This window comes from Perna viridis, chromosome 9 (genome assembly GCF_037379345.1).
Source record: "Perna viridis isolate PV_CMFRI_1.1 ecotype Kerala chromosome 9, ASM3737934v1, whole genome shotgun sequence".
Classification (NCBI taxonomy): domain Eukaryota; kingdom Metazoa; phylum Mollusca; class Bivalvia; order Mytilida; family Mytilidae; genus Perna; species Perna viridis.
In genome coordinates this window covers 22,726,895-22,871,073 of record NC_142453.1, presented here as the reverse complement: position 1 = coordinate 22,871,073, position 144,179 = coordinate 22,726,895, and the positions used below count along the sequence as shown (strand labels likewise).

The following is a 144,179-nucleotide window of genomic DNA, read 5'->3' as shown; positions in this document are numbered from 1 at the left end:
CCTCGTTTGTGTACCCCGGACTAGACATTTTATGAACAAATCGTCGGGTATTTCTTCAAAAGCAGACCACGCTTACCCTACCGGTACACCTGGTTCATGCTTCCAGTTTTTAGTGGAATCCGAGTTGCTAATTTGCTTTTGTTACTTTGTATGTATGATTTTGGTTACCCTATGTTCTTCGTTGTGTATGTCTGTTTTCCATGTCTGGTCTTTGTCCCTGGATTACAATCTTTTGATTACCGCTATAACTTTAGTTAACTTGATTTTTTCTTGCACTAAATGCAATTTGAACCATACATTCACTTGCATGAATCAACGTAAACATCTGAACAATCATGAAATTCCGTTTATTGTATTATTTTTACACTTAATATGATAAGGCAGCGTATAACTTTAAAGCATAAGTTCATTCATTGAAAGTGTTAAACACTTAATTTGAAATGTTCACATCAGGACAATCATTTTCTGAAGTCCGAATATAACAAATATATATATTATTTTTGTATTGTCAAATATGCATTTACAAATCAAAGTTACGTTTATTGGTAACGGTCCTTTGCTGACCGTCGAAGTTTTGCTGGATCATGTATGTTTATTGGTGAACGTCATTTCGAATTCTAGTGTCAACGTCGTTTGGTTTGAAAAAAAAAACAGTAATCAAGGAAACCAGGGTTATAGCGGAAATCAAAGGAATGTAATCCAGGGACAATGACCAGAAAAATAAATGGTATTTCGTTTACATTATCTTTTTTGTTCTGAAATTATTACATGTGATGTCCTAAATAACAAAACAAAACAAAAAAACAGAAAACTAACTAAAATAAACAAACAAACAACAAACAATAAACAAAGAAGGAAACAAAAAACGCAACATTGGTTAAATTGACTGCGTCAAGTAAGCGGTGAACCGGTTCATTGTATAGATCAATTTACAAACATTTCATCTCATCTGGATTTATTACAAACAATATATTCCTCGAACCCGTGCGACATAACGACTGTTGAGGTTAATTCTGAGGACAAATGTATCACCCTAACATAATAACGAAAACGAAAACTCGTTATACTACTTTGCATTACAAAGACATGAAGTAATATATAGTTTATTTGTAAGTTATTGTTATTGTGTGTTGAATCTCTTATGTTTTAGATTAAAGTGTGAACAAGTTTTGATCTATAATAAAATTGAACTGTTAATTCGTTATAGTGGAGTACATGCATTAAACATTTCCCGAAACAACTGTTCTTATTGTTCTTTATTTTACTTGACAAATGTAAAAGTGGTTGAGGAAAGGAGGAAAGTGTCACTTGTGTTTCCAACATTTGTATTTCTATGTAAAATGACTTTCGTTTTCGATTTTGATACAAAGTCTTTTTGTTTGTCGGGAAATTGATTTTAAAATTGTGGTAAGGTGGTATTTTTGGTATGTATGTATATTTATAGGTTTACTTGTGCATTTTCATTGTGTTAATTATTTTATATTTCAGTACAGATTATATGTGCATTGTAGTGTCCTATTCAAGGTATATTTGTACTGGGAGTAGATTCAGGTAGTTCAGATATTTCAGGTTCGCTCAGGTGTGAAATTGGTCAGGTGTTTTAGGTATTGAATTTTACTGGCTTGAGTTCAGATTGAAATTATTCGGCGGGAATCTTGTCAGAGAGAATTCAATAGTCGAGCTAATCAGATGTTCTAATGTTACAGGGAGAATTGTTGAATTTTTGCATACTCATTCAACATTTATTCCCAGGTTAGTTTTTCATTCTTTTTACTAATTATTCTAATTGTCTGGCTCTAAAATTCACGATTTAACGTAAGTATAGGAATGAGTGGCTTTGAGCAGATGTGCGATTGTAGTGAGTAACTGACAAGCGCTAGTTGGAAAAAAGATTTTTAACGCAATTTATTTTAAAGAAAACCAATTCCGGTTTAAAAGTTAAAATATCTAAATCCTGGTTCACTAAAATATGTGCGAATGTACATTTTCATTGGTAAGTGCTAAATATCTAAACTGTATTCATTTATAAATATGATGCGTTGTTTTACCGCAGCACTTTTTCTGATAAAGGTATTTATGATTCGTATATTGTACTGTAGGTATGACTGTTTGATACCTGTTTATTCCAGACGTACAAAAAAGCCTTTGTACAAACTTACAAGGTATAATGTAATTGTTAATTATTTTAACAGAATGATTGTTTAATATTTTCTATATCTTGAACTGCGTATTTATATAAGCAATTCGTATAAAGTGAATTCTGGAACAGTGCATAATTGATTTAGTAGTTTATCTGTATTTTTGAGAATCAGTGTAAAGTTAGCAAAACGTACTATATTCATTTTGCAATGTGGATACATGCACTACGTACAAGACGCAAATAGTTATTTTCTTTTTAAATGCAGTGCCCGGTTGTTCTAAACGCTATGCGCTTTAAGGTGTGAGTATATTTATGTGTAATTATTTATTATGGTATACACTTTCCATATATGTAGCTTATTGTCATTATTATATTACAGGGTGTTTTTTCTTTCCTGTACGTCCGAAGTTGACGGAAAGTGTTCGAACCAATAAATGTAGTTATACATGTAGTGAGCAGTTGGCTTTTGTTTGGCCTAGTGCCCCAACCCTACTACATAATGCTCAAAACGAATTGTATCAAAAAGGTCGAACGCCTTTTTACTGTTACAACGGTGAACCATGGTGATGAATAAAGTTAAATATTCCCTGCAAATGATTGTGAATTCTACTTCTTTTCGGTTACATACATTTTTAAAATATAGTTTTTCCTGTTTCAGCATAATACATTGACTCAGTATCGAAATGCATATAATTCCTAATTCCATACTTTCTGATATCAATCATTGAGCAAAACGTATTTTATTGTTTTCAAATAAAGTCAACGCAACATATGACCACAGGTAAAAAGAAAAGTTAAAACAAACATACAATTTGGAGCTCTACATTTTTTATGTTGATTTAATGTTTGTTTGTGCTTTTGTTTTTTAAGTTTCTAAAACATTCTTTCGTTCAGAACGTCTTATTCCATAATTGCAATTCTATATTATGTTTCAAATTCTACGTGGTAATACACATCTGTTCATTTATGTGGTAGACCTACGGAAAGGGACATAACTCATGAAATCAGTGATATGTTTGTATATTATTCAATTTCACCAGTCTTTCAAGTTTTCATTTAAAACAGAAAGAAATCAATCCAAGTTAATTTAATGTTTACATGAGACTGATATCAAATGCTAAATATAAACATTCGAATGATTTGTAATAGTTGGTTGTGTTCCTTATCTTAGATCTACTCCCTTAAATAATATCATATTTTATTTACGCATACACTTTACATAGTAATTCCTGACTCTTTAAATATTAGATGGAAGCAAACAAAATATGTCAAAGTTGGAAATAATTGTTCAACAATATAAACTATGACATATGTCATCAATGCATTCAAAACAAAACAAAAAGGATTGATGTGAAGACCAGTTGCAGAAAACCACGTAAAAACAAGGTTCATTAGGTTGTTGACAGACAAAGCGACGAATGGACATCACGGTCACTATATAACTCCTAGACAGGTAGGGTATATTATACACTATCAGTACAACTTCAAAGAATCAATATGAAAAAACAATCACATTTAAATCAGACTGTTAGAAACGTATGCAGTAAAAAATTGAATACTTTTAAAGCAACAGTATAAAAGCAAAAAGGACGTAACAAGAAATGATGAGTGTAAAAAGTCACCCATAAATGTCAATATTTATTTTGTCAGGAGAATCATTGAATCTATATTGGAATTTGCCATAAATAAATTTCATGTTACAGAAACTAGATTTTAGGTTTCTTATGAAATTATGTTGTATGTCAGAGTATGTCACGTGTGCTAAAATATGCTCCATTGTGTAAATAAAATTATTCCGAAAAGAAACCGATTTAAAAGTAATTATAACCGAAGTGCGAATATGCACAATAACTTTATAAGATGTGAAGGTGAATTTTGTAGGCTTTAAAATCAACTAACATCTACTAAGTTTGTTTTTTATATGTTTATTTGATGAACCTTTGTATTAAAGGTACATGTTCCTACCTACTATATTCAGTATGATTCAGTTAAATCATAATAGAAAATTTAGGATCTAGAATCAATGTGTACTACTAATAATAATATCTACATGTAGGCATTCTGTAGCTGTAAAACGCACGAATAAAGGCCATTCAACAACTGAATCTTCTACAGAATACATTGATAATTTCTTCTTTACGCATTTTACGTGGTGGATTTTAAGCTCATGAACTTCACTTTCAAGGACTAAGTTTAAGATAATTCGAAGAGTCCAAAATGGGAGTATAGCTTCAAAGTATTGTGACCTTTAATGATTAATTTTCTAAAATGTATAATACTGAGCAGCTTGACACATTCAATTTTCATATGTTGATTATAAAGGCATTAAATTCAAAATATAAAAGATTTTAATCTCAATCATTTATGAATGCAAAAGACTTACAGGTATTAAAACATACACACTTTCTGACAATTGTATAAACACAATCGATATTGTGCAAACATTGTCATTATAACTATCCTACCTATTTATATATTTTATTTAGTTTTAAGATGTAATAAGTGCTTAATATTGTTATTGTTGAGAATTGCCTTCAAAATAGATGCCGTTGGACCATTTATAACCCATCTATTATGGTTTTAAACGATGGTCAATATAAATAAAACCATAGTTTGTCTGATTTATTTACTCTGTATTACTATTAAAGTGCCAATACACTATATATAGTTCATCTGCTGCATGCTTATGTCAATGTAGTTATTGGGAAATTCTCGCAAATGAAGTTTAGTGATTGGCTACATTTGTTGTCATACCATTGTCCATTGTATTGATTTTTACTTTGAAATTCCATCGAAAGGCAAGTTTCTTTGCCGCTAAACTTCATTGGTCTTCCTGGATACCAATAAGAAAATTCCAACTCCTTACCATTTTGCCAGTGAAATTTTCCACTATTGTTTAGATTTGCACCTATCCACCAGTCAAGTCCTAAACAGAATTAAACGGTAAGACTGAAAGTCAAAACAAGCTTACTGCAAACATGTATTTGGGTCGCTTTTTATTTGAAGTGATACATCCTTGATCAAGAAAAAACGTTTTTGGAGCTGAGTTCAAGTTTTTACTTATTTTACAAAAAAAAAAAAAAAAAAAACAAATGAAATAGTCAAATAAAATATTCAAAACTAGGAAAGTCCGTATAACAAAATGGCAATAAACAACACCGAAACTTGGAAGCAATTGCATTGGTCCTGATATTGTGGGTTATAATAAGTTTGAAAGCGCGCTAAATTTTCAGCTTCCATCAGGTTGATCGTTTTTGGTATGATGCAATTCAAACTGGACAACACTGATTAACGTATTGTGTTTATCATCAGAAACATTTCAAAACATGGCTATATGTATCAAAACAATGGCAACTTACATTCAATAGACAATATACCTAAAATATCTTTAATCAAAAGTATATATTCTAAATTTTACTTGTTGAAGCCGTTTTTGGAAAGACTATGCTACAAAAAAGACATTTGTTTTATAGAATGATCATGATTAAAATTAAATCGAGTCTTCGAAAAAATCAAATCCACTGAGATAACCTTACTGAGATTTTTAATCTTAATGGTTATGGCTTGTTGCTTTTCATTACTATCCAACATTAATAGTCGACCATTTTGATTTTCACATGTATCCTCTGCTTGGCTCCAAGTAAGCTTATTTGCAGACAACTGTACGCAGCTTCTTAGCTCTTTTACATATGTAAAGCACTTGGAAGCACAGGCTTGATATAGTAAAGATACAATTAGATAGATTTAAACTTTAAAAAAGGCAACGGTTTCTGAATTTAGTCCAATATAGTGACTGCCTTTTAATTTTTGGTTTGCGAACAATAACAATATAAGTGGCTAATTAAAAAAAAATAGTTCTTGTATTCTAACTTTTCAATTAATAAGTTCACATTTAACTTCACCTGAACTTTTGACGATTAATTTTTTTTATAAGCAAGTACTTGATTATTTTATGTATTTTAGATATTTATCATGAATTCCCTAAAAACCAAATTAGAATAAACATCTTCATTCTACGTTTGTATATAATTATTTTATTAAGATATGAGTTCAGACGATACGTCATGATATTAATATACGTACTTTCAGTCGGTTTCTCGCAAATAAATCTCAGTGAATTGTTACAATTCGTATCAAATCCTTTGAAGTATCTACTTTGATGGATGAAGGCACAATAAGACTCAGTGCCATTGAATACAGATATTGTTTCTTCTGGAGTAGAAGTCCAATTGTTTGAGTATAGTTTCGCTCCGCTTAGCCTTTGAAAACCTCCATCTGAATCCATATTATTTAACCCAATCCACCAATCGTAGCCTACGATAGAAATATTTGAGAAAGAGATATACATGTGTGTTTCAACATCTGCAGGTATTGAATTGCGATTGTTACATAATACAAAATGAGTAAAGATTGTACCTGTACTACATGTATAAAAAACATATCATGTTTATCTTTCAGTATACAATATTTAAGTCAAAATATTTTGTCCAAAAGAGAGAATCACTGACTCTTATAATAAACAACCGAAATGAATTGTTTCGAAGACTGAATGAGTAATGACATTTTAAAAAACACTTATTTTCGTCATATTTGAAAGATTTCCGTACATTAAATTTGTCGTAATGTGCTTGTGAGTGTGTTACTTTCTTAGCAGACCTCTTTTGTTAATGCAAATTGATGTTTTTTTCATGCTCTTTAATCAATTTAAATGGTTCTGAAAGTGCAGGTTGACTATACATTATAATTACATATTATAGGAACAACATTGAATAGGCATTACAGTATGGATTTATTTCAGGCAAATCTGAATGAAAGTTCTCTTCGTCCACAATGTCTAGCTTTAGCATAAAGGGAAATATGTTCTGATAGATAATGAATTATCCTGACAAAACATTAATTAAAGTTGTAAAATCAACACAATCGCCGCACTCCAGCCATCATTTAAATTTCAATTAAAGTATAAGCAATAATTCAATCATTTATCACCGCAATGTTCATGTTTAAATTTGATAAAATTTTGATTTTTTTCTTGTATCAACAACCGACTTCAAATTTAGTTTCCACTAAGTTTGATGTTAACCTATGTCTGATATGAAAAAATAAATAAATGTGTGTTTTTGTAACTTATTAGATGTGCAACATCTGGCATGGGTTTATAATTGTGACAAAGAATTCAAATATATATTCAAAATATTAACCATGACAAAATTGCGAATAAACGTACCATTTGTATTTTCTTTCAACGTATAATGTTTCCTCGTATTGTCTATAACAGCAAGTCTACCTCCGTCTGCTTTGCATTTATCACGAGCATCCCACCAATTCATTTTGAAAGGATAAAAACTCAGGTAGCTGCCGAAATCTTGGTTGTAGTTATAGCCTTGTACTTATTTTGCAAAAAAATGAGGTATTGATTAATAAAATCAGACCGTTTAATTTCCATAAAAATACTCAATATTACATGTCCAAATATATATCACATGCTGTATCAACCCAAGACTCCTATTATAATTATAATTCTCATCAACCACTGCTGGCTTAAATAATGACTGTAATGTCCATACACAATCAAAATTGACTGAAGCAAACAAAGTTTGTCTATTTAAACAATCATTTTGTTTTACTTAGTCATATTTTGACCAATTTCCAGTAGCCGGCTAAATAACTCCTGCAAAAAAAATACTGCAAATGAAAGAGTGAAAGTGGCAACCAAGATTCGAGCACAAATCAAAAGAATATTATCCAAAGATAGAGACTAAAAACAGAAGCAAGACCAACTTGTACTTCTTCACAAATGAGAAGTTTGGACCAGCTATGGTAGGCGTAATTGACAATAGAAGGACAAGTTCTTTCAGTTGATATAATTGTACGATAATAAACAAGTAATTCTTTTAAAACTTCTTTATATAGTTTATAATGATATTTATTCTTGAATTTTCAATAGGAGTTGAATTCGAAACCAAACATGCAAAATTCGATTAAAATAAGACATCAGATGTACGAACACACCACAACCATCTTAAAGTCATTTGCTGCAGTGACATGTTGGAAGTTCATGTGGTTACTTCCCTTTGGAATTTATTCAAGACATATTGAAGTGGTTTTTTTTTTATAATTCATCAGTCTTGGTGTACATTTATATACTGCATATAATTATGAATTAAAAGATCTGTTCAATCACAATATCATGAATATACAGTTATATTATCAGGAACAGAAACATGTACACTTCACTGTATGTTACTTATACAACAACAAGAAAAACCTGGTTTTTAGTGGAGTCCGAGTTGCTCATTTACTTTTGTTACTTAATATGTATGATTTTAGTTACTTTATGTTCTTTGTTGTGTATGTCTGTATTCCATATCAGGTCTTTGTCCCTGGTTTACATACTTTTGATTACGGCTACAACCTTGGTTCTATTGTTTACTCTGTGAAGATTCTTTAGTATTGCAAATTCTTTAAAAGTAAATATTTACCACAATGGTACACAAATATGAAGTTATTTTCAGAAAAGAGGTATTTTTTACATATTGTACTTGAAAAAGATATTAAATAATGGCGAAAAATCTTTTTGACCAAATTTTAAAAATTTTAAATTTATTTTCACCCCTTTTTACAAATACAGTCTACGTACAGAGTCGTATTTCGAAGAGTCTAAAGTCAAACTTAAAAATATCTGCAACGAATATTTTGTAAAAAATATAAAAAAAACACTTCACAACGTAACTAGACCTTAAATGTTTGATCATTTTATATCAATGTACCATACCTACGCATTTCGGACCTGTATATCCGGGTCTACACTGACATCCGTCAGTCAATACACAAGTTTCACCATTTGGACAAGTTGTTGATCCATAACAAAGAGCTATTATTATATGATAATTCGTTCCAGACAAATACAAATACTTTACCTGTAATTTTATTTACAGGAACGAATAACAATTGTTCTTTACATCTACTTATTCTTGAGAAAGATTTGAACTATAAATAAATTTTTAAAATCTATATAAAAGACTTTGATTGAAATTAACCACTCAGATCGCATTTGTGTTTTAATGTTACACAGTTTCAATGTAGTGTATCACAAAACATAATCAAAGACATATATACAAAGATAAAGAGTTTAATTTTACAAAACAAATGCTGGTCACCAGTAGATTCATACAACCATTATTGTCCTTTCCCTTATAGAATTGATAGGTTTGTTAAAACAATGGTTAAAACGTTATTATATACACACCGTTTTCACAAAATTTGCCACTAAATCCTTCCAAACAATTGCAATTGAAAGTCCCTACTCCGTCAATACAGTTACCACCATGTTGACACTGAATACCTTCGCAATCATCCACATCTGTAATGTCATGAATTATTAATATTAACAGAAAAACAATTTTTATATTAAATTAGAGCTATGTATAGCATCTAAACCTATCCGTGCAACAACAAATGCGAGCGGTCATCGATCAGCGATTAGTTTACGATCTGTTAGTGTTCCGTCAAACTGATAAATTAAACCGGTGATCGCATCATGTGACAATAGAGCAGTCAATATATTTTACGGATGTCATTGTTTTATTTGTCCATTTTACCCATATTTACTTTATACAATAGATTTAGATATCAATTAAAACAGTTGTTTAGTATTTGATTTATTTTTAACAGATCATTCGTCATTTTACAAAACAAAATTGCGATCAGATTAGTCACCGGTCATCGGTTATCCATCTGTCAGCAATCAATCAGTCAGCGGTCATCGATCCGTCAAACTGTTGCAAGGATTGGCTCAGGGACTGTACTATAGAAATATTGTAAGTTAGATATTATCTATTAGATTTTAAGTACCAGTGTTTGTAAGATTCACGCAATTCTGTAATATGTGATAGACACCCAAAAAGTCTACACTTTTTTATGTTCGTTATTTAGTTCTTTAATATGTTTTTATGATGAAAATTATAATTATTCATTCCAATCAGTCTGTTCTAGGACATACTCCACATTGAAAACAGATTCTATTCTATTTTAGTGTCATTTACAGAGTTATCTCTTTAATTTTGAATTCTACGGTACATTCTTGATAATTTTTATTTCCTTAGAGAACGGGTTGCATGAAAATCCATGCGTCATTTCTGTAAACTATGACATTTCAACCAAAATATCAAAAATAAAAATATGTAGTCTTTCCAACCATGAATCACATTGCATGATTCTTACCTAGAGTGCTAATTCAGTATTTGTCAAAGGCCAGCTATGCTAGCGCAAGTGTCATCCTAAACGTAATGCCTAAGTATGAGTAATAACATTGTTTTTTTACATAATTCTTTTTGTTCTCGCTGCCAATCACATTTTGTGAATATGGACATTGCATTATAAACTAATGGTCATAGTATTTTATTTCGTTTTGGACATACTGTGGCATGTTTTCCCATCACTATGAGATATAGGTCTAGAGGTGTGATATAAGGTATGCGAAATAGGTCTAGAGGTGTGATATGAGGTATGCGAAATAGATTTAGAGGTGTGTTATAAGGTATGCGAAATAGGTCTAGAGGTGTGTTATAAGGTATGCGAAATAGGTCTAGAGGTGTGTTATAAGGTATGCGAAATAGGTCTAGAGGTGTGATATAAGGTATGCGAAATAGGTCTAGAGGTGTGATATAAGGTATGCAAAATAGGTCTAGAGGTGTGATATAAGGTATGAGAAATAGGTTTAGAGGTGTGATATTGGATATGCGATACAGGGTAGATGATATAGGGTATAAACAAACACTTCTAATGCACATACAAAAAGCTATATTTTAATCTAAATGTATGATATAATTTATTGTATTGAAAATCTTTGTTTTTTTTTTTTTCCATCACTACACAGGTGTTCGTTTATGAACGAAATTAATACCGAAATACGATAAGATAAATGAAGTAATTACGAATGCAAACTGAAGTTACCAATATTATATTTATTAGGTTGGTTTGTTGAGTTGTTTTTTTTTTTCAGTTTGATAAATTTTGATATTTCATACGTTAAATCATGTTTTTCTTTTATTTACGTTCGGTCTTCATAGCGGAAATCCATCACAATTCTTTGATCTCACTTCGAATATCTTATTTTAACTCCAATGACGGTTCTAAATAATACAACACAACTTCAAGCTCAGTGTTTGAAATAAGAAACAGTGATTTAAAAACATATATACATTAAGAAACCCAATTAAGGAAGAATTTCAATTTGTACGTGCAATCGTCGCATGTTTTGGCTCTGATGATCATTTTCGGTTAATCACAATCACTTATTCGATAGTTATTTCCCTACAGTTGAAGCCATAATCTATGAAATATACTGAAAAGTAAGAAAGCATGATAAAGCTGGTGTCAGTAGAGGAGTTACAAGACTGAAAGCCCATCACTGCCATGTAGAAGTTTTGATATATAATACGCGAACAGAAGACCAATATCATCGTCTTGTCTAGAGAGACTAAAACTTGATGCAATGGATTTAAACTGTCAACTGTTTTTTTTAGAGTGTAGAGTACATTCCTGTTCACATCCACCTCCGAAAATGATTCTTGGTCTACATGCTTCATGCAGACAAAAACAAGCTACGTTGGGATTTGTCTGTGGTTACTACAACAAACGTGTTATGGGAAGCATACAAGTAAGAAGTTTTTTTTGGGGCTTGTTAATCTACGTAATGACGTTACCGGAAGGATCATAGTTAAGTGAAGTATATTTTGGAAGAACAGTCAGGTGTTTAAATCTAGCTGTCGTGAAATACCTTTTTGTAATTCAAAAGAAATAAGTAATACAATATATATATCTATTGAAAATAATATTTAATATCAACAATAAGGTGTTTCTTTTTTGTTTGTTTTTTTTAAGTCGGTACACTTGATTGGTTTTGTACATAATTTACGAACCTTGTGAGCAGTTGTTTCCAGTGAAGCCAGTACAACACTTGATATTTACGCATTTCTTATAGTAAAATGATTTTATCTCTCTGCAAAAATAGTCAAAACCTATAAGATCCGACAATCAGTATGCTTTTACGTAATTCAGAAACGACAAAAAATACACACTATTTAAAAATTAATTTGCGTGACGCATGCATACTGTAAATAAGAATATGATAATTTTATTAATATAAAGTATAGAAAATGATTTAACTAAAAACTCGATGCAAATATTATTTGTACTACTATTTACTTTAATCATATTTTGTTCAAGGCAGTGTAGTTTCATTAAAATAGCTTTACACATCTTATGGTCAATAGGTTGCGTTTACAGTTCTTTGCTATCTTAAACGCTCCATATTAGACAAAGAATAATCAAGGGAATCAAGGTTATAGCGGTAAACAAAAATATGGAAAACATACATATACAACAAAGAACATGAAGTAATTAAAATCATACATACAAAGTTACAAAAGAATATGAGAAACTCGGACTCCACTAAAAATTGGGAGCATCTACCAGGTGCACCGTAGAGTAAGTGTCCTTTGCTTTTCTAGAAACACCACCCGACTAGCTCATAAAAAGTCAAGTCCGAGGTAGACAATCGAGGAAAGGAAAACTATGACACGTTGAATAAATCAGTTTTCATGACGCAGATGAATACACAATAAAGAACTACGAGTTCATGATGACGACCAAGAAACTACCAATTGAATCGATTACATCAAGGATACAAAACTATTAGACAAGGATGATTGTTTCTTTCATCAAAATTGTTGTACGTTTGTGTTAAAAAATTGCCTTGACAAAACAAACGGAAAATCGAGAGAATTCATTTTCGTTCCAAAAATTTCAAATGTTTATATCTCAAAACGAGCACATAATTTCATATATATATCCCGTCTTGAATTGTCCAGGTATGAACGATTTCAAACGTTTTCACAGTCCTTTAATATCTTTTGTTATATGTAAGCAGACCAGCGAAAATCTTTACAATCTAATCAAGATAAACATTTGTCCAAGATATCTTATATGATATGTGTTATAGGTTAGATTGTTTGTTAAACTGTTAAACGAATTCAAATTCTTCATAATATAACCTTGAAACAATATGGACTCTGTATTATTATATTTTGTCATTGATGCTCGATTAGTCACAATAAAACTTATATACTTTGATATTTTGATCAAGTTAAATGGAATGTAATTTAACTTATTAGGTTGCTAGTTGTAACGAATTGCAATTGGTAATCTATTAATTACCTGTATCTAGTACATCTGCCCCATCCAAGAAAGTAACAAGAAGTTGTATACCTCTGACGATGAGTTTTTGTTCTCAAACAAATGTTGTAAGTATTGCAGTAGTCGGCTAAATAACTCCTGCAAAAAATACTACTGATGAAGGAATGAAAGTGGATGCCATGATTCGAGAAAAATTCAAAAGAATATTATCCAAGGATGGAGACTAGAAAAAGAGTCATGTATTCCTCCCTAAACTGGGAGTATGGCTTAGCTAATGCATTATTAGGATGATCGTGATATGACTTGGTAATACAAAGCAAATTTATGCCAGTTTATATAATTATAAGGTAGTATATTAGTTCATTTTTGAAAATATTTTATTATATATTTTATAATAATAATCATTTTTGATATTTCAATATAAATTCGAAAGCAAACATGCAAAATTTAATCATTAAATAAGACACCAGATGTACCGACATATTACAATCAACTTGATGTCATCAAAAGCAATAAAACTTTGGAAATTCAAGCGGTTTCTACGCTTTTGTTTGTTTGTTTGTTTGTTTTTTTTTATGTCTTTCGTCCTATATGCAGAATAATATTGCGTCAGGCTTGATGTACATTTATATAATGCAGATATTTATAGATTTGAAGATCGTTTCTACCAAAATATGCAAATATAGCGACAAGAACAAGAACATATACAATTCATTGTATTTTAATTGTAGAAGAAAAAGATAAAAATTGTATTGTTATCAAGTCGTATATCCTATACATGTAATCACAAAACCACATAATCACATAATGTTAAACAGGATAGTACCATTTGGTGACATCTGATTAATTGTTGATTTAGAAAAATGTAGGAATAGCTTGTTTCATTATAATCAATAATTTTATATAATACTAAATTGATAAATTGTATTTCATAACTAAATTGAATAAAATAAATTGTTTAAGACTTTGTTTACAATGTTTACCAGTGCCGGACAATTCGACCCAAAGACATTTCGGACCATGACAACTCTCTTTATGAGTGCCGGATATTTCGGCCAGTTTATATATCAGACCATGACAATTAGTATATTGCTTAAGGACATATATCACTTCAAAATTAACCATGATTTTTTATTTAATGTTTCTTCTGGAGCGTTGTAGGATTTCACCTTCATCATATTATCTTTTTGCTTCTATTGTAATGAAATTGTTTCTTTTTAAACAGTGACTTGTGAAACCTTCGTTCGTTAACAAGATTGAAGAAACAGTAACAGTGCCACAAATGAATATTTCTTGTCAAGATTTATTTCTTTTGACAAAAGAGAAGTCACAAGATGAAGTATAACGATGTTTTATACAATTTTTTTCTACGGTATTTATTAATACCAAGAATGTATGCAATAGTACAATTTAGTGGTATTTCCTGTATGATACAATGGCATGACATGCATACATATACGAGAACACAAACTTCACTATTATTTCTTATTTTGGGACTGTTTAAGATCACATATTTGGAAATCGTTGGTGTCTGCTTGCGACAAAGTTTTATTAAAAAATATTCAAATAAAGTATGAATTATTATATTGTATAGAAATTAAAAATCAAATTTATCAAAAAGTTGCAACATACCTTACAACAATGCTAACAAATACAAAAAGTAAGATCCATCTATCCATATCCAAACAAAACAACTACCGCAAGTGTACTATCAATTGCTAATGAATGCTAGAGCATATAACTGACGAGTTATTTTGAAACGCTCTTGAATTAAACACTCTAAATAAATTATCTATTTTTTTTGATGCTGTCATTCGAGGGTGTCCTATGTTATTACATAGTGCACATGATGATTTTTTTTTCTATTCAACCATTTCCGTGCTTTAACTTCTGTTCAATTCTAATTTACATATAGATAATATATTTATAACATTCAATTAACCGGAAACAATAATCCAAATAGGTGGTAAACAAATTACTTTTATTGTTTTTTTTTATTTTTTGTTTTTTGTTTTTTGTTTGTTTGTTTGCTTGTTTTATATATATAATTTCGCACATATATCTGTTCATTGTTAAAGTAGATTTATTTATATCATAATGATGTGTGGGATATCAAGGGAATCATTATCTGAAAAGGGATATAAAAAAACATTCTCCTGGGAAAAATACCAGACAAAAACCTAAATATATACAACAAAGCACAAGGAATAATCAAAATGTTTTCGATTACCACTACAATTTACAGGTCATTGCTTAATAACAACTATTAAAGGTAAACGTTAAAGTAAAACAATTGAACATCTAAAATTGAATTTTGTACGAGTTGGAAAAAAATGTGCTATTGCTCAATGCCGAGACTGAATCTTAGTTTATCATTTAAGTTACGAATGTTACATATAAAAATAAATCAGTAAGAACACTTTGCAATATTGAACATATAAGAGCTTCAAAGAAGAGTATTGGTGATATGAGATCAGTTTGACCCAATTAAATCAGACCAATAATGCCATACTTTGAAAGTGGTTTTAAATTTCTCGTCTCGTATTTGTCCCCAGATTGCCTTTTTTGATTTTCGCTAGGATTTTGGGTCAAGTGATTACCTATTTCTTTTAAGAGTTTTTATCTGTTCTAGCCATAAATTGCGATTCGTAAAAATACAGAAAGAGTTGTTCTTCAAATGTATTTCATTGACCCCAACAAAAGGACTCAATGTCATATGTACGCTCTTTGTAAATATTTGTCCAGTCTATTCTAAATACACATATGTTGTGTTGTTGAACTACATGATGAATAGTTGTCATTTTTTTTAAAGAAATGTCCCCCTTTTTTTGTTATCCGGCTATCCTCGACATACTAAAACCTGGGCGTCTAAAATCAAAATTCGAATTCAAGTTTATGAAATCTTAATGCATGTAGCTCACATGAAACATGAAAAAAAGATTTGTCTGTTGTCGAAAGTTGAATTTTAAATTAACAGTAACGAACGTTCAAATGTCCGCATTTAACAATTAAATCAATTCGTACAATACTGTAGCAAATGCATGGAACTTTTATATTGCCCTCCGAAAACGCCCTCCGTTTCTCTCTTTCTGTTTTTTTTTCTATGTAGTTTCCATAGCTTGCATGACTCGATCAACAGAAGAATTAGCACGTTAAACTTTATTAAGCATATGCAATTTTCCGTTGAGCTTTTGCAATGTCACACTGCGTCGATGTTATTTCATCTTTGCATTATTAAATATCTTGTGCCTTTTTGTGTAACAAATTCAAACCGTCTCGGAAACTCCACCTAAAATGATTGTCATTTGTTACCCATCCTATGTCCCTTATACTTCTCTTGACTCCTTACCAAGGTTTCCCTAATTCTGCCGAACTTTGACTCCGTTCATAGTAAATTTCCCATATGTTATCTTCTATTTATATTACTAGTCCATATTCAAAGAGTAATCAAGGAAACCGAGGTTATAGTGGTAATCAAAAGAATGTAATCCAGACATGGAAAAGAGACATACACAACAAAGAACATAAAGTAACTAAAATCATACATACAAAGTAACAAAAGAAAATGAGCAACTCAGACACCACTAAAAACTGGGAGCATGGACCAGGTGCACCGGTAGGGTGAGTGTCCTCTGCTTTTCTAGAAACACCCTCCGACTTGCTCATAAAACGTCAAGTCCGGGGTAGAGAAACGAGGAAAAGAAAACTATGACCCGTTGAATGAATCAGTTTTCATGGTGCAGATGGATACACCATAACGATCCACAAGCCTATTTGTCAGAGTTCTAGCGCGATACAAAAAGTCTGCGTAGTTTCGGCAAGCTCTAGAATAACGTATAACGTGATATGAACACTCCATACGCAGGAGCTGAAGGGATGTTGCCACAAATGAAAGGAAATTTGACAATTCTGAATGAAAAGTCATCGTGTTTGTCGTAAAGTCAGTCAAATTTATGAAATCAGTTGATATTTTAATTCAAGTGCAATGAAATACATAGAAACGTGTAAAATAAATGGACTCGTATTGCCTACGACAATACCTAAGGTATTACCTTTGTATTCATATCTTTTTTTTCGGGCAATTGTTACTAATGCTTTAGCCGTTTCTTACCTTTCATAACAGCATATATCCTATTGAAACAGCCGCATTCCATAATCGCATTTATGGAATAAATACATTCAATCACTGCTTTTCCGAGCACTCAATTGAATAGTTTTGTTTCAGTAAAAACAAATTGAATCTCTATCACTTATTTTTTTGAATCACACCTTACAATTGGATCCTTGCCTTGTTCATTATAGTATTTATGTTTTGTTTGATCAGCTGCCTTCATACCCTATGAATTCCTTCAGATTCAAGGGTATTACAGTATTGTCTAATTCAATCCTATCAAATACGACCCTACAGGTTTTCCTGAAAATATATACATAGCATTTCCAAATTCACTTAGCATTTATTGACGCTTGCCTTGTTTTAAAGAAATTTTCGACTAAATTTACGAATAACAAAACTACTTCCTTTAGAATTCAAATTCAATATTCAACCACAAGGGTTATATTTCTCTTGAACTTGTGTAGGCATAGTGTGAGCAATTTATCAAAACATGTTTGATATCATTACTAAGATCAATGATATTAGTGAAGTATAGATTTTGGTGTCTTTGTTTAGACATGATAAAGATTTGTCCTAAAATGCATGGAGTCGAAAATCCATGTTTTAAATATTGGTACGTTTCTAAAAGGTTTTTAGCTGACATGCCAAGATGCAAATGTTTTTTTTTTTTTTTTCAGGGTTAGAATTTTTCTCACATATCTCCACTTTGATATTATCTGAAAAGTGATAATATGATAAATAAACACTGTGATTTCCCTACACCCATTCCACTCTTTTGCTACTAGTATGCTGAACAATACAAATGTTTGCAAAGCAGACTATACATTTGAACTGATCAGTTACTGCTTTTAATGTTAAATGAACATTCGCCAATGAAAATGAACCTTGCCATTTGGAAAAAAACATATTTTATAGATTGCAGTGATTTCCCGAATGTTCCAAGTGCTACAAAATTGATAGTTCAGACTGTGAAATAAATTCGGTAATTTCAACCTCGCACTTTCTCCCGCCAAAACTTTACAACACGAACATCAATCCGCCGTTCACAAAATATAAGATTCATATTGAAAATAGCAATGAAATAATGGAGTAAATCTACATTGTAAATATGATAATAAATTGATTATCGTGAAAAACCAAAATATGATCACTCGTGCCAAGAATGCAAAACAGATTAAACTCGTGCACAGAACAAGTTCTGCACACACGTTAAATCGAGGCGTTTTTCGGCACTCGTGATCATATTTTTATTATTCACTCTTTCCATTTAAACTATAGCTTTGGAACATTCCTTTATATTTTTATTGGGACTTTCGTCGTGGATTTTTGTTATTAATTAATTGCATGATAATTTGTTTTTAAGTCCATCATTGAAAATCAGCTATATTGTGAAAGAATCATAATATTGTTTAATATTGCTTTCTAAACGGATATACCGCAGAAAATGAAAGCAAGACAATAAACTTGTTCGAAATTCTAGTTGCATAAAATAAAAAAAAAATGATCAAAATTATAAAACAAATCAATTATATCAATCCTATTTGAAAGCTTACATAAAATTGGGAAATAACTGAAGGGGTGCAGTCTAATCGTCTAGGACCCGAGGAGAGTCAAAGACGGTCCCATATATGTGCATGGGAGATAAATAAATGAAGGGTTATATTATTATTACCGAATTGATAAAATCCAGGCAGAAATCAAAGGGGATGTTAAAAGAAAAGTCTGTACAATAAATGGCAAATTCAGGGTTAAAAACTGAATAGGTTGAAACCAATGTTCCTGAATTGGTACAGGCATTTCAAAATTAAAGTTTTTTTTTTTTCGCTAAACCTCCCTTTTTAATTCTAGGTAATTATTTCTGGAATATTTACCACAAATGGGCAGCGTTAAATTGCCACCATTTAAAAATCTGCAGTAAAAAAAAAGTACAGAAGATTTGAACAATAAATAAGTGATAATAAAACATGAAGAAGCGAATTGTGAGTTCAAGCCTTGAATTTTCAAAAAAAGTTTTTAACTCGTGGAGGAGTTTCAGCAAGTTCAAGATGAAATGATAATGTGCAAGTAAAAACAACAGAAAATGGTATGTACATGTACAGGTAAAACTACAGAAAATGAATTTATAGACATCATCATCAACATCTATAAACTGTTTGTCAGAAAGAGAATATTTTTCTATTAAATAAAGATATCAGAAATAGAACTTTTCAGGTGGCATTTGAAACGTATTGTCTTATAAAGTCGCCAATTTACAAGGTTTTCCATTTTTAACACTAGTCACTAAACATATGGGGATTTTACGATTCAATTGTCAGTTATAGTTGCGATCACTTCTACCCTCTCTTAATTCTGTCAGATTTTGTCAGGATTTCTGTTCTACGATAGCAGATAAAACAGAAATTCTGACAGATCATGACAGGGTCTGACAGAGGCTGTCTTGGGTCAGGACACATTTTGCCCTATTCCCTGACAGATCCTGACAGAAACTGTCCTTGGTCATGACAAAGAAAATACATAAAGCTGTTCTAAACTTTCATACCCTGGACAGTTCCTGACACTAAGTCTTTTTATTCTGTGTGACGTAATTTAGAACAGGAAGTCCGCGATTGAGAAATGAAATTGTGTGACTAATGAAATTTACCTAACCCGATTAGAAAACCAAACTTGATTCCAAAATTTACATTAAATTTTCACCACACTGGACAAATGTGTTGTCGATTAGAAATTCCAGCATTTTGTAAATATCTTCCTCTGTATTTTTGGAAGATGATTGGGAATTAAAAAACAAAGTCAGGCGCGTTGCGGGTCGTGAATTTGGAAATGGGCGACAATACATTGAGGTTATATAACTATGGCTTGGCAGCGATCGATTTGAGATTTTGTGGTAACTACATGTATATCCACGTGATATTCAAACGAAAAAAATTTTTGAACCTAATTTTACGATATGACATGTTAGCGCAAATACCATTTGCAAAGCGTTAATGTTCAGAACTCAATAGAATTAGTGCCCCCCCCCCCCTAATCAGATTTTAGAAAAAAAAAGATATTCGACCTAGCGTCAATTGCACGATATACATTATTGTTTAAAAAAAATCCCTTGAATTTACGATAGATTTATTTCAAAGATTACAAAACTTAATTGGTATTTAGAAATAAAAACTGTAATTTTGATCAAAAATTGAAGTTTGTAATTTCCGAGTTCCATGACTTCCCTTTATCTCCCTATCATTGTCATTTTTGTGATTTATATATCTTAGAACTTCGTAAGTTTTATACCTATTAGTTTTGTTACAAGAAATCGTAGAAATTGCAGTTTATCGACAATGAATTATACATATACGTGCTTTTTTTTGTGTTTTACTTGGTGTACTAATTTAAAAAAAAATTAAAACAAGTAGCAACAGTGATCTGTCTATCTATCTATCTATCTGTCTGTCTGTCTGTCTGTCTGTCTGTCTGTAGTGAAACACAAGAAACATCAGTGACTTTAAACTGTGGTGAGGAGGCAATAGTAACAAATGATTTGTATTTTTGCGCACTAATATATTTTGCAAGAATAACACATTTGTACTCAAATTGATGTGTCACGGTCGCTATGTGATAGTTATAACGAAAACATTTAGCATTTTAGTCAATAATTTTCTACCCTCAAGCAAAATAAAAGTGTGCGTACTCACACATTTTGCAATAATATGACATTTTTTTAAAAAGAATTCGACTCAAAAAATGTGTCACAGCCACCACATGATAGTTATATTGAAAAAAATAGCATTTTAGTCAATAATTTTTTACCCTCACGCAAAATAAAAGTGTGCGCACTCATACATTTTGCAAGAATATGACATTTTTTTTAAAGAATTGTGACTCAAATTAATGTGTCAGAACCACCATATGATAGTTATATTGAAACAATTAGCATTTTACTCATTAGTTTTAGACCCTCATAGAAATTAAAAGTGTGGGCACTCATACCTATGCTGGAATATGACATTTTTGTAGACTTTTGACAGAAATATAAAAGACACAGTCACCCACATGATAATTGTATTGAAAATATAAGCATTTTAGTCAATAGTTTTAGACCCTGATGACAAATAAAACTGCTTGATCACATCCATTTTGCACAAATATTACTGAACAAATGGTGGCTCTGTCACTATATATTAACATATTTAGTTTCTACATTTTTTACATATAAAACTCTGTAGGGAAATTGGAAGTGTTATCACTCACATTCGTAGCTAAAAGTGGCATTTGGAAGAATTTTGACCGAAATATTTAGGTATCAGTCAACCATTTAACGCAAAATTGTCAATTTTTAACATTTTTGGAATGATTTGTGCCCCTTATGTTATTAAAAGTAGCTTTCATTCATAAAGTACTTTGTCAATCTTGAACGCGAAAATTATCGAACATCTGAAATTTATCTGTTACGACTTTAACACTTAGAACAGAAACATAGACTTTTAATTTTATAATTAAAAAAAATTGATTTAATTAATATCACAGGTGTATGACAGAATGTAAAAAAAAATATACATGTAAACATTGATTATTTTTGAACGATGAGTGACTGGACCATGATCGACGAAAATTGGAACATGAGTGATTGTGTGATGATGATCAAGACAAGCTCTCTGTGTATAATTGGAAATTTAATGTAAATTTTGGAATCAAGTTTGGTTTTCTAATCGGGTTAGGTAAATTTCTTTAGTCACACAATTTCATTTCTCAATCGCGGACTTCCTGTTCTAAATTACGTCACACAGAATAAAAAAAACTTAGTGTCAGGAACTGTCCAGGGCATGAAAGTTTAGAACAGCTTTTCGTATTTTCTTTGTCACGACCCAGGACAGTTTCTGTCAGGATCTGTCAGGGAATAGGGCAAAATGTGTCCTGACCCAAGACAGCCTCTGTCAGACCCTGTCATGATCTGTCAGAATTTCTGTTTTATCTGCTGTCGTAGAACAGAAATCCTGACAAAATCTGACAGAATTAAGAGAGGGTGGAAGTGATTGCACCTGTTACTGACACTTGAATCGTAAAATCCCCATATGTTTAGTGACTAGTGTTATACATGGAAAACCTTGCAAATTGGCGACTTTATAAGGAAATACGTTTCAAATGCCACCTGAAAAGTTCTATTTCTGATATCTTTATTTAATAGAAAAATATTCTCTTTCTGACAAACAGTTTATAGATGTTGATGATGATGTCTATAAATTCATTTTCTGTAGTTTTACTTGTACATGTACATACCATTTTCTGTTGTTTTTACTTGCACATTATCATTTTATCTTGAACTTGCCGAAACTCCTCCACAAGGTTAAAAACTTTTTTTTTTTAGTTCAAGGCTTGAACTCACAATTTGCTTCCTCACGTTTTATTACCACTTATTTATTGTTCAAATCTTCTGTACTTTTTTGACTGCAGATTTTTGACTAGTGGCAATTTAACGCTGCCCATTTGTGGTAAATATTCCAGAAATAATTACATAGAATTAAAAAGAGAGGTTTAGCGAAGAAAAAAAAAACTTTGTTTAACCTACTTTAATTTTGAAATGTCTATACCAATTCAGGAACATTGGTTTCAACCTATTCAGTTTTTACCCTGAATTTGCCATTTATTGTACAGACTTTTCTTTTAACATTCCCTTTGATTTTTGCCTGAATGTTATCAATTCGGTAATAATAATATAACCCTTCATTTATTTATCTCCCATGCACATATATGGGACCATCTTTGACTCTCCTCGGGTCCTAGACGATTAGACTGCACCCTTTCAGTTATTTCGCAATTTAATATAAGCTTTCAAATAGGATTGATACAATTGATTTGTTTTATAACTTCGATAGGTTTTTTTTATTTTATGCAACTAGAATTTCGAACAAGTTTATTGTCTTGCTTTCATTTTCTGCGGTATATCCGTTTAGAAAGCAATATTAAACAATATTATGATTCTTTCACAATATAGCTGATTTTCAATGATGGACTTAAAAACAAATTATCATGCAATTAATTAACAACAAAAATCCACGACGAAAGTCCCAATAAAAATATAAAGGAATGTTCCAAAGCTATAGTTTAAATGGAAAGAGTGCATAATAAAAATATGATCACGAGTGCCGAAAAACGCCTAGATTTAACGAGTGTGCAGAACTTGTTCTGTGCACGAGGTTAATCTTTTTGCATTCTTGGCACGAGTGGTCATATTTTGGTTTTTCACGATAATCAATTTATTATCATCTTTACTATGTAGATTTACTCCATTATTTCATTGCTATTTTCAATATGAATCTTATATTTTGTGAACGGCGGATTGATGTTCGTGTTGTAAAGTTTTGGCGGGAGAAAGTGCGAGGATGAAATTACCGAATTTATTTCACAGTCTGAACTATCAATTTTGTAGCACTTGGAACATTCGGGAAATCATTGCTATCTATAAAATATGTTTTTTTTTTCCAAATGGCAAGGTTCATTTTCATTGGCGAATGTTCATTTAGCATCAACTCTTAAAAGCAGTAACTGGTCAGTTCAAATGTATAGACAGCTTTGCAAACATTTGTATTGTTCAGCATACTAGTAGCAAAAGAAAGGAATGGGTGTAGGGAAATCACAGTGTTTATTTATCGTATTATCACTTTTCAGGTAATATCAAAGTGGAGATATGTGAGAAAAATTCTAACCCTGACAAAAAACATTTGCATCTTGGCATGTCAGCTAAAAACCTTTTAGAAACGTACCAATATTTAAAACATGGATTTGTTATACAAATATTCGACTCCATGCATTTTAGGACAAATCTTTATCATGTTTCAAACAAAGACACCAAAATCTATACTTCACTAATATCGTTGATCATAGTAATGATATCAAACATTTTTTTGGAAAATTGCTCACACTATGCCTACACAAGTTCAAGAGAAATATAACCCTTGTGGTTGAATATTGAATTTGAATTATAAAGGAAGTAGTCTTGTTATTCCGAAATTTAGTCGAAATTTTTTTTAAAACAAGGCAAGCGTCAATAAATGCTAAGTGAATTTGGAAATGCTATGTATATATTTTCAAGAAAACCTGTAGGGTCGTATTGGATAGGATTGAATTAGACAATACTGTAATACCCTTGAATCTGAAGGAATTCATAGGGTATGAAGGCAGCTGATCAAACAAAACATAAATACTATAATGAACAAGGCAAGGATCCAATTGTAAGCTGTGATTCAAAAAAATAAGTGATACAGATTCAATTTGTTTTTGCTGAAACAAAACTATTCAATTGAGTGCTCGGAAAAGCAGAGATTGAATGTATTTATTCCATAAATACGATTATGGAATGCGGCTGGTTCAATATGCTGTTATGAAAGGTAAGAAACGGCTAAAGCATTAGTAACAATTGCCCGAAAACAAAGATATGAATACAAAGGTAATACCTTAGGTATTGTCGTAGGCAATACGAGTCCATTTATTTTACACGTTTCTATGTATTTCATTGCACTTGAATTAAAATATCAGCTGATTTCATAATTTTGACTGACTTTATGACAAACGCGATGACTTTTCATTCAGAATTGTCAATTTTCCTTTCATTTGTGGCAACATCCCTTCAGCACCTGCGTATGGAGTATTCATATCACGTTATACGTTATGCTAGAGCTTGCCGAAACTACGCAGACTTTTTTTTATCGCGCTAGAACTCTAACAAACAGGCTTGTGGAACAGGGTTATGTTGTACAAGATTGAAGTCATCACTACAGAAGTTTTATGGTCGTCATTATAATTCGTAGATCGTTATGGTGTATCCATCTGCACCTTGAAAACTGATTTATTCAACGGGTCATAGTTTTCCTTTCCTCGTTTGTCTACCCCGGATTTGACTTTTTATGAGCAAGTCGGCGAGTGTTTCTAAAAAAACAGAGGACACTTACCCTACCGGTGCAACTGGTCCATGCTCCCAGTTTTTAGTGGTGTCTGAGTTGCTCATTTTCTTTTGTTACTTTGCATGTATGATTTTAGTTACTTTATGTTCTTCTTATTTTCAGCAGAATTAGGGAAACCTTAGTAAGGAGTCAAGAGCAAGTAAAAGGGTCATAGGATGGGTAACAATGACAATCATTTTAGGTAGAGTTTCCTAGACGGTTTGAATTTGTTACACAAAAAGGCACAAGAGATTTAATAATGCAAAGATGAAATAACATCGACGCGGTGTGACATTGCAAAAGCTCAATGGAAAATTGCATATGCTTAATAAAGTTTAAACGTGCTAACTCTTCTGTTGATCGAGTCATGCAAGCTATGGAAACTGCAAAGAAAAAAAAAACGGAAAGAGAGAAACGGAGGGCTTTTTCGGATGGCAATATAAAAGTTCCATGCATTTGGTACAGTATTGTATGAATTGATTTAATTGTTAAATGCGGCATTTTGAACGTTCGTTACTGTCAATTTAAAATTCAACTTTCGACAACAGACAAATCTTTATTTTAATTTTTTATGTGAGTTACATGCATTTAGATTTCATAAACTTGAATTCGAATTTTGATTTTAGACGCCCAGTCCTTTGTATGTTGAGGATAGCCGGATACCAATACTCTTCTTTGAAGCTCTTATATGTTCAATACTGCAAAGTGTTCTTACTGATTTATTTTTATATGTAACATACATAACTTGAATGATAAACTAAGATTCAGTGTCGGCATTGAGCAATAGCACATCTTTTTTTTCAACTCATACAAAATTCAATTTCAGATGTTCAATTGTTTTACTTTAACGTTTACCTTTAATAGTTGTTATTAAGCAATGACCTGTAAATTGTAGTGGTAATCGAAAACATTTTGATTATTCCTTGTGCTTTGTTGTAAATATTTAGGTTTTTGTCTGGTATTTTTCCCAGGATAGTGTTTTTATTTATATCCCTTTTCAGATAATGATTCCCTTGATATCCCACACATCATTATGATAAAAATAAATCTACTTTACCAATGAACAGATATATGTGCGAAATTATAAAAAAAACAAACAAACAAAAAAAGCAGAAAACAAAACATAATAACAGTAATTTGTTTACCACCTATTTGAATTATTGTTTCCCGTAAAGTGAATGTTATAAATATATTATCTATATGTAAATTAGAATTAAACAGAAGTTAAAGCACGAAAATGGATGAATAGGAAAAAAAATCATCATGTGCACTATGTAATAATATAGGACACCCTCGAGTGACAGCATTAAAAAAATTAAATAATTTATTTAGAGTGTTTAATTCAAGAGCGTTTCAAAATAACTCGTCAGTTATATGTTCTAGCATTCATTAGCAATTGATAGTACACTTGCGGTAGTTGCTTTGTTTGGATATGGATAGATGGATCTTACTTTTTGTATTTGTTAGCATTGTTGTAAGGTATGTTGCAACTTTTTTGATAAATTTGATTTTTAAATTGTATACAATATAATAAATCATACTTTATTTGAATATTTTTTAAATAAAACTTTGTCGCAAGCAGACACCAACTATTTCCAAATATGTGGTCTTAAACAGTCCCAAAATTAGAAATAATAGTGAAGGTTGTGTTTTCGTATATGTATGCATGGAATTCCATTTCATCATACGGGAAATACCACAAAATTGTACTATTGTACAAATTCATGGTATTAATAAATACCGTAGAAAAAAATTGTATAAAACATCGTTATACATCTTGTGACTTCTCTTTTGTCAAAAGAAATAAATCTTGACAAGAAATATTCATTTGTGGCACTGTTACTGTTTCTTCAATCTTGTTAACGAACGAAGGTTTCACAAGTCACTGTTTATTAAAAAAAAACAATTTCATTACAATAGAAGCAAAAAGATAATATGATGAAGGTGAATTTAACAGCGCTCCAGAAGAAACATTGAATAAAAAATCATGGTAAGTTTTGAAATGATATATGTCCTAAAGCAATATACTGATTGTCATGGTCTGATAGATAAACTTGCCGAAATATCCGGCATTTATATAGATAATTGTCATGGTCCGAAATGTCTTTGGGTCGAATTGTCCGGCACTGGTAAACATTGTGGTTCTTATAATTCGCGAAACCTCTTAAACAATTTCTTTTATTCAATGTTGTAAGTTAAATACAATTTATCAATTTAGTATCATATACAATTATGGATTTTAATGAAACAAGCTATTCCTACACACCTACTGGTGTCTTATTTAATGATTAAATTTTGCATGTTTGTTTTCGAATTTATATTGAAATATCAAAAATGATTATTATTATAAAATATATGATAAAATATTTTCAAAAAGGAGCTTATATATTACCTTATAATTATATAAACTGGCATAAATTTGCTTTGTATTGCCAAATCATATCAGGATCATCCTAATAATGCATTAGCTAAGCCATACTCCCAGTTTAGGGAGGAATACTTGACTCTTTTTCTAGTCTCCATCCTTGGATAATATTCTTTTGAATTTTGCTCGAATCATGGCACCCACTTTCATTCCTTCATCAGTAGTATTTTTGCAGGGAGTTATTTAGCCGGCTACTGCAATACTTACAACATTTGTTTGAGAACAAAAACTCATCGTCAGAGGTATACAATTTCTTGTTACTTTCTTGGATTGGGCAGATGTACTAGATACAGGTAATAAATAGATTACCAATGCAATTCGTTACAACTAGCAACCTAATAAGTTAAATTACATTCCATTTAACTTGATCAAAATATCAAAGTATATAACTTTTATTGTGACAAATCGAGCATCAATGACAAAATATAATAATACAGAGTCCATATTGTTTCAAGGTTATATTATGAAGAATTTGAATTCGTTTAACAGTTTAACAAACAATCTAACCTATAACACACATCATATAAGATATCTTGGACAAATGTTTATCTTGATTAGATTGTAAAGATTTTCGCTGGTCTGCTTACATATAACAAAAGATATTAAAGGGCTGTGAAAATGTTTTAAATCGTTCATACCTGGACAATTCAAGAAGGGATATATATATATGAAATTATGTGCTCGTTTTGAGATGTAAACATTTGAAATTTTTGGAAGGAAAATGAATTCTCTCGATTTTCCGTTTGTTTTGTCTTAGTATTTTTTTAATACCAATGTACATCAATTTTGATGAAAGAAACAATCATCCTTGTCTAATAGTTTTGTATCCTTGATGTAATCGATTCAATTGGTAGTGTCTTGGTCGTCATCATGAACTCGTAGATCTTAATGGTGTATTCAGCTGCGTCATGAAAACTGATTTATTCAACGTGTCATAGATTTCCTTTCCTCGATTGTCTACCTCGGACTTGACTTTTATGAGCTACTCGGGTGGTGTTTCTAGAAAAGCAGAGGACACTTACTCTACGGTGCACCTGGTACATGCTCCCAGTTTTTAGTGGAGTCCGAGTTGCTCATATTCTTTTGTAACTTTGTATGTATGATTTTAATTACTTCATGTTCTTTTTTGTATATGTATCTTTTCCATATTTTTGTTTACCGCTATAACCTTGATTTCCTTGATTATTCTTTGTCTAAAAAGGAGCGTTTAAGAAAGCAAAGACCTGTTATCATTGTAAACGCAACCTATTGACCATAAGATGTGTAAAGCTATTTTAATGAAACTACACTGCCTTGAACAAAATATGATTAAAGTAAATAGTAGTAAAAATGATATTTGCATCGAGTTTTTAGTTTGCTCATTTTCTATACTTTATATTAATAAAATTATCATATTCATATTTACAGTACGCATGTCTGACGCAAATTAATTTTTAAATAGTATGTGTATTTCTTGTCGTTTCTGAATTACGTAAAAGCATACTGATTTTCCGATCTTATAGGTTTTGACTATTTTTTGCAGAAAGATAAAATCATTTTACTATAAGAAATGCGTAAATATCAAGTGTTGTACTGGCTTCATTGGAAAAAACTGCTCACAAGGTTCGTGAATTATGAAGAAAACCAATCAAGTGTACCGACTTAAAAGAAAACAAACAAAAAAGAAACACTTTATTGTTGATATTAAATATTATTTTCAATAGATACACGAAAGCTAGATTTAAACACCTGACTGTTCGTTCCAAAATATTCTTCACTTAAATATGATCCTTCCGGTAAGTAATGAAGCATTTAACGAGGTTGAAACGTAAATGATAGATACGTGTAATAGATTTAATTGTTTACCTACAATTGTTGGTGATAAGAATGCAAGAACGAAATTATTGGATGATTATTCCTGATGACGTTCTTTTTAAAAATTTAGAAGATTTTGATGATGAAAACTTGATGTTGTATCTCTAAGATTTTCAGAAATTATTAGAAAACAGTGTACCTTTAAAGCGGTCTTCAAGGGATAACTCAGCGCCCAATAATTATGGGTATAAACTTATAGATTTTTGTAAACGCAACAATTTATATATAGGTAATAGTAGATTACCTGGAAATGATTATATGAAAGGTTTAACTACATGTAATAATGTGTCCTTAGTTGATTATTTACTTTTGTCGTCTAAAATATTCCCTTTGATAAAAAAATTCAATATACTTGATTTTAATCCCTTGTTTTCAGACGTTCATTGTGGTTTGTATTTTTGTGTTCATGCTTCGGGGAACATTTTTACTACGCATTCCAATGATAATTGTAGTAATCCACCCACGCATGTGCAGTGGTGTCCAGACAGGGCAGACCAGTTTATCGAGTCAATATTCAGTGACGTCATACAATTATATCAAATATCGTCTGGGAAATTTAATCCAGGTCAAGGTGATGACGCAAAAATACGCATAAATAGTGCTGTTGACAAAATTTGCGATCTTTTTAAAATTACCGCTGAGAAAGTATTTACATTCCGTACAAGTTCAGCTATAAAAAGAAAATCTTCGGGTCAAGTTTGATTCAATGCAGCATGTAAAGAAAACGAAAAGTATTTCACAGGGCAAAGAATAGGTATAGCTTTATAAAAAATAAAGAAAACCGGGATGATATGAAGTTTTCAGGGAAGGCATATAAGGCTGAACTAAATAAAAGTTTCAGAGATTTTCAACATAGACTAGAATCTGATTTACGGGATTTGTCGAAAAAAGATTCTAAGAAATTTTGGAAAATTCTGAAACGATTAGATATGATTTCAGAATGATGTAAATATCACAGTTGCACAGTTGTATGCATATTTTAAATCGCTAAATAAGAGCGATGACGCAGAGGAAGACAATATTTAAGGTTAATTAGACAATATAGAGAATAACGATATTATTGATATTTTAGATAGGGAAATCTCAGAAGACGAAATTTTGTCAGCAGTGAAAAAGATATGCAATGGTAAAGTTCCCGGGGACGATGAAGTAGTTAATGAATATATAAAAAGCATGGTACATCAATTCCTGCCTATTTATATGAAACTTTTCAATCTGGTGTTAATTGCGGGGATTATTCCAAACTCTTGGTTAACAGGGATAATTAAACCATTATACAAAAACAAGGCAGACCCAAGCAATTTAGATAATTACCGTGCAATTTGTCTTACGTCAAATCTGGGAAAAGTGTTTACCTCTATTCTTAATTCGAGACTTAATAAATTGTCAGATGAGATTGGGATTATTACTGATGCCCAGGGTGGATTTCGAAAGGGTTATTCTGTTCAGGATAGTATGTTCGTCATGCATGCATTAATTTCATTATATTTGAATTCGGGTAAAAAATTATTTTGTGCCTTCGTAGATTTTAGAAAGTCATTTGACACTGTGTGGAGGGTGGGACTTTGGCAAAAACTTGTAAAAAATAATATTGGTGGGAAAATGTTCAATGTTATATTGAATATGTACACTGATATTAAGTCTTGTGTTAAGAGTGGGGAATTAATAACTGAATTCTTTCCTTGTGAAATTGGTGTAAGGCAGGGAGAAAAGTTATCTCCCTTTCTCTTTGCCTTATACCTTAATGACTTGGAAGAATATTTGTCTGAAAACTCTGTAGATGGTTTAAAAATGTTAAGTGAAAAGGTTATGGACAACCTTAATATGTATATAAAGTTGTTTATTCTTTTATACGCGACGATACTGTTATTTTTTAGTCGGCACCAGAGTTACAAAAGGCACTTTCTGTCTTTGAAAAATATTGCACTGATTGGAAATTGAGTGTAAATGTAGCAAAAACATCTTCTCTAAAAAGGAATCACATCAACATTTTTCTATTAAATTGTTTAATCAAAATATAGAAATAAAAGACTCCTATGTTTACTTGGGTCTTTTATTTAATTACAATGGAAATTTTGTCCAAGCACGGAAAAAAATTGGTGGATCAAGCTCAGAAAGCTCTTTATGCACTATATAAAAAGATTCAAAATATTTCCATTCCGATTGATCTGCAATTAAAATTGCTTGATGTATTGGTTATTCCTATTTTGACATACTCTTCGGAAATTTGGGAGTTTGAAAATAAGGCTAATGTTGAAAAATTACATCTTCAGTTCTGCAAACGTATACTGGGTGTTAGATCATCTACGCCAAACTTTATGGTTTATGGGGAACTTGGGAGATTTCCACTTGAACTGCAGATCAAACTGAAAATGGTTGGATTTTGGCATAAATTAGCTTCTAGTGAAAATAAACTGTCTGGTAAATTATACAAATTATTATTCTACATGTGTGAACATGGTGAATATAATTTTAAGTGGATTAACTATTTAATATCTATATTTTTATAACTGTGGACTCAGTGAAATATGGAATATCCAAGAGAATGTTGATGGTAATTTTATGAAAATTAACGTTAAGCAGCGTCTTCAAGACCAGTTTATTCAAAAATGGTTTACCGATATGAACAACTCGTCTAGAGGTGAATATTATTCTAATTTTAAACATGAATTTCAATTGGAGTCTCATCTTTTAAAATTAAAGTTGAGTTACCGGATAATTTTTTGTAGATTTAGGGTATGTAGTATAAAGTTTCCCATGGAAACGGGGAGGTCGAGGAATATCCCAAAGGAAGATAGAATATGTAGAATTTGTGGAACTGGTCTTGGGGACGAATATCATTATTTTTGTGAGTGACATAATAATGTAGTTTTAGACTTAAGAAGAAAGTTTATACCATCATATTATACCGGGTATCCAAGTAGAGAAAAAAATTATGGCATGATAAAATTTTGCAATATAAAGGTATTAATAAATGAGTCGATATTCATGCAAAAACTGCAAAAGATGTTTAATTAGATATGCTATTTGTATGCAATAATATTGTGAAAATATTGTCTTGATAACTTTATGTGTGATATTTTGTGTTTATATGTATGTACTTTATATTTATATATACATTTATATACTCCTGTTACGCAGTACTCCGAGGCTGAGTTTTTTTTTCTAATAAACAGTAATAAACAGGTAACGTCATTACGAAAGATTACCAAGTCCAAAAAAAACTTCTTACATGTAAGCTTCACATTACACGTTTGTTGTAGTAACCACAGACAAATCCCAATGTAGCTCGTTTTTGACTACATGAAGCATGTAAACCAACAATCATTTTCGGAGGTGGATGTGAACAGGAATGTACTGCTACTACACTCTAAAAAAACAATTGACAGTTAAAATCCATTGCATCAACTTTTAGTCTCTCTAGACAAGACGATGATATTGGTCTTCTGTTCGCGTATTATATATCAAAACTTCTATATGGCAGTGATGGGCTTTCAGTCTTGTAACTCCTGTACTAGCATCAGCTCTATCATGCTTTTTTACTTTTCAGTATATTTCATATATTATGGCTTCAACTGTAGGGAAATAACTATCGAATAAGTGATTGTGATTAACCGAAAATGATCATCAGAGCCAAAACATGCGAACATTGCACGTACAAGTTGAAATTCTTCCTTAATTGGGTTTCTTAATGTATATATGTTTTTAAATCACTGTTTCTTATTTCAAACACTGAGCTTGAAGTTGTGTTGTATTATTAAGAACCGTCATTGAAATAAGATATTCGAAGTGAGATTAAAGAATTGTGATGGATTTCCGCTATGAAGACCGAACGTAAATAAAAGAAAAACATGATTTAACGTATGAAATATCAAAATTTATCAAACTGAAAAAAAAAAAAAAAAAAAACAACTCAACAAACCAACCTAATAAATATAATAATGGTAACTTCAGTTTGCATTCGTAATTACTCCATTTATCTTATCGTATTTCGGTATTAATTTCTTTAATAAACGAACGCCTGTGTAGTGATGGAAAAAAAACAAAGATTTTCAATACAATAAATTATATCATACATTTAGATTAAAACATAGCTTTTTGTATATGCATTTAAGTGTTTGTTTATACCCTATATCATCTACCCTATATCGCATATCCTATATCACACCTCTAAACCTATTTCGCGTACCTTATATCACACCTCTAGACCTATTTCGCATACCTTATATCACACCTCTAGACCTATTTCGCATACCTTATATCACACCTCTAATCCTATTTCGCATACCCTATATCACACCTCTAGACCTATATCTCATACTTTATATCACACCTCTAGAACTACTTCGCATACCTTATATCACACCTCTAGACCTATTTCGCATACCTTATATCACACCTCTAAACCTATTTCGCATACCTTATATCACACCTCTAGACCTATTTCGCATACCTTATATCACACCTCTAGACCTATATCTCATACCTTATATCACACCTCTAGACCTATTTCTCATACCCTATATGACAACCTAGACCTATATTGCATACCCTATATAACACACCTAGACCTATATTGCATACCCTATATCACATACCTTCACAGACTATACTTGAAGTATGGTTAAGATATATGATATAATGAACATAACATGTAAAAATTTGTATCACATGCTGTATCAACCTTGACCTATATCACCCCGCGAGCCGGTGGTCCTTCGGGTAATATAGGAGTCTCGGGTTGATACAGCATATGATACAGATTTTGACATGTCATATTCAGTATTTATTCGGAAATTAAACGGCTTGATTTTATTAATTAATCCGTGTATATTTTGCAATATAAGTTCATGGCTATGACTACAACCAAGATTTCGGCAGCTACCTGAGTTTTTATCCTTTCAAGATGAATTGGTGGGATGCTCGTGATAAATGCAAAGCAGACGGAGGTAGACTTGCTGTTATAGACAATACGAGGAAACAAAAATGGTAATTTTATTGTCAAGATTAATATTTTAAGATTGCTAGAACATATTTTCGATTTTTTTTGCCACAATTATAAACCCACGTCAGATGTAGCACATCTAATGAGTTACAAAAACACACATTTATTTATTTTCATGTTTGGCATGGGTTACATCAAATTTATGGGAAACTAAAGTTGATGGGTTGTTGATACAAGGAAACAAATCCAAATTTAAATTGAAACATTAACATTACAATAAAAAAAGGTTGTATTTTTGCTTACACTTTAAATGAAATTTAAATGATAGTGGGAGTGCGGCTATTCAGTTGAGTTTACAAATGTAGTCAATGTTTTGTCAGGATAACTCAGTTAGTTTAGAAGTTAAGCGTATATGTATTAGAACATATTTCTCTTAATGCTGACGTTAGGCATAGCGGACGAAGAAAACTAATAGTCGGGTTTGCCTGAAAGAAATCGACACTGTGATACCTCTTTAATGTTGTTCCTTCTTCAATATGTAATTATAAAGTATAGTCCACCTGCACTTTCATAACCAGTTAAATTGATTAAAGAGCATAGAAAAGGGAATAAATAGCATTAACAAAAGAGGTCTGCTAAGAAAGTAACACACACAGGCCAACTAACACTAATAAAATATGCGGAAATATTTCATATGACGAAAATATGTGTTTTTAAAATGTCGTTACTTATTCATTCTTCGAAACAACTCTTATCGGTAGTTTATTATAAGAGTCCTTTTTGGACAGTGTTTCGCTCGTTTGGACAAAATATTTTGACTTAAGTAACATATAATGAAATGTGAACATGATATATTTTTGTAAATATAGTACAAGTACAATCTTTCCTAATTTTGTATTATGTAACAATCGTAACTTAATATCTGCAGATGTTTCAAAACACATATATACCTCTTTCTTAAATATTTCGATCGTAGGCTACGACTGGTGGATTGGGTTAAATAATATGGATTCAGATGGAGGTTTTCAATGGCTAAGCGGAGCGAAACTATACTCAAACAATTGGACTTCTCCTCCAGAAGAAACCATATCTATATTCAATGACAATGAGTCTGATTGTGCCTTCATCCATCAAAGTAGATACTTCAAAGGATTTGATACGAATTGTAACAATTCACTGAGATTGATTTGCAAGAAACCGACCGAAAGTACGTATATTAATTTCATAATGTGTCGTCTGAGCTCATATCCTTACACAATAATTATATACAAGTACAAACGTAGAATGAAGACGTTTGTTTTAATTTGGTTTTTAAGGAATCCATGTGAAATATCTAAATATCCACAAAATAATTAAGTGCTTGCTTATGACAAATGCTGCAATTCAAACGTCAAAAGGTCAGGTGAAGTTCAGTGTGAAGTGAATTAATGAAAAGTTAGAATACCAAGAACTCATTTTATAATTAACTACATATGTGTTATCTTTTTTTGGAAATCTCAAACATATGCTTACCTACGAAAATTAAAAGACAGTCACTATATTTAGAAACTATTGCCTTTTGTAAAGTTCAAATCTATCTAATTGTATCTTTACTATATCAAGCCTGTGTTTCCAAGTGCTATACCTATGTAAAGGAGCTAAGAAGCTGTGTACAGTTGTCTGCAAATAAGCTTACTTGGAGCCAAGCAAAGGAAACATGTGAAAATCAAAGTGGCCGACTGTTAATGTTGGATGGTAATGAAAAGCAACAAACCATAACCATTGAGATTAAAAAAACTCAGTAAGGTTACATCAGTGGATTTGATTTTTGCGTAGACTCGATTTGAATTTATTCACGATCATTATTTTTTTTATGTCTTTTCAGTAGCATTTTCTATAAAAAAACGGTTTCAACAATTACAATGAAGAATATATATACATTGACATAAACATGCAGCAGATGAACTATATATAACGTAGTGGCACTAAAATAGTAATACATAGTAAACAACTCAGACCAACTATGGTTTTATTTATATTGACCATCGTTGAAAACCAAAATGGGTTATAGATGGTCCAAAGGTATCTATTTTGGAAGCAATCATCGATAATAACAATGTTTAGCATTTATTCATCTTAAAAATAAAAAAAATATCAACTAATACAGGTCTAGTTTTGTTTGGGATTCAGGCCTAAACGAAAACGTGCTTGGTTATGGCTACAAGGTAACATGAAAATATGTAGGGTAGTTACGTTTTGAATAACAATGTTAGCATAATATCGATGGTGTTTATACAAATGTCAGAAATTGTGTATGTTTTAATATATGTAACTCTATTTGAATTCATAAATGGTTGAGATAAATATCTTTTATATTTTGAATTTGATGCCTTTATAAACAACATGTGAACATTGAATGTGTTAAGCTGCTCACCATCATACATTTTTAGAAAATTAATCATTGAAGGTCACAATATTTTGAAGCTCCCTTTTTGAAGTCTTTGAATGTCAAAAATCAATAAAATTCATGAGCTTAAAATCCACCACTGGATATTGAAAGTTTATGAGAAATCTTTTACTCTAATACAATGATTCAAATGACTGCCTCTAAGAAAATTGATCATTTCTACTGATTTCATTATCATGTAAACATTCTACTTTCTGGGTGGATTTCCATATGACTCAGAACAGACAGGTTTAGTCCCTTCTCTTTACATGCCGTACAAAGAGATAGGTTTGTTTTGTTCACGTGACTGTACATGCCGTACAAAGCGATAGGATTGTTTTGTTCGTATGACTGTTCATGCTATCATTGATGCTGGCGACTTCACCTGAGAGGAGTTGTAAAATGCAGTGTCCATTGAGTCGTTTCATTCTAACGAGAACTTTTCCATAAAATGCGTTATCTTGTGGTGTCTATGGATAGCCACGCGAAATTAAACTGTATTTTGTCTCCCAAAAGACATTAATGAAAAAAAATGTAATATTGTACCCAAAAGTCCTGCCGAAAATAAAATGCGTATGGATGAAATTATTGATTTATTCAGTAGACGATTCAGTTTTATAATTGCCTTATTTCTTCTTGCGTTTTACAGCTACATAATGCCTACATGCAGATGTTACTATTGGAAGTACGCATTGATTCTAGATCCTAAATAGGTTTCCAAAATGATTTAACTATATCATGCCGTATATAGGTAGTAGCAACATTTAATACCAAGGTTCATCCAATAAACATATAGAAACAAATTTAGTAGATAATAATTGATTTTAAAGTGTACAAAGTTTATCTTCACATCTTATAAAGTTAATGTGTATATTCGCACTTCGATCATAATTATTTTTAAATCGGTTTCTCTTCGGAATAATTTTACAAAATGGAGCATGTTTTAGCACACGTGACATACTCTGAAATACAACTTAATTTCATAAGAAACCTTGTAACATGACATCTATTTATGGCAAATTCCAGTATAGGTTCATTGATTCTTCTAGCAAAATAAATATTGACATTTATGGGTGACTTTTTACAGTCAACATTCTTTGTTACGTCCTTTTTTGGTTTAATACTGTTACTTTAAAAGTATTCAAATTTTGACTGCATACATTTCTAACAGTCTCAGATTTAAATTTGGTTGTTCTGTCATATTGATTCTTTGAAGCTGTACTGATAGTGTGTAATATACCCTACCATTGTAGTAGTTAAAAAGTGATGATGGTGTCCATTCGTCGCTTTGTCTGTCCACAACCTCATGAACCGTGTTTTATGGCGTTTTCTGCAACTAATCATCACATCAATCTTTTTCTTTTGTTTTGAATGCATTGATGACATATGTCATAGTTTATATTGTTGCACAATTGTTTCCAACTTTGTTTGATTGCTTCCATCTAATATCTAAAGAATCAGGAATTACTATGTAAAGTATATGTGTAAATAAAATATAATATTATTCAAGGGGGTAGATCTAAGATAAGGAACACAACTCAATCGAAAGTTTATATTTGGCATTTTATGTCAGTCTCATGCAAACATTCAATTAATTGATTTCTTTCTGTTTTAAATGAAAACTTGAAAGACTGGTGAAATTGAATAATATACAAACATATCTCTGATTTCATTAGTTATGTCCCCTACCGTAGGTCTAACACATAAATGAACAGATGTGTATTACCACCTAGAAATTGAAACATAATATAGAATTGCAATTATGGAATAAGTCGTTCTGAACGAAAGAATGTTTTGGAAACTTTATAAAAAGGATCAAAAACAAACATTAAATCAACATAAAAAAGGAGAGCTCCAAATTGTATGTTTGTTTTAACTTTTCGTTTTACCTGTGGTCATATGTTGCGTTGATTCTATTTGAAAACAATAAAATACTTTTTGTTCAATGACTGATATCAGAAAGTATGAAATTAGGAATTATTTGCATTTCGATACTGAGTCAATGTGTTATGTTGGGACAGGAACAATTATATTTAAAAAAAATGTATGTAACCGACGAGAAGTAGAATTGACAATCATTTGCAGGAAATATATAGAAATAAATATTAACTTTATATTCATAATCATGGTTCACCGTTGTAACAGTGAAAAGACGTTCGACTTTTTGACAAAATTTGTTTCCGGCAATACAGTACAAAATTGATTTCCCAACAAACAAAAAGTCTTTGTATTTATACCGAAAACGAAAGTCATTTTACATAGAAATACTAAAGTTAGAAACACAAGTGTCAAATTTTTTAGCCACTTTCAAAGATGTCAAGTATCAGACAGAACAATAAGATCAGCTGTTTCAGGAAATTGTCGATAGCTTGTTTGTGCAAATGTTTAGTATACATGTATGAAGTAAGAACATACTTGTATATATTTTAGTTTCTTATAACACATTATACATTTTGGAAATGAAATCGGCATGGAAAAAAAAAAAAACGATACCTACTTTGTTTTTTTTTCTATTGCCGAATTACTTGTGATTATAAGTTTTTTTTTCTTTATTCTTGATTTCCGACACCGTAATTAAGTACACACTATATAAAGCATTAACAAAGAGAGGTATTGTACGAAACGACCAAAATATCGGCCCGGAGAAAAGTATTGCTATTTCAAACTGACACAAAAAAAAAACAAAAAAACAAAAAACAAAAAAACAAAAAAACAAAACAAAACAAAATAAATTAGTTCGAAATTTGTTAAGGTCAATCAAATACTTTGCTTGGGGGTATTATGTTCCACTATCTTTGTTATTTTAAAACAAATGTAGTAGTTATTACGACAACACGCCTGAACTCGACATTCCTTAAGATTAATAATTGTGTGTGATTTAGCGTCTAATCGTAATCTTATTTAATCCCTTTATGACTATGTTTTTTTTTTTACCAAAATATTTCGTTTCGTACAGTGATAAGCGGGTTACTGACAAACCTGTTGTATATGATTTATCGTTACTGTCCAAATACTGTCCAATATTCATTTGTATGGAAGGTAAAAAAATACTGAGTTGAAAACGTTATCTTTTCTTTTTTGTTAGTATCAATGATTCCTTGGTTTCTTTACAAGTGCTTGCATGTTGTTTTGTTTAGGGCTTGGGTTGTGATTGATTGAAGCCGTTCGTTTTTGAATATCGGTTTTGAATAGATTACATTCAGCATTTTTGATAACATTAACTTATTAGTTTCTAATGAGCTTGATGACTTATAGCAGTGATACAAATTGCCTTTCGTTTTGTAATTTAAAAGCAAAATACAAATTAATATGCCATGATCAAGTACTGGATGTTGTGTACTTAATAAAAAAATAACTTATTTGTTACGACTATGTTTAGTTGTATATAAGGAACTATGTAAAACAAACAATTGGAAAGAAAATTAAACACGGAACATCACAAAAACAATGTTAAATAAGCATACGTACATGTACTTGTATAAAGACAATTGTGAGTACCAAAAGACAAAACAGATAGAAAACTATTGACCAAACTCTACGACAAACGTGATGATTTTTCATTCAGAATTATGCAGACTTTTTGTACCGCGCTATAATTCAAACAAATAGGCTTCGTGAACAGGTTATGTTGCTACAAGATTGAAGTCATTACTATAGATGTTTTATGGTCGTCATCATGAACTCGTGAATCGTTGTGGTGTATCCATCTGCGCCGTATAAACTGATTTATTCAACGTGTCATAATTTTCCTTTCCTCGTTTGTCTACCCCGGACTTGACATTTTATGAACAAATCGGGTATTTCTTGAAAAGCAGACCACGCTTACCCTACCGGTACACCTGGTTCATGCTTCCAGGTTTTAGTGGAATACGAGTTGCTAATTTGCTTTTGTTAGTTTGTATGTATGATTTTGGTTACCCTATGTTCTTTATTGTGTATGTCTGTTTTCATGTCTGGTCTTTGTCCCTGGATTACATTCTTTTGATTACCGCTTTAACCTTAGTTAACTTGATTTTTTCTTGCCCTAAATGCAATTTGAAGCATATGTTCACTTGCATAAATCAACGTAAACATCTGAACAATCATGAAATTCCGTTTATTGTATTATTCTTACACATAATATGATAAGGCAGCGTATAACTTTAAAACATAAGTACATTCATTAAAAGTGTTAAACACTTAATTTGAAATATTCACATCAGGACAATCATTTTCTGAAGTCCGAATATGACAAATATATATATTATTTTTGTATTGTCAATTATGCATTTACAAATCAAAGTTACGTTTATTGGCAACGGTCCTTTGCTGACCGTCGAAGTTTTGCTGGATCATGTATGTTTATTGGTGAACGCCATGTGGCATTCTAGTGTTAACGTCGTTTGGTCTGAAAAAAAAACAGTAATCAAGGGAACCAAGGTTATAGCGCTAATCAAAGTAATGTAATCCAGGGACAAAGACTACAGAAATAAATGGTATTTCATTTTTTTTTGTTCTGAAATTATTACATGTGATGCCCAATATAACATAAAAAAAAACAACCAACCAAAAAAAGAAACAAACAACAAAGAAAGAAAGAAACAAAAAAAAAAAACAAAAAAAAAAAAAACGCAACATTGGTTAAATTGACTGCGTCAAGTAAGCGGTGAACCGATTCATTGTATAAATCAATTTACAAACATTTCATCTCATCTGGAGTTATCTCAAACAATATATTCCTCGAACCCGTGCGACATAACGACTGTTGAGGTTAATTCCGAGGACAGATGTATCACCCTAACATAATAACGAAAACGAAAACTCGTTATACTACTTTGCATTACAAAGACATGAAGTCATATATAGTTTATCTGTAAGTTATTGTTATTATGTGTTGAATCTCTTATTTTTTAGATTAAAGTGTGTTCAAGTTTTGATCTATAATAAAATTGAAATGTTAATTCGTTATAGTGGAGTACATGCATTAAAAATTTCCCGAAACAACTGCTCTTATTGTTCTTTCTTTTACTTGACAAATGTAAAAGTGGTTGAGGAAAGGAGGAAAGTGTCACTTGTGTTTCTAACTTTTGTATTTCTATGTAAAATGACTTTCGTTTTCGATTTTAATACAAAGTCTTTTTGTTTGACGGGAAATTGATTTTATAATTGTGGTAAGGTGGTATTTTTGGTATGTATGTATATTTATAGGTTTACTTGTGCATTTTCATTGTGTTACTTATTTTATATTTCAGTACAGATTATATTTGTATTGTAGTGTCCTATTCAAGGTATATTTGTACTGGGAGTAGATTTAGGTAGTTCAGATATTTCAGGTTCGCTCAGGTGTGAAATTGGTCAGGTGTTTTAGGTATTGAATTTTACTGGTGTGAGTTCAAATTGAAATTATTCGGCGGGAATCTTGTCAGAGATAATTCAATAGTCGAGCTAATCAGATGTTCTAATGTAACAGGGAGAATTGTCGAATTTTTGCATACTCATTCAACATTTATTCCCAGGTTATTTTTCATTCTCTTTACTGATTATTCTAATTGTCTAGCTCTAAAATTCACGATTTGGCGTAAGTTTAGGAATGAGTGGCTTTGAGCAGATGTGCGATTGTAGTGAGTAGCTGACGAGCGCTAGTTGGTAAGACGATTTTTAACGCAATTTATTTGAAAGAAAACCAATTCCGGTTTAAAAGTTAAAATATCTAAATCCTGATTCACTAAAATATGTGCGAATGTACATTTTTCATTGGTAAGTGCTAAATATCTAAACTGTATTCATTTATAGATATGATGCGTTGTTTTACCGCAGCACTTTTTCTGATAAAGGTATTTATGATTCGCATATTGTACTGTAGGTATGACTGTTTGATACCTGTTTATTCCAGACGTACCAAAAAGGCCTTTGTACAAACCTACAAGGTATAATTTAATTGCTAAGTTATTTTAACATAATGATTGTTTTATATTTTCTATACTTTGAACTGCGTAATTATATAAGCAATTCGTATAATGTGAATTCTGGAATAGTGCATAATTGATTTAGTAGTTTATCTGTATTTTTGAGAATCAGTGTAAAGTTAGCAAAACGTACTATATGCATTTTGCAATGTAGATACATGCACTATTTACAAGACGCAAATAGTTATTTTCTTTTTAAATGCAGTGCCCGGTTGTTCTAAACGCTATGCGCTTTAAGGTGTGAGTATATTTATGTGTAATTATTTATTATGGTATACACTTTCCATATATGTAGCTTATTGTCATTATTATATTACAGGGTGTTTTTTCTTTCCGGTACGTCCGAAGTTGACGGAAAGTGCTCGAATCAATAAATGTGGTTATACATGTAGTGAGCAGTTGATTTTTGTATGGCCTAGTGCCCAAACCCTACTACATAATGCTCAAAACGAATTTTATCAAAAGGTCGAACGCCTTTTTACTGTTACTACGGTGATGAATAAAGTTAAATACTTATTTCTATATATTCCTTGCAAATTATTGTGAATTCAACTTCTCTTCGGTTACATACATTTTTAAAATATAGTTTTTGCTGTTTTATCATAATACATTGACTCAGTATCGAAATGCATATAATTCCTAATTCCATACTTTCTGATATCAATCATTGAACAAAACGTATTTTATTGTTTTCAAATAAAGTCAACGCAACATATGACCACAGGTAAAAAGAAAAATTAAAACAAACATTCAATTTGGAGCTCTACATTTTTTATGTTGATTTAGTGTTTGCTTTTGCTTCCTTTTTTAAAGTTTCTAAAACATTCTTTCGTTCAGAACGTCTTTTTCCATAATTGCAATTCTATATTATGTTTCAATTTCTACGTGGTAATACACATCTGTTCATTTATGTGGTAGACCTAAGGTAAGGGACATAATTCATGAAATCAGTGATATGTTTGTATATTATTCAATTTCACCAGTCTTTCAAGTTTTCATTTAAAACAGAAAGAAATCAATCCAAGTTAATTTAATGTTTACATGAGGCTGATCTTAAATGCTAAATATAAACATTCGAATGATTTGTTAGAGTTGTGTTCCTTAAATAATATTATATTTTATTTACACATATACTTTACATAGTAATTCCTGATTCTTTAGTTATTAGATGGAAGCAAAGAAACAAAGTTGGAAACAATTGTGCAACAATATAAACTATGACATATGTCATCAATGCATTCAAAACAAAACAAAAAATATTGATGTGATGACCAGTTGCAGAAAACCCCGTAAAATAAGGTTCATGAGGTTGTTGACGGACAAAGCGACGAATGAACACCACGATCACTATATAACTCCTACACAGGTAGGGTATTTTATACACTATCAGTACATCTTCAAAGAATCAATATGAAAGAACAATCAAATTTAAATCAGAGACTGTTAGAAATGTATGCAGTCAAAATTCGAATACTTTTAAAGTAACAGTATAAAATCAAAAAGGACGTAACAAGGAATGATGAGTGTAACAAATCACCCATAAATGTCAATATTTATTTTGCTAGAAGAATCAATGAACCTATATTGGAATTTGCCATAAATGGCATGTTACAGAAACAATGTTTTAAGTTTCTTATGAAATTAAGTTGTATTTCAAGTATGTCACGTGTGCTAAAACATGCTCCATTTTGTAAATAAAATTATTCCGAAAAGAAACTGATTTAAAATTAATTATAATCGAAGTGCGAATATGCACAATAACTTTAAAAGATGTTAAGATGACGCTTTAAAATCAACTAATATCTACTAATACTTATATGTTTATTGGATGAACCTTTGTATTAAAGGTACATGTTCCTTCCTACTATATTCAGTATGATTCAGTTAAATCATTATAGAAATCTACTTAGGATCTAGAATCAATGTGTACTTCTAATAAGAATACTTACATGTAGGCATTATGTAGCTGTAAAACGCATGAATAAATAAGACCATTCAACAACGGAATCTTCTACTGAATAAATTGATAATTCTCTTTTTTTTAATTAATGTCTTTTGGAAGACAAAATACAGTTTAATTTCGTGTGGATAATCATTGACACCACCAGATAACGCACTTCATGGCCAAGTTCTCGTTAGAATGCAACGACTCAATGAACACTGCATTTTACAACTCAACTGCGGTGAAGTGACCAGTACCAATGATAGCATGAACAGTCACATGTACAAAACAATTCTGCCCCTCTGTACGGAATGTACAGTCACATGGACAAAACAATCCTATCCCTTTGTACGGTATGTACAGTCACATGAACAAAACAAACCTATCCCTTTGTAAGGCGTGTAAAGAGAAGGGACTAAATCTGTCTGTTCTGATTCATATGGAAATCCACCCAGAAAGTAGTATGCTTACATTTTAATGAAAGTTTCTGAAACAGTAGAAATGATCCATTTTCTTAGAGGCAGTCATTGGAATCATTATATCAAAATAAAAGATTTTTCATAAACTTTCAACATCCAGTGGTGGATTTTAGGCTCATGAACTTCATTTGCAAAGACTAAGTTTAAGATAATTCGAAGATTCCAAAAAAGGAGTATAGTTTCAAAATATTGTGACCATCAATGATTAATTTTCTAAAATGTATAATAGTGAGCAGCTTAAGACATTCAATTTTCACACGTTGATTATAAAGGAATCAAATTCAAAATATAAAAGATTTTAATCTCAATCATTTATGAATGCAAAAAGAGTTACAGATATTAAAACATACACACTTACTAACAATTGTATAAACACAATCGATATTGTGCAAACATTGTCATTATAATTATCCTACCTATCTATTTATTTTATTTAGTTTTAAGATGTAATAAGTGCTTAATATTGTTATTGTTGAGGATTGCCTTCAAAATAGATGCCGTTTGACCATCTATAACCCATCTATTATGGTTTTCAACGACGGTCAAGATAAATCAAACTATTGTATATCTGATTTATTTAGTATTTATTACTATTTTAGTGCCAATACACTATATATAGTTCATCTGCTGCATGTTTATGTCAATGTAGTTATTGGGAAATTCTCGCAAATGAAGTTTAGTGATTGGTCACATTTGTTGTCATACCATTGTCCATTGTAGTTATTTTTACTTTGAAATTCCATCGAAAGGCAAGTTTCTTTGCCGCTAAACTTCATTGGTCTTCCTGGATACCAATAAGAAAATTTCAGCTCCTTACCATTTTGCCAGTGAAATTTTCTACTATTGGTTAGGTTTGCACCTATCCACCAGTCAAGTCCTAAACAGAATTAAACGGTAAGATTGAAAGTCAAAACAAGCTTACTGCAAACATGTATTTGGGTCGCTTTTTATTTAAAGTGGTAAAACTTGATCAAGAAAAAAGTTTTTGGAGATGAATTCAAGTTTTTACTTATTTTACAAAAAACGAATGAAATAGTCAAATAAAATATTCAAAGCTAGGAAAGTCCGTATAACAAAATGGCATTAAACACCGAAACTTGGAAGCAATCGCATTGATCCTGACATTGTGGGTTATAATAAGTTAGATAGCGCTCTAAATTTTCAGCTTCTACCAGGTAGATCGTTTTTGGTATGATGCAATTCAAACAGGGCGACAGTGATTAACGTATTGTGTTTATCATCAGAAACATTTCAAAACATGGCTATATGTATCAAAACAATGGCAACTTGCATTCAGTAGACAATATAGGTAAAATATCTTTAATAAAAAGTATATATTCTTAAATTGTAATTGTTGAAACCGTTTTTGGAAAGACCATGCTACATAAAAGACATTTGTTTTAAAGAATGATCATGATTGAATTTAAATCAAGTCTTCGCAAAAATCAAATCCACTGAGGAAACCTTACTGAGATTTTTAATCTTAATGGTTCTGGCTTGTTGTTTTTCATTACTATCTAACATTAACAGTCGTCCACTTTGGTTTTCACATGTCTCCACTGCTTGGCTCCAAGTAAGCTTATTTGCAGACAATTTTACACAGCTTCTCAGCTCCTTAACATAGGTAAAGCACTTTGAAGCACAGGCTTGATATAGTAAAGATAAAATTAGATAGATTTAAACTTTAAAAAAAGGCAATGGTTTCTGAATGTAGTCCAATATAGTGACTGCTTTTTAATTTTCGGTTTGCGAAATAACAATAGCAACATATGTAGCTAATTAAAAAAATGAGTTTTTGTATTCCAACATTTCAATAATTCAGTTCACACTTAACTTCACCTGATCTTTTGACGATTAATTTTTTTTATAAACAAGCACTTGATTATTTTATGTATTTTTAGATATTTCTCATGAATTCCCTAAAAACCAAATTAAAACAAACATCTTCATTCTACGTTTGTACTTGTATAGAATTATTGTATAAGGATATGAGCTCAGACGACACATTATGATATTAATATACGTACTTCCAGTCGGTTTTTCGCAAATCAATCTCAGTGAATTGTTACAATTCGTATCAAATCCTTTGAAGTATCTACTTTGATGGATGAAGGCACAATCAGACTCATTGCCATTGAATATAGATATGGTTTCTTCTGGCGTAGAAGTCCAGTTGTTTGAGTATAGTTTTGCTCCGTTTAGCCATTGAATATTTCCTTCTGAATCCATATTATTTAACCCAATCCACCAATCGTAGCCTGCGATCGAAATATTTGAGAAAGAGATATACATGTGTGTTTCAACATCTGCAGATATTAAATTGCGATTGTTACATAATACAAAATTAGTATAGATTGTACCTGTACTATATTTACAAAAACATATCATGTTTATTTTTCGGTATACCTTATTTAAGTCAAAATATTTTGTCCAAACGAGAGAATCACTGTCCAAAAAGGACAATAATAATAAACTACCGAAATGAATTTTTTCCAAGAATGAATGAGTAATGACATTTAAAAAACACTCATTTTCGTCATATTTGAAAGATTTCCGTACATTTAATATATGTTAATGTGCTTGTGAGTGTGTTACGTTCTTAGCAGACCTATTTTGTTAATGCAATTTGATATGCTTTTTCATGCTCTTTAATTCAATTTAAATGGTTCTGGAAGTGCAGGTGGGCTATACATTATAATTACATAGTGCGGAAGGAACAACATTAAAGAGGTATTACAGTATGGATTTATGTCAGGCAAATCTGAACGATAGTTTTCTTCGTCCACAATGTTTAGCGTCAGCATTAAGAAAAATATGGTCTAACAGATAATGAATTATCCTGACAAAACATTAATTAAAATTGTAAATTTAACACAATCGCCACACTCCAACTATCATTTAAATTTCAATTAAAGTATAAGCAATAATGTAATCATTTATCACTGCAATGTTCTGGTTTAAATTTGATAAAATGTTGATTTTTTTCTTGTATCAACAACCGATTTCAAATTTAGTTTCCATTAAGTTTGATGTTAACCTATGCCCAATATGAAAAATAAATAAATGGGTGTTTTTGTAACTCACTAGATGTGCAACATCTGGCATGGGTTTATAATTGTGACATAAAATTCAACCATATATTCTAGCATAATTAAAATATTAACCGTGACAAAACAAAATGCTAATACAATTACCATTTGTATTTTCTTTCAACGTATATTGTTTCCTCGTATTGTCTATAACAGCAAGTCTACCTCCGTCTGCTTTGCATTTATCACGAGCATCCCACCAATTCATCTTGAAAGGATAAAAACTCAGGTAGCTGCCGAAATCTTGGTTGTAGTTATAGCCTTGTACTTATATTGCAAAAAAATGAGGTATTAATAAATAAAATCAAACTGTTTAATTTTCATATAGATACTCAATATTACATGTCAAAATCTGTATCACATGCTGTATCAACCAAAGACTCCTATTATAATTCTCATCAGCCATTGCTGGCTTAAATAATGACTGTAATGTCCATACACAATCAAAATTGACTGAAGCAAACAAAGTTTGTCTATTTAAACGATCATTTTGTTTTACTTAGTCATATTTTGACCAATTTCCAATACCTCCTGCAAACAAAAATACTGCAAATGAAAGAGTGAAATTGGAAACCAAGATTCGAACACAAATCAAAAGAATATTATTCAAAGATAGAGACTAAAAAAAAGAAGCAAGAGCAACTTGTACTTCTTCACAAATGAGAAGTCTGGACCAGGTAGTGCATTGATGGCGTAGGCGTAATTGACAATTTCTTTGATATAATTATAGGATAATATACAAGTAATTCTTTTAAAACTTTTTTATATAGTTTATAATGATATTTATTCTGGAATTTTCAATAGGAGTTGAATTCGAAACCAAACATGCAAAATTCGATTAAAATAAGACATCAGATGTACGAACACATCACAACCATCTTAATGTCATTAGCTGCAGTGACATGTTGGAAGTTCATGTGGTTACTACGACTTTAGAATTTATTCAAGACATATTCAAGTATTTTGTTTTCTTTATAATTCATCAGTCTTTGTGTACATTTATATACTGCTTATAATTATGAATTTAAAGATCTGTTCCATCACAATATCATGAATATACAATTATATTGTCAGGAACAGAAACATGTACACTTCACTGTATGTTACTTATACAACAACAAGAAAAAACTGGTTTTAAGTGGAGTCCGAGTTGCTCATTTTCTTTTGTTACTTTATATGTATGATTTTAGTTACTTAATGTTCCTTGTTGTGTATGTTTATATTTCATATCAGGTCTTTGTCCCTGGTTTACATACTTTTGATTACGGCTATAACCTGGGTTCTATTGCGTACTCTGTCAAAATTCTTTTGTATTGAAAATTCTTAAAAAGTAAATATCTACCACAATGGTACACCAATATGAAGTTATTTTCAGAAAAGAGACATCTTTTACATAGTGTACTTGAAAAAGATATTAAATAATGGGGAAAAATCTTTTTGACAAAAAGATACATTTTAATATTACAGTTTATTAAATTTATTTTCACCCCTTTTTTCATATACAGTCTACGTACAGAGTCTAAAGTCTAACTTAAAAATATCTGCAACGAATATTTTGTAAAAAATAAAAAAAACACTTCACAACGTAACTAGACCTTAAATGATTGATCATTTTATATCAATGTACCATACCTGCGCATTTCGGACCTGTATATCCGGGTCTACACTGACATCCGTCAGGAAATACACAAGTTCTACCATTTGGACAAGTTGTTGATTCATAACAAAGAGCTATAATTATATGATAATTCGTTCCATGGAAATACTTTACCAGTAATTTCTTCTTTACAGGAACGAATAAAAATTGTTCTTGACATCTACTTATTCTTGAGAAAGAGTTGAACGATAAATACATTTTGAAAATCTATATAAAAGACTTTGATTAAAGTTAACCACTCAGATCGCATTTGTGTTTTAGTGTTACATATTTAATTAAAGTTTCAATGTAGTGTATCACACAAACATAATCAAATACATATATAGAAAGATTTTTGCAAAACAAATGCTGGTCACCAGTAGATTCATACAACCAACATTGTCCTTTCCCTGATAGAATTGATAGGTTTGTTAAAACAATGGTTAAAACGTTATTATATACACACCGTTTTCATAAAATTTGCCACTAAATCCTTGCAAACAATTGCAATTGAAAGTCCCTACTCCGTCAACACAGCTACCACCATGTTGACACTGAATACCTTCGCAATCATCCATATCTGTAATGTCATAAATTATCAATATTAGCAGAGAAACAATTTTTTATATGTAATTAGAGCTACGTATAGCATCTGAATCTATCCGTGCAACGAAAAATGCGAGCGGTCATCGATCAGCGATCAGTTTACGATCTGTTAGTGTTCCGTCAAACTGATCAATTAAACCGGTGATCGCATCATGTGACAACAGAGCAGTCAATATATTTTACGGATTTTATTGTTTTATTTGTCCATTTTACCCATATTTACTTTATACAATAGATTTAGATATCAATTAAAACATTTGTTTAGTATTTGATTTATTTTTAACAGATCATTCGTCATTTTACAAAACAAAATTGCGATCAGATTAGTCACCGGTCATCGGTTATCCATCTGTCAGCGATCAATCAGTCAGCGGTCATCGATCCGTCAAACTGTTGCACGAATCGGCTCAGGGACTGTACTTTAGAAATATTGTAAGTTAGATACTATCTATTAGATTTTAAGTACCACTCTTTGTAAGGTTCACGCAATTCTGTAATATGTGATAGACCCCCAAAAAGTCTTCACTTGTTTATGTTCGTTATTTAGTTCTTTAATATGTTTTTATGATGAAAATTATATTCATCCATTCCAATCAGTCTGTTCTAGGACATAGTCCACATTGAAAATATATTATAGTCTATTTTAGTGTCATTTACAGAGTTATCTCCCTTAATTTTAAATTCTACAGTACATTCTTGATAATTTTTACTTCCTTAGAGAACGGGTTGCATGAAAATCCATGCGTCATTTCTGTAAACTATGACATTTTAAACAAAATATAAAAAATAAAAATATGTAATCTTTCCAACCATGAATCACATTGCATGATTCTTACCTAGAGTGCTAATTCAGTATTTGTCAAAGGCCAGCTATGCTAGCGCAAGTGTCATCCTAAACCTAATGCCTAAGTAGGAGTAATAACATTTTTTTTTCACATAATTCTTTTTCTCTCTGCCAATCACATTTTGTGAATATGGACATTGCATTATAAACTAATGGTCATAGTATTTTATTTCGTTTTGGACCTACTAAGGTCTAAGCTGGTATCCACTTCTACATTTACAATGGAATGTTGCGATTTCATTAACACAGATATGACTACAGCCTCCCTTGTTAACCAAACACTCGTTTTTATCTGTAAAATGTATCAATATAGACATTCATTTTTAACATCATTGACTACCCTTTCGGGATTTGCTCGGACATGATATTTATCTTGTACATATTAAACACATATTTTGCTGATAAATGTTATTTGCATCATTTGACAAACAAGTATCGACACCGCTTGCATGCATTATAACAAATCTTGACAGTCTGTTTGTATGGCTGTGATGCTCAAAAACTTGCCAACATGTATTATTGGAGGTTTGAAATGTAATTGTACAAACAACCTATAACCTAGATAATTGTTTTTAAATAAAATTTGGTTAAGTGTAAATCCTTATGAACATTAATTTTACCTGTACAGGTTTTTCCGTCAGATCGCATATGGTATCCATTTCGACATTTACAATGAAAAGATTTGTATCCGTTAACGCATATTTGACTACAGCCACCATTGTTTACTGACCACTCGTTCTTGTCTGTTAATTTAAAGGATATGTTATTACAAAAGTGCTATATAATCAACATTTCGATGTTACGTTTATACATATTCGTGTATTAATGGGGCATTTAAGAAAACAATATTCCGAGTTTACAGCTTTTAGTGGAGTCCGGGGTTGCTCATTTAATTTTGTTTCTTTGTATGTTTTATTTTGATTTCTTTGTTGTGTGTGTCTGGTTTCCATGTATGACCTTTGTCCCTGGATTATATTCTTTTGATTTCCGCTAGAATATTGATTCCCTTGATTAATCTTTCAAACAATTTGCATTAGAAAGATAGAAATATATCAAGAATCTCTCCTCTTTCACATCAATGGCTATACCTGAGCACGTTTTTCCATCTGAATTCAGTTTCAAACCGTTTTCACAATCGCATCGATACGATTCTTGGGTGTTCTCACATATATGGCTACAACCACCGTTTCCAATGGAACATTCGTTGCGATCTATATAATAATATAGAGGATTGAACTTTTACATGTGTTTTTAAACTAAATTTCATGTTCGTTCATTTACAATTTCAAATGCTTATATGGATGACCAGGAACGGTATTAGCCTACTCATTACTGTAGCGATTCATAAAAAGGGGAGGATAATTGTAGTGACGCACCGTATTCAAAATTTCGTTTTTTTTTTTCAGAAAATGTATGATTTATTATTTCATTTATTTATTTGATTGGTTTTATTTATTTGTTTTTACATTTATTATATGGTACCAGGTTGCATCTCATTGCTTAAGATAAATGTGATAGTGTTTCCAATTGACGAAAGAAGGACTTACAAAAAGGAAATTTTTACAATGAGTGCATGAGTGAAAAAAGGTATGCTTGTTCAAAATGAGTATTTTCAATGAAGATACAACTAGTATTCAGCCGTTATTTTTAATTTAAACAGTAACATAGTGTAAATTTCCGTTCGACCTTCGATATCATTTGTTTCGTCTTCTTTATCATGTTAGTGTTTTTACGCAGTTAATTGTATTGATTAGATAGAAATATTTATCTTGGATGGTAAATAACTGTCATCATAAATGTGATATGAACACTCCATATGCAGGTGCTGAAGGGATGTTGCCACAAATGGAAGGAAAGTTGACCATTCTGAATGAAAAGTCATCACGTTTGTCGTAAAGTTTGGTCAATAGTTTTCCTTAACCATCGATTTCTAAGTGTAGGTCTAGATATGAGGCTGACATCACAGTGCCTGTAGTATCCTTTATCTCAAGTTCTTTGGGGTAGATGCGATGTATCAAATCCCCGAAATCAGGATTATTTAAAGATAATACATCATCTATATAGTGGAAACTGAGATTAAAGGATCAAGCCAAAGAATGAATTAAATTTGGAATACTGCAAGATTTCATAAATAGGGTAGATAAAAAGTATGATATAATTCGGGGTCAGATTAGTCTGACTACTGGACTTATAATGTATTTCTCAAACCACTTACTTTCATTTTTAACTAAACATCACTTAAATGAAATAAGAAAGTCTATCCGGTTTTAAATTATTAGAAAAAAATATTCTAGATTTAAAAACTTTATTTTTATTTAACATTTTTTATAAAATTAAAGTATTTAGAATTAAAAAAAATAAAAATGCATTCTTCATACTTCCTTAAAAACATTTTTTTCTTTTTTTATGTAGTCATACATTCGTCCGAATACGAAGGCTTGTTAATTGTAACGTATTTACAAAATGTAAACATCCATGCAAATTACATGTATTTTGTAACTTATTCAATTCTCTGAACCTTGGCAAGTGAGGTCTTTTATTTTGACACAAATGAAAGTTCAAAGATGGTCAATGACTGCCAAGGCTACATCAGTTTTCAGACTCCGATGTAGCAAGAACATTGTCTACTATACTTGACAAAGATAATGTCGTACCAGCAGACAAAGCCCAAAACAACATTGTTTTTGTCTGCAAAACGTTTTACATCCAATGTTTGTTATCCGATGTAGACGTAGAAAATAATAGCAGCGATAAGACCTATACTACTACCACACTCTCCAAAGCAGAGATTGTGGAAAACCATAAATCTGTCCTATCCTCTTTTGGTCTCTCTACCAAGGACGATGATTGTGATTTACCGTCTATGTACTGGATTCTTTAACTCCACAAGAATGCAGTACATATACGGTTTTATAACTGGATCTTCAAAATGTACCACCAAACCTCTTTCAAAACTTTTAACCTCTATACTCATAACTGTCAAAGAGGGTCTGCGGTACTACCACAACACTTGTTACTCCCGTAGTGGTATTAATTCAATGTGGATCCTGAAAAATTCGAAAGATCATTTGGAGACAATCAGTTCAAGGCTATTATCTGAATAAAAAAGCAGTAAAACCTATGATTTTTCAACACTGTATACTTCTATTCGCCATACTCAATTAAAATACCGACTTAAAAAGAAACATTATACATCGTTGTTTTTTTCTCCAAAAAAGATGGTACACATAGATACAAATATACAGTTCTTGAAAAAGATTCCTCATTCCAAATAATTCCAAATCATCTTCCAAATATACAGAATAAGATGTTTGCAAAATGCTGAAAATTTTAATCGACAACATATTTGTCCAGTTTTTAAACAAACTGTCGGCAATCTGTGCTCCTCTACTTGCTGATCACTCTTATGAGGCTGACTTTATAGCTGATCAGAAAGAAAGAATATCGTTTAGCTAGATCCTTTATAGATGACAATGCTAATTTTGGGGATTTGATACATTGCATCTACCCAAAAGAACTTGAAATAAAGGATACTACAGACACTGTGAAGTCAGCCTCATATCATGACCTACACTTAGAAATCGATGATAAAGAAAACTCTTGACCAAACGTGATGACTTTTTATTCAGAATTGTCAACTTTCCTTTCATCTGCGGCAACATCCCTTCAGCACTTGCGTATTGAGTGTTATACGTTACGCAGTGTTATGGTCGTCATCATGAACTCGTAGATCGTTACGGTTTTTCCATCTGCACCGTGAAAACTGATCTGCTCAACATGTCATAGTTTTCATTTTCTATTCTGTCTACCCCGGACTTGACTTTTTATGAGCAACTCGGCGGATATTTCTACAAAAGCAGAAAACGCTTACCCTACCGATGCACCTGGTCCTTGATCTTAGTTTTTAGTGGAGTCCGAATTGCTCATTTGCTTTTGTTACTTTGTATGAATTATTTTAGTTACTTTATGATATTTGTTGTGTATGCCAGTTTCCCTTATCTCCTTATCTGGTCTTTGTCCCCGGTGTACATGCTTTTGATTACCGCTATAACCTTGGTTCTATTGGTTATTCTGTAAAGATTTTTTTTTCGTATTGAAAATTCTTTAAAAGTAAATATTTACCACAATGGTACACAAATATGAAGTTAAGTTATTTTTAGAAAGGTTGTATCTTTTACTTAGTGTACATGCAAATGGCGAAAAATCTTTTTTTTACAAAAAGATACATTTTAATATTACAGTTTGTTAAATTTATTTTCACTTCTATCTACGTATACAGTCTACGTACAAAGTCTTATTTCGAAGGGTCTAAACTCTAACTTATCTGCAGCGAATATTTTCAAAAACATAAAACACATTACAACGTAACTGGACGTTGAAAGATTGATCATTTCATATCAATGTAACATACCTGCGCATCTTGGACCTGTATATCCGGGTCTACACTGACATCGGTTAGGAAATTCACAAGTTCCACCATTTGGACAAGTTAATGATCCATAACAAAGAGCTATAATTATATGATGATTCGTTCCATGCAAATACTTTACCAGTAATTTCTGCTTTACTGGAACGAATAAAAATTGTTCTTCACAACTACTTATTCTTGAGAAAGAGTTGAAATATAAATTTTGAAAACTTGTATATGAGACTTTGATTCATGTCAACCAATCAGATCGCATTTATTTTTTAAAGTTACACATTCAATTAGAGTTTTAATGTGGTGTATTACATAACATAATCAAAGATAAATAAATATATATATATATATATATATAAATATAAATATATATATATATATATATATATAAATATATAAAGGTAAAGAGTTTAATTTTGCAAAACGAAAGCTGGTCACCGGTAGATTCATACAACCAACTATTAGATTTTTTTATGTTCGTTATTTAGTTCTTTGATATGTTTTTATGATAAAAATTATAATTATTCATTCCAAGCAGTCTGTTCTAGGACATACTCTACATTGAAAACAGATTCTATTCTATTTTAGTGTCATTTACAGAGTTATCTCTTTAATTTTGAAATCTACGGTACATTCTTAATAATTTTTATTTCCTTAGAGAACGGGTTGCATGAAAATCCATGCGTCATTTCTGTAAACTATGACATTTTAAACAAAATATAAAAAATAAAAATATGTAGTCTTTCCAACCAGGAATCACATTGCATGATTCTTACCTAGAGTGCTAATTCAGTATTTGTCAAAGGCCAGCTATGCTAGCGCAAGTGTCATCCTAAACCTAATGCCTAAGTAGGAGTAATAACATTTTTTTTACATAATTCTTTTTGTTCTCGCTGCCAATCACATTTTGTGAATATGGACATTGCATTATAAACTAATGGTCATAGTATTTTATTTCGTTTTGGACCTACTGTGGCATGTTTTCCCATCACTATGGAGAGAGTAACCAAATCTGCAGCTGCATTTGTAAGATCTGGGTGTGTTTGTGCAGATTTGAGAACAGATGGAATCCGATCTGCATTCATTTATATCTGGAAACAAGAAAAATGGGTTTTCATTTCAATTGATAAAACCATATTCAATGTGAAAAGCATATTTGATAGACAAAAACAACAAGAAAACGACTTAAATAAAGTTGAATAACTTATATAATCATTATATGTATACTTGAACACAGTACATTGAGATAGATACGTGGAGAAATTTAATGGATAAACCAGTATTTTAACCAGAACGAACGAGTTAAAGGCTAATAAAAAAGTCGTCTAAAATAGTTAAATGTATTATTCTAAAAAAAAACGGCAGCGCAAACGTTTTGCATAAAATGAAGGAGCAAAGTTAACCCTGACATGACTTCCCGTTATTTCATTCATTTATTTATTCTATTTTTTTTCATTTCGTTTTACATTCATTATATGGTACCAGGTTGCATCTCATTGCTTAAGATAAATGTGATAGTGTGCATGAGTGAAAAAAAATGTATGCATTTTCAAAATTACTACTTTCAATGAAGATACAACTAGTCTTCAGACGTTATTTTTGAATTTAAACAGTGACAATGTGTAAATCTCCGTTCGACCTTCGATATTACGTGCTCCGTCTTCTTTATCATGTTAGTGTTTTTACGCTGAAAATTGTATTGATTAGATATTAGATATAAATATTTGTAATGAATGGTAAATAACTGTCCCTTTTCGAAAGTTTAATAGCCTTTTTTTGTTTGTATTTTATGTTATTATTAATCAATGGTATCGACATTTTAATTTATTGTCATTTATCATTTTCATTTACTTTCTCATTGATACCAGTCTTTTTTCGACATTAATGAACAATGAAACGGAAGAAAAAAAATCTTACCCACAAAAATGTTATTTTTATGAATAATCTTAGTTTGATTAATTGAATGTACTAAAGAAACAAATCGACATTATTTCGTAATACAGAATAATTGAAGATAAGTAATTTTCAAGGTATTATATACAGATGTATCATGCGAATAACATTGCGGTATTTATATGTAAGCGTCTCTATATTTTCGATACTTTATCCTACCAAAACTTTACAATCCTGATCTCTTATAATCTTATCTTTATTTGAAATACCAATGATTGCTGACCAATAAATTAAAAGTTGAAGAATATGATGTTAAATTGAATGTCCACAGATGTGAAGATTTTTTTAATACAAATTCAATAATCAAATCAATTGTATTTAAGTACACACAAAATTCTAAACATCTACTAGAACCTGCTCATTCGAAATTATTATACTCAAAGACGATGTTGCATTGGTTCATATAACAAAAACTCAATCAGCACTATATTGAAAAGGAATCTGTAGATCGGAGAAAATTAATAAATGTCCAGATAATTTGTTTCATTTGTAAAAATTTAACCTTAGATGACTTTTTCATATAGATATCCACAATGGTACACAAATATGAAGTTATTTTCAAAAATATGTAACTTTTACGCAGTACATAAAAAAAAAAATACTAGACCTTGAAAAAATTACCATTTCATATTATTATATCATACCAGCGCATCTTGGACCTGTATAGCCGGGTCTACACAGACATTGGTCTGGGGATACACAAGTGCCTCCATTTGGACAAGTTGTTGATCCATAACAAAGAGCTATAATTATTTGATAATTCGTTCCATATAAAGACTTTACTAGTAATTGTATTTAAAGGAACGATGACAACTGTTGCATTACATCTACGTATTCTTAAGAAAGAATTGACATATAAACTGTAAAAAAAAACATGATATCAGACTTTGATTAATGATAATCAATCATATTTTAGTTATCTCTTTAATTTGAGTTCCAAACGGAATGTATTACATCAACAAAAATGATTAAAAATAGAATTTAATTGATGACCGACCTTGTGAGCAACTATTCCCAATATAGCCAGTACAGCACTTGGTACATTTGCATTTGTCATAATAGGTGACCAACTCTTGACTTATAAAATAAAACAAAATTAATATCAAGACTTTAACGTAAACAAATACATTATATATTCAATAAGTGTTTAAAACAAAATAAAATAAAATGTAAGAATGGAAGAGATTTCCATAATGTCATATTTTATATTGAAAATAGATCAGGAAAGGAATACCATCTTTGTCTATTTGGTGTGATTTCATATTTTCCTAATACATTGTATATGTTTTGAATCCCATGTTTTCTTGTTTGAGATTAAATATGTAAACACATGATGACTAAATAACAATTGTTTGTTATGTCATGCAAAACAAAAAAACATAAGATAGCATACCACAATATCATTACTACTACTGGGAATTAGTTTTCATGGTGGGACAGGAATTCTAAGAGTTGTTAATCATTCCTTAATTTAGTTTTTTTTTGCAACTTTCCTCCAACATTGTTGATGGACATAATATTTTTTGTCGAAACTTTTGATTTCATTGTTTAATCGAACCATGAAAACCTAGAAAAATTGAACCATATGAACTGAAACACTACCAGAGTAATCAACATTTAAGTACAGCTCTGCCTAAAAGCCAGGTAAAGACTTATTATAAAAGATGTATGCATTTCTTAATCCCAAAAATATTTAGATTGGATGTCCTTCAGTATGCTTCAAAGAAATTGTAATAAAAAAATAAATGTGCAAATTAAAATTGCCGACTGGATATATTAGCACTTAGATTTTGGTTATTTTCTACTACAGAAAAAGCAGAGGAAAACTTCCCGCCAGAATTTTTACACTATAACCAGACAAAAAATATTTCACGATAAGTAGCAAATCCAAATACAAGAACATAGAACATAAGAAGAGTTGTCTTAAGGACCTAACAAATGTATTTATACAGTTTCACTGATTATTTTAAGATATGTTGAATCACCCGCTGTCTGGTTTCAAGACAGAAACATACTTGATTAACATACCTGGCAGTATACTATGTGCTGCGATACCCTTGATTTGCACACGAGGTATAGTGCTCACAAAAACTAGCAAATGAAATACTGAAACAAGAAAAATAAACAGGACCAATGACAAAATACTAATTAGATAATTAATTTGAAAGACTGAATAACCAAAATACTATCACGAATGTTTAATAACGCCTAGATTTAACAAGTGTGTGGAACTTGTTCCACGCATGAGTTAAATCTTTAAACGTTCTTGGCACAAGTGTTCATATTTCGTTCATTTACGATAACCAATTGATTATTACATAGTTTTGTTTTTCTTCATAGACATCAATATTTTTAACATGAATTTTGAATTATGTGATTGGCGGATTGATGTCAAAGTTGTGACGTTTGGGGGGTGAGAAAGTCAGTGTGAAATCACCGAATTTATTTCACATTGTGATTATTTATTACAACATCCGATAAAACGCTGATATCTATATAATAATAAAGTTTTACCATTTGACGAAATTAATCGTATCAACAAGAATGTAAATGAAGTTATTAGTAGATATTTCAGGTCAGGGCACACTTTGTTTCAACAATTTTGAAAAATGATATATAATTTACTCATCATAGTATAATAAGTGGCATTGACTATTCAAGCCGTTGCATGGTGCATGTAGTAGTTAATAAATATGTATATCAATCATTAGTTATAGCGTGCATATGGTTAATTATATTTTAAATATTGATATTATATAACACATTTTTCTTAAACATTTGCATTACATTTGATACGTAACTCAATTTAACGTTGAGAATATTGCCGATCCATCTTTCGATACACAATGTGCATGCTTGTGAGATCACAGAGTAAAAAAAAAACATATCCACAATACAACAAAAATAACGATTTAGATATTTAAACAGTTAATTACCCTGCGATGAAAATACTTTGTAGTAAACAAATAAGTATCCATTTATCCATAATACGTTACACAGCTAAATCATTCAAACTGCAGTTTTCAAATTATCCTTGAGGATGTTAGTCAGATACTTTTAATACGTTAAAGCATGTGACAGATACTTGATACATATGCACAGGTAAAGTTGGACTTTTGAAGCGACTACGAGCGTGAATGTTGAACTTTTGTTTTAAATAAATGGACATAGAGACACAGCCTTTAACCAAAAGATCCCCTTTCCGTAATAAAAATTAATAAATGTCCACTTTCAGTTTCGATTTGTTTTGTGGTTAAACGCTTGATCTCACTATGAAATAAATTGAAAAAGAATGGAATGAAAACATGCTATTGTAATTACTGAATAGCCTTCAAGACGTTTTGTGTGCAATCTCAATCGTTACTTTTAAAAATTACACACTTAATGCATTACATTGAAAATGTACAATATAAATTATATAATAGTTTGGTATTCTTCCGAATTTATGGCATTTTTTTTCACAATTTTTTTAGTAAGCAGAATAAATCCTTATGGACCCCCATATGTTAGATTGTTACATGTACATACTTCATAAATGCACCAATATACACTCAGTTATGTAATTTAGCATACAATATTATATTACTAAGGACGCCAAAATAGTATATATTGTATTAAGTTTGAGCACTCGAAAGCTTCCTGGCTAGTCATTAGAACTTAAATATCATTTATGAAATCTTTATTTTCAGTTGTTTCAAAACATAGTAATACTTCACTTTGTTGTGTTTTGAAATGGAACAATGGATTTTGATTCCGTTATTCTGGAGTATTTTCTTTGTATGGTAAGCTATTAACAATCAAACAGTTTCTGTTGTATTGTTTTTTTTTTTTTTTTAATTTTTGTTATTTTAATCCACTAATTTGTCAAGCGCTTCTAGCAAAGGAAAGGACGCATCCCTATCCAGTGCACTTGGTCCCAACTCCAAGTTTTTAGTGGTGTCTTTGTTGTTCATTTACATTTGTTTACTTGTATGTGTTACAAGTCAATGTCAAGTCGGTGTCCAAAGATATAATTCTTGTAATTACCGTTAAAATTATGATTCCCTTCATTGTCCTTGCAAACAATAAATAATTTTATATATTGAATTATTCAACGTTGCTTAAACTTTTGTATTTAATTTCAAGAACAATGGAGACTTTTATGATTAAATTCAATGAAGTTGGTTTTAAATAATATAACGCAATTATAATTTAGAAAGTCCTACAATTACATCGCTAGAGACATTTCCTTTTTTTATTTTTTTCAGTTATTCACTTGCTGATTATTGCTATTACTACAGTTCCTGTTCAGGTACAAAGTACTGGAGCGAAAAATATACTGAGAAATGTAAAACATGGGGCTGGAGTAGATGTAGAAGATACAGGTATACTTTTTAAGATCATCCATATAGAAACCCGGAAGACCCTTTACTATTGCTTGCGTACAGTAATCATATGTTCGTGTTCTTTGTCCAACACAGAGATGACATTAAAGATAACAGGGATTTGTTTCGTTTCAAAAAATCACTCAGAACATATTTCCAAGAGATCTTATTCTACCAGCTCTTATTCTAGGCAATTGTTTGTGACTACTTATTTTGAATTTTGAACATAGATCTTGCAGAAAAATAATAAATTTAATAAATATTTTCTGTAAATATGATTTTCGTTTAAGGTAGATCATACCCTATATGCTTGCATAGTTTTTTTTAATTGTCTCAAGGATAAATTTGAAAAAAATATGTTTTTTTTTTTGCTTGATGAGCGTTCGTAATGTTATCATTTATATTTTTTGTCAAATATCCATTTTAGATCATTTAAGGGCAGTTTTAAGTATTTCAAGCATATTACCTGATAGAAAATTAATGTTTTCTATTGATTTTGCAATATTACAGAAAATAATGTTCTGTGTTATGGGTATAATTTACCTTATCTATATTTTATTTGATCATGTGTTTTGTCCGTTTTGTTACAGATTGAAAGATAGGACATACTACTATCGATGCACAGAGTCCAAATGTTGCAGTGGCTATACCGGAGGTAGCTGTTCAACAGGTTTGTAATGAATTAACCAACTATGATTATCGGTAAATTGTTTTATGATCTTTTCTCACTTATTTTATATCGTTATCATTTTTGCTTTTGTATTTTGTTTAGATCTCCCATATATTTAAAAAAAAATTAATTGTTTGATATCAGTAAAGCTCAACATTAATTTTGAAATATGAATTTTAGAGCGTTTTTTTATGAAAATGATAAGATAAGAAACAAAACGGAACATTGCACCAATATTATTAATGAAATAGAATTGTAATCAACCGAATACAAAGTGTTATTTTATTTGATAAATAACCGGAAGAAAAGTGGATTTTTGTTGGGGTTTGTGAAATATAAATTATGATCTCATGTGCCAAATTGATAAGACTTTTCATCACTCCTGATCATATTTCGGTTCCTTTTGCTTCCTAGTTAATCATCCTAATGGAATGATGTTACATTATTTGGCGACATCATATTATTGTCATTCATTCACACACTTTATTTTCATAAAATTATACAATATAAATAATAAAATGATATACCGAATCTTCATAAATTAATCGTTATCCCTCGATGTACAATAATATTCTTTTATTATCTGTTGTGACCGTTTTGTGACTCTTACCATTAAGGAAATATAATGATGATTTGTTTCTACGGTTTCATCCTGTTTCCCATACATTTAATTACTATACTAATCAAATAATTAAATAAACAAAAAGGACAATAAGTTCGCTCACTTTGAAGACCCAGTTTATTTCTATCTGTACAATAAAATGCATATACTTTTTTTACCATTAAAAATACTACGAATGTATGTATCCTAGGTCAAAAAAAAAATTTTTGCCATTTGTATGTTTAAGAATGTCGTTGATGATCATCTTGAATGTTGCTAATATGTTTTTTCTAGATGTACTATTGTCCTCATTTATCCAAATAAAAAATAAGAAAACAAAATACGTATCTGCGATAAATCTATTTAAGAGGTAACAAAATTGACATCACAACGGAAATAATAAATGAAAAATCAATTTCAGATACATTTTACTTACTACAAATATGTTGACTAATTAATAAATTGCAAGAATGAGTAACACCTTTTAAGATATATTATAGCATTTCATTTTTATAAACAATAAAGATTTCTATAGAATCTGTTTAACAATAAAAAAATAAAAGCAAAGCAAGTTTCACTCAAGAGATGACAAAGCATGAAATATTTCACAATGTTTGTATCTTTTACAAATGCATTTATCAATTAGTAGGTGAGAAGCAGTATCTTCGTGGTCTATCACAATAATTAACCCCTATCGGTATCTGTATTTGAGTTGTTGTAGTATTGAATCGATGCTTCGGTAGAATGTTCTATCGTATGGGCGAACTAAATCTGTACTTCTGCTAAGTATTAAGATCACTGTAATTTAAGTCGAAGCATGAGTTGTCTGTAGTTAGTCCATTATTTCATAGATGGTTGGATGAGCATGTCGGACTTTCTTCATGTCGTGTTATTTCTCTAAATGGTTGCAAGGTTCCTATATCTGGTAGTAATTCAATAAAAATAAAATTACTACTGATGTTCTTAACCTAGTATTCGGTCTTTGTATGTAAAAGTTTAGTGTCGGGTAAGTTGGCTGCGTTGCCAATATCCTGTAGTGAGTTGAAGCATACACTTTCTACTTCATTCGACAGGACCGGTAATAATTTAGATGCTCGTTTTACCAGTTGAGATATGTCAAAGTTGTCTTTAAATTAGGTCTGGAGGCCGGTCATAATATATGGTCTTGCATCAGATGCATTGAGTAAAGTGAAAAAGCATCCTTTGATTGCCACAACTGGAACCATGAAAGGCTGTGTTATTGGTGACAATCACTTAGTCAGTGAATAGAGTGTAGTTGACGAATAATGAATAATGTTGATTGTCGAGAAATTTCTTTGGTGTGTCTAAAGAATCTGACGTAGGTGATCGGGTCCTTGACTGGTATTAAGCCGTATACTACATGTAGTAGGAACTTAGAACCATCGGTCATTGAATAACAAGTGTACAGCTGTTGAAACAAAGAAGATCGCGAGTAAAGGGTGTCATCACAGACTATAGTATATTTTGTACCTGCAGCATCAAGATGTCTTCTTGATTGAACGTATCAGCAAGGGTATGTGAATGTTGTGATAATAAATATCAACTGCAGTAGTTTGCACCGTTTGTCTACGAGGTTGATATTAATATAAGTTTTTGGCAAAGCGGGTCTGAACAGTGATTTCTGGTGGTAGGAGTTTCAATTTAGTGATGTGTGGGTAGTTGCTCTGCTGTCTGCCTGGTAGTGTGCGTAGTGTTACTGCTTCCTCTTAGTAGCTTTGTTTGGGACTGGTGTGACCTATGATCAAGATATCTCATTCATTCTCTGCATAACACTCATGAAATTATATTTTATTTAGTTGCTAGAGTGGTTTTGTTGGTATCCACGTTTAACTCTACCATCATGAGTTTCAACAGTATTGATACCCATCAAGGTCAAATCCATCTTTGCCACTCGACGTTTCAACAAATTTAAGTCATCTTAGTTTTGAATGTGCCATAAATTGCTACGTCTAAACAAATGAAAAAAAAGGAAATCATTCTGATAATGCTTGAAAATTGTAATAACATATGACGGCTAAATATCAGGTTAGTATTTAATTGTTCATATTTATATTTACTAATCAACTTTGATGCTGAATACTTTCAAGACATGTTTAACTTGCAATTCACTTTGAATTGAATTAGCTTGGCAGTTTGACATTTAGGAATATAAATTTCCACACATATTAATATAAGGTAAAACTAATAAATTTAATTCTGCTCGTATACATATAAATAATCACATCCCAATTTTCAACAACGTATAATTAACTTATTAAATACTTTTTAAAACACCGTAAAGTTTTCATATTTGTAAACCAAGATAAAACCGTTTCTGTAGATCTTAATATAACATAATGACTAGGTATAGAGTCCCTGTTTGGTTTAAGACATAATAAACTTCACAAATTTGAATTTAAGTTTTGAAAGATATATAAGGATATTTTTTTACCATTCAATCTCTTTTCTAAATGCTTATAAATACACCCCGTCCCCTTATGTTTAAATATACTTAAATGTTGAATGAGAACTTAAACAATTAAAGCATTTTGATCCTTGATGCAAAATGCGTCTGTAATGTGTGTTGTGTTGTATTTGTTTTGTTTTTCGTTTTGTATTTTTGTTTTTGTTTTATTTTTCCATATTCATATCGATATGTGACGTTTCAACTTTGAACGTTGGTCACCATTAATTTCACAAAAGCATGTGAGAACTATTTTCATGTTGTATTTAACGAGATTTATGCCTGCCTACAGATTCATTTGTTGCATGCGACAATACAGATTTAGGATTGCATAATGAGGCTGTAGAGATCTACTATTACAAATCTACACAAATCTATTCGTTAATGACTTAGCACTAGTACTTGACATACATTTTAAACCCGGTGTATGATAAAGGAAGTATTTCCCACATGTAATTTCAAAGTGTAAACAAATGTTATGCGCAATCCGAAAAGTAGGTGTAGAAATATTGACTCGGTGACCGGCGGAAAGTAACATTTCGGATTTTCATTGTATCATTATACAAAACTGGATTGACAGGTCCTGTGTTGTTTGCTTAAAGACAATATCTGTTAAAAAATCTGCAAATTGATACATAAATAAAAAATGACAAAGTTAATTGTGTTGACTAGTAAATATAAGAAAAGTATAACCCTCCTCATTCATTACTTTATATTATTGGTTTTGCCAATGGACTGGAATGGAGATGAAAGAACTATTCGTACACTACCAGTTAAGTATGTTTGGATGTTCATGAGTTTGTGTATTTTGATAAGATGACGGGCGAGGATTAAATAAAATAATGGTGGATAAACCATCAAGAGATTGCCATCAAAATGATAAATTAAACTTTCATCATTTGAGACCTATTTAGCCAATATCTAATTTTAAGGATGAATATGATCTAAACGGATGCATTATTGTTACATTTATATTTCACATGTGCATTAAAAAGGGTATATTGAACTGGAGTTTTTTAAATATGATGTCATAGACATTGAAACGAAAGACTGATATATTACAAATTTTATATGAGGTCTACTTTTGTCTTCGGTAACATATCAGGTGCCTTCAATGAATTGTTACCGTTTAATTAAGGCAGATCATACCTAATATTGCTAGTTGATAAAAGTTTACCTTATTTTCCTGATAAATTACATGAAATGAACATACTTTAGAATTTTAATGTAAAAACATAGGATGTCGAACTTGATTTCGAGATAATGGAGCTTTAATTAAAGTAATTTGATATGGATACTGTTGGAAAATTCACTATTTTGCAAACTATAAAAAATGATGGATATAATTTCTAAATCTATATAAAAACAGTTTGCCGACTTTGTTTTATATTAACAAAATGGGGTGAACACTTTTTTTAGTATAAAAAAAAATCCTGATACATTTCCAAAGAAACGTTTCTGCCAATTATCTCCCCTTAAAACAAGCTTAACATACAATTTTACAAAACATTTCTTTATATATGTCAGTAATTTTTTTTTTAAATAATTTAAACATGCTATTTTACATCATTTTAAACAACATTAATGTAGTTCATTTAAAATGTCTGTTTGATTTTGTAAAATGATAGAAACACAATCTCAGTGTAATAGGTATGATCTACCTGAGTTGCGATAATCACATGAACATTTCATCCCTGAAATACAGTTGCCTTCATTTCTGAATGTTGTAGTATCATGATTAATATCTATAAATATATAATTACATATAAACTTGCAAAATTGAATACTAATATACAAGTGATTCAGTACCAAGAAGGCCCCCCAATTGAATCAATTTCTTTTCATTGTTAAGGGAACATTTCAAAACAAAATATTCATGTTTCTTTCTTTCTACTTTTTATTTCTGAAAAAGGAAACAGTACTTCATGAAACATCATTAATTTCAGCTCTTTGTTATGGATCAACATCGTGTCCAAACGGAGGATATTGTGCATCTCCAGACAATTGTCATTGTGCAACTGGGTTTTCGGGGTCCAGATGCTATGGTAGTATCCATATTTTAGACTCATATTTACCATTATATACTAAGTGTATAACCTAATGTATTCTTTTAATGTTATTGTGAAACAACTATGCATTCTTTTACTATTATTCTGGTTATCATAACCGGAGGAATAATACCCCCTTCATACACAAAAATTTCTTACAAATCCTTAGGAATAATCAGTGCTTGGTCATTGCAAGCATTTGTATTCTCTAATAACTCATTCGCAGAGATTTACATCGATTAAGAAAAATACGATGACATTCTTTGACAGTTGTACACGACTGTCACTGAATCTTTATTGAATATCTTTTCTCGAAAAAGCTCGAAAACCACTGTCAATAATACGTTAACTGATCGTAAGACCAGTTTGACTTGCTTTTTATGCGATGTTTTACAATTCATTTACGAGTGATTGAGAGAAGTTGACGATAGTTATAGTTGATAAACAGATAAACACGAATTCAAACGAATTATGTACTATACAAATAGTTTACTCAGGGCAACGAAGATTTAGTTATCGTGTCAAAACTTGGTATATTATTAACTAGTTTATCTCGTAAAATGTGTCAAATAATCAATTGAAGAATGAACCTCTATGGCTTGCTTTTATATGACAAAATGTAAACCCATTGAACAATTATTACCGTTCGCAAAACACTCGTACCGAAATCGTTGAAACCCACCAGGTTATTTTAAACATTTCGTTTGTTATCAGTAAAGCTTGGTCCAATTTGCGAAAATTCCCATTTTTTATAACAATGTCTTATGCATCAAATTCAAATCGTTCGTGTTTAACTGCGTGGAATAGTTATCGTAAATGTATTGCACTCATTCTTAGAAGATCTTTCATACTCGTAATAAATTATTCACAAACCACTTGTTAAAGTGATCATAAAGTTTATAGCAATCATTTATGTCAGTTTTATGTATCTTGTAACTTTTGGAGATTCATTGTGATTAGTAGGAAAGATTCGTTTCTTGTTCCAATAATAAAGATTAAAATTTTAACTTACGTCCTTTGGTACCCCTTAAATTATCGTTTGACTACAGTGTTGTTAACTTTGTAAACTAGATCATGCTGTGCTCCCAGTTTTTAGTGGAGTTCGAGTTTGCTTTTGTTGCTTTGTATGTATGATTTTAGTTACTTTATGTTGTTTGTTGTGTATGTCTGTGCTCCATATCTGGTCTTTGTCCCCAGATTACATTCTTTTGATTACCGCTATAACCTTGGTTCCTCTGATTAGTCTTTCTAGTACATCTTTATACCTTGTTGAAATAAAATTCTGATTTTGGACACAGCACACTTAATAGACAAATATATAAATAATAGAATAACTCTACACAAACCCAATCCCTCATACACAAAAAAGAACAATGCATCATATAAGAAAACCACAATCAAAATCCTTGATGCGCTGCATTTTGATTTGACAAAGGTTCAAAATTTATATTCAATCAGTATCAGTACTTTTCGAACCAATGCTTTACCATAGAATAGAAGTATCGACTGATTAAAAGTATCTTCGCCCACATAATGGTGTCATCTCTTTTTCTTTTTCTTTTTTTTTTTGGGGGGGGGATGTCTGTTTGATCGTATGTTTGTTTGTTTGTTTTCTTTGTTTTATGTGTTTTCCATTATTTTAATGTTTATATCTTTTGTTCAAAGGACACAATATATGTCAACTATTTATAATATAAGCTTTGATATGATAGGCCTAAATGCAATCATCGAAGTTTGACTACTTGCGTTCATTTCAAGCGATTGTAAATATATATATTTTTTTAATTTTTTTTTTTGTACCATGCATGTATTTCAAATCGACAAAGTTACATCATTATCTTGTGAAACTTTTATCTATACTTTGATCTCAAGTACCTTTTTTATAATACCACTTACAAGCAAATTACCTATATGTAGGCACATTGCGAAATCTTGACACGAAAATAATTGACCTAAATTGTTTAACTTAATGAGACAAGGAAGCTTTGGTGTGAAAATAATACACTTTTTTTTAAGTATCAATATATAAGGAAAATTGATGAGTTTAATTTTCGGAAATAAAACTTTCCTAACAAGGTTTGGCGTAGAAGGCGTTGACTAAAACATTTTTCTGGTGCATTCAGTTCTCAAGGAAGTTGTGTCGGGTTTCCAATAACTGTATTTGGCCTTGACATTTCCTTAGCTCAATACATGTATCATCGATGCAACACGACCGATAATAATTTACTTTGTAAAGGAAGAGAGGAAAATGGAATATAACCAATCAAAATTAGGGAAAACAGTAAACCAGATCTGTAGTATGCGATGGAATCAAGTAAACTTTCCTGAAATACTACATGCATATACTATTCGGATAGGGTTATTTTAATATTGTGATACACTCGACATTTCTTAAATAAATGCGTATTTTGAATATACACAACGTAAGTTGAGAACATCTATTGTGAAATATTCATTTTATTTTTTTTAGTTTTTAGAATCATTACTGTGTCTTCATTTTAGATATTAATGAATGTAATAGTAACAAAGGTGGTTGCAGCCAACTTTGTGAAAATACGCATGGATCGTACCGCTGCAAATGTTACAGTGGTTATAAGCTACATTCAAATGGGAAAAGATGTATTGGTAAGTCCTAAGTATTAAAGTATTTGGTCTTAATTCTCGTGTTTAGTCGTATATAACTTCATTACTTATGACATTATCCGTTCATTTTTCTATTGCTTCTACCCATTAAAACAATATTTTTATAAGCTGTCATATTACCCAACACAACGATTGGCTGGTACTAGTATACTGGAATCACCTTGTCCATCCGTTGAAATTTTGGTTGCTACTATCTCTGCTTCCTATAGATGGATTGATTTTAGATTTGGTGTATGGCTTGGTGTAATATCGTTAGGAACTACATTGTATTTAATGTTCTTCTAATGTTTAAATTTACAAAAAAACACTACCCTGATTCCCTTGGCCCTTTACCCAATGTTTGTTTGTTTGTTTGGTTTTGTTTTTGTTTGTTTGTTTGTTCTTTTTTTTGTTTTGTTTATTTTTGTGTGTTTGTTAATTGTTTTTTTCAGATATAGACGAATGTTACTCTGGTAATGGTGGTTGCAGTCATAGCTGTCGGAATACATATGGGTCGTTTCGGTGTAGTTGTTACAAAGGTTACCTTCTACACTACAATGGAAAAAGTTGTAACGGTAAGATGGCTTTGCTATCATATTATTTTCATCTATGTGAACTCTTTACTTGTTTAAAATTTTGGCATTATTCATATGTTTAATGTAGACCAGGACTCAATTTTATAACATATGGCATGCTGAACTTCTCTTTTTGTTGCCTTTTTCTCAAGTCAAGATCAAATTATCAGAGAATGTATTTAACTATGTTCAAGCAAGTAAATACGCGGATGCCATGATTTTTACGTGGAAACTGATAGTCCACATATCAGACTTAAACACTAGTAAAGACAATCATAAACAAAAAGATAATAGAAATAAAAAACAATATGCAAAACAGACTTCATTCAAAACAGGGCGAGTATAATAGATGCACCTTATTCATGAGCGTTCATTGTTTTCTAGAAATATTCGCAAGAGTACACAAATATTGTCGAATACGGGTTAAAACAGCAGTGGAAAGCCATGACATTGGAAATAAATCATGGCTCCGATCTTTGGTATTCGGTCAATATACGAAGCAATAATATACCTTTCAGTGTATGTATTAATCCTCTGTCATTGCAACAATGTAGAAAATCATCAAAACTCGAATATACAGTAATAGACCGTCACACAAATTGTAGCAACCTGGGTTAAAGCACCTTGTAAAGTACTACTGTTTCTTTAGAATCAGATCTACTGTAAAGTAGATATAAGATGTACTTACTTTGACAAAATAAAAAATGTCAAATTGGAAAAAGGTTGATGAGATGATTTTTTTCATAATGACCAGGATCGATGATAATGTTTAAAATGACACATTATGTTTCCAACGTGTGTCAGCAGGAAATGAGTATGGTGCCTTAAAGTGCAATACATAAAAAAATCGTATGAAATAAACAAAGTCTTCACTAAGGTCGAGAATGTTATCGGCCACACTTGAAAGTTATATTTTTTAATAGATATTGATGAATGTAACATGCAAAACGGGGGCTGTTCTCAAATATGTAGAAACACAAACGGGTCGTATTGGTGTCAATGCAACAACGGTTTTCAACTTAGTACAGATGGAAAGACTTGCAAAGGTAAATCTTAATTTGAAAAACATCCATTTGAAATTACTATAGCTCGTGTTTTTGTAGACTTTATTCCTGTATAAACAGTTCAAAGTACAAAAAAACTATCCTAACATTGTAAATGAAGCACGTCTCTTGTAAACGAATACTGTTTACCCCGAATTTCGTTTGACTTCTCTGGTCTTGATAAAATATACTACACCATAATATTTAACATGCGAAAGCCTTATCAATATTACAATTCCGAATATTTGTCATTTTTATCGTGTTTTGTCACCACCATAAGAATAATAATGTACAACTAGGTAAGTTCATTAATTCTTACTTACGACTAATACTTTCAGTTTTCACATATTATTCCCAATACATGCATCTTACATATTTGACCATGCCGAATGTAAAAGTTAAATAACAGTCCAGGGATTTAATGATGTCAGCTGGTGGTTAAAGAATAGTTAAATGTGCATCAGCCCGAGACTGAAATCCGGTTTTTTAGGTCCAAGTAATTGAATAAGCATGTGCGTTGTTATATCGTTCAAGCTGAGTTTGTCATGGCTGAGGTAGATATTAAAACAATAACATGTACCGAACTTAGGTACCTTGTATTGAAATAAATAAAAAAAAGATGACACAAATATAATTGCTTCAACGGGTCTTGGGTCAAAACTGTCATTTCTTTCAGGTACATCTAACAATTAGTATTATTAGTTATGATAAGTGACCATTGATGACCAAATGTTTCTGATTCACTCGAGCAAAGATCTTGTTCTTTCTTGTTTTGTTGATTCGTTTTAGTAGCTGCCTTTGTAAGAATCATGCAAAATCTGAAAAATGTAATACAACCCCAAAAATGTCTTTATATTTGTTTTTTTTTTTTGTAATTAAGTTGTTTTATGGGTCTATACTATGAAATGTGAAATTATTCATTCAAATCTGCCTCATCTTCGGTGATAATCAACATTTAAAATCCTATAGATTCTATTGTATTTGAGTGTTATTTACAGAGTTATCTCCCTTAATTTTGAAATCTACACTGCATTCTATATAATTGTTATCTCCTAAGAGCACGGGTTATATAGAAAACTGAATGTTAATTCCTGTTTACTATGTGAATTCATAGAAAATATCAAACATTAAAATATGTATGTTTTTTACCCATGAATCACATTTTGCACAATTCTTAGCTGGAGTGCTAATTAATATGTGATAAATAGGTTATTTCAAGGCAAGTTATTTGCCACATATGTGTGTACAGTTTGTGTGTTTTTATACCAGTAATAATACATGAATTTCAAATTCGATTGCAACTCTTATGCGTGCATTTACATTGCAAATAAATTGTATCTGCTGCCAATTATCACTCGATTATTTATCTTCACTTATCAGTTACTAACTGATCATCTGTGTATGAAATGAAATATATTTGTTACATAAGTTATGTTTAATTATTGTAATGAAATAGTTTATTTAAGCTCTATGCCATGGATCATTGACATGCCCAAATGGAGGAACTTGTATATCACCAAACCATTGTCAGTGTAGAAATGGATATGGCGGTTCATTGTGCGATGGTAATTTGAACATTTTTTTTCATAATTGATTGAACTATTTGTCTAATAAAAGTAGAACTGAAGGTAGACTGATGTTAAATCAAAAAGCAATCGTTACAAGTTTTTAGAGGTTTATGTGAAATCTTATATATGTACTAACTAAAAGTCAAACACGGATTCAATTTATCTTTGAATTAGATATTGACGAATGTTTGATACACAATGGAAAATGCAGTCACTACTGTAACAATACGGACGGATCGTACCGGTGTTCATGCGAGGATGGTCTTGAACTTGATGCTGATGTATTAACTTGTATTGGTAAATATCTGTGAAACATATGTTGTTTTTTTATATATGCTTGTATCATTTAATCTCCATGACAATCATTGTTTAATGTAAATGATACGTCTACACTGGACGTGCATGCACAAAGGATAACACATTCACATCATTCATTATAAAACTGTTTAAGTTGAAACAATCAATTCAGTTTTTGTCAAACTTACTTGTAGGCAAAAATCAACGATGATATTTCTTAACTGTTTCCCACAACTTTCCCACCAAATGCTATACTGATATCTGAAGTAGAACTGATTTCCATCCAGTGATGGGAGAAGACATCACTGAGTGTATATATTTTGTATCCCTGTTGATAGAGAGTCATGTATTGGAGCTACAAAAGAATGTTTTTTTTGTTAAATAAATGATTTATGTTAGTAACTTGTTTCAGTGTTATCATCTTTTTTTCTTTTTTTTTTTTTTTTTTTTTTTTTTTGGGGGGGGGGTCGACATTTTAGCCTAAATAGGATGTACAAAAAGATATGCTAAATCTAAAATGTGACCGTATTCAGCTATTAAAATTATGATATAGGCCAAATAGTGTAAAAATATGACAAAGGCCAACAGCCATTTATGATAAAGAAGCTTAACCAGGGGCGATGAGATATTCAATAAAACTTTTAAAAGTTTTTTTTAATATTCAAATATACTAGTATCCGCAGTATATAGAAATTTGTTAACAAAGGTAATTGTATATAATGAAAATACCAAAAACATTGGTATTTAAAAAAAATAATAACCTCATTTCTGTTATACTAGTACTCAATAAATGCGTTTATTGTATGAAGATTGCAATTCAGACATTACATGTATTTATCGACTTTAATTAGATCGCGTAATTTATAGTCTAAAAAGCATGAAGTTTAGTAAACTATCAATGCATATTGTCGAAGTAATTGTCGCATCTATTACTTGAAGTTGTCTAAAGTTTTGTTTTGTTTTTTGTAGACACCAACGAATGTTTGGTCAACAATGGCAACTGTAGTCAGATTTGTATAAATGAATACAAATCCTTTCGTTGTGAATGTTATAGTGGATACAAAATTCACATGGACGGAAAGTCTTGCAATGGTATCAAACAAATATGTCATAAGTTAATAAACTTAAGTTCTCTGTGGTAATATTTCTGATTGGTTGGTTCTTTTTAGGAAACACTGTTTATATATTTACTATACAAAACCATTTCTTTTTAGACATAAGTGTGCATGCAATGACAATATAACCAAATTATTTGCAGTACCGTATGTTTTTAATTTTTGAATAAACAAAGCAAGGTTTTAAAAGGATACTAGTTAGAAACAATACATTATATGGAGTGTTCATATCACAACTCATACTTTATGCCAGAGCTTGCAGAAACTACACAGACTTTTTTTTTAAAGTCATCACTACAGACGTTTTATGGTCTTCATCATGAACTCGTGGATCGTTACGGTGTATCCATCTGCGCCATGAAAACTGATTTGTTCAACGTGTCATAGTGTTCCTGTCCTCTTTCGACTACCCCGAACTTGCATTTTTATGAGCAACTCGGCTGGTGTTTCTAGAAAAGCAGAGACCGCTTACCCTATCGGTGCTCCCAGTATTTTGTGGAGTCCGAGTATCTCATTTGCTAATGTTACCTTGATTTTAGTTATTTTATGTTCCTTGTTGTGTATGTCTGTTTTCCATGTCTGGTCTTTGTCCCTGGATTACATTCTTTAGATTACCGCTATAATCTTGGTTCCCTTGATTACTCTTTCAGAAGGTTCATGGCCATTTTCAAAACAAGCAAGCTGCTATAGTGACAGTTAGGGCGTATAATACTTATACTAGCTAATCTCCCCGGCCTAATTATAAATTATTATGATTGTCATATATGTATATTCAGCCGTCTAGTTCTAATTTGTTTTTATAAAACAATAGTTTTGTATACAGTTTTGTTGTTTTCTTATCGAGATTATGTGTGTTTTGAATCCGCAGACATAGATGAATGCGTGACGGGGTTTAACTGCTCTCAAACCTGTGCAAAGATAAATGAGTCGTATGACTGTGGTTTGAAATCCAATAATACGCTTGAAAGAAATGGAACATCATGTCCAGGTAAGATATGATAAGCAATGAGGTAGTACATTTTTTGTAAAACTTATATGTTTGGGTTTTCAAACTGTGGAAAGACCATTTCTGTAACCTTCAAATTGTTATGGTTGTCATGGGGTTATTGTTTCGATAAGCACGAATAACAAAATCAATTGACAATTTTGATGCTGAAAACAAATAAATGAATTTAAAAAAACGTTTTGATGTCGCTTCGTCACAAATAAGTAATTGATACAATTACTTACTTTAACAATTCAATCTATCGCAATTGTTTTATTGAAAAATGTTAAGTTGTAAACATTGTTAAGAGATAGAGATGCATAGAAATATAGATTAAAGAACGAATTCAGTGAAACATAACAAATGTACCATGGAATAACCTAAACACAAAAAAGTTAATATTTTCAGACAACACCAAAAGGTCATATAAAAACACATTTAAGCATGCTTTGAAAGGCTCCAACAAAATATAGTAAAGAATATTCTATATATTTTGGGTCCTAATTATCCATTCTTAGATGCATGCCAGCCTAACGGTTAAAATTTAGGAAATGTCAAGATGACAAGCGGGACAAATGTAATTATCTCCATGTATTTATGCATCATATCTTAATGCTGGAGTATTAATCTCATTGGCAATATTTAAGTAAAATTATCATATAAAGTGTCATTTATATATATTCAGAGGAAAATGACTATAACATATTTTTCACTTGTTCAAGCGAGATTTTGCTATACCTGCTTCGTATTTTTATTTTTGAAACAATGATGTTGTTTACAGTCTTGTTGTTTTCATATCGAGTCGTGTTTGATTGTATTTGTAGACATAGTTGAATGTGTGCCAGGTTTTAACTGTTCACAAACCTTTGTTAAGACAAATGGGTCGTATGATTGTGGCTTGAAATCCAACAATACGCTTGGAAGCAATGGGACATCGTGTCCAGGTAAATTATGATAAACATTAAGGTATCACACGCCACAAATGGTTAAAAAAATTTGTTTGGCGGTTAAAGGACAGATCAATGTTAAATCAAAAACTGTCTAAAAGTTATTGCAAAAAAAAACACGAAAGGACTATTTCCATTATCATTTCAATTTTTGTTGATTTCTGAAGTTCGTGGTCTGATTGATCACGAAAAAAAAAACATCTTAACTTCTGTTTACTATATCATTTTAAACAAAATATCAAAAATAAAAATATGTAGGCTTTCCAGCCATGAATCACAGTGTGCATGATTCTTTTCTGTAGTGATACTTAAATTACAGGTTAGAGATCGGACAATGTCGCTGTAAACTTTAATTTTGCGGTCAAATCTTTCATAAAAAAAAAATTATTTCGGGAGTATATCCTCATTGCCCAATTTGGCTGCATGTTCATGTATGATAGTTTTCACTTCAACCCTATATTTGTAAAACTATGTTAGTTTTAAGTTTTGACTGCAAAAAAGGGATCAAAGCTTATTCTTTATATTCATGATATTTAGTCTTTGTATCTTGTCTCGCTGGCAATATTAAAGCATAACATTCGTCTGTAATATCATAACATGTACATGTATATATTTGCAGAAGCAGATGAGTGCAATACATGTTTCAATTGCTCTCAAATCTGTATAAATACAATTGGATCTTTTGAATGCAGTTGTAGACATGGTTATTATTTAGAGAGCGACGGAAAATCATGTCAAGGTATATAAAAATATGATGCTTTTTTCGGCATTATACACAATTAGTTGTTTTGCTGCGCAAAATGACAGAAAATAAGTATAGTGAAAGTTTTTTTTACATGTCAATTTGGTGAATTGGTTGGTATGTATATAGATTTTATATGACACAATATTTCACTGGGATCAATTTAGAAGAAGAACTGTATGTATGCTAGTATCTTCAATTCATGATATTGTTTTCATATTACAAAACTGAATTCATAGAGGATCTGAACTTAAGTTACAAATGCATAATGTATGTTGATTTCTTTATTGAGTATATACATATGCTTCCTGTTATATAAATTGTAGACATTGACGAGTGCGCTAACAAACTTTGCCAAAATGGAGCCAGTTGTTTTAATGAAATTGGAAGTTTTAGATGTGAATGTATGCAAGGGTTTCAAGGAAATTTGTGTGAAAAAGGTGCGTATTTCTAACAAATGTGTACAACCCTTGTAAGGATTTTTTTGCCGGAAAAAGCTATACAGTACAGTAAACCAATTTCATAAAATATCTAAACGCATGTGCAGACATACGTTCTATAAGACGAAAGATATTTTTAGAAAAAAATTATAAGGAGAATAAATATATGCTATAATTAAAAAAAAACAAACTATATTTGCTTATGATTAAAATATAGCCGTAAATGATTCTTATTTTAAACAGATATTGACGAATGTCTGGAACAAAACGGGAATTGTAGCCAGATATGTCAGAATACACCAGGATCTTATCAATGTAAATGTGAAGAAGGTCTGCACCTACATACAGATAGAAAAAAATGTACAGGTAAATATAATAGTTGTTTTGTCTTAAATGGAGATTTCTATTTTTCATCTTACTTTACCCTCTTAATTCATTTAATATTCAATTCTTTACGAAACGCACAAACAATCATACTAAAATTGAACCCTAAACTTGCGTTCCTGTTTATCCCAACAAATGAGATTCAACCAAGGTTAAATACATCATAATTGGATTTGGCAAACGAATTTGATATTTTTTGTTCTATGTTCTTCGTGTATCTGATATATTTGTTTGGATCTTGATCCTCTGAAAATTACGTTATTACATTGGTCGCCGCTTTTCTAGTTACGTCTTGAAATTTCCAATATATTAATAATTGGTATTTTGCATCTAAATTATTCTGGTACAGTCTATTGTTATATCAACTAGGAAAAAAATAGGTAACAATAGTTACATTTGTTATTTTTATATTCTAATATGACGTGCTTCAATGTTCTTTAGACCACAGCCATGGTAAAAAAGTGATAAACACATGACCAACTTTTCATGCAACACATAGGATGTGTCATTTTAAATAAATGAAGCGCACATTTGCAATTTCAAAACTGCTCTCGCTCGGGGTAAAACAATGCGATATATATTGTCAGCACATGGTAAAACAATGCAATATAAATGGCCAGCACGCACCTGATAAACAATGCGATACAAATGGTCAGCACGAGGTAAAACTATACAATAAAAATGGTTAGCACGAGTTATTTCAATCGATGGATTGGAATGCAACTTTTTTCTCTTTAAATTCACATTCATTTTTGTATTAATTTTATCATTATTTGAAATATACCTTTATATATCTTTTTTCCCTCAGATATAAACGAATGTTTGCAAAACAATGGTCACTGTGATCAAGTTTGTGTTAATGAATATCAAACATTTCATTGTGAATGTAGGAGTGGATTTCAGCTTGGGTCTAACAGAAAGTCTTGTTATGGTAAAACTTATATTTATATTTATGTAAAAGACGAAAATAATCGAAATCGAACGACGAAAAAAATAAACATTTTTGTTTGTTTTTCATTATCGCTAAATACGTTACTGTTATACCAAACTCATTGGAATTATTTTAAATCAACTATAGATAATTAATACATATTTGTTCTATAATTGTATAAAATATATTTCAATTTTAATAAGAAGTGTCAGGAAGGTGGGTTTTATTAAATGCCAGTCTCTCTAATAATCAAACAGTAGGTGAAAGATGGTCTGAAAAAAAAAAAAAAAAAAAAAAAAAAAAAAAAAAAAAAAATCATTTTGATCATAGTGTAATTTGATTATTTGCACAATCAGATTCACGCAAAACTCTGTCAAAAACCTCATTTTTATAAGATTCTATTGAAACGTTTCTGAGCAAATCTAATGATGCAGAGGTCAAATAATGGTCTTTTCAAATAGAGAAAGCTTCCTTGAGTGATATTTCATTGTCAGATTTGTACGGTTTTGACAAGTGTTATATATAATAAATTATCTTTTCATTAAAAACGTAACTAAAATGTGTATGGATTTGTATGTATATCTTATATAGATGTTTAAGTTGATTATTTTATGCTGTTTTTGTTTTTATTTGCAGATATAGATGAATGCAGGGCAGGTTTTATTTGTTCTCGGAACTGTACAAACGCCAATGGAACATATGCATGTAGCTGCGAAACCGATGAGTTTGTGTTTGACGGCAATGCAACATCATGCCAAAGTAGGTAATATAATTAACTACGATGTTTATGCACATGTGGACTTGTTGACAAAATAATTATAATAAGGCATGTTCCGTTGGCAGGAAACTCATTAAAATTCTTAAAATTAAAGATCGAAATATTATATTGTTAAATCTAGAATGATCGCAAATTATATAATAATTCAGTCGACAATTTTTCATTTATTTTGTATTGGAAGTTTCGTAAAACATTTAGTCAGATCACATCACAAATATTCAGCACAAGTGTACGTTTGCTATGGTGACAGCTATGGTTCTCGTAGTTCTAAACTTGGCACTTTTTTTATGCAAATGAGGTCCAACTGAGACAACAACTTGAATTTGTGATGATTACTGTTTAACTGTAATTTTTTATATACACGTGATGACGAATTGAGTGTTTTTGTCCCTATATTACATTCTTTTGATTTCCGCTATAATCTTAGTTCCCTTGATTACTTTCACACAGATTTATTTATTTTATCACCTAGGATTGGGCTTAAGAAATGGGTAGGGTATGAGGGTATCAGAGTGGTATTAACGTTACAAATATGTAAAGAAAAAATCTCTTCCGAAAAGAAGCCATATCAAATAATTTCATACATTGGTAGAAGATGTCACCTCAAATATGATTGCAAATAATGTCTTTAAAAATACACTCGACGCTAGTATGAATACATAAATAAAACACAATTGTACCCGGATCCATGATTATTCTCCGTTTTTGTTTTTGTCAATGTCTTTACTTTTATTAGTTTGCCGGAATAGGACATATATAGAAATGCTAAGTATGTGAGCTGTTCAGAGGCTATATTTTCTTACCGTTCGTGCAAAAAATGTAAACATACTAATCTGTAGTTATATTGTAAACTGGATTCAATTGAGATATTTCATACTCTCTTTCATTTCCATACGAAGATGAATGTAGAAAAGATTCAAACTGTTCTCAAAACTGTACCAACACAAATGGAACTCATTATTGTAGCTGTGAAACCGATGAAGTTTCCTTTGTTGGCAATGGAACATCATGTCAACGTAGGTTTTTGCTGGTATTGTATGCACATATGGTCCTTTTTATTATTGAATATAATAAGATCTGTTTCTCTAGAAAATTCAAGATCGAGAAAGATATGCATCGCCTGCTCAGAGTGTTTATTTGTTATTTGTAGGCTTACACAAATCTCTCAGCACGGAACTCGATCCCATTATGTAACAAATAACAATCAAAGGAACCAAGGTTATAGTGGTAATCAAAAGAATGCAATCCAGGGACAAAGACCAGACATGGAAAACAGACATACACCAACAAAGAACATGAAGTAACTAAATTCAAACATACAAAGTAAAAAAAGTAAATGAGCAACTAGGACTCGACTAAAACTGGGAGCATGGACCAGGTGCACCGGTAGGGTAAGCGTCCTCTGCTTTTCTATAAACACTAGAAATACAACTTCTGTAGTGATGACTTTAATCTTATAGCAACATAACCCTGTTCCAGAAGCCTATTAGTTAGAACTCTTACGCGATACAAAACCTCTGCCTATTTTCGGCAAACTCTGGTATAACGTATGAGTTTTGATATGAATATTCCATACGCAGGTGCTGAAGGGAAATGCCACAAATGAAAGGAAATGTCATCACGTTGTAGTATTTTGGTATATTGTTTTCCTTTACCATCGATTTCTAAGTGTAGGTCAAGATATGAGGCTGACTTCACAGTTTCTGTGGTATTCTTTATCTCTATATCTTTGAGGTAGATGCGATGTATCAAATCTCTGAAATGGGGATTGTTTAAAGATAATACATCATCTATATAGCGGAAACTAAGATTAAAGGATCTAGCTAAACAATATTCCTTCTTTCGGATCAGATCAGCTTTAAAGTCAGCCTCTTAATAGTGAGCCCCATGCAGGTGCAGCAGCGCTAAGCTTTTCGTAAAAGGCGACTAGATAGTGCTCAGAAATATGGCAGGGATTCAGGATCCACATTGAATTAATACCACTACGGGAGTAACAAGTGTTGTGGTAGGACTGCAGACCCTCTTTGACAGCTGTGAGTATAGAGGTTAAAAGTTTTGAAAGATATTTGGTAGTACATTTTGCAGATCCAGCTATGAAATGCTTTTGTATGGATTCTTGTGAAGTTTAGGAATCCTGTACATAGACGGTAATTCTATATATAATATAATAAACATTAGATGTAAAACGTTTTGCAGACAAAAAACAATATTGTTTTGGGCTTTGTCTGCTGGTACGACAACATATTTGTTATGTGTAGTGGACAATGTTTTTACTACATCGGAGTCTTTGGAAACAGATGTAGCATTGGCACTCATTGACCTACTTAAAACTTTCATTCGTTTCAAAATTAAAGACCTCACGGCCTTTCACAACTCTGACAGAGAATCAATGTCTTCTTGTTTCCGTTTTATCCATTTTCCTTCATAGTCCTCCATGGCATCCATAAGAACTTTATAGTTATAATTCAATTTATGGAGCGTGGTTCAAAGTACTTGGGACCTTAAAAAGGATATTATGCAGAGATTCGTTATGTAAATTAGAGAAGTCCAACTGATGTAACTTCTCTTATATATAAATTTAAATAGTTAATAATTAGAGATTTCTGTCCATTAAAAAACGTATCTGGACGAAGCCTTTCAGGATATAATGTAAGTTTCGACTATTACCTTTTATTGTAAGATTCGGTGTGAATTGTTATTTTTACCTGTGTTACCTGTAATTAACCAGCTTCAAAGGTTGACACGTAGTTTGGTCATTAAAATATACACTTAGTGGTCAGTTATTAGTTTGTAAACACTCTGACTGCTGTTTAGATCTTTGTGTATTGAATTCATTTATTCATGAAATACTGATTGATATGTACTTTAGTTTATAAATGTCATAAATGGGTAAGTTTCTAGAACATAGTCCAAATGTACAAATAAATGGTTTTATGTTGATTATATGAATTGTTTAAAGGTTTTAATATTATTGTAATGTTATTTTCTATAACACCTGTTACCCAGTATTGTTTGAAATAGGGATTGTCGCTTTAATACGATTGTATGGTTTGTGACCGGAGACATTCGATGATATATACAATATAGACACCTTTTCATAAATGAATATGTCATTTGTGTTTGTGTTGTTTATATATTAATATACTAACCTTTTATGAGAGTTATTGCCCTTTTATTTATTATAAAGAGTTTATATTTTGTAATACTTTCTGATTGAATAACACATTCATTCTTGTACTTTTGAAAGAACATTTATAGTGAAGTCATACAGCATAGGGTCATTTATCATGTGTAGTTGATATGTATTTATTTGAAGTGATACTACCAATGTTTTGTCATTATAAAAGGATTTTTAATATTGCTGTGATAAAGTGTTAGTCATACTGGAGTTGTTTTGTTGAAGAGCCAGTAGACCAACTGCAACATTTACGGCTTTGGTTCATCAATGTTCAGGCGCCATACAGACAAGACAGACTTTCACATGATTCAAGTTTGCATTTGGTGTTGTATCAAGTTGTGCATTAAGTCTGATGTTTGTTTTTATGAACCATATTGTTTTCTAGTTCCAACTGTTTTATTTATTTTCATATTTATTGTATACATTTCAACATTGTACGAGACATATTTGAAATAATAGAATTACTGTTATACAGAAATAGTTTACTTAAATATCTGTTGCTATAGTAACATTATGTTGTGTGTTTTAAAAACCTTTCCAAATACTTTACAGTTACTTTCCATCTTGTTTCTATGGATATTTTGAAATGTTCCTTATTATCTCACAATTAAAGAGCTGAAATACCGTGATTTCCTGCCATTGATATTGATATTCTCTCTTTGAATATTAGATAACAGAACTAATTTTCAAAACCTTCAGTCTAATGGCCTTTGAAAGAATTTAGAACAACAGAATATAAGTCAAATGTAACATTAGCACTCAAGATCTTAGACATATGTGTAAATGATTAAGAATAGAGTAGAAGCTTTTCGGTGATGCCTTTGCTAAATTACATACTGTTGCTTTCATATTATTTCATATTGTATTCTGTTTATGTTTTGATTGTCTATAGCAAGGTATAATATTTACATTTGCAGATGAATGCAATACAACAGCTTCAAACTGTTCTCAAATCTGTACAAACACAATTGGATCCTATGAATGTAGTTGTAGACATGGTTATTATCTAGAGAAGGATGGAACATCTTGTCAAGGTATTTCTAGATTTTATAACTTGTTGAATTTCTAAATGGTCTATCTCTAAATATTATAGTTATCATGTTATCAAAAATGATATTTCAAAGTAGATTTAGTTTAAGAAAGCCAATATTTTGCAAAACACTTTTACATTTGTAACGAAAAGGGATTAATTATTTGGTTGAATATGAAATGAAAAATGAAAAGTATGCTCTAAATGTTTCTGAGCTTTGTTTTGTTTTGTTTGTTTGTTTGTTTGTTTTTTTTGGTTTGTTTTTTGTTTGTTTGTTTGTTTATTGTTGTTTGAACATTAGCATGTTTAAAATGGCTAGAATCTCAATGTACAAGTTTTGATAATTGAAACCGAAACTATTTGGTATCAGATGGAATGACAAACATAGGAAATAACTATTCATTTCACTATGTCAATTATTATTATTATTTTTAATTGATTTTCGATATTTGAAAATATATCGTATGTTATGGTTCGTGTGTCAATACAATAGGTTTGATTTTATTGCAATTCCTGCAGTATTGATATTGTATATAATTGTTGTATCGACATGCCCGTGGACAGGGGGGTGCTGGGTTTTGGTTGCATCCCTTCTCTTTGAAATCAAACAAACACTATTTATACTATTTGTATAAATATGACATTTTCAGCCCTCTTTGGAAAATTCCGTTACGGGACTCATCGAGAAACTTAAACGGTAGCAAAAAAGAAAAATAAACGTGATAAAATAGGTAAGTTCCCTGCACTCAAAAGTCTGCAGAAAGTTAAAAAAACAAGTATTTCGAACGTCATTATTCTTTTTTGGTATATGCAGAGGTTATTTAGAAGTTGTCAATAAACACTTTTTAATGTACATGTGCATTTAGGCTTGAACGTTCGATAAAAATTCTAGCCTCGAAATGGGGGTGTGGAGCAATTACTTTCATAAATATTTATAAATAAAGCATTTTTATCCATATATGTATTAGATTTTGACGAATGTTTGGTACAGAACGGAAATTGTAGCCACTACTGTAATAACACACAAGGGTCGTATCTGTGTGGATGTGAGTATGGTCTAAAACTAGATACAGACGGACAAACTTGTATAGGTAAATATCTTAATGATGATATAAGCTTTGTAATTACTCATGTAGCACTTAACGTCTATAATAAACTTATTGTACTGTGCCAATATCCGTCTGCACTCGACTTGCTTCCAAAGGAGAAAAAAATATATATATATATTTCTCATTATCAGAAGTAGTACTGATAGTAAAATAATGGGTAAATATGTATATTGCATTTAAGACTTAAGATTTGAAACTTAAATTAGATCGCAATCTCTCTCATTTCTTTTATGAAAATGGGTAAAGTTATTCTATCAAAATAGAATTGCCTTGCAGTAATGTTTAATTTTCATAAGAAAAAAACTTTATGAGGCCTTTCGATTGTTCATTTGCAGACATCGACGAATGTTTGGATAAAAATGGAAACTGTAGTCAAATTTGTATAAATGAATACAAATCATTTCATTGTGAATGTAGAAATGGTTACCTGCTTGATATTGACGGAGAATATTGCCATGGTATTACATATATGATAATTCAATAAAGACAGGACACATATCTCAATGAAAAAAAAAATGAATAAAATATATGTTTCGAATACAACGCTAAAAGGAATAGCAGCCTTATCGAATTATTTGTTGAACTTGATGAGAATATATGTAACTAAACAATTAGTCTGTATGAGAGCCTTTCCAATTAAAATCATAAATCCTTTTGAACATTGTGCATGGCATATTTATCAATTATGGACTTTTAACGAAGTCAATAGGTTATATATAGAACTGTTCAGATTATATTGACAGAGGACGAAAGAATATCCTTTTTATTACGTAATCATAATAACCAATGAATAAAGAAGACTATCATACTATATGTAATATATACATGTATAACTTTTTGTATTTGCAGACATAGATGAATGCGTGGCAGGTTTTAACTGTTCTCAAACCTGTTTAACGACAAATGGACCTTATGATTGTAGTTTGGAATCTAATTCTACTCTAGAGAACAATAGGACATCGTGTCCAGGTAAGTTGTAGTTGGCATTAAGGTAATACACGGCACCAATCGGTAAAACATGGTTGCTTTGCCGCTAATTCAACCATCTATGTTTAAGCGCTAATTATTATTCCAAAAATTGAAACTTTTATCTAGGGTTTGCGTGGTCCTCGCAGTGCGAGTAAATTCGTTTTTCTTTACGAAAAACAGATGCTAAAAGTGAAAGAAAGAGCTATAACCTCTGCGAAATAACGAAATGTAAACTTTAACTTCAATAAGACGGGTCTCTGTGTTACATGTTGCTCCTATATGCATGTTCTTTTTAACTCGACTCATGTTTTCCATTCATTACTTTCATATGTTATGACGGCAGACAGGGGGATATATTTTTCTCCATATTAGCATACTCTCTTAATGCAATATTTGTCTCCTTGCTAGTATTATTTTGTTTGATATCAGTATATGTATAAATTTCAGAGGCAGACGAGTGTAAGACGTGTTTTAATTGCTCTCATATCTGTACGAACACAATTGGGTCATTTGAATGCAGTTGTAGATATGGTTATTATCTAGAGAGCGATGGAAAATCATGTCAGGGTATGTCTAATTTGGTCACATTATTATAAAACAGAGTAAGGTGTTTACTGTTAATTTGATGGAAAGTTCTGATTGATGTTTTAATGATTCTGTTCTTGTGAATCTATTTTCATTCCTTTGGTACAATATACAATGCAGTTTTATATCACAAATATAACACAATAAACATGGAACCGATCGAATGCAAGTATTTTTAATAATTGTTCTGGTTGTGCTTGTACATATTTTTTGTCAATATATATTTCAGACATAGATGATTGTGTTGGTATAATTTGTGAACATGGAGGCAGCTGTTTTGATGAAGTTGGACATTTTAGATGTGAATGTTTGCAAGGGTTTGAAGGAAACCTGTGTGAAAAAGGCAAGTACGGTTAACGTAAACGTAGTAATACCGGTTTGATATTTTTTCATAACAACACTCTTTGCTTTTCATTGAAAAAACACACGATATCTAGATGTAGGTATAGAAATATATTTTTGAGTCAAAATTGCATGTAGATTCAAATTTTATGGAAAATATACACGCTTTATAGTAAAATCTGTATTTGCTTTTGATTAAACATGCTAGAGTATTACATATTACTTGAAACAGATACTGACGAATGTCTGGAACAAAACGGGCATTGTAGCCAGATATGTCAGAACACGCCAGGATCTTATCAATGTGAATGTGAAGAGGGTCTGCACCTACATACAGATAGAAAAAATTGTACAGGTAAGTATGATTGATTATGTTTTGTAAAAAAAAATACATTTCGTGTTCCTCGTGAAGGTGCAAACTGGAAATTGATACTTTACATAGAGCACTAGTATATTTAACCCGTTGATTATACGATAATATAGGCTCCCTATAGAAACATTTTAGCCTGTCAATTTGAATCATATAGTTCTATTTCACTTTACATTTATGTGCTTCAATGTTATTTTCGTACTTTACATACATGGCGTTATTATTTGTTATTTCATGCTACTTCATTTGTTTTTTAAAGATATCGAGGAGTGTTTGATAAACAATGGTGGATGTGATCAGATATGTATTAATGAATACAAGACTTTCCGATGTGAGTGTAGGAGTGGATACAAGCTAGAATCCGACGGGAAGACTTGTAATGGTAAGACATATTACTGGCTTTACGTTACAGTCCATAGATACGGCAAGCTTAAGATTGAATGAGGACTATGTTCAAATATTTTCTTTATTAAACTGATTTTTTTTTATTTTCCTCCCCTTATGATTAAAACAAACCTTTTATAGATCACACAAAGTTACAAGATAAGAACGAGTGAATTGTACGGATCAATAATCATGGTTCATCTATCCGTCGTCAGCTTACAATCAGTCAATATAAATTATGTTGTTGAACGGGTTCGGTGACTCCCTCACATTTTATAGGGAATTCTATATTTGAAAGCATGTATAATTAATTGGAATAGAGACGTTTTATAAATACACTTTTTTTTTGTTTCCAGACATAGATGAATGCAGGACAGGTTTAAACTGTACTCACAATTGTACAATCACCAATGAATCACAAATATGTATTTTTGAAACAGATGTCTTTTCTTTTGAGAACAATACGTCGTTATGTAAAAATATGTAATGAATTATGTTGTCATAATTGTTTGGTCATTTATGTAATATATTTATTGTACATGATGTGGTTAGTTCAATTAATATATGATCTGAATTCGGTTTTGAAAATTACATATATAAACCAAGGTGCATGATTGTATTTATTATATGGCATTCAGTTTGAAACAAGATAGAAAATTACAGTAACCAACACCTACGCTAAGAGTATCCCTGCTAACATCAGAATTAAAACAAACAACAAAAGATAAGAGGGGTACAGCTGTGACAACTTTATGGTTTGTGATACGTAGTTAAGTAGTTTTATTTCGATGTAATCTTTTGAAGTCATGATGGCGCTGGGAATTTATGGTCATCAGTGTATTCGTGTGGCTAAATAATATGTTGTTGCTATCAATTTATTTGAAATGTATGAGTTCATGTTTTGACTGTATACAGGTCTGTTCAAAAGTATAATTTACCGACTTTTTATTTGCAGACTTGGATGAATGCAATATTACAGCTTCCAACTGTTCCCAAATCTGTACAAACACAATTGGATCCTATGAATGTAGTTGTAGACATGGTTATTATCTAGAGAAGGATGGGATATCTTGTCAAGGTGGTTAAGATTTTATTACTCGTTGTCGATTTGAATAGTCGTTGTCGTGGTATCTACAATTATATTTCACAGAAGATTTATCGAAAGAAAGTCAATATTTTGTAAACAACCTTTTTATAAGTAATGAAAAGGGACTACTTATTTGGTCTAATTGAAATGGAAAAATAACGAAAAAAAAAAAACAAGAAACAAAAAATAGGACGTGGATGTTGAATCTGAAAAAAGCAGGTATCTAGAATGTCACTTTATGGTCTGTTCTAGAGGTCCAAAGGTAACCTAGAAGTCACCAATTAAAACCAAACTTGGAATGAATGTTTCTCACGGTTTTTTGCCCTAACCTGATGTAGGATGATTAGATAATGCCGCTTTTACTAAAATAGAACTTAGGGTCAGACAGCAGTGTCTTGCATACATTCCCTAAACCGATTCTGACGAGGGGTAAAAGTGTGTAGCATGATGAGATCTACTTTTGTCTACTTTTCGTGTAAATTTGTTCGTCCATAATGGAGTCGTTACCCTTTTTGACGTTTTTATTTGTTATGCCAAAATATGTGTTTTTAAATGCATTGCAGACATTGATGATTGCTTTGGCATAATATGCAATAATGGAGGCACTTGTGTGGATGAAGTTGGGCGTTTTAGATGTAAATGTGCGCAAGGATTTGAAGGAAATCTGTGTGGATCAGGTTGGTATGTTTGAAGTTTGAAGCATAAAGTTATATCAACCTAGGTATTACATGTTTATGTACCACTTGAAGCCTGACTACACTAATTCATAATTGTTAATGATGTATGCACTGCATCTCTATATACCAGTATGTCCAGATATTTCCCTTTTATTTTATTTTTTTTTATTTTTACAAATGGTCAAATGCAAAATTCTGTAATTATTCAGATATTGACGAATGTTTGGAACAGAACGGGAATTGTAGCAATATATGTCAGAACATTCCAGGATCGTATCGTTGCAAATGTGAACATGGTCTGATACTTCTTACAGATTTGAAAAATTGTAAAGGTAATACCTTGATTTATTTGATAGCTATATACATTATTTTAGAAAAAAATAGACAAAACATACAATTGGTTTTTTTTTATGTATAATGGACATAAGTCCACTGTAAATGTAATCCTAAATCGAAAAATGCAGTTTAAATAATACCAAATCGCATGCTGCTACAGTTAAACAGATTACAGGTTTAATACACACATGACCCAATTTTTTTACTGTTATTATTATCGTAAATTATCCATTGTAAATGCAATCTTCAATCGCAAAATGTAGTTTGAGATATACCAGATCGCATGCAATAGTTAAGCAAACTACAGGCTCAATGCACCCATGATGTTGTTTGTGTATTCTTGTCTTGCCCTAAAATTGTTAAATTTATGTTAGTTTTGTTACGGTCATATCACTGCCAGCCAATATTTCACTATGGTATTTTAGTTATTTTATAATTTCTGGTATATACATGATTTTAAACTACTTCCTGAAATGCTGGTGATAGATACTGCATGCTGCATGTCCGTCTATCCGTCAGTTCATCCGTGACAACTTCTAATCTGGAAGACCATTGAATTAAATTGTTTTAGTTTTTCTCAAATTCTTTATTATCTGATGCTATTGTGTACCTTCTATTTTGTTTATCCATCCGAATGATTTGTTCAAGGGTTCCCTATGCAAAACAATGTTGGTATTTCCAATGATCGAGAAAAGGGAGATAATTATCTGTTCTACAACTTCTCTTAAACTGCATAATGGAATTCAATTAATATTAATCGTAATTTACAATTAGACTAGCTTTTTAGTTTTTTTCAATCTGTTTTTATCTGTTTTTGTTGTTTGTTTTCTTTTTTTTTTCGATTTTCATCTTTTTAATGTGTGTTTGTAAATGCTCAGTAAACCAATCGTACGTAAATTCTTTCTTCTACAAATTAATATGAAAAGGGATTACGTGATGAAAGTGCGAAGATATTAGTATTATTTGATTTTCTAAATCCTTATTGTCGATATTTATTTGTTTTATTTCAGACATAGATGAATGTTTGGTAGAAAATGGTGGTTGTAATCAGTTCTGTGTGAATGAGTACAAGTCATTCACATGTAAATGTGAGAATGGATACCAGCTTGGATACGACATGAAAACATGCTTCGGTAAAGATAGTTTATGAATAATTAGATTTAAGACCATTTACGGAGAACCATGAATTCAAAGTAACAAAACAATATAGTATAACTTTCCGGTCGGAATATGCTGGAAATTATGAACGTATCATGAAAATACAATGATAATACAAACAAACTTTACTTTTGATGATGGAAGATATTATGACAGTTACAGTGAAAGTTCTTCAATTCATAGATACCAATTTTCGTGGATTAGGGAAGGAACCCAAGTACGTGGATTCTTGAATTCGTGTTTTTTTAGGATTTCAGTATACCCATCAACTTTTTTGTTGGGAACCAATTTTTGTGGTTTAGTCTACCCAGGAAAACCACGAAAATTGGTACCTCACGAATAATAGTACTTCAACAACAGTCAAATGCAAACTTCGGCATTGCTCAACCCAATATCCATATTTGTTTCTTGTGTGAAAGGAATTAGATTACATTAGAACAGTGCAGTTACAATCACAAACGATGCTACGGTATTTTGTTTTAGAATGAGACATTTTTTCCCTAATATATCGGATTTATCAAAATTTCTTAAAAAAAAACGTATATTAATCTAGTTTTGCTTATCTATCTAAATACATATCAAACGAATTTCTCTGTCTTCTATTACAACTTCAGTTGACTTAGTATGGTGCCATTAAATGTGAAAAGTAAACAGATAAATTTCAGTTTACTGGATTTAGAAATGTATCTTCCATTTTCTCAAATATAAGTTCTTCCTGGAAAGTCAATGTCGCACACTGTATTGCCAATCCGGTTATCTTGATTACACTGAGAAATGTTACATGTCATTCAATATTGCTGTAGTTATTCTGACCTCTGCATATTCTTTTACGTATACTGTAAAAGTAGCAGATTTCAAATGTATCTTGAATGTTTTATTAATTTCGTTTTGCAACACGGGAACTGTATATTGATTTAGAATTATGTAACCAAAACTTGGCCTGGACTATCGAACTCATACTTGTATTTCGCCAAATGAAAATCTTCCAGTGCATACGTTAAAACAGATATTACTATTATACGTAGCTAAAGTCGATCAAACATCATCGTGTAATACATTTTTACTGGACACACAAAAATGTCTATAAAAAAGTTGGGAATTTCTGTACTGACTTTGTTTTAGAGTTATATATTTATTATAGTTTACATTTTAAAACCTTTAATTTGGTTTTAATTCTTACCAAATTTCGAAACAATACCTTTCAAAACAATTGTATAGATATAATAGTAAAATATAAGATATGAGTGTTGATAAATAAATAGGGATATTGATAAAATTTATTTCCCATTTCAGTGGAAAATCCTAAATACTATTCGCTCTTGCAAAGTCATGATTAAACCGGCAAAAATGAAAGTAGCCAGTATATTTCAGACTTGCATTATGAATTAATGATAAGCTAAACAAATTCTCAATATATATATTTCTGTTTTATTTTCATTAAACTACACTTTTGTTGCTGATCTATGTGAAATCTTTTCTGACTGAGTATTTTAAGACATAATTCACTATGCTCGTCTTTCTTTTGCAGATATAGACGAATGCAATACTACAGCTTCCAACTGTTCCCAAATTTGTACGAACACAATTGGATCATTTCAGTGCAGTTGTAGACATGGCTATTTATTAGATAGCAATGGAACAGAGTGTCACAGTAGGTCTTCATGTCAATAGTTATCAATAAATATTTTCCACGATGAATGCACTGTGAAATCAGTCTTTTCCTATTTCATAATGGTATATACATTTAGTCATCAAGCATGTTGTATTTGTATGACTACATTTTATACCCTGCCACAAAAAATGGCGAGGTATTTTGCGATGGCCTCTAGAAACGTTAAGTTGAGTTCCAAGTACTGATTTTACTGTTCAAATTAACTAATAATAATGTTCATGAGATGAACGCGAAAATTTGGGAATGTGTAGCTTTTTCGCAGATTGTTTTCAACATTCCCTTCACCTTCTGTTTTTTATTTCATTTGTGAGCTTTCGTAAACACATTTCAGACATAGATGATTGTATTGGCATAATTTGTGAACATAGAGGCAGTTGTGTGGATGAAGTTGGAGGTTATCGATGTGAATGTATTCATGGTTTTGGTGGACTCACTTGTGAGAAAGGTAGTTGGACTAAAAATTAGAAAATACATATCCAATGTAGATTATTTTAATTCCGAGCATAAAAGCATATGTTCTGGTGCAAATAGAAGTAAGACAAATAATGAATAGTGTTTATAACAATCAGTTTCTAGACATACTTAGATTACTAAGTATATAATAGTAGGATCTTTACTGCATATCAAAGTTTTTTGCCGTTTCTAAGTTATGGTGTAGTATAGAGTATGCAATATATTTAAACGGCATAGAAGTTCAATACATGTAAAACATAGTATTTAAGGATCTGAAAACTTCCGAACGATATATACTGTCAAATTTGCAAAACAAAGTCACCGACAAAAGCACATGACCGATCATCTTGCTCCGATAGAAAACGTGGTTTCTTAAATCATAAACGCAAAAACAAAAACTAAACCATGCAATGGTTGTAACGGTGCTTCTTTGGAAGTACTCGACTTAAAGTGTTCAACTATGAGCGAACTTGTCGAAAGTGCATTTTCAAAATTTGTGTTACTACTTTTGGTACTTTTCTCCACAATTTCTGATTTTGGGAAAATTTGAGGAGTTTTTCCACAGAATCTAATTAAAATTTCGGACATTTGAACAATGGGCAAAACTGGCCCTACTTGTGGTAAGAATTCTGGGTGAATAGTCCATGGCCTTCGATCGCTTCCTCGGCGAGAAACCTTTTTGATAATACATATGCAAATACCAAAATCATATTGTTTTATCTAACTACAGTGGTTGGTTGACCGTTCATATTTTGTATCATGAACATACCTTAAACCTCTAAAGAATGATATTCAATAATCAAATCAATAATTGTAGCCCTTTGTGGTGGATCAATGACTTGTCCGAATGGAGGAACATGTGTAGCACCAGACCAATGTCGGTGCATGTTCGGATTTTCGGGAGCATATTGCAAAGGTATATGTAACTGTAACGCATACGTTTAATCAAACACCCAATTATTTCGTAACTTGGGTGAACCTTTTTAAACATTAAATTTACTAATCTTAATCAAATTTAACAGACGAATTCATTGTGCATACCTATTAATTTGTAGGTCTCGGAAAAGTATTCGTTAATGTTTTTTTTAAGAATTTTATGACCTAAATTTATCAATTGAGCTTTGCTTTTATAGAAGCCTACTTTTTATTCAGCACAGTTTACAACATAATGAAAAGAATAAATATATATTTTGATAATATTAGTTCAGGGATACGATTACAGTCTAGATTTCGGTAGCTACTTGAGTTTCTATCATGTTAAAAAGAGTTGGTGGGATGCTCGTCGTACATGTGAAGCCGATGGCGGGAGACTGGTTGTCATAGACAGTACACGAAAACATCATGTGATAGAAGAACATGCAAGTGGTAATAACTAAGTTTACGTTTTTGTAAGAATCAGGGAAAATAGGAAAAATTAGAAATATGCATGTCAAAACCCCTACGATCTGGCAATGTAAAATCACTCAAGGATATACTTTCTCAATTTGAAAATACCATTATTTGATCTCTACATCACTGGTTGTGCTCAGCAGTTTTTCTATAAAATCTTAGACAAATAAGGCTTTCGAAAGAGTTATCTATTCTTGAAATGTTTATTTTCAAGGCATTTCAATGAAATTGTAACTCAATGGTCCAGCATGACATAGAAAATCTTGTCCGGTTTCCTTGATTCTGATTGTCCAAATAGTCAAATTCAATATCAAAATGATGGGGTTTTTCATACCATGTTTCACCCACTGCCTGGTGCTTACTGGGACAGACACTTGAGTGCATTTTTAATTTAGCACTTTAATTAAACAGTAGTTGCGTTTGTGACAGATTTTTGATTCATAGATATACAAGATTTACTGGAAACGTTTCATGCAATGAATGAAGTACTATGAGAAAACTCAATGAATAAATAGTTACAGAATCATCCCAAAAAGTAAAACGATGAAACATATGCATAACGACAGAAAACTAAAAAGAAAACAAACGATTCGAGTAACACATTTTAGTACTGTAAGTACAAAAAAATACGAACCGTATGATTATAGCAAACATCCGTAAACAATGATTTCAAGAAGTAACCTCAAATCGGTAACGTCGGAATCAAATACGTAGGAAGTTCGTGGTCTTAAATTTATTATGAATGAAAGTTTTTTTTTTTTATTTGTCTTCGACAGCTTTTCTCAGTTCCATATATTTTGTTTGATTTAATCAGTTAATTAGTATAGTCTTGCTGAATTACATAATTTACTGTCTTAAAAATCTGTGTGACACATTGTATAATACAAAAAATACAAGTTTTATATCATCAGCAGCATCAAAATCAAATATGTAGGAAGATCATAATCAAAATGTTAGTTGTATACAAGAAGTACTCATAACCAAAACTATCGAAAGAGGAAGGCAAATCCATCACCGAGAGGTTCTACCATATACACTGCAAGGAATGAAGCCTCGGTGTCTTACGTATTCTAAAATTTGGAAAACTGCAAGATTCCAGAAATGGAATAGATACAATATGATATTATTCGGGGTCAGACAAACCTGACTACTGGGTTAATGATACCCTCGGGGACCTTAGGTTCACCAGCAGTGGTACCGTAAATTTATGCCGTATAAATAGACTTTAGGCAATATTTTATGACTTCATACTTGGTGTACTAATATTATTACGTATTTTTTTTTCGTGATCATAGGGTTCGATTGGTGGATAGGTTTACGCGCTGTCAGAACTGATGGACAATTTGAATGGGTAAACGGAGCAGAACTTCATTACAATAATTGGACTACTACACTTACTAAATCCTCATTTGGTGTTAATGGGACGAAATTAAATTGTGCTTTCGTTCGTCAGAGTCGATCTTTTCAGTGGTTCCATAGGAATTGCAACAGTTCTCTGCGATTCATTTGCGAGAAACCGACACAAAGTATGTATATCATAAGTGTAAGTCTTTGTCAGAATCAGATAATATTTGGAAAAAACAGAAACATGCATGTCAATAACCCACCGAACTAACAATGTAAGACCATTATTTGATATCTGAATCAAAAAATAGAATGTTAGAAAAATGTGAGATTTTTACAGAGTTATCTGTCCTTGAAATGTTCATTTTCAGTGCATTTCAGTGAAAATATAAATCAATTTACCAAAATGATATGGAAAATCTTGTCTTTTTTTCTTGATTCTGATGGTAGGTTTAATCATACCATGTTTACCCACTGTCTGATTCTTACAGAGACTTTCACTTAATACCAATTGTCTATTTAAATATATGATTCATCGAGTTAAATAACATAAAATACAAATATTTCCCAGATAACAAGAAATGGTGTCGTTTTAATTGATATTGATTTTGAATAAATTATTTAATTGACCTGTATTTATCTTTTTAATTTTTCAAAAAAAAAAAAATGAAATTGTGTGAACACTGTAAACAAGTAATGAAGGGAATAAGGATTCCAATGAAATCAAAAGAATGCATTCCAGGGACTCTATTTGAAACTGAGAGCATGGACCAGGTGTACATGTCCCGGTATGGTAAGCATCCTCTGTTTTTCTTGAAACACCCAACGAGTTGCATGCGAAAATTCAAGTCCAGGGTAGACGAAAAAGGAGTAAAGGAAAATTATGACACTATGAACACATAGGTTATCATGGTGCAGAGAGATACATCGACGTTCACGAGTAGTTAAGTTTCTGAGTTCATTTCGCACGCGATATTTATATTAGTAGGATAAGTCTAGCTTGATGACCTGTTTTAGCTGTTTATACTGTGAAAAAGCTAAATTGTATGCGGTGTGCATCTTTGTAGATTTTGAAGATGCTTTTTTATCATTATATTACATCATTTTTATCTTTATTAATCTCAGACTGTCCGTCTACTTGTTACTCGTACATGATGGGTCTGAGAACGTGTATACAGTTGTCCGCAAATAGACTGCCATGGAGTCATGCTAAAAAGACATGTGAAGATCATAATGGAAGATTAGTAGTTCTGGATAGCAATGAAAAGCAACAAGCTATAACTAAGAAAATCAGAAATTTAAGTAAGATGTTTAATATAGAATATCAATTTAAAGCGGTATACCTAGGAAATGGGGCACAACCCTATCACATGTATGCGTCAAAGTAACTTGGACTGATTTCACGCTGTTTCAAATGAAAGCTTGATAGGCTTTGGTGAAACTGAATATAATACAGACATATCACTGATTTCAAGAGTTAGTTCCCTTACCTTAGGTCTACCACCTTAATTCGTTATGAATCTATTAAGTTTTGCTTCAATAATATAAATATCAGCTTTATTTGTGTTATCATTATTAAAAAAATGAAAATTTATTAATATATATGTCTTCTCCGTGCATTATCGTGTGCTATTTCCCTACAACTTATTTGTCGATGCATGCTTTCTTATTAGTTATGAATTAAGAATCATTTATTTCTTTTTATAGTTTCCAGGAAAAAATAATTCTCATCCAATACATACATGTATTGCAATTATCATACCAACTAATTAAGTAGTAGTCTTTATAAAAATCAGTCAAAAGATGATCTCTGCATGTAAAAAAATACACTGAATTCAGTTTAATTTCATCTTCAGAAACAGTTTCTGTTCACATGATTAGTCTAAGTTTTTCATTTGGTTGTTGCGCTTTTGAGATAAAAATTATTTAGATTGTACATGAAATTTGCACTTTGAAAGAGTTATGGTTCTTGATTTTGTTTGATTTCGTTGATTTTAGTGGGAGAAAAATGTACTTTTTTTATCAAAAGTACAGATTGAATACAGATACGATTATCGGTACGCAAAAATATAACACATAGAGACTGACAAAAGCACTGTTTGTTTGGTGGGTTTTTTTACACCAGGATTCATTTTTCTATTGGCAGTGTCTGCATTTTATGTGGACGGGTATGTAAGTGGTAATGTTGTTTCCGTATTTTGTTTTACTATAAACAATATTTTACGGTTTCAGGACTCGATTGGTGGGTAGGTGCAAACCAAAATGAAAGCGAAATATTCAAGTGGACGAATGGCGACCAGCTTGACTTTGCCTTTTGGTTTCCAGGACAACCCACGAATTTTAGTGGAATAGAAAGATGTCTCTCTATGGAATTTCAAAGTAAAAACCAATTCAATGGACAGTGGTCTGAAAAAAATTGTAGTGTTCTTCTAAACTTCATTTGCGAAAACTATCCTATACCTTAGTTCTGGTCACATATTTATAATTAGTTAACAAAGAATGAAAAACAGAGATTCTCTTAACACCTAGGATCATTTACAGTACATCTTCTGAAATAAAAAGACTGGTTGAAGATGAACTAAAGTGCAAACGTTTCTCCAATCCATGTATTTATTCATTACAATTAACATTGCTTTGACTACTAGAGTAATCAAATGAAGTTATTAAGTAGCACTCCAGCTAAGAATCATAGGAAATGCGATTCATGGTTAGAAAACCTGCATATTTTCAATTTGATATTTTGTTCAAAATGTTATAGTAAAAAAAGTAGAGAAATTATAGAAATTAACATGTGGGTTTTCATAAAACCCCTGCTCATAGAAGACATACATTATAAGGAATGCACTTTCAAATTCAAACTAAGGCGGGTAACTCTTGCAAATGACACTTGAATACTATATAAACTGTTTGATTTTCAAAGTGGATTATCTCCTAAGCACAGACAGATTGGAATCAATAATAATACATTTCATCATATAGACCATTATAGCAACATAGTTAATAAAAATAAAGAAGTGTAGCCTTTTCTTTGGGTGGATCACATATTATAGAATTTGCACGTCTTTTACCAAGACTACCAATTAACAAGAGAAGAGGTAAAACACTTGGATCTATTAAACTGTTAGTTGAGATTATTTATCTTCGATTTGTGAAAGTACTTTCAACAAAGCATTACACACAGACAATAGAAATGCCTTAAAATGCTTGAAATGCGTTCTTGTAAAAACGTAACCTTCTACTGATGGTTATTGATGTATATATTATTTTAGTGTTTAAATGATTTGAATCTTTATTCGACGTTTTTAAATATCATATTTTAATAATATTATTTGAATGATTGACTATCGCTCTGAACTGCATAATATACGTATACCTACATTGTAAGTTTCAGCTTATAAAGTATTTAATGTATTGAAATAACGAAAATTGACTTTCTTGTATGTGTTAACGTGCGTCCTAGATTTTTATTTGGGACAAGCCTTAAGTTTTAAACATAATTAATGCATGTATAATGTAACTATTCTGAACTTACTCCTCTTTGGACTGTATAGTGCGTTCGGTTAGCCATTGTTTGGTTTTCCAAGGTTCAAAATACATTTGAATTATTGTGAAAGTACTTTTTAAAAAATGTTTTCTTTAGACAGGGTTTTGGTCTATACAGAGTTTCGATTTAGAAAGGTTTCGCTGTATTCATCATAAGTATTCAGCTTTTTTCTCACTCTAAAACGATTCAATTTAACAAGATGTTGCACCCTACATTGTTTTAAGGAGGTAGACCTAGGGTAAGGAATATAACTCTTGAAATGAGTGATATCATATTCAATTACAACAAAGGCAATCAAGCTTTCATCTGAAACAGAATGAAATCGATCCAAGTTACTTTGATGCTTACATGAGATTATTGTAAAAAACCGAATACAAATGTTCCAATTATTGCAAGAGTTGTGTCCCTTACCCTAGGGCTACCTCCATAAGCGGGATTTTCGTTACATTGTTCAATCAAATTTTCTTTATTTTTCATACATAAGGATGGTCGAGGATAATAACTGTTAATTCAATATTTATCAAAGTAATAACTTCTATAGTTTAATATGTCTGTGCAGTGTTGCCTTCTTTTTTTGTTAAAAGTATAAAGTGGCATAAATTAGCTTGATAAATGAAAATTACCAAAATTACTCTTATTCAAGACATCTATGTCAGATCAATAAATAAATAAACAATATAAGTAGCACTCCAGCTAAAAATCATGCAAAATGTGATTCATGAGACAGTGAAAATCCCACATATTCTTATTTTTGATATTTTGTTTGAATTGTCATAGTAAACAGAAAATTAGCATTTGGTTTTTCATATCAACCGAGTTCTTAAGAGAGAAAATCTTTATACAATGCACTGTAGATTTCAAAATTAATGGAGATAACTCTGTAAATGACATTTGAATAAAAAAGAATGTATTGGACTTTCAATGTTGATTATCTCCTAAGAGCAGGCAGATTTGAATGAATAATTGCACATTTTATAATATAGACCCATAAAACAACTTAATAACAAAATGAAAATATGTAGCCTTTTTGGAGATGTATCACATTTCTCAGATTTTGCATGATTCTAACCAATACAACTACTTAATTCGACCACCTCCACAAAGTTTCAGTTTAGGGTCAATAAACTGTAAATTGGTATTAATACATTGTACGTAAAAAAAATAGATGAATTAACGATTCCTTCAATACATCAAAAACTTATTTTACAATGTAGCTTATTATTGTACACATATAAAGATTCTTAGAATCATATTCATTAAAAAAATATAAAATGTAGATTATAAATGTAAACTGGTTGGTCAGAAAATATGTTAATAAATGACTACTTAGTGATTAAGTAAACACTTAACTTGAACAAAAACAAAAGGGAAAATGATAGGACAGTGAACCAAATACCCTTACACAATAAAACCAATCTTCAGTCAAAATTTGACCAATCTTTAACATTAATCACTATCTGACATTTCTAAAATTGCTACATTTGCCAGGCTTTAAACAACATTCAGTCCAAATCTTTAAAATAGCAGCTGGAAGTTGATAAGAAATGAACACATACAAAGTAACTCATGAAGCTAAACAAATTCTTCCATGACCAAGACATGTAAATGTCAAGAATCATTGCAGAAATGTACACTCACGAAATTGGTTTATTATCAATCACTACTTACACAAACAGTAAAAACACAGCTAGAAAGGTACCAGTGTGAATTTGAAAGAGAATAACTTGACATAATTATGAGTGTTTCTAAGAATCAGGCAACATGGGAAAAATCAAAAACATACATGGAAAAATCCTATAGGTATAACAATGTAATATCGCTCAAGGATACTTTCTCTATTTAAAATATACATTTTTTGGTCTCTGCATCACTGGCTTTGCTCAGAAATTTTTCAATAAAATGTTAGAAAAATGAAAATTAAGACAGAGTTATCTGTCCTTGAAATATTCATTTTTAGTGCATTTCAATGAAATTTAAACTCAATACAAAAAGATGATATGGATATAACATGTGAATTATCTTTTTTCTTTCATTATAATGGTGCAAATAGTCAAATTAAACTATCAAAATGATATATTTCTTTATACCATGTTTCATCCGCTGACTGATTCTTACAGAGGCTCACGCTGAATTATCCCAACCTTTCTTTTCTTCAAATATGGGGTTTAATTCCTTCCAAAATTTAGTTCACCAATACAGCATGACATCAATTTGTGGGAAGAAGAGAATAAGTCACACAAAAAATAATAATTATTGGAATCTTTGACCTTACCGTTAGGGGAATAAAAAATTTAGAGCTTGATTTAGTAGAGGCAGTAAAACATTTTCACAAGTGTAAATTCTTTGTACTTTTATAACTGATTACATGTTATTAAGCTTTACAAAAGTCTCAACTAAAGAAGGAATGGTCCCTTCATAAAACATGTCATAAGGTAGTGAATAATATATGGTAGCTCTATCTTCACATGTCAATTCTTCATCACAGCCAAGTTTTTCCAAATGTTCATTAGAAATTTCAAGAAGAGTCAGGTACACCTGAAAAGAAATAAACAGGTCATGTTTTAGTTCACTGGTTGACTGATTGACTGAGTGATTGATTGTTATTTCTATGCTATTAATATATATACACACACATGTAAAATAGACCCTGCTTTGTTTCAGACTGATACATTAAGTCAAATTGTTATTATGCAGAATTAACCACACAAAGGATTGGATTCTACCTCAACTTTGACACATGATTAATTTGGACCTGAGCCAAACCATTATTATAATAACCCAAAAAATGCTGCATGTTCATACTCAAAACGCTTAAGAAATGTGATTACTCGCACATGTTGCACCTAAATGTGGTACATCTGCAAGGTTTGTAAAATTAAACAAATCTAAAATGTGTATGACATCAGAAAACCTATAATTTAGATTAACTGATCAATTGTTTGATTTTAGTTACTTTATGTTCTTTGTTGTGTATGTCTGTTTTCCATGTGTGGTCTTTGTCTCTGGACTACATTCGTCTGATTACCGCTATAACCTTGGTTCCCTTGACTACTCTTAGACAATGACAAACAATACCTGTGTTTTTTTTGCTACCATGCTCTTAAAAAATAAGGTCAGAACAGTAGCTGAACCCAACCGTGCAACTTAAATTGTCATCAGTCATCATCACCGATCAGGTTTTGATAAGTAATCGACCTGTCATACTGAATTATTAAACCGGTGATAACATCACATGACCAAAGAGTGGTCAATATATTTCACGGATCCTGTTAACGTTGTTTTGATGGTCATTTTTTACACATATGTACATCATGCAATAGATTGAAACATCTATTAATTACTTTCATTCTATGTTTGTTTTATTTTGAACAAAATACAACATGTGATTACACTATCTAAAATTTATGATAAATTTAATATTGTAGTACATGTATCTTGGATTTATTCCTATGGAAATTCTTAAATTTACATGAACTGATCAATTGTCATTACATCTGTAAGGGTTCAATCAGTCAGCTGTCATTAATCAGTCAGCTGTCTTCAATCTGTCAAATAGTTGCACTGATCTTCAGGGGCTGTAGGAAGGGAAAACTTTTTTCACATTTTTTTGTTTTGTTTTTGACTGGTTTGTTTTAGAGTCACACTCAAAAGCACTTGTAAACAAATGGCAAATAAATTATTTAAGGTCAGAGGTGAAAACAAAAAGTTATGGTTGGTAGGGTTAGCAATACTTTCATTTTATGCCCTATCAAAGAAAATATTAAAACAATAAACCATAAAGAACCTCAATCACTAACCTTGACTATTTTATACTCTGTCATAAGATTTAATCAAGTGTGATAAGTAAATGAGAAGTACTGTGAGTAAACTCGCAAACAAAATACCACAAATCCACAAAGGAGAAGTGGCATTAAAAGGTCTTATTGGCTTAAAATTCAACTGAAAATTAATTATAAAGTGTTGAATTATTATTTTAATTGTGAATTAAGAGACTTGAATCCATCAAAAATGAGAAAACATAAGACTTTTGATAATTCTTGTATTGAAAGAACAGAAAAATTGCTTGAAATTTACCAATATTCAGATATTCTGTCAAAATTTGTACTTTTTTGTCACTTTCTGGCCATACTTTTAGCAAGGAAATGGTGTCCACACACAAGTAAAAACTTCATATTTGGTGAATATATTCATTATTAAATTGTTAATCATAAATAAAATATAAAGTTGTTTCTTGGGTGTGGACATAATTTTTTGGATGTAAATATGTAAAAAAAAAAAATTACAATTCCCAGCAGTTCTTGCTAAATGACACATAATTGTGGCACCATTATCACCTTAAAACATTGAACTAATGCCATAAAATATTATTTTACCTTGTATTTATTAATTTTACTTTGTTATGAACAAATTTTATGTTATAACAACAAAGTGATACTTCTAGGCAATACTCATAGCTTAATGCCACTACACCTTTCAAATGGAGTAAAAATTTAAAAGCAAAACTGAAACCTTGATCATCTCCCTTTTGAATCCTTCAACAATAATTATATTTCTTCATACACAATCACATGTGATGCCTACTTTTTCAATAAAATTTAATCAAGAATCTTTGAAGTTTTGGAGGAATTACATTTTAACATGCAAAACACTAAACCAGATTATCTTGATTTGCAATCCGCTGACAGTAATTACATTCCTTTCTGCATATCTACATATAATGCCTAACCTTCCTATAAAATTTGATAAAAATCTATCGAGCAGCTAAAAAAGAATTGCACTTGCAAGGTTTTAACAATGTTAACACTTAAGTTGAATTATCTCCCTTTGGAATCCTCTGACAGTTTTAACATATCTTTGTCCACATCTACATATGATGCCCACCTGTCATATGATATTTCATTTAGTAGTTTAGGAGGATTTCCACTTAGAAAAAAAATAGACAGAAAAAAAAATAGAAATATATACAGGGTAATTCCTACATTCCACAATCCCTAGTTTTTGTATGTATGGAATATAATCATTTTCAATTGGACTGTACATTAACTTGTCGAGTGAAAGTAAGAAATTCCTACCAAAGATTTATCAACAATCATCCCAGGCATGTAAAGAATTGATGGTTTTTGTTCGCCCTTATGTCGCTGCAAGTGTGTATGTAGATCCAACAAGAGGTCTCCAGCATGTTGTCCCAAGGTGTGTTCACCAACATCATACTCTATACTAGGACTTTCAGTTGTTGGAAAAATGACATTACAGTCGTGGGATGAAGAAGATGAAGATGAAGATGAAGATGAATATGAAACAGTACACTGTTTTCTTTTCTTTGCTCTCCTGTTGCTATCATCACCCCGTTTCCTCTTATTTTTCTCTGCTTCTGTATACCTGCCTCTTTTATTTACCTGAAAAGTATTAAATTTAACCAAATCAACTTTTAAGTGTATAGTTTTAGTGTAAGTAATTTCACTCCAATCTGTCAACTATCTACTGGTATGAATCCTGTAAGAGGATCATATAAAATGACTTGAGCAAACATTTGAGAGTCAGTCATCTAAAACAAAATTAGTTATAATAATAGTATGAAGTCTGAAAATTATGAGTCAAACAGACTTTTTTACAATGCACAGTGAAAAAAAAAAAAAAAACAATTTCACACTTTGTCATGCTAGGTACAGGACTGTGGAATAAGGAATCAAATTCCTCATTTATTTAAAGCCACTAGTGACCCCTTAAACTAACATCACATTACATGAATCCAGATACATTGTATATATTATGGTGTGATAAGATTTGTTTTGCCTTTTTTTTTCTTGTTTGACAATTTTTTTTTTAAATTTCAATTACAATTTCATATTAGCTCTTGTAAATAAAACGCAAAAAATGAATTTAATATTTTGAATTTAGAATAAACAATTTTGAAAATCTTTATAACTTATCAATCATCCTTAATTTCAAACTTTTCGAATTTACCTTGTTTATAACTTTCCCTTTTGACTATTAGCCAGAACTTATTAGTTATGTTATTTTGATATGCAACTTCATTTGGATAGAAAAAAAATTGTGATCAGATCGGTCACCAAGCAATGGTCAGTCAGTTTCTGGTCACTGAACTGTCAAATAATTCCACGGACAGGTTTAGGGACTGTAACACATTGAACATTTTTGGCACTTTGTAAAACAATTTCAAAAAGATTTTTCCCCTTTTACTCCACTCACTTTTTTTTCTGCTTCATCATACAATTTGTGAAAGAGTTGTAATTTTAAAGTACAAATACAGTGAACAAGCTCACTATCAGAATACCCCAGCTTCAAATGAAGTTATAACCTGTCAGTTCAATTTACTCCTTTTAGAGTCATCCAATAGTATTGTATTCCTTCATGTACATCTACATTTGATGCCCTACCTTCCTACTAAGTTTCATCCCTTGATGAATCCCTTGAGCAGTTTAGGAGGAGTAGCCCTTATGAGGTATTAAAATGCAAACCCTTAAGTTGGATTATCTCCCATTGGAGTCCTCCCATTTTAAGAATATTCCTTCATCACATCTACACATAATACTCAATTTTCCTATAAAATTTCACCAAAATCCCTTGATCATATTAAGATGAGTTGTGCTTACAAGAGAGGGGTGTACAGAGAGACAGACTGATGGAGAGATTCTTATATAACCCCCTCCCCAAACATTTGGTTGTAGGGGAATAAAAATTCAGGAAAAGTTGAATATACTTATGCATCTTTCTTTGCTGTTCCACTGGTTATTCAAGAACCTAACCTTCCTTGGAAAAAATATGCATGTTATTCCGATGGTATTACTCAAATTAAAGCATAGCTCTTCTTAGATAGGAAATGTATTATTTCAGGGAAAGGGAGACACAAGGCAAGCCATCAAACAAAAGAATTGTACTAAATATCTAAGCATTCCCCAAGCGTGAAAACAGAGAGGAACCTGCACCCATTTTTTCAATGCAAAAAGTCCTATTATACAAAAACTGAATGTCCAAAATTAATGTAAAATTCAAGGGAGTTTTCTTCCATCAATGTGAGCAATTGACCAAAGTTTTATTGAAAAAAAATCCCTAATATGAGTTGCTGTACAACATGTGGTCAGATGGGCAGTCTATAAAACTTGTAAGTCTTGTCAAAGGACTACATGATTTCCCAAAAATGTGTCCCTACCTTCCATTCAAAAGGTAGTGGTTACCTATTATGTTTAATAGACAAAGACTACATTATTCTCAATGAAAACGTTAATTAATAAATATATTTATGAAAATATGACACATAACTATCCAGTCTTAATAGGTTTAACAGTGGAAGTTCTGAATCAAAAATAAATTGATGAGACTAACATGCCTCACGATGACATGTTCATTCAGAAATATATATAAGAAACATCTATATACTACATGTATTTTTTATGTTATAACTATGCGAAAATTTAATAAGTACCGGTAGTGTATATTGTTCTGTAAATACCTCTGTAACAGTTACTGTATCAGTCTTAGTTGTCTTAGAAAAATCATCACCAGTACAACGAAATCGTAAGTACGGCTTTGCACAAACGGCTTTATTCATTCCTCTAAAATGATCCCATACTGACTTGTAACTTTTATTTCCTTCCCTGAAATGATAAACAATATATGATCCTAAATCACTAACCTTGAAGATTAAAACAAATCTAGTGGTCATATTATCAATAACATACTTTGCAGGGTGCAGTTTTGATACAACCACCGAGGTAAAACTGGACAGTTGAGGCAAGTATAGACACACTATTCAATCTGGATATATACAGCCTTAAATCTCAACTGTGATAAGATATTGACACAAGATAAGGGTTTAACCAGAATTGATGTTGTCCATACTCCTAAATTGTTCCAGTCACATCCTCTAAAATCAATATCAGACCTTCCTATGGTACAGTCCCTGAACCGGTCTGCATAACGGTTTGACGGATCGATGACCGTTGACGGATTGATCGCTGACGGATCAATGACCGATGACCGATCTGATCGCAGTTTTGCTATGTAAAATGACGTAAGATCTGTTTGAAATAAAAGAATTGTAAAATAAAAGTATAAATTGATGTTTAAATCTGTTACATTATGTAAATATGTGTAAAATTGACAAAGAAAACATTAAAAAAACGTAAAATACAGTGACCGCTCTGTGGTCACGTTTGCCATCACCGGTATAATGGATTGGTTTGACAGATTGATGACTGACTGGAAACTGATCGGTGATCGATGACCGATCGCAATTTTTGTTGCACGGATTGGTTCAGGTACTGTATATTCTGGTACTATTTTAGAAGATTCATTCACACAAGTTTAATCAAAATATCAGGGTAATGTTTGTTTCTGGCCCCTCATTCCTATAAGCATTTCAAGTCACAACTTCCTTAAATCAATCCAAGTGTACTCAAGTAAATATAAGGATACCATTGAAAAAATGTTTGTTTCTGGCCCCTTTTTAGACCCTTATTTCTAAATAGCTTAAATTACAACCCCTAAAACAAATTCCAGCTTCCCTTTTGTTATAATATGGTATTTCCTAATAGAAATTCAAGGAGATCATGAAAATGCTTAGGTCATATTTTTTTCGTAGCTCAAGTCACAGCCTCCCACATTCAATCCAAACCTTCATAAATGGTAAGGAAAATAATCAAATTATCATGAATATTTAAAATCCGCTGTTTGCTAAATGTGAAAATAATGAAGCAAATATTTGATTGTAAAAGTTAATTTCAGTAAACATGCCCTATATGATAACAAAACATCATGCCTAAGTGCCCTTTCCAGGACCTGCACCCTGCCCTTTTGAAATTATTGTTGAGGCACTGTCCAGTTGATACAAAATCCAGATCGGAGAAGCCTACATCAGACACAAGATCAATAATATCATATGTAATCAAATATTCCAAGTTACCATCACTAAAACAGACAAGTTAATTCCACCTCTCAGACAATCCCGAAACATGCACTCATTATCCTTTAAAATTTCTCAGTGTCAGTTACAAGTCAGGTGACAATCTTTCTTTCCAAGAACCAACAAGTTATGGAACAGTATACCAGCAAACATTGTTATGAGCATTATACTAATTGTCACGGTCTGATATGTCTATTGGCCGAAACGTTTGGCATTCATAAAGAATTATTGGTTTTCGTGGTCCGAAATGTCTTTGGGTTGAATTGTCCTGCACTGGTTAACATTATGGTTCTTAAAATTTGCGAAACGTCCTAAAAGATTTCTTTTATTGTATTTAGTTTCGCTGCATTCTGTTTCATTTATTATAGTTTAATTATGATTTTATTTACTACACAATCTCTTTTCAACAATTATTGATACCTATGGTTTAATTGTTGTACAGCATTTAACCATGTTAACAGTGTAATGATATTTTAACTGTTTTACCTATTTTTAAATTTCTTCACATTGAAGTCCAAATTGACCAGGGTGAAATTATACATGCCATATCATTTTATCTTAAAGTTGAAATGCACAGTACCATGCATCTGTTTACTATTTATAAAGACAAAAAATACTTTATATATATATATATATAGGGCAGAAGGTTTCCATGCTATTATTTGCTTCCTTTTGCCTATATTAAATCTGGCACTAAATTGACAAAATTTTATATGAAAAAGGGAGAGTCATACTCCTGGACCCTTCCCCCTTTGATCTGCCACTGGTATTTTATATCGATATCTATACAGCTTATTCACAAAAATAGAACATTTCAAAAATTGAAAAATCATGATACTGCAAAATTTGTTACAAAAATGTCCATATGCATCACCTGAAAAATTACTTTATATGGTATACAGGAAGTATAGGTAAATATAAGCAAAGAACCTGGAAACAGGAAAGTTAAGACACTGTGTAAGTAGACGAGCAAAAACAATGTTCCAAATATCTTCTCATTCCCTCCAATAGATGCTGAAAAATCTGAAGTATAATGGACAGACTGATGGATAGACAATTGCAATAATCCCACATATATACAATACAGAAAGAGACATACCATGACTGATCACACTGAGCCAATAGCATTTTATATTTCTTAAAAATTATTTTTGGAAGTTGTTGGACATAGCCTACCATTTACATTATGTAAAACAATGAATTGGTAATATCTCTCGATAAAAAAATTGTGGGTTATCACTGACAGAATGGTGTAACCTCTATGTCAGTGATCAGTCATGGTATGTCTCTTTCTGTACTGTAAGCTGCATTCTAATGTGTGGATGCAGTGGGGTAAAGTTAGAAGCACTTGATCATCAAAAAAGTATATTGGAACAACTTACTCAACTTGAAATCCACATATAGTTGCAAATGCTGACACAATTTTGGTGTAGTAGTCTTCATAAGTAAATGTTCTATCCTTAGACTGTCTTTTCTCTATAATGGTATCTACCATTCTCTCAATTGCAAATATATATTGACGTAGAGATGAAAATATGTGTGATCTTTGTGGACGAGACAAACTGAAATATAGCATATAAGTACAAATGTACATGGTATCAATAATCCTTCAAAAATCAGCTGCATTAAAGCATACCATATGCACATCATGACATACACATACAAAAATTAATACATAAACATAGTTTTTATTGATACCATTTGAACTTTAAGAAAATTTCATTACATATGTGTACATTTGTACAGTCCCTGAACTGATCCGCACAGCTTTTTGATGGATTGATGACTGCTAACTGATTGATCGATAACCAATGACCGGTGACCAATCTTATGTAAAATGATGGATGATCGGTTCATGTAAATTTAAGAATTTCAACGAAATCCGTAAAATACATTAACCTCTCTGTGATCATGTGATGCAATCACCAGTTTAAAAGATCAGTTTGACAGATCAATGACTGATCTGAAACTGATCGGTGATTGATGACCAATGGCAATTTTAGTTGATCGGTTGAGGTACTGTTCTACAACACAAGTTACAATGTACTGTAATTGTGTTTGATGTTATTTTATAATGTACATGTACATGTTGTGTGTATCTTAATTGTCAACATATTTATGAACATGTACATGTATATTCATTTGTTATAATTTCAGAAAACTGTGCGATTGGATTTATTTCAGTTTTATGTTAAGTAAATTCAAAGAACCTGAATTGTGGGATCCGAAGATAATTTTAAACAAATTAAAGATTTGACCCACAAAGATTAAAAGATTATGGCTTGAGTTGTTCATGTGGATAATCTAGGTAATAAATAAATCTAAAATCAGTCAAAACTTACAGCTCTTTTTTATATTAATCAAAGAGTTGTTCTCGCCCGCAAGTAAAATATTGCTCTAAAAATGACCTACCATACAACAATTTTCATTGAGGAATAAACTTTAGGGACCAGTAGATTGGCTTCTGTTTTGAAATTGTTGAGATCTACTCTATGATCAAAGCCTATCTCACAAACCTTGAGGATGAAGTCTCAAAACCAGGCTCAAGACAAGGGAATTTGCTCTCAATTTCCTGCAACGATTCTGTAAGACTTTGTTTAGCAATGTTATGATGGTGATCTAATAGTAGATTATTTAGGTTGGGTAAAAATTTTTGTGTCTTCAAAATCGTGATTGCCTCCTCCTGTATGGCGCTTGCATTTGCATTTTGCAATTTAGGCAATTTATTCAGTATTTCCTGCAATGTAACACAAAAGTCATTTTCATAGTAAATGTGAAGTTCTTTTTCTACATAATTTCGTTTCCAGAAAGAAACACAGACTGGTAAATGACGTTTCGATCTAGGACCATTCTTTGAAGCTTCGCACCAAAACATTGAAGGTTCTGAGTCTGACTCCTCCCCGTCACTGGGGCTGGTGCTACTACTGTCCATTTTTTTGTAACAGGGTATTATAGTATAGGGGAGAGAAACTTGAATATTACAATAAGAGTGATTTTTTTTTGGTATTTAGTCATATTACCGGTAGCGGTCGTACTAATTACAGACACGAGAAGATCGGGAGCGACCTGAGAATATTAAGGGGGTCAGAGGACAAAAATTGATCATCTTTTTTTTCATTGCCTTTGCTCCATAAATATGAAAGACTTATTGATTGGTAAGCGGTGTTACAGTTTCATTGAGTAAAAAATAATTTTAGTGATGAAAATAAACAATTTAAGCATTTGTTTATGTGACGTTACTTACTAATCTGGTACCCTGGTCAACAGAGACCCTGGGATGGCAAAAATATAGACTCGGGTCACCACTAATCTGGTTCCCTGGTCAATATCATAAGCGACCCTGTGATTGCTAAAATATAGACGCATGTCACCAACGACGGATATGCACAGTATCAGTGGCGGATCCTGGGGGCCCGGAGTACCGGCCCTTAGAAAAAAAAATTGTTGAAAAATTGTGTGTTAAATCATGAAAAACACTCACTTCGGGATCCTCACCGGTGATCCTGTCAAGAATTTTTTTTTTTGGGCCCCCCTTACCTAAATTTATGGATCCGCCACTGAATATATGAGTAAATTGCCGCTTATGAAATAAAATAAAAACATAGATAAGGTTATCTCAATTAAACTTTATGATTGCGCATATCAATCGCTGGTGACCTGGGTCTATATTTAAGCGATCCTTGGGTCGCTTATGATATCAACAAGATACAGATACAGGAAGCAGATTACGTTACTCACCAACTTTTTGGCAGTCTCATAAGGTTTGTAAGTCTCGTCACGTGACTTTGTGGTTTCACGAGAACGTTTTTTTTTTACACCATACAAATGCATTGAAATAGTCATTTACAGAGCCTTTATTACAATAAAAGCACAATATATGTTGGTTTGAAAATACAGTAAAAATGACAAATCTTTGAAAAGAAGTTAGTAAACAACAAATGCTAATCGGTCTCCGGAATTCAATATGTTCTACATGAGAAATAGCGGAAATGAAAATGAAACTAGAACGAGACTTGCACACCCTATTGGGGAAAGGAAGAGCAGAACACCTTTAACTATTTTTATTTCGCTTAATGGTTTATTATAAGTTATTAAAAATTTTTCAAGAACTTTTCGCAGCTCCAATAAATGAAATATTTGAGTTTAATATCTTGTTTTCTCCACTGCTCCACTCGGACAGTGAAATGACCAGTCAGTCGGGTTGGAGAGATACTTCCCTGTGCTTCAAAATAAAAAAAAATATGTCGAAGCCACGAATTTAAAAACGATTAAGGACGTTCCTTTCGAGTCATGATTTGATAACGGACAGAAGCATTATTTCTAATGTGAGGTGAACAATGAGATGTAACAAGCAATAGCTTTCTCAAAAAGCTAGCTGTCTCTTAGCTTTAATTGTACTTTAAGATACTTAGTTTATTGACTTTTACGAGATTTCTGTTGGTTACATGCTTGCTATGTAATTGAAGATGAAAATGGTATTATAGTTGTCAAAAACCAAAATTAAGTTGATCAAGTAAAGAAATGAATGAATTAATGAAGCAGTAACAAAAGACAGCTTTTTTTTCTTTTATTATGGTAGATACTTGGATAACTGTAAGAGTCGCAACTATAAATGCTCAATGAGAATTGGTAATCTCCTGAACGAAATTCCTCCTAGTGAAAGTAGTAATTAAAGTGAATATTCAACTTTACAGGTTACTTACTAAACTGATATGTTGGATTAATTGTGTTAATGTGAAAATACAAACGTTTATATCAGCAGATGATGGAAATCTAAATTGTAATTTTTGTTCAAGAATTATATCTAGTTTAATGTGTCCATCAATATTCGATTGTAAAACGACGTTTGGTTGGGATTATGTAGGAGAATTTTGAAAATCCATGAAGTTGTTTACGAGATATGCTTGTGATAAATGTGGAACAAAACTGTCAAATTATAATCATATATATGTGTTGGAATAATATTTATTCATGTCTATCATTATATAGTGTCGTTTAATTCATAAAGTTTCATTTAAACCCAGAGGTATAGAAGGATTTTGACCAAAGAGAAATATTAACCAAAACGTTAAAGTCTAATCATTTTACTCTCCTGACATTTGAGAATAAGTTGATTTTCATGGGCATCTTCATATGGAGACTTTCCTTTTTATAAAGTTTCGTTAAATTTGTGCAGCAGTAAAGGATGGTTAATGAGAAGTGTGAAAAGCGCGCGAAATGAAGCTTTATCGTGTATTTTCGGTAGATTCCGCATATTTCCGTAACACGATTAATTCTATATTTTTTCTTCGAAAGTATTTCTAACACACGCAAGATAGTATGTTATCTAAGTTATTCTAAATAATATTCATCTGTTAAGAACATTATTTTTATTTTCTGTCTTCTTATTTTTTCTTTTCCCGGGTCTACCTAGTTTAAGAGCCGCAATCCCGTGCCGAGTGCGGATGCTCATCCTCATTTCAGCCAAACGAGCGACTTGTCCAATCACCAACGGTTACCTTTATTTTCTTGACTGTTACCCATGTAAATCGACTGCTGGTTCCCCGTGTTTAGCTTTCAATTATTTATCCCGTCTTGCACGACGAGAATCATGTTTGTATGTTGGTAATTTGACTCAATTCTTTGCTTAAATATAGAAATGAAAAGAATGAATTGTAAGAATGAAGATGCTTAAAATTCCAGAAAATTTAATGATTTGATTGCATTTCTTTATTATCAAATGCTGCAGGCGCGGATTCATGGACGGGCGTGCCGGACGTACGCCGCCCTAGAATTGAAAAAAAACCCACATTTTTTTTTGTTTGCATAAAATCTTGATTTTTCACAAATTGTACTCGCAATTTTTTTTAATTCTTTTTACGCCCACCCCTAACCTGAGATCCTATATCCGCCCCTTTGCTGTGTAGTGTCTCCTCGGAGCGATATACATGTACCTACGAATCTAATTTACCAAGGTTACGTTGTTAATTTTGTTTTTGTTTTTTTTTTATTAACCAACTATCTGTATACAATATAGATTTTGAATAACAAAACACACCATTTTACAACTCGCCTTTCTAGAACAGAGACATAATACTAGAATAGGATTTCATTATTATTTTATTTTTGTACGGGCGCTATAATCTGAAACAACCATCCAATATGTAAGACAAATGAATAAGATTTTGTTTAAATACACAGACGAATTTTTGATGGTGCAGCTAAATCAGTATACGCATTCAAGTCAATAATTTAAAAAGGACGAGAAGTGGAACCCAAACAAATTTATTTGACATTCTCTGGTCGTTGTTATATCGCACAACTATACTTTTTTTTCTAGTTTATAAGTTGTTGTATTAATTAAAATACGCGCGGAGACCATGTTTTGTTACGACCACTGACTTAAGAACGAGCGTTTTTTTTTTCGTTTTTTGTTTTTCTGTTTTTTTTTTTATTACTGAGACTGAAGTTCTGAAATAATGCATTATTCCTTATAGCCAGACTATTATTTTTTTGTTGAGCATTTTTGTGTAAAAATAGTTAAATATTTTTTTTGCAATCGTATGTTTAAAAATGAGGAGCTGAAATATAATTGTTTATTAACAAATTCCCGTTATAATGCATTTTTTATTTATTACTTTTTATTCATTTTCAATAATCAATTAATATTATCATATATGATAAAAATTCTTTTTTATTGTATGCTAATTTATTACTCACGTTAGCCTGTTCACTTTCAAATTTTACAAATTACCGCGTCTTTAAAGCATTTACTCCGGGCACTAGCATTTTCTCTTTACGAAGGGCGCCACCTACACTCGTGAAAAATTTAGGTTTCAAAAGAAATTAGTGACACATTTTAAACAAAATTAATGAAAATTTAACTGGAACATCACCGAATTCAACCGAGAACAACGTCGAATTTAGTTAGGAACAAGTTCGAATTTAAATGGGAACAACCTCGACTTTAAATACGCTGTGCATCCTAATTTTATCGTACGCACCGAATTTTATCGGGAATATCCGAATTTTAAATCGATAGCTTAATTTAATTATTTTATACTAATTTTAACGGCACATTTCCGAATTTAATAAAAAGAGTAATCAAGGGAACCAAGGCTATAGCGGTAATCAAAAGAATGCAATTCAGGGACAAAGACCAGACATGGAAAACAGCCATACACAACAGAATACATAAAGTAACTAAAATCATACATACAAAATAACAAAAGCAAATGAGAAACTCGGACTCCACTAAAAATTGGGAGCATGGACCAGATGCACCAGTAGGGTAAGCGTCCTCTGCTTTTCTAGAAACACCCGCCGAGTTGCTCATAAAACAGGAATCGATGTGCTAATGCTATGTAATAATATATGTATCTTTTTTAAATTAAATTTGTGAAATCAATATTTTATCAGCTAAAGGATGACCTCTTCATAGATAACGGTCAATCATAACCTAACCTTATCTTTAATATTATGAATATTTACCCGCTTTAATTTCGCGTTTACTATCTTTCCCTTGTCATAATATGTCATGTTTACTTTTTGTCATGCATCTTTTTTCGTACTTTTTGTGTCTCTAGTTTGAAGATAACAAAACAGATAACTCAATATCTTTACAAACACTAAATGTGATAAATCTAATGCTCTGTTTAGTTCTATCTAAGTAACACTTCCTGATTAGAGGAATGTTCAATATCTTGTCAAATAAATATTCGATTGCATGCACATAAATTTGTAACACCATTATTTATATTTCAAAAAATCTTTTATTGGAGTATTTATCCATTGTTTATAAATATTTAATTTCAGATGTAACACGACTTCTGATTGGATAAAAAAATTGTGTATCTTGGGACATATCTATCAAATTGTTCTTTTTTTTTTAATAAACTCTTGAAAATACAACTACAAAAAACTACAAAATGCTCAAAATGATTATACGATACATGACTGAAATATGTAGGATATTTAGGGCGAAATTGTTAAGATATGCTAAAGTTCTAACATTGGAAGCTTTAATAACTTAAGCAAACATCGTGTTCAGTAATTTTTATGTATATATATATATATATATATATATATATAAACGTCTCAGAATGTGACGACTCTATTCGCTATACTGCTCCATCGGATCAAATTGATACAGGGAAGATATGTAAACGTATAGAAAGGTCTGAAAAATTCCCAACGATGTTAGAACTGTCAAATTTGTGATGCAAATTTTTGGTTGTTCCCTCCGCGGGACTCGAACTCGTTCCGCTGTGACATCTATGGCTACACCGCCTGCACAAAGTCCAGCGCCCTAGACCACTCGGCCAGCTAGGCTATATAAAATGTAACTTTAGCTGGCCGGGTTATTCCTCCTCGTAGGATTAATCTAGCTTAGTACACGATGTATGGTAGTACGGGACAGTTCATCTAGGTGTTATTAAGTAGTATAGAGGATCAAATTAATGATGCATGTCACAACAAATCAATATTATACAACGTCTCAGAATGTGACGACTCTATTCGCTACACTGCTTCATCGGATCAAATTGATACAGGGAAGATAACGTAAACTTATTTGTTGTGACATGCATCAAAAAGCCTTTAACAATCTATACGGTTGAAACCAAAATGAGCTTAGGGCGAAACTAAGCTACAAAAGAGAAACATAACTACTGCATATTGATTGTCGTTCATGAAATTTGTTTTTATTATTCTATGGTGGTGTTGTTTGTTTGTGTGTTTGTTTGTTTGTTTTTGCTTCGTTTTTTTTTCTGGACGCAAATGCATGTCCACGTAAAACTTTGTCAAAACAGAGAACAAATGCTTTTTTGTTGTTCTGGGGGGAAAAGATAAAGAAAACCAACTTTAACACAAATAACATTGGGAATATGAAAACACACAAATATGTTTATATTGTGAAATACAAATATTTTGGAAAAGCGTATAAAACTGCAAATGTATGATAATCGTTGAAATATCGACGTCGACATATTTATCAACAGCGGCATGTCTCAAAGAATGAAAACATTGACAGTTTTTTATGTTCAATATTAACCCTTCTTTCTAGTGAGAAATTCATGATTTTATCTTATGGGAAAATATATCAAGAGAAAAATTATGCTGAGATTTTTTTCTAGACTGACAAAGGTGCATATGCTATACTTATTTTTCTATTTGAAGATTTGAAGAAGGAAGTAGCTTGGCGTCCTTGAGATAATAAACAACTTGTGTTCACCCAGATTATGCAATGTTTACATGCACATTAAACAGTTTTGCACAATAAAGCTTTTTTTAACAATCAGTTTACACCAAAATGATAAAATTGTAAATACTGTTCAATGGAATTAACAGGCAAAAAAATGATAATTTAATTTAAAATGTACTAAATACATATTTTTAACCGGATGGACGAAATCCCATTCTTCATTAACTGATCACTTTATCTTCGGCATTGTAACGTATTTATTTACTGATATGATAATTCAACATAAAACAAAAGTGCACCATTGTTGAATACCTTAGATATACGATTTATTAAGTACTACACAGTGAAAATACTTTACTTTAGAAGTTTAGAAAAAAAAATTAAAAAAATAAAACATTATGTTGATTCGTGAATTCGTGGATTTGACATATCATTAATACAAATAAAATAGATATTTACCTTTTATGGGAAACCTAATTTCGTCGAGCGCCTACCTTTTTATTTGATTGATATCTATTTGGTATCAAGGTGCCGAACATATATTGTGTGAGGTACTCTGCGTACATTGCCTACGAAAACTTCCATTTCATTCTTGGCTGTCAATGTGTTTTCTTTATTTATTTAAGAGTAACCAAGGGAACCAAGGTTATAGCGGTAATCAAACGAACGTATTCCAGGGTCAAAGACCCAACATGGAAAACAGATATACACAACAAAGTACATAAAGAAACTAAAAATCATACGTACAAAGTAACAAAAGCAAATAAGCAACTCGGACTCCACTAGAAACTGGGAGCATGGACCAGGTGCACCGGTAGGGTAAGCGTCCTCTGCTTTTCTAGAAACACCCGCCGAGTTGCTCATAGAAAGTCAAGTCCGGGGTAGACAAACGAGGAAAACTATGACCCGTTGAATAAATCAGTTTTCATGGTGCAGATGGATACACAATAACGATCCACTAGTTCATGATGACGACCATAAAACTTCTGTACTGATGACTTCAATCTTGTAGCAACATAATCCTGTTCCAGAAGCCTAATTACTTTATGTTCTTTATTGTGTATGTCTGTTTTCCATGTCTGGCCTTTGTCCCTGGATTGCATTCTTTTGATTACCGCTCTAACCTTGGTTCCCTTGATTACTCTTTAAGACGATCATTAATCTGTATGACATTTTTATTATAGTTGCTCAAAACATGCATACAAATCAAATTGTAAAAAAAACAATACTGAACCTTATGCGACTGAGGTAAACACTTTAGAACAAGTATAATCTGAGATATCATTTTATGGCATGTAATTACAAAATGAATGACTCAATCCTATTCATATTCTGTAATTTTACGCCATCATCTTGATGAACGAAAACATAATATTTATTATATAAAAGTTAAGAAACGCACCAGGTTTAAAAAAAAACCAAAACTTTATAAGATTTCAATCGTTAAGCCTCGGGGACGGTTTCAGAAGTGGGGATCCTGCCAGAAATGGTTAAAGGGGTGTTTCAGGTAACCATCTCCACTTTTCATTTGTGCACAGGAATTACAAAACTTACAAACAAAAGAGGGATTTCAATCCCCGGAATGCTTGCATTTATCTACAAATGGAGTCTAATTATCAAAATATATTCTTAATATGACTAGATAAACCAAATGATTATATATGTACATCATGGAATGGCGTATTTAAAACAGTTTAGTGGTAGCTACTATAAATAAGCTGAAAAAGCTATAGAATGTGATATTTCGCTTCTTTTCAAGAAAATATAACAAATAAAAATAACGATTTTTCACCAAAGAAATCAGGGCTCCCGAGGTCGAGTTAATGAGGTCTTTAGGGTTGGTTTGATAAAGTTCACGGTCAACTAGTTTTTATGTTAGGAGCTATTACTATGTATATACATGCGAAAGATATTATTACAGTAACCTATGCAGTAAACATATGAATATTAACCTAATCAAGGATAATAGTATACTTATGTTGCAAACATGGGGCTTCACCCCCAACAAATGCCAAAATATCATAATTTAACGATTTTTTTGTTTACTTTTTTAGATAAAACTGCCGGTCCATATAACGCCATATGGACCGAGAAGAAATTATATGGACCGCCATGCTTTCAGGTTAAGATAATGACGGCATAATTTAAGAAGTTGTGTATGTTTCCCTTAATTTTCTTCACACGAATGATCTAGAATATACTATATTTAAAAATATAGCAAATAAGCGCTCTAATTATATTTTAGCCAACAGGCAGAAATATGTTTTAAAAACTTCGGGTCAAATGGCAATATATGGACCGGTTTGTCGCCCCAACAAATTCATAAGAACTCAGCTACGCTTCGGTCCATATATTGCAATATGAACTATTTGCTAAATAATGCCAAAATAGCATATCACATATGATCTAGTATAGAAAACAGATTAGCATATATTTACTGAAAAAATGAGCCAGCATAACCCCGTCCCCAGAGGAATATTTTGTAGATCATACGTGAAGTTTTTAAAACATATTTCTGCCTGTTTGTCAAAATATAAGTACAGCGCTTGTTCGTAATTGCAGAAACATTGAAGACCGTGAGTAGTGAAATGCAAAATTCAAGGTTTTGAATGATTGTACATTTATATGGTTTACAGTTTATTTTAATAACTATTGACAAATAAAACCTGTTCACAATTTCAAGAAATAAGAACGTAACATAAATATTAAAGAATCTTTCCATTAGTTGTCATGCTGTTTACGAAATTTCAGAGGTACATATGAATACAAACTCAATAAAAAATGCAGATTTTGATGAATGGCTGTTACACTTGGAACAACTAGAAATTATGCTTTAGTTATATTTTACCATTTTACTGAGCTTACCAGTGGTTTATTGAATATCCGCATACAGATTCGGTTTTATGTTTGTCTAAACATGTATTTCTATTCCAATGTATTTAAAGTCGACCTACAAGGCTTTGGTATATCTATGCCCAATGTCTCTTGCCAACGTTGGTTTACTGGCATTTTTGTTGCAATGAACCGATCTTATTCCATCTTTATTTTAAGATATGTTTTTGTTCAAAACTGTATTTGGAACAAAACTAGAATTACACACACAACCCTATAACAACTGATTTCTATTATTTTAATCTAATACACACCCAAAACGTATTCACATTATAAGTGTGAAAAAGATACATAAAGCATTGTATGAAGTTTGCAGTTTACTTCATTGAAGTGAATAAATAATATAGAGTGATAAATAAAAAGCTCACTTTTGTTCAGGTAAATAATTTCTAAAAATATTGAAAAAAAAACATCCTTTCACGAAAAAATCTTTTTGAACAGTTAATGATAAGATTTAGAATAGATATATCCAACCATTCAAATGAGTTCACAGAAAATCAAGTTTATGCTATGAAAACTAAAACAACAAAATCAAGATAGCAGATTTAAACAAGAGTAGCACAATGGTATTACATATTCATTATAATGATTTCCCGAAGTTTCATAAAACACACCAGGCAGATTAAGTGGGCTTACAAAATATTTACCATTGACCATCCAAATACGCAAACGGCAACTTCTTTGTGATAATTCTATGATTCTTTCCTTAAAAAATGAACAAGAAGCTCCTAGGAGCCTGAATCGCTCACCTGGTTGAATTTTGTCTTTCAAGGACAATAAATTTAACAAGAAGTTGTCCAACAATTTTGACTCAAGAAGACTTTGGCTAAAAACTGTCAAAAAAAACCTGCCATTTTTCCCCTTTCAAGGTCAATAGCTCTTACGAGGAGTCGTCTGAAAACTTTTATGCCTAAAGACTTTCGTAAACCCAATGATGAGGATCATTTTAGCTATTAAAAAGAATTTGGCTAAACCTAATAGTTCTGGAGATATTTGAGAAAAAAACTACCCTATGTTCTATTTATAGTAACCGCGGCCATGTTTTCCGACGGATAAAAAAATTACTGCTTCCATTCTATGCAGGATACCCCTAGAAACATTCGTACCAAATTTGGTTCCAATTCGTAAAGTAGTGTCAGAGGAGAAGATATTTGAAAGAAATAACATTAAAAATAGCAAAAAACGTTGAAAAGGGGCAATAGCTCCAACATAGCTTAACGGATTAAAATGAAAATTTGACCGCAGCTAGATATCATCATTCTGAACACTTTTACCTATGTCAGAAACCAAACGGTTTAGGAGATATAGGCGAAATCCACTATCTGATCCCTATGTTTATTTATAGTCACAGTGGCCATATTTTTTGACGGATAAAACAAATCCCACATAAATTCTTTCCAGGATAACTCAAGGAACATTCAAACCAAGTTGGTTTTGAATTGGTCAAGTAGTACCAGAGGAGAAGAGTTTTGAAAAATTGTTAACGACGATAAACGACGACGGACACCCAGTGATGGCAATTGTTCACCTGGCCGAAGGTGAGCTAAAAGGCAGTTACATAATAAGAATTTCCTTAAAGTTTTATTAAAATTAATCCAGCGGTTTGGATTGGAATAGGTCTGTAATTTTCATGTCATATGCCACCATTGTCATGTTATGTGTTATAGTCCGGGTCCTATTGCTCACGTGAATATAAGGGATATTAAAAATCGACCGAGATAAACTTCCGGTGCTCCATTTTAAATATCGGGGAGGGGGGCTGAATGGGGTGTAATAGTGATACTTTATGTCATTTTTTCTTAAACCAGAGGAAAGGATTAATGAGTCCTCTTTGCCACCAAATAAACTGGCACTGTTTTTTTTATAATAACAATTTTTTTTCAAGTTTATCCTTAATTTGAAAGGTGTTTCAAGCTTTCTTGAAATTATAAAGTCTCAGGTACACTTCATTCCATGTTTCTTGTGATAATGATATTTTCGCACTAATTCTAATATGCAATAACAATGTCCGTGCACTATTACTTTTTTGTCTGGCTCAGTTCAAAGTTTTTAAGAGGTATTGGGTCGGTTGTATATATAATATTGGTACCGTATATAATATATTCGAGTCAAGCTACTTCAAGGCTGTATACTTTTCCGTCTACTTTTGTTATAGACAAATGCTCAACAAATTCAACAAAATCATTTTGTATTTTGTAGTTTAAACACATTTTGATTCATGAGCGTAGTTCACTGTACGTCACGGAAACTTGAATATAGGAAAATTTATCCGTGCTTCAAGGATTTGTTTATATATTTGTTTGTCTGTGTTTTCTTCTGTTTTTGTTTGGGTGTGTGCTCATTGCATGTTTCATATATTATTCAATTATTCGTTCTTTGTCATTGTTTCGTATTCTTTTGTCGTGTTATATGTGTTTGTTTTGTTTTGTTTTTTCTTTTTTTTTTTTTCTTTTTTTTTTTTTTTTTCTGCATTAGAGATCGTCACTGTTAGTAGTATTTGTCAAACCATTAGAAATGCCGTAATATTTTACCTGGATAAACTTTGCTAAAGATATAACCCGCTGTCGCACTAAATAAAAATGATAATTTAAAAAGACAATATCAGATCATATTTGACATGTGAAGGACTGTTTTCAGATCTGAAATGCACTCATTACGTTCTTTGAGACAAGCATGGATAAAAAAACACTTTTTTCTGTGGCTTTTTAGTTTTGCGTGCATTGGGTAGGTTAACTTTATGTTATTAGATATATATGAAACAAAAACCATGAAATTGAGTTATACCTACAATGAAATGATAAAAATACTTTCATTTATTTAATCATTTTATTTCAAGTTTGTTATTTCAAATTTTTATCTTTATGCAATTAGACTTGTGACTGTTGCAAGTGTATAAACGTTTTGGTTTTTGGAACACAGGTGAGTTATAGATTTTAATCATCGTCACGTTTTTAGTACTAGTTCCTGGAAGACACTGCATTTCACGGAACGAAGGTCAATAGGAATGAAATTTTATTCTGTCTATGTTATTAATTATAGTTAATCAATATCATTTTTTAAAATAAATGCGAAGTGCACTCAGTCCTTTGTTCATAACATTACTACTTACATTATAAGTAAAATATTATTATTGGATAAAGTATGAAAACATAATACATAACATAGTGAAATTTTAGAATGATCGCATTCGTTAAAATTCAATCACGTTTACATTTGTATGTTACAAACAATTTACAATATCACGGTTATTAGCCGAGTTTAATCAGATAATAAATACATGAAACATATTTCTTCTTACTATTTATGTGAATTGGTATTGTATCTAAATATTGTATGAAGACCACTGCGTTGTAATTGGTCACATAGACATAGAATTAATCAGACTTTTTTTACAAAATACAATTATTTATCTTATGTACACTTCTCGACCTGATCTAAGATCAACACGAGGCATCGAGTATTCAGGTAGTTTACCTGGAGTAAGATAGGTAATCCAAATAGAAAGTTTGAAAGTCTCTAGAACTTTTGAATGACTCATGATATTCAAACTTCAAAGATACATTGATGTAAAAGGGGAACAACTCAAAGCAAGGGTTCAACTTCAATAACAAGCGACTTTGCTCCTTGTTAACTTAGAAATTGAAGTATTGATGAAATGTTTCAAATGCGTACATTTAGGAATATATCTTACATTAGGTTGGAAAATGTTTGAATACAGAGATTCCTTACATATGAAATATAAAACAGTACGGTTTACCAATAACCTTGCCAGTTATATAATTCTTTACCTTTTTGGAGTTACTACTATAATTTATTATATAGCTTTCTACATTCGTTATGTAGATGAGTTCAGCATATATCTGTGCTCATTATATAATTTTGTCCAATCATGCAGACATCATTAGCGTCATTTTGTGCTGGGCAGTACTCTTTCTTTAATATAAGCAATCATAATTTGGTACTCGGTAACCTTTTTATTTAATACTTTACTTACATCGTTTAAGACATTAATTTGACAGATAAAGAAATTATGCAAAAGCTGTACCTCAACATTAAACATCAGTTAAACATTAAAAAACAAACTGCCGACGAACGTTTCTGCATATAAACTTCGTGTACGGTTTTGTACATGAATAGTCTAAAAATATCTTTTTAGTACGGAGATTGAATCAAAAGTTTTTTTTTTGCAAAAGAGAGGTTTTTATTGGGGCAAATATTTGAAAATTTCCTCACCCACAACATAAATTGTAAAATAAATCATTTGAAATATGATATGGTCATTCTTTTTAAGTAAGTTTGAGTTGATATTCAGTTGTTACCTTAAATATCCAGTCAAAACACCAAGTATGATCAAGATTTGCCAATAATTAAGATTTTTCAATAGTTCATACTGTTCAAAATCTGCACAGTAAAATGTCTTTAAAATTTGTCAAGAGACGTACTATAGTTAATTAAATATTATGTACATATAAAAAGAAAAATGAATTATGGGAAAATTTTAAGGGAACATCGGTCTACTACCTTAACCAAACTCTGCACTTTGCACGTATATACATTTTCACTATAATTTATGACTCCTGCGTGATCCCTTATATTAGTTCATACATGAAACCGCACAAATTGTTATTCTGTTTTATGTATTACAGACTGTTTCCAAAAATCGAAAGACGAGGGTTTTTTTTACACAAGGCTAGTAAATTTATTTTATTTTAGCCAGCTGATACTATATAGTTTCGGTTATTGTATCAATATTAGCCACAAAAGATGTCATATTGCACGAGCGTGCGAGCGCAGCTTGATACTCCGCGAGGGACAATATTCGTCAAAATAATTAAGTTCATTTTAGCGATATTACAATCCTCGAATCGATCCATGCAACGATTTGACGGATTAATGACTGCTGACTGATTGCTCGCTGACGGATCGATGACCGATGACCATTTACCGATCTGACTGCAGTATTGTTATGTAAAATGACGGATGATCTGTTTATTTCATACAGAAATGTGAAATAAAGTATCAACTGATGTTTTATAAAATCTTTTGCATAGGTTAATATGTGTACAATTGTCAAGGAAAACAGCTCAAACCGTAAAATACAGTGATCACCGGTTTGACTGATCTGAAACTGATCGATCATTGATCGCGTTTTTTGTTGCACTGATCGGTTTAGGTACTGTAGACATGTAATTAGTGTCTAAATGTGATAAATACATGTATGTGAATTTTTTTATTTTTGATAATTCTTGCCATCATATTCTTTCTCGCTAACAATACCACACGGCTTGGACAAATATAGAATCTTGAAATTAAAGTTTAATGTGCAGTTATTCAACACAGATCCTTGCTCAAATAAACAATTTCAAGCTTATACAAAGTTCAAACTTTTTCTGCTGATCTATCTTTACTTTACGTTTAAGATGACTTTGTTTCGTTCTTTTTCTACGGAATCGACTTTTTTGCTAAAACAATGGGCGATGTCCCGTTCCGATATTTTGTTTTGTTTACAAAACGACAATCGTGGTATATGAAAATGGACATTCGGGACGTTTCGGTAAAATATTGCCAAATATTACAGTTTTAATTTCTGTTGAATTAAATTGGCCAAAACAATATTATTATTTAATAAAGCCTTCTATAATATGGCTATTGTCTGACGTAAGTTCATATTATTAACAAACTACATGTTTTTCTTTGATTTTATAAACAGAGAATCATCTTATGAAGGTTTCAACAACGTACTGCCTAGTCTAACTGGGAATACATTTATTTTAGATTATTTCTCAATAACATTTATGACGACCCTTTTGCTACTAATACCAAATAAATATACAGTCAGAATTTTTTTTAGAATAATATTGACAATCAACACTGCACCTTCCTGTGTCTTGATACTGCATTTAATCTTCTTAGCAGAAAACTCAGCACTAAAAGTATAATAAAAGGGGTTATATTTACGGCGATTCCAATACCTTTATATGGATGATATTCACCTTTATTAAGTCGCCGACAACGAAGTGAACGTGACTTATTGTTTTTTTTTTTCTGTGTTTCTTCTTAGTAAGTCGCTTTATTGCTTTTGCACCGTTTCTTCGGTATTATTATTTTAAGTCGCCGACCACGAAGCGGCGGTGATTTATTATTTTTACTGTGTTTCTTCTTCTTATTATTATTATCATTATATTAAATCTCCTGTCAAATAAATTCTTGAAAGTGTCCGTCCTTTTTCTCAAAAGTGACTCATCCGATTGAGAAGAAACTTCACAGAGAGTTAGAACTGCTCTTCGAAGGATGCAGAAATGTTTATTGTAGTTGTCGATATTTTTTAATGGCCACAGAACAACACGTACCCATCTTTAACACCGAAATTCTGTAACTCATATATCTCGAAAACTGCAGATCATAATTTGACGAAACTTGATATATAAATTTAGCTTAATGGTTTATTAAAATTCAGAAAGAATATCGCGTGCGTCTCGGTCGCCGTTTTCAAAATGACCGCCAACGCGTTCGAAAATTCAAATTTGTCCGATTCGGATAAAAATTAATATCTAGGTTCTTTGAGCTGTCCCAATAAATAATTTGCGGCTCAGTTGTCAATTTGAGCTAAGTATCCGCTGCCATTTTCAAAATTGCCTCCACATTGGTCGACAATTTTGATTACAATTGATGTATATGTTTATTTAAGCCGTCCCAATTAAGAATCTGTGGCTTAATCGATAGAAAATGTTCACATAGAAGCTATGCAAATTGTGACGGGAGGGACCAAATGAACATCTATCAACAAACTTTAAGAAAAAAGGGGACGGGTAAAAATTTCGGACAGAAGGGAAAACATGGACTCATATTATTATATAAGATTATTATCGAGGAAACTCCAAAGTATTTGCAGTCGTTAATTCCAAATTCGGTTCAATCCTTGCATGGACATTAAACTAGATAATTTTAAAATATTTTAGAAATTTGCACGAGAACTAACTTTTTCTCTGAATACGTTCTGCCAGCAACAGATGAACTGTGACACAAACTTCCTCACAGTTCTAGCTCCACTAACACTTTTAGAAATAGGATTCAGGAACATTTGATACTTTACTGGTACAAGGTTTTCGTTTGTTTTATTCACTAGTCAGTTAAGAAAATCATTTTTACTCGTAAGGACGCGGAACTTTGTACAAGCTATTTAGCTTCGTTCCGAATCCTACCATGAGTTTGTATGTACATGTGTATATGTATACTGTATTTGCTTGTGCTTATATACTTAAATAAATATGTCTAACCTAAAACTTTTGAGGAAGTTGGAATTACTCTCCGAAAAAAAATGTTAAGGTCAGTAATCAAAACAGAATTAAAAAAAACAAAATAGCGTGCGTCTCAGTCGTCATTTTCATAATGTCAGCAAAGTCGGTCGAAAATTCAAATTTTCCGATTTTGATATAATTTGAGGTAAATGATATCTATGTTCTAGAGCCATCCCGATTAATAATCTGCGGCTCAATTCGCAATTTGAGCTACGTATCGGTTGGCATTTTGTAATTGACCGCAACCTCGTAAAAAAAAAATCACATTTGTCCGATTTCGATGTAAATTTATTCTAAGGTTCTTTAAGCCGCCTTCAAGTCTGCTGTCAAGTTGATACTTTGATCTACGTATCGACCGCTTTTTTTTCAAAAGACCGCCACCGCGGTAAAAAATCAAAGTTGTTCGATTTCGATGAAATTTGATATCCAAGTTCTTTACTCTACCCCAATTACATGTAATTATATGCGGTTCAATTGATGATACATTTTCTCAAAAAATAAGTCTGGAAACGGCTTCTACACGTTTCGTGGAAACGTAAATAATCTGTGTTATGACTGGTTTGCTATGTTCCCAATTTAAACATTGTATAGTGCCTTTTATTCTGTCATGTGATGGCCAGTTTGCTGTAATGGTATAGTTGTAATTGCATGGGCATGTCGAGAGAATAATTCGGGTTTGGGGAATATATGACCATTCATCGGCCTTTGGCCGTTTATTGTTTTCATTATTATTATTATTATTAATTGTTGTTATAAGTAAGGTCTTCTCTGCATCTTTTTTGTTTTCTTGTATTTGTGCTGATTAATATCAAATCACCGATCGTGAACCATTGTTTTCAAACCGTTTTTGTTTTGTTTTCTTTGTTCCTTTGTTTTTTGTTTTTGTTTTTTTAATTGTTTTATTTAGGTATTTTTCATTTCCCGATTCTTACAAAACCTTGCACTCATATTCGATAACATCTGACACTGAACATATGCTTTTCGAAACCGTTTTCATATGGCCGCAAAAAGCAGGGAAAAGGTGAAAAAAATGGGACATTGCAAAATCTCTGTTACCAGAAGTCTGAAATTTCCTCGGTAATGCAAGTTTGCAGTCTAAAACGACACAGTATCGATTGGCCACTATTACTATTAAATCGCAAGTCGTATACACTTTACAATTAATCGTTGACGATACAATGTATATTATCTGTTTAAAAATTTCAAGATCGAAGGTTTCCGTGACCTAAAACCTTGATCTTAACCTTGTAATGATAACTGAAAAACAGTGACATATAGGAAAAAATGTTGGAGACTCAAAATTAGTATATTGATTATCGTCATTATAAATATAGGGTTTGAACAAATTATGTGACGCTTTTTTGGAGTAACATAAAAAAACTGTCCTTTTTATGATCATTGCGGGTATTTGTAACGAAAGACACAAAGTCTTTTGTTTTAAAATAAAAGTTTAAATTATATTAAAATTTTATTGCATTTTTACAACTTTTTAAAAATTCTATTTTATTATATTCTTACAGATGTTTGAAAAAAATATGCAAGAATATAATAAAATTGAAGCTATGACATGTTTGAATAGGAGTTGACTTTTTTGTCTATAGCGACAAACTAATGCTTAACAAAAGTCCATAGCAAACTTAGGTAATTGATTTCACGCGATCAATATCTTTAACACTAAGTTAAAAAGTGAATACATTAGTCGATAAAGACTTTTCGAACACCGAGAACAATAGACCTGAGAATTTTACAGTTGTTTGGGGTTGATGTCTCTGTGACACATTCGTGTCCATTGTCTGCAAAATGATTTAGAAAATTTTGTATTTAACAGGTGGTTTAGTCTGCGATAAAAACCATTCATTGATTTGTAATAGAATTGTTACATGCCATACATTTGTTCCTGAATTCTGATCACGTGACTACTCCTTTACGTATCGTTGTACCTTACATAAAAATTTGTATCCTCAGAGTATTCCAGAATTTCGTAGTGATGTAATATACTAAGGATTAAGCATACACATGTGATATAAAAAAGGAGATATGATATGATAGAAAATGGGACGTCATCCACTAAAAGCCATGCAACGAACAATTTAACTAGGTCCCCACATGGTCTTCAAAGATTCACAAAACCTTTACCATCAAGCACACTGTAAAAAGCCCCACTATAAATGAAATGTAAATATTCATAAAAAAAACGAAAATTTACCTAATCTATAGAAAAAAATATAAAACGAATAAATAAATAAATGAAAATTAAAAAAAAAACACAAAATGACAATCACCGGACTACAGGTTCCAGGCTTTCGACAAGCACAAAAAGTATTAGGCGGGGTAATACATGTGAGCGCTCTGTAACCCGGGAAAATACAAATAAACTATAAAATATGGTTGAATGTGGATTTCATTCTTGAGATCGATACAGAAAAACAAACAACAAATGCGACAAAAGACAACAAGTTATATCGACCCCGAAAGATGAATGTTATAAGCTATGTTTCTATAAGCTAGCCAAAAAAAAAAAAAGAAAAAAAAACAACTGATACGCAAATCCTTTATTAAAACAAACACAAAATAATAGCAAAAAGCAAAGTATTAATATTGCAATGCACATCTGTACAGACCTTAAAAAATAAATCACAAACGTTTTGCTCTTTAGAATAAAACGTAGGCTGACAATATACAAGGTGTTTAAATTGTAAATTGATCGATCCCATTCTATTGTGACAGTTACTCACGAGAATGTAATATGGTAAATTAATGAACCAGCAAGTGATGAAATAAGATAAAAATCGGCTCCGGACACGGAAAACGCGGACATGTACTTAATTTTTCGACTTTAACATCATTTTCCGACGTGGCCGCTAGCTTTGACCAGAAACTTTTTCAAATATTGAAATAGTAATAACAGAGAAGTGACAAAAACTTAGTTTTGCTCTGATCAAAGAATGTGACCAAACTGCAATATGCAAAACCGTGTAGTCTGCTACAACGTCAGTCCGAAACATTCGGCATGGTCCCGGCATGTTTCCGCCATGGTCCTGGCGTTATGCCGAATCGCCATATAGACCTATCTGTGATTTTGCAAAAGAAAAATGAAGTCAAGAAAATAGCAAATCTTGAATCAGTATGACATTACAACATTTGAAAGCTTAAAGAAAAAAGAATAGCACAGCAGACGTTTTAAAATATTCACCAATAACAAATATATTAAATTTTAGACCATTGATCAACAAGAAGTCAATGTAGCTAAATCGGTAGCGTACGTGTCTACTGACACAGAGATACCCAGTTCTAGTCTGATAGAAAATAATATATGTATATATATCATGATAAAATTTTATTATTTTGTCAACGAATTTTAATTATAGTGGATATAGAGCTACAACACTTTTCATCCATTTCCACTTCAACTCCATTTTTTTTTCAATTTGTCTATGATTTTCTTAATCCGCCTTTGAGTTCTGGAGATTAAGAAAAAGACAAGGCTGCTAAGATGCAATATCTTGAACGAGAAAGTAGAAAAAGAAGAACAAGAATAAAAGGTCTCACAAATGGGTGAAAATCGAGGATTCGTCGGATCATTTAGAAGGTTTTCCTAGATATACTGAACATGAGATACCTCAAATAAAAACAGGTTAAACATGCAAGGAGGTATACGCAAGAACATTTCAATCAGGATGGGGACTATGAAATGCTAATTGACGCTTATGATAAAGGGCTTTTAGTAGCTAAAATACAAAGTAGACATATCTTTAGTAAAAAGTAAATGAGCTGGATAATATATGATAAGGGTGTTAATACACCTTGTTATTGTCTGTGCAAATCTGGTAGATTTGGTACATATGCAGATATAACAAACATAAGTTGGTACTTAGCTATTAAAACGGAATTAGATGGTGGAAAGATCATACTAAAGATGCTACAGTAATTCTGGAACCCGTTAATGAAAATGATAGTGATAGCAGTGTGATCGAAAAGTGAATGGAGAATTTTACTTAAATAGCTGGACAGTAGATACCAGTACTTTTTTTATTCGTATATTGAATAAAATGAATAACATTTAATCCATTTATTTATTACACGTATTTAGAACTAGCGACAAAAGTAGTGTTATATTTTGAATTGTGACGTAACGTCATTTGACAAAACTTATTTCTTCCGCAAAAAAAGAAGGCAAATGTAAAAAGCAATGTATTTCTATAAATTGCATACCTTAAGACTATTTTCAGCTAAAATTAAGAAAAACTGTATCAGGGCCGATTTCCACCTAAAACGTACTTTCTCCTTTTTGCGTAAGACTTTTTCGCACTTTGAGACGGAAAAACTTGTTAAATTTTAGCTGTGTTCAAATTTTGCACTTTAACAAAACATATGCCAAAAAATACTCCATAGGAATAAACGTCCTCATTTCAAACAAGATTTCAGGAAAAAAATAAAGTAATAAAGTAATAAAGTAAGAGTATTCGATGGAACCAAGATTCTAGCAAAAATCAAAAGAATGCCATCCAGGGACAAAGACTAGGCAGGAGAAACAGGCTCAACAAAGAATCCACTAAAAACTTAACATTGACGATCAATGAACCATGACATGCGTGAAAATGTACGGTTTATTTCGAAGCAATGTAAGTGCTATTTAAATTTATCCGGAGTGATGTTTTGATTTAATTCAGTTGAATAAAAATGAAATAAATAACAACAACAAGCTATATTCATCTTTCATGAATATATCTAATCCTATACCTTATTCTTGGTAGGAAATACATCTAATTAAAATCCTTCAAGAATTTAATTCCGTGGTGCCACATGTTATATTTTAATCAATTTTATGATCGGCGCCCAAGCTGACGGTATAAATATAGATTTATTTTATTGGTCAAATTAATACCTAAATATGGTGTCATAAGAACCCGAGGGGAAAGGTGACATTACATTTAACAACGAATTCCTAAAGGTTTTGTTTTATTCGAAAAAAAAAAACCAAATACTCCAAAAATTAAAATCACGCAAAGCAAATCCAATTTACAGTTCGAGTTTGTTCTTCGATTTTATCGTTAACTGAAATAACTTTTTCAAACAGCTGATCACAACGTATCAGTGTGGTCAGTGATACGTCATGACAAGTTGTAAAATACAGGTCACCTCAACACAATCTCTTGATAAAAACAAACTGCAAGAAGTAAAAAATCATCTCGATTATCGTTCACTGACTTCTTATCTAATTGTTCCATTTTTTACGTGAAAGCACACAAGTTTTATCTCATCCAGTGGGTGAAATAATAAAGAATCTTCCTCGGCTAATATTTTGAATGTTCTTGTCGCTTTCGTAAAAAAACCCATCTTTTTAAAGAAATGTAAACATTTGAATCAAAGCTTAGATTAAGTGCGGACAACCAGATCTGTAGTCTTATCAAGTTTCAAGTTAAAATATTTTTTATTGAATATCAAAAAATGAATACAGAATATCGTCGTTTTATTAACAACAATGTATATCGAAATTAATTCATCGATCACCTTTTTCTTTTACTTTTAAACAATCTTAACCTTGACACTTAAACATTTTTGAGTGTTGGACATATAGATGAATAAAAGAATTTCAAGAAAATTAATCATTGTAGTCTGCAAATTATTATATGTCGCGCTGCTTTATTATCCACAATTTAATACACAGTGTTAAAACAAGTTGAATATTAAAGACAGAGAAGAACAAAACAAGCAAACAATTCGAAGCAATAATCAAAAGAATATGTACAAAAATAAAGATTCGATTACGAAAACAGACAAACATAACAAATGAAAGAACCTGACAAAACCAACATAACTGGTACACATAAACAAAAATCAATGATCAACCAGGACTCCACTAAAATTGGGAACATGGTCCAGCTGCACCGGTAGGGTAAGATTCATCTGCTTTCTAAAAAAAGCCCGACGAGATACTCATTAAATATCATGTCCTTGGTACACAAACGAGGGGATAAAACTATGACAATCCTTTCACACAATTAACGTAGTTATATGACCATGTTGTATAATGAAATAATTCAGAAGAAGAATATGGTAAGAAACTATTTTCAATTTGCCCTTTCAAATCGTGAGGTTGTATTTCAGTAGCATATAAAAGCTTTCGTTTACAGTTATAAATCAAAATCATACACTCGAAAAACGCAATACTGCACGTCCAGTTGTTAAATACAGGTTACGTCAACACAGTAACTTGATATAAACAAACTGCAAGAAATATTCAATCATCTCTTAATCTCGATAATTTATAATAATAAAAGATTTTTTTTCAAACAGTATATGTAAGATATCATTGTTCACTAACTCTTTATTTAATTATTCCAATTTTTACGGGAAAGTGCAAGTGTTCTCTCAGGAACAGTAAGTGAAATGGGAAAATCTTCCACAGCTATCAATTGAAATTTTCTTATCGCTTTAGCCATCTTTTTTACAAAGGTAAATATTTGTTTGAATCGAAGATTTGATTAAGTACGGACAAACAAATTTTTAGTCTTATCATGTTTCGAAATACGCCATACTTTTGATTGAATACAAAAATGATGGATGTATCAAATCATCGTTTTATTTACAGAAATAAATATCAGAACTTATTTACCACTAAGGGGGGAGGGGGGCTTTAACGTCCTTGACTGCTCTTCCGACTCTCGCACGGACAGGAGAACATATTTATCGATCAACTTTCATTTTATATCATAAAATAAACTGTACTACCATAAAATATTCTGTACCTTGACTTCAAACACATCTGGGTGATGAACATGAAGATGGTTACAAAAAATTATTTTAAAGTAATTAATATTTGCAGTCTACAAATTATCAAATGAGAAGCTGCATTATTATCATCATATTTTTTATTTCAGAATATCCTTACAAAAAGACTACAGTTACAACGAAGGCACCACAAAAAAAGTTTATACCTCTCAATACTACACGGCAAAATGTGGAGTTTTTGGTTGGAGCCGATGCGGTAGATACAGGTATTTGTATATTTTGATATCATATTCTAAAATATTGTATCGACTTTGTAATACACAGTGTTTAAAAAAAAGTTGGATATTAAAGAAAAGGAAGAATAACAAAGAACAAAATTCGAAGCGATAATCAAAAGAATATGGTAAAAAAATTAAAGATTCGACTACGAAAATAGACACACATATCAAAGAACCTGACAAAAAAATAAGCGGTACAAATAAACAAAAGTAAAATGAGCAAACTCATCGCCACTGCAATTGGGAGCATGGACCAGCTGCACTGGTAGGGTAAGAGTCGTCTGCTTTCAGAAAAAACGCGCAGAGATGCTCATGAATTATCATGTCCTTAGTAGACTAAAGAGGGGGTAAAACTATGACAATTCTTCCGCACAATTAACGTAGATAAATGACTAAGTTGAATAATGAAATAACACAGTAAAAGAACAACGTAAGAACCTATTTTTAATGTGTCCTTTAAAATCATCAGGCTATATTTTAGTAGCATATAAAAGCATTTTAGCAACGTTATAAGTTAAAGGGATACAGTCGAAAAAAAAAGAAATCGTTTTACATTGTACATATAAAAACTGTTTTCTTTACGATGATAAGGGTGTTCAGTGATTACAAAAAGAGAGGAAGTACATGATGGGAAAGTGTGTTGAAAATTAAAATCATCCGGAACTACATGTAAGTCACACAATTCAAGAACCAGTCATTTCATAAACTTGTTAACAATACAGCTTTTTGAATTGTCCGAATTTTATTTCTTTCCTAGTCTGTCTCAAGACACTATTGATACAAGGCTGATTGTAACGTGCTTCCTACATTTTGACATTTCTATTCATTCCAAACCAACGTTTACATAAGCAACAGCCATTCCTATCAAAATGATATCTATGTTTTCCATGTCTTAAATTGTTCGTACAACATTAGTAGAAGAATATGGTAAGAAACTATTTTCAATTTGCCCTTTCAAATCGTGAGGTTATATTTCAGTAGCATATAAAAGCTTTCGTTTACAGTTATAAATCAAAATCATACACTCGAAAAACGCAATACTGCACGTCCAGTTGTTAAATACAGGTTACTTCAACACAGTAACTTGATATAAACAAACTGCAAGAAATATTCAATCATCTCTTAATCTCGATAAATTATAATTATAAAATATTTTTTTTCAAACAGTATATGTAAGATATCATTGTTCACTAACTCTTTATTTAATTATTCCAATTTTTACGGGAAAGTGCAAGTGTTCTCTCAGTAACAGTAGATGAAATGAGAAAATCCACCACAGCTATCAATTGAAATTTTCTTATCTCTTTAGCCAACTTTTTTACGAAGGTAAACATTTGAATCGAAGATTAGATTAAGTACGGACAAAAATTATGTTTCGAAATACGCCATATTTTTGATTGAATACAAAAATGATGGATGTATCAAATCATCGTTTTATTTACAGAAATAAAAATCAGAATTTATTTACCACTTGGGGGGAGGGCTTTAACGTCATTGACTACTCGTACGAGTCTCGCACGGACAGGAGAACTTATTTATCGATCAACTTTCATTTTATATCCTAAAATAAACTGTACTATTCTCAAATATTATGTATCTTGACTTCAAACACTTCTGGGTGATGAACCTAAAGATGGTTACAAAAATTATTTTAAAGTAATTAATATTTGCAGTCTACAAATTATCAAATGAGAAGCTGCATTATTATTATTATACTTTTTATTTCAGAATATCCTTACAAAAAGACTGCAGTTACAACGAAAGCACCACAAAAACAGTTTATACCTCACAATACTACACGGCAAAATGTGGAGTTTTTGGTTGGAGCCGATGCGCTAGATACAGGTATTTGTACATTATGATATCATATTTTAAAATATTGTATCTACTTTTTAATACACAGTGTTTAAAAAAAAGTTGGATATTAAAGAAAAGGAAGAATAACAAAGAACAAAATTCGAAGCGATAATCAAAAGAATATGGTAAAAAAATAAAGATTCGACTACGAAAATAGACGCACATATTTAAGAACCTGAACAAAAAAAAATAAGAATATAAGTGGTACAAAGAAACAAAAGTAAAATGAGCAACCTTATCGCCACTGAAATTGGGAGCATGGACCAGCTGCACTGGTAGGGTAAGAGTCGTCTGCTTTCAGAAAAAAGCCCGCAGAGATATTCATGAATTAGTATATCCTTGGTAGACTAAAGAGGGGGTAAAACTATGACAATCCTTTCACACAATTAACGTAGATAAATGACCAAATTGAATAATGAAATAACACAGTAAATGAACAACGTAAGAACCTATTTTTAATGTGCCTTTTCAAATCATCAGGCTATATTTTAGTAGCATATAAAAGCATTTTAGCACCGTTATAAGTTAAAGGCATACAGTGGGAAAAAAAATCGTTTTACATTGTACATGTTTTCTTTACGATCATAAGGGTGTTCAGTGATTAAAAAAAGACAGGTTATATTTATTTTATTAGGGCATATTATTAGGACAGAATTCTACCTGAACTGTCAAAATTACTCAGAAGTCTATCTAAATTTTTATTGAAAGTGGTACCTGTAATAATTGTCTTGCCTCATGTAAGTATTACAATTGACGTTTACAGGCAAATATCAAAGACCAAAGTAGAGATACATTTTCATAAAAAATGTTGTAAAGGATACATCGGAAAAAAACTGTTCAGAAGGTAAGTGACGCAATATTCGGCAGTCTTTTATCATGTCTTGCAATATATAAATTATGATTTAATATGGTACCCTTACTTTGTAATAATGTGTGCATATTATTTAGAGACCTAGTACCTAGATGAAAAAAAATTCGAAGGAGCTTTCATGGGAAATGTTTTTCCTTAATCATGCATTATTACGAGAATTGTGTAGATGGAAGTTTTGCAAGGAAGTACATGATGGGAAAAATGTGTTAAAAATTAAAATCATCCAGAACTACATGTAAGTCACACAATTCAAGAACATGTCATTTCATAAACTTGTTAACAATACTGCTTTTTAAATTGTCCGAATTTTTTTTCATTCCTAGTCTGTCTCAAGACACTATTGATACAAGGCAGATGGTAACGTGCTTCCTACATTTTGACATCTGTATTATTCCATTAATTCGTTTTTCCACAAAAGAAATAAATGTTGCTAAAGGATGCACTTTTTTAAGATGATCATTCTTTTAGATAAATTGATAGTGCTGCGGACCTCTAAGGATTTTTCGAACTTTAATGGGCCTACAGGGTATACGACAAAAGCATATGTCAGTGGAAAGATAAATCAATGTAGTTTTTGAATATCATTCGTTTTTAACTGAAAAGTGGTAGAGTTTTCTGCTATTTTGCATTAATTAGAGGAGGGGTCAAAGATCAATCGACCCCTATACACTTTGATAAGCGATTTAAGTGATATTGTTTATTGTAGGTAACGGAAAACAGGTAACATGTAAAGATCATATGTATAGAATTTCAAAAATGTGAAAAGGAACTCTTTCCGTCAAAAGTGTAATATTTATTCACAGAAAAAAATGCCCTTAAAATTGGTTGCATTTTAATGCATTTTCAATGATTAAGAGATAATAAGACACCGTAGAATATTACAATGTTTATCTAATTATTCTTTACTGAATAACAAATAAAATAAACACAACGTTTTCGATTCGATCTGCAACATGCGCTTTGCAAAATAAGTTTGAAGTCGCAAATTTTTACATAAACTATTAATTGTACTAAAAATGTATAACACAGGATTGTTTCCGGACAATTTGTCTAGTTTCCGGACTGTTTTTATGAACAGAGACACATGTAATGTATCGAGTCTACCTTACGTTTTGATGAAAAAACTTAAAATTTTGTGGTTTATTTTTGCACATACAAAAATCATACATATTTTTTGTTGCATTTGTCTTAATATGATTTGACTTCAAATGATATCGTAAAGATTTAACCATGTATCAGTGATTCTCAAACAAAAAATGCGACTTGGGGGTTTAAGGCCCATGATAAGGCTGGATTTCGTAATAAAGTTGACAATACAGAAACTATGAACTTTGAACTTTGCAGTGAAGCATGTGCAAACATGTACATGTATGTTGTCACAATATTTACGTCTTATGGTGTTTAACAGTGCACCAGACTGATGCTTATAATGCAATATCCACACTGTAAAAAGGAGGGTGTCAGCTGGGGTTCCTCAGAAAAGGGTGTGTGTGTGTGTGTGTGTAATAGGATATTATTAACCATATTTTGTTAATTTAAAAAATGAAAATGACAAATTTTCCAATAAAAAGGGGGTACCAATCCCATGCCGCTGCTTTGAACGGATTGTACTAAACGAGTTGATAAAAAGGAACCAGATTCCTTGTAAAAATTATTACGCAAAAAGAAGAAAGAAGCTCAGACCTTTCAAAAAGATCCCAGTTTAAGTAGCCGTATGAATAGGACACAATGGTAACATAGTTGTTATAGAATATTAGTTCAAAGGAAACAGCATTGTCAAGGTCAGGGGCGAATCAAGAATATTAAAAAGAGAGGGGCTCTGATCTATCGCTTGTATATTAACTGTCTATAAGTTGTTCTGAACTTCCCTTTTTGCGGCGTAAACATTCATGTACAGAGCAGTTGTAATAAGTGATTTGTGCATTGAATTGTGCGTTACTTCTATTTTCATATCTTGAAAAAGTAGAGAAGTTGTTTTGAACAATTACAATTACAATGTTATAGTTTTAATTTTCGGGCAGCTAAGCATGTCTGTCTGCTTCACGTATAGAATGAATAAGTGAGCCACTTTATGGTTCACTCTGACTTTGATTTGTTATAATCTAAATACCAATAAGCAAGTTAGTTGATTTAACTATATATGGGATCACAGCTGTAAAAGCATCTTCGCTACCCTAGGGTTACGGCTTTGTCCCCTTCCCTTCACACAATGGAAGGGCAGGACAGTTGCCCTTTTGCCTAACGAAGATAGGAATCGAAAATAAGCAACTCATAATTTGGAAACCTTCTTCGGTCTATATGATAGTAAAAGCCGATATTATTTGAATTAATCCAGTTTCAAAAAAATATTTGTAACGTTCTCTTTTTCATCGTCAGATCCTACATTTAGATGACTTTTAAGGAATGCCAGAGTTTCCCTCCTTTGTTTAAACCGGAATGACATCATTTATATAAGAACAGTTCGAGGGTGCTGAAGGAAAAACAGAAAAAAGCGTTAAAATTGATATCAAGTCAATAAACCTGGCCCAAACCACCATTTTATTTTATCAACCCTAGCTTGCCAGTTGATTCTTTAAATTTGTATATGTTATTCTTATGAGTTTTTTTTGTATTAGTGGTGGTTTGTTTTGGATTCCCGTTCTTCCTTCCAATTTCCTCACAAAGAACATTGTTGAGCGCTCGATTACTGAATAACAATGAAAAATATTTTATTTTTTTTTTATAAAATCTTGTATTTATCTGCTTAAAAATAATTATCATTTTAAAAAGTATGTCACTTTTAATAATATTCATGCTTTTCTGTTGTACCAACAGTTCGGAAACAGAACAGGTTGTCCGGAAAATGATTTCGTATTTTACAATTTTAGTATTATTAGTAGTTGAAATATGTGAACATTTGCACCTTTAAACACATTTTGTAAAGCTCATGTTGCAGTTCGAATCAAAAACGTTGTGTTTATTTTATTTGGTATTCGGTAAAGAATATTTGGATATACTTTGAAATACGCTACGGTGTCTTATTATCTATTAATCATTGAAACTGCACTTACATTCAATCATTTTTAGGGGCGATTTTGTTCTGTGATTAAATAGTCAACAGTCGACAGAAAAGGTTCCTTTTTACATTTTTGAAATTCTATACATGTGACCTTTACATGTTACTTGTTTCCTAATACCTACAATAAATTATTTCACTTAAGTTACTTATCAAAGGGTATTGGGATCAATTGATCTTTGATCCTATCTCTAGTTAATACAAAATAGCAGAAAACTCTACCATTTTTCAGTTTAAAAAGAATGATATTCAAAAACTGCATTGATTTATCTTTCCATTAACATATAACATAACCGTTTTCCCTTTAGCCCAATAAACTCGAAAACTAAAGCACTTTTTGATACTTGTCCGCAGCACTATAAATCGTTATCTACCACAGAAAGTTCATCATTGTCATCCTAAAACTGCGAATAAAGAACCTGTGATGAAAATATATATTGGATACATCAATATCTTAAATAATCTTGCCTAGTGTGTCTTTCTATATTGTTTATGCTAAAACTTGGCATTTTGGTTCATGTTTAAGTATTTTTTTCAAGGGTAGGGGTGGCACTTCTCACCTAAATGGATTTGAATAGGTTCCAAAATGATTAGTTTTATAGATGGACATTATATAAATATACAAATTTTTATCTCAAAAGCACAACGACCAAATGAAAAACTAAGACTGGTTATGTGATCAATAACTGTTTCTGTACAAGAAATATAAGCTTAGGGGATTTTTGACATCCATGAATCGCCTCCTGCCTGGTTTTTAAAAAGACTGATACTAGATACAAATGCATATTTGGTTACAACTATCACAAGTAAAGCATTATCACCAGAGTTAGATCTAACATTATGGTTCTTTATGCAATTGCATTTCTATGAAATTTATGCATTCTTTTTTTTCCACACCAATAAAAATAACCTACATGAAACTATACAATTTTAAGTGAGTTAGAAAAAATAGTGATTTTTCGACTTTGTTAAATAATTTGTGTGTTTACATTTTAATACAAATATTCCCATATTTCATTCGAACAATTATGTCAATATTTTAATAAAAAAAAAATTCATTTAGTGTAGAAATAAATAGGTCACATATTTCAACGAAAAAAAAAATAGATCACACATATTTATGGGTAGAAACATAACTGTATTAAGTTGTTCCTCTGTACAACAATTTCATGTTTCAGCACTTTGTTATGGATCGACAACATGTCCCAACGGTGGAACCTGTTTAGAACCAGATCATTGTCTTTGTGCGCCTGGATTTACAGGACCATTTTGCGAAAGTAAATTTGTTTTAAGTTACGAGCATTCCCAGGTGATTCGTTTTAAGCAATCCCCAAGTAGTAAATAGTGTTTTAAAAGGAATATATGGCCTGTAATAAAATAGTGCAGTTTCGTGAGCATACTAAATGATTGATTTTTAAACATTTTATTTTCGTTTTTAAGGTATATATGTAGTTTTGTATAATATTAGCGATAGAGACAAACGATATAGACTAATTAAAACTACTTCCTTCCACACCGACGTCTTTGACAAAGCGACGTCAACAAGGTACTTTACAAATTATTACAACATCCATTGACAATCTCGATAATAGTCAAAATCAAAATCCAAATTCATTTTTTGTAAGAGATGAGACAGAAATAAGTTCACTTTGCAATGATAGGACAATTGACGAACTCTTGGATTTATGAAATAAAGAATAGATGGTTCTATCTAATAGATCTAATAATGTGTAAGCTTTAATTTGCCTGACCTGGTTTTGTGTCCATGATTTTGTGTTAATTTGTATTTTTTCTAGAACAGATATTCTATGAAGTATTTTCATAATAGTTCGAACTTCATGGCCAAACTGAACACCTGTCTAAACCGAACAAGTTCTACAAACCAAAAAGAGGCGGTTTAGACAGGTTTCACTGTATTGTTTTTAATTACTTTTTCCTTGTAAAACTGTATACATTTTTATCAAAGAATTTAAATGTCATATTACAATGATATATGTTAACATATATTGAAATATTTTTATTTGATATCAAACACCTTAAGAATATCTGAAGGCTAGATCATACGATAACAGTTCTACTTGTTTGTATAATGTGGACTTACTATATGATGTAAATGGAATCTATTAAAAATTTGATTGGCTATTTACAAATACATATAGTAATAAGTGCATATCTATGTGTATACCCACTTTTTAGATGCTTGCTCTTCTTTTAACCGTTGGTGCTGGCCGGGAACGTGTGGGAGGGATAGTTATGCTAGAGACTGCAAATGTATGACAGGTTTCAGAAGAGCATACAATGGAACATTTGCACTGTGTCAGCGTATGTTTTTTCCAAAGATTATCATTCAGTAATCATTAGTTTTTTTAAATTTCTGTTCAGGATTCGCCTAGATGGTGTGCAACTGAAATAAATGTGGACATATCTCATAAAAGTATACACTATGTTCCCCTTTGATATGAAAACATACATTAACTCTAATTAATAATAACATTTGAGAATAAACTTAAACTGCCAGTCAAAATTTGAGTATATATAAAACTTACTTTTGTTTTCAAAAAAAAAATAATTCATTCCTGCTACAAATACCTAGTTTTGACAAAATATGCTTTAAAATGCAGTTTTATAGCTTGAATAGTCACGTGATTTTTACGTCAAAAAGTGATATGTCCAATTACCACACTAAAAATGTCGAAGTAAACTACCATGACCTATATTTGCTACCGTCGTTTATTTGATCTCTTACATATATATTGTCATGAACATTTTTTCATCATATTTATATCCATGCATTTTTTATATTCAATTATTTACGCATTTTTGCCATTTTGTATACATTATGGTGTAAAGTATTGTTTTACCTCGGGGATTTACCTTATGCGTTAAGCTTCACCTTTGATAATTGAGCGTTTCTTTTTCTTGTTGTTTGAACAGTTACATTTTTCCAACTTATATG

General features: G+C 31.4%; 5 protein-coding genes and 1 long non-coding RNA gene across 18 annotated transcripts; 3 read left to right on the top strand and 3 right to left on the bottom strand.

Annotated features, from left to right (window-relative positions):
* The first annotated feature begins 1,510 nt into the window (after nucleotides 1-1,510).
* On the top strand, nucleotides 1,511-2,591 carry LOC148607372 (uncharacterized). The gene is made up of 3 exons (XR_015915145.1): nucleotides 1,511-1,752; nucleotides 2,100-2,162; nucleotides 2,520-2,591. It is a non-coding gene; the product is annotated as an uncharacterized LOC148607372 (long non-coding RNA).
* A 2,161-nt stretch (nucleotides 2,592-4,752) lies between these two features.
* Nucleotides 4,753-15,246, bottom strand: LOC148607371 (C-type mannose receptor 2-like). 3 transcript variants are annotated; one of them, XM_088545124.1, is made up of 8 exons: nucleotides 14,969-15,246; nucleotides 13,358-13,474; nucleotides 12,061-12,140; nucleotides 9,387-9,500; nucleotides 7,365-7,526; nucleotides 6,224-6,454; nucleotides 5,677-5,853; nucleotides 4,753-5,066 (listed from the first exon to the last, which is right to left on the bottom strand). In XM_088545124.1, the coding sequence occupies exons 1-8, from the start codon at nucleotides 15,013-15,015 to the stop codon at nucleotides 4,825-4,827; spliced, it is 1,170 nt and encodes a 389-aa protein (XP_088401250.1). In that variant the 5' UTR covers nucleotides 15,016-15,246; the 3' UTR covers nucleotides 4,753-4,824. The 3 variants fall into 3 exon arrangements, with proteins under 3 accessions (XP_088401250.1, XP_088401252.1, XP_088401251.1); XM_088545126.1 differs by lacking the exon at nucleotides 5,677-5,853; XM_088545125.1 differs by lacking the exon at nucleotides 9,387-9,500 and having other exon boundaries at nucleotides 14,969-15,245.
* Nucleotides 15,247-45,954: 30,708 nt separating this feature from the next.
* LOC148607370 (lymphocyte antigen 75-like) lies at nucleotides 45,955-61,047 on the bottom strand. Of its 3 annotated transcripts, none has more exons than XM_088545118.1 (13): nucleotides 60,872-61,043; nucleotides 58,933-59,012; nucleotides 58,580-58,678; nucleotides 56,954-57,073; nucleotides 55,974-56,129; nucleotides 52,651-52,773; nucleotides 52,183-52,305; nucleotides 50,579-50,692; nucleotides 50,109-50,207; nucleotides 48,582-48,743; nucleotides 47,415-47,645; nucleotides 46,857-47,033; nucleotides 45,955-46,264 (listed from the first exon to the last, which is right to left on the bottom strand). In XM_088545118.1, exons 1-13 carry the CDS (start codon nucleotides 60,919-60,921, stop codon nucleotides 46,023-46,025), a joined length of 1,776 nt encoding a protein of 591 aa, XP_088401244.1. In that variant the 5' UTR covers nucleotides 60,922-61,043; the 3' UTR covers nucleotides 45,955-46,022. The 3 variants fall into 3 exon arrangements, with proteins under 3 accessions (XP_088401244.1, XP_088401245.1, XP_088401246.1); XM_088545119.1 differs by having other exon boundaries at nucleotides 55,974-56,072; nucleotides 60,872-61,042; XM_088545120.1 differs by lacking the exon at nucleotides 52,651-52,773 and having other exon boundaries at nucleotides 60,872-61,047.
* On the top strand, nucleotides 61,019-100,022 carry LOC148607369 (uncharacterized). 6 transcript variants are annotated; one of them, XM_088545113.1, is made up of 38 exons: nucleotides 61,019-61,037; nucleotides 61,625-61,717; nucleotides 62,183-62,299; nucleotides 62,890-62,969; nucleotides 67,981-68,079; nucleotides 70,585-70,707; nucleotides 71,157-71,279; nucleotides 72,203-72,325; nucleotides 73,789-73,887; nucleotides 74,065-74,187; nucleotides 75,157-75,279; nucleotides 76,171-76,290; nucleotides 77,112-77,231; nucleotides 77,854-77,973; nucleotides 78,303-78,416; nucleotides 78,660-78,782; nucleotides 79,609-79,731; nucleotides 80,368-80,490; nucleotides 81,409-81,525; nucleotides 84,605-84,721; nucleotides 85,686-85,808; nucleotides 86,162-86,284; nucleotides 86,676-86,795; nucleotides 87,243-87,362; nucleotides 87,610-87,723; nucleotides 87,955-88,077; nucleotides 88,352-88,474; nucleotides 89,432-89,554; nucleotides 90,127-90,240; nucleotides 90,450-90,572; nucleotides 91,587-91,709; nucleotides 93,263-93,385; nucleotides 93,738-93,851; nucleotides 94,677-94,775; nucleotides 95,063-95,224; nucleotides 96,544-96,774; nucleotides 97,718-97,894; nucleotides 98,825-100,022. In XM_088545113.1, exons 2-38 carry the CDS (start codon nucleotides 61,668-61,670, stop codon nucleotides 99,055-99,057), a joined length of 4,605 nt encoding a protein of 1,534 aa, XP_088401239.1. In that variant the 5' UTR covers nucleotides 61,019-61,037; nucleotides 61,625-61,667; the 3' UTR covers nucleotides 99,058-100,022. The 6 variants fall into 6 exon arrangements, with proteins under 6 accessions (XP_088401239.1, XP_088401242.1, XP_088401241.1 ...); XM_088545112.1 differs by lacking the exon at nucleotides 61,019-61,037 and having other exon boundaries at nucleotides 61,461-61,717; XM_088545116.1 differs by lacking the exons at nucleotides 61,019-61,037; nucleotides 97,718-97,894 and having other exon boundaries at nucleotides 61,456-61,717.
* A 643-nt stretch (nucleotides 100,023-100,665) lies between these two features.
* On the bottom strand, nucleotides 100,666-112,737 carry LOC148607368 (uncharacterized). 4 transcript variants are annotated; one of them, XR_015915142.1, is made up of 6 exons: nucleotides 111,576-112,168; nucleotides 110,442-110,621; nucleotides 107,581-107,752; nucleotides 105,209-105,532; nucleotides 103,629-103,711; nucleotides 102,472-102,671 (listed from the first exon to the last, which is right to left on the bottom strand). XR_015915142.1 is itself a non-coding variant. In XM_088545123.1 (5 exons), exons 1-5 carry the CDS (start codon nucleotides 112,423-112,425, stop codon nucleotides 102,498-102,500), a joined length of 972 nt encoding a protein of 323 aa, XP_088401249.1. In that variant the 5' UTR covers nucleotides 112,426-112,737; the 3' UTR covers nucleotides 100,666-102,497. The 4 variants fall into 4 exon arrangements, 3 of the variants coding, with proteins under 3 accessions (XP_088401249.1, XP_088401247.1, XP_088401248.1); XM_088545123.1 differs by lacking the exons at nucleotides 103,629-103,711; nucleotides 111,576-112,168 and adding an exon at nucleotides 112,304-112,737 and having other exon boundaries at nucleotides 100,666-102,671; XM_088545121.1 differs by lacking the exon at nucleotides 103,629-103,711 and having other exon boundaries at nucleotides 100,666-102,671; nucleotides 111,576-112,102.
* A 10,745-nt stretch (nucleotides 112,738-123,482) lies between these two features.
* On the top strand, nucleotides 123,483-143,219 carry LOC148607367 (uncharacterized). Its single transcript, XM_088545649.1, has 5 exons — nucleotides 123,483-123,856; nucleotides 135,312-135,428; nucleotides 137,169-137,285; nucleotides 138,061-138,141; nucleotides 142,402-143,219. The coding sequence occupies exons 1-5, from the start codon at nucleotides 123,777-123,779 to the stop codon at nucleotides 142,502-142,504; spliced, it is 498 nt and encodes a 165-aa protein (XP_088401775.1). The 5' UTR covers nucleotides 123,483-123,776; the 3' UTR covers nucleotides 142,505-143,219.
* The last annotated feature ends 960 nt before the right edge of the window (nucleotides 143,220-144,179 follow it).

What these genes read in the sequence shown, in the direction of transcription:
- LOC148607371 (XM_088545124.1), bottom strand. Translation starts at nt 15,015, where the DNA reads ATGGATAGATGGATCTTACTTTTTGTATTTGTTAGCATTGTTGTAAG. An exon ending in GGCAGATGTACTAGATACAG is followed by an intron (nt 12,141 to 13,357) that starts GTAATTAATAGA and finishes CTATTTTTGCAG; the next exon opens with AGAGATAAAATCATTTTACT. An exon ending in TTGCGAGAAACCGACTGAAA is followed by an intron (nt 5,854 to 6,223) that starts GTACGTATATTA and finishes TACTATATCAAG; the next exon opens with CCTGTGCTTCCAAGTGCTTT.
- LOC148607370 (XM_088545118.1), bottom strand. Translation starts at nt 60,921, where the DNA reads ATGGATAAATGGATACTTATTTGTTTACTACAAAGTATTTTCATCGCA. An exon ending in TACAGGTCCAAGATGCGCAG is followed by an intron (nt 52,774 to 55,973) that starts GTATGTTACATT and finishes ATTATTATATAG; the next exon opens with ATCGCAACGAATGTTCCATT. An exon ending in TACAGGTCCGAAATGCGCAG is followed by an intron (nt 48,744 to 50,108) that starts GTATGGTACATT and finishes TTGCAATATAAG; the next exon opens with TACAAGGCTATAACTACAAC.
- LOC148607369 (XM_088545113.1), top strand. Translation starts at nt 61,668, where the DNA reads ATGGAACAATGGATTTTGATTCCGTTATTCTGGAGTATTTTCTTTGTA. An exon ending in AGTAGATGTAGAAGATACAG is followed by an intron (nt 62,300 to 62,889) that starts GTATACTTTTTA and finishes GTTTTGTTACAG; the next exon opens with ATTGAAAGATAGGACATACT. An exon ending in AGGAAACCTGTGTGAAAAAG is followed by an intron (nt 87,724 to 87,954) that starts GCAAGTACGGTT and finishes TACTTGAAACAG; the next exon opens with ATACTGACGAATGTCTGGAA.
- LOC148607368 (XM_088545121.1), bottom strand. Translation starts at nt 111,991, where the DNA reads ATGGACAGTAGTAGCACCAGCCCCAGTGACGGGGAGGAGTCAGACTCA. An exon ending in CAGAACAATATACACTACCG is followed by an intron (nt 105,533 to 107,580) that starts GTACTTATTAAA and finishes AATACTTTTCAG; the next exon opens with GTAAATAAAAGAGGCAGGTA. An exon ending in TGATTGTTGATAAATCTTTG is followed by an intron (nt 102,672 to 105,208) that starts GTAGGAATTTCT and finishes ATTTCTTTTCAG; the next exon opens with GTGTACCTGACTCTTCTTGA.
- LOC148607367 (XM_088545649.1), top strand. Translation starts at nt 123,777, where the DNA reads ATGCACTCATTACGTTCTTTGAGACAAGCATGGATAAAAAAACACTTT. An exon ending in TTTAGTTTTGCGTGCATTGG is followed by an intron (nt 123,857 to 135,311) that starts GTAGGTTAACTT and finishes TTTTTATTTCAG; the next exon opens with AATATCCTTACAAAAAGACT. An exon ending in GGAAAAAAACTGTTCAGAAG is followed by an intron (nt 138,142 to 142,401) that starts GTAAGTGACGCA and finishes TTCATGTTTCAG; the next exon opens with CACTTTGTTATGGATCGACA.